This window comes from Mytilus edulis, chromosome 1, assembly GCF_963676685.1.
Source record: "Mytilus edulis chromosome 1, xbMytEdul2.2, whole genome shotgun sequence".
NCBI classification, from domain to species: domain Eukaryota; kingdom Metazoa; phylum Mollusca; class Bivalvia; order Mytilida; family Mytilidae; genus Mytilus; species Mytilus edulis.
Genome location: NC_092344.1, coordinates 110,208,184 through 110,352,362, shown reverse-complemented (window position 1 = coordinate 110,352,362; position 144,179 = coordinate 110,208,184). Strand labels below are relative to the sequence as shown.

The window sequence follows — 144,179 nt, the reverse complement described above, 5'->3', positions numbered from 1 at the left end:
TATTTGCGTGTCCTTGATGTGTGTTCACTACTGTACAGCTGTTCTCTAGATTGAGTTTTTACGTATCAGATATTTGCCTGTCCTTGGTGTGTGTTCACTACTTTACAGCTGTTCTCTAGATTAAGTGTTTACGTATCAGATATTTGCTTGTCCTTGGTGTGTGTTCACTACTGTACAGCTGTTCTCTAGATTGAGTGTTTACGTTTCAGATATTGCCTGTCCTCGGTGTGTGTTCACTACTGTACAGTTGTTCTCTAGATTAACTGTTTTCGTTTCAGATATTTGCCTGTCCTCGGTGTGTGTTCATTACTGTACAGCTGTTCTCTAGATTGAGTGTTTACGTATCAGATATTTGCCTGTCCTTGGTGTGTGTTCACTACTGTACAGCTGTTCTCTAGATTGAGTGTTTACGTTTCAGATATTTGCCTGTCCTCGGTGTGTGTTCACTACTGTACAGCTGTTCTCTAGATTGAGTTTTTATGTATCAGATATTTGCCTGTCCTTGGAGTGTGTTCACTACTTTACAGCTGTTCTCTAGATTAAGTGTTTACGTATCAGATATTTGCTTGTCCTTGGTGTGTGTTCACTACTGTACAGCTGTTCTCTAGATTGAGTGTTTACGTTTCAGATATTTGCCTGTCCTTGATGTGTGTTCACTACTGTACAGCTGTTCTCTAGATTGAGTGTTTATGTTTCAGATATTTGCCTGTCCTCGGTGTGTGTTCATTACTGTACAGCTGTTCTCTAGATTGAGTGTTTACGTTTCAGATATTTGCCTGTCCTTGGTGTGTGTTCACTACTTTACAGTTGTTCTCTAGATTAAGTGTTTACGTATCAGATATTTGCTTGTCCTTGGTGTGTTTTCACTACTGTACAGCTGTTCTCTAGATTGAGTGTTTACGTTTCAGATATTTGCCTGTCCTCGGTGTGTGTTCATTACTGTACAGCTGTTCTCTAGATTGAGTGTTTACGTTTCAGATATTTGCCTGTCCTTGATGTGTGTTCACTACTGTACAGCTGTTCTCTAGATTGAGTGTTTATGTTTCAGATATTTGCCTGTCCTTGGTGTGTGTTCACTACTGTATAGCTGTTCTCTAGATTGAGTGTTTACGTTTCAGATATTTGCCTGTCCTCGGTGTGTGTTCATTACTGTACAGCTGTACTCTAGATTGAGTGTTTACGTTTCAGATATTTGCCTGTCCTGGATGTGTGTTCACTACTGTACAGCTGTTCTCTAGATTGAGTGTTTACGTTTCAGATATTTGCCTGTCCTCGGTGTGTGTTCATTACTGTACAGCTGTACTCTAGATTGAGTGTTTACGTTTCAGATATTTGCCTGTCCTTGATGTGTGTTCACTACTGTACAGCTGTTCTCTAGATTGAGTGTTTATGTTTCAGATATTTGCCTGTCCTCGGTGTGTGTTCATTACTGTATAGCTGTACTCTAGATTGAGTGTTTACGTTTCAGATATTTGCCTGTCCTTGATGTGTGTTCACTACTGTACAGCTGTACTCTAGATTGAGTGTTTACGTTTCAGATATTTGCCTGTCCTTGATGTGTGTTCACTACTGTACAGCTGTACTCTAGATTGAGTGTTTACGTTTCAGATATTTGCCTGTCCTCGGTGTGTGTTCATTACTGTATAGCTGTACTCTAGATTAAGTGTTTACGTTTCAGATATTTGCCTGTCCTTGGTGTGTGTTCACTACTGTACAGCTGTTCTCTAGATTGAGTATTTTCTAATCAGATATTTGCCTGTCCTTGGTGTGTGTGTTCACTACTTTACAGCTGTTCTCTAGATTAAGTGTTTACGTATCAGATATTTGCTTGTCCTTTGTGTGTGTTCACTACTGTACAGCTGTTCTCTAGATTGAGTGTTTACGTTTCAGATATGTGCCTGTCCTCGGTGTGTGTTCATTACTGTACAGCTGTACTCTAGATTGAGTGTTTACGTTTCAGATATTTGCCTGTCCTTGATGTGTGTTCACTACTGTACAGCTGTTCTCTAGATTGAGTGTTTATGTTTCAGATATTTGTCTGCTCTTGGTGTGTGTTTACTACTGTACAGCTGTTCTCTAGATTGAGTGTTTATGTTTCAGATATTTGCTTGTCCTCGGTGTGTGTTCACTACTGTACAGCTGTTCTCTAGATTGAGTGTTTATGTTTCAGATATTTGCCTGTCCTTGGTGTGTGTTCACTACTGCACAGCTGTTCTCTAGATTGAGTGTTTACGTTTCAGATATTTGCCTGTCCTTGATGTTTGTTCACTACTGTACAGCTGTTCTCTAGATTGAGTGTTTACGTTTCAGATATTTGCCTGTCCTTGGTGTGTGTTCACTTCTGTACAGCTGTTCTCTAGATTGAGTGTTTATGTTTCAGATATTTGCCTGTCCTTGGTGTGTGTTCACTTCTGTACAGCTGTTCTCTAGATTGAGTGTTTATGTTTCAGATATTTGCCTGTCCTTGGTGTGTGTTCACTACTGTACAGCTGTTCTCTAGATTGAGTGTTTACGTTTCAGATATTTGCCTGTCCTCGGTGTGTGTTCACTACTGTACAGTTGTTCTCTAGATTAACTGTTTTCGTTTCAGATGTTTGCCTGTCCTCGGTGTGTGTTCACTACTGTACAGCTGTTCTCTAGATTGAGTGTTTATGTTTCAGATATTTGCCTGTCCTCGGTGCGTGTTCACTACTGTACAGTTGTTCTCTAGATTAACTGTTTTCGTTTCAGATGTTTGCCTGTCCTTGGTGTGTGTTCACTTCTGTATAGCTGTTCTCTAGATTTAGTGTTTACGTTTCAGATATTGGCCTGTCCGTGGTGTGTGTTCACTACTGAACAGCTGTTCTCCTCTTGGTGTGTGTTCACTACTGTACAGCTGTTCTCTAGATTGAGTGTTCACGTTTCAGATATTTGCCTGTCCTTGGTGTGTGTTCACTACTGTACAGCTGTTCTCTAGATTGAGTGTTTACGATTCAGATATTTGCCTGTCCTCAGTGTGTGTTCACTACTGTACAGCTGTTCTCTAGATTAAGTGATTACGTTTCAGATAATTGCTTGTCAATGGTGTGTGTTCACTACTGTACAGCTGTTCTCTAGATTGAGTGTTTATGTTTCAGATATTTGCGTGTCCTTGGTGTGTGTTCACTACTGTACAGCTGTTCTTTAGATTGAGTGTTTACGTTTCAGATAATTGCTTGTCCTTGGTGTGTGTTCACTTCTGTACAGCTGTTCTTTAGATTAAGTGTTTATGTTTCAGATATTTGCCTGTCCTTGGTGTGTGTTCACTACTGTACAGCTGTTCTTTAGATTGAGTGTTTGTGTTTCAGATATTTGCGTGTCCTTGGTGTGTGTTCACTCCTGTACAGCTGTTCTCTAGATTGATTGTTTACGTTTCAGATAATTGCTTGTCCATGGTGAATGTTCACTCCTGTACAGCTGTTCTCTAGATTGAGTGTTTACGTTTCAGATGATTGCTTGTTCATGGTGTGTGTTTACTACTGTACAGCTGTTCTCTAGATTAAGGGTTTACGTTTCAGATATTTGCCTGTCCTTGGTGTGTATTCACTTCTGTACAGCTGTTCTCTAGATTAAGTGTTTACGTATCAGATATTTGCCTGTCCTTGGTGTGTGTTCACTACTGTACAGCTGTTCTCTAGATTGAGTGTTTACGTATCAGATATTTGCCTGTCCTTGGTGTGTGTTCACTTCTGTACAGCTTTTCTCTAGATTTAATGAAATGATTCAGATATTTGCTTGTTCTTGGTGTGTGTTCACCACTGTACACTGTTCTCTAGATTTAATGTTTTCGTTTCAGATGTTTGCCCGTCCTTGGTGTGTGTTCACTTCTGTAGAGCTGTCCTTAGTGTGTGTTCACTGCTGTATAGCTGTCCTCTAGATTTAGTGTTTTCGTTTCAGATATTTGCTTGTCCTCGGTGTGTGTTCACTATTGTACAGCTTTTCTCTAGATTTAATGTTTTCGTATCAGATGTTTGCCTGTCCTTGGTGTGTGTTCACTTCTGTAGAGCTGTCCTTAGTGTGTGTTCACTGCTGTATAGCTGTCCTCTAGATTTAGTGTTTTCGTTTCAGATATTTGCCTGTCCTCGGTGTGTGTTCACTATTGTACAGCTTTTCTCTAGATTTAATGTTTTCGTATCAGATGTTTGCCTGTCCTTGGTGTGTGTTCACTTCTGTAGAGCTGTCCTAAGTGTGTGTTCACAGCTGTATAGCTGTCCTCTAGATTTAGTGTTTTCGTTTCAGATATTTGCTTGTCCTCGGTGTGTGTTCGCTACTGTACAGCTGTTCTCTAGATTTAGTGTTTAAGTTTCAGATATTTGCTTGTCCTCGGTGTGTGTTCACTACTGTTCTCCTCTAGATTGAGTGTTTACGTTTCAGATATTTGCTTGTCCTCGGTGTGTGTTCACTACAGTACAGCTGTCCTCGGTGTGTGTTCACTTCTGTACAGCTGCTCTCTAGATTGAGTGTTTACGTTTCAGATATTTGCCTGTCCTCGGTGTGTGTTCATTACTGTACAGCTGTGTTCTAGATTAAGTGTTTACGTTTCAGATATTTGCCTGTCCTTGGTGTGTGTTCACTACTGTACAGCTGTTCTCTAGATTGAGTGTTTATGTTTCAGATATTTGCGTGTCCTTGGTGTGTGTTCACTACTGTACAGCTGTTCTTTAGATTGAGTGTTTACGTTTCAGATAATTGCTTGTCCTTGGTGTGTGTTCACTTCTGTACAGCTGTTCTTTAGATTAAGTGTTTATGTTTCAGATATTTGCCTGTCCTTGGTGTGTGTTCACTACTGTACAGCTGTTCTTTAGATTGAGTGTTTGTGTTTCAGATATTTGCGTGTCCTTGGTGTGTGTTCACTCCTGTACAGCTGTTCTCTAGATTGATTGTTTACGTTTCAGATAATTGCTTGTCCATGGTGAATGTTCACTCCTGTACAGCTGTTCTCTAGATTGAGTGTTTACGTTTCAGATGATTGCTTGTTCATGGTGTGTGTTTACTACTGTACAGCTGTTCTCTAGATTAAGGGTTTACGTTTCAGATATTTGCCTGTCCTTGGTGTGTATTCACTTCTGTACAGCTGTTCTCTAGATTAAGTGTTTACGTATCAGATATTTGCCTGTCCTTGGTGTGTGTTCACTACTGTACAGCTGTTCTCTAGATTGAGTGTTTACGTATCAGATATTTGCCTGTCCTTGGTGTGTGTTCACTTCTGTACAGCTTTTCTCTAGATTTAATGAAATGATTCAGATATTTGCTTGTTCTTGGTGTGTGTTCACCACTGTACACTGTTCTCTAGATTTAATGTTTTCGTTTCAGATGTTTGCCCGTCCTTGGTGTGTGTTCACTTCTGTAGAGCTGTCCATAGTGTGTGTTCACTGCTGTATAGCTGTCCTCTAGATTTAGTGTTTTCGTTTCAGATATTTGCTTGTCCTCGGTGTGTGTTCACTATTGTACAGCTTTTCTCTAGATTTAATGTTTTCGTATCAGATGTTTGCCTGTCCTTGGTGTGTGTTCACTTCTGTAGAGCTGTCCTTAGTGTGTGTTCACTGCTGTATAGCTGTCCTCTAGATTTAGTGTTTTCGTTTCAGATATTTGCCTGTCCTCGGTGTGTGTTCACTATTGTACAGCTTTTCTCTAGATTTAATGTTTTCGTATCAGATGTTTGCCTGTCCTTGGTGTGTGTTCACTTCTGTAGAGCTGTCCTTAGTGTGTGTTCACAGCTGTATAGCTGTCCTCTAGATTTAGTGTTTTCGTTTCAGATATTTGCTTGTCCTCGGTGTGTGTTCGCTACTGTACAGCTGTTCTCTAGATTTAGTGTTTAAGTTTCAGATATTTGCTTGTCCTCGGTGTGTGTTCACTACAGTACAGCTGTCCTCGGTGTGTGTTCACTTCTGTACAGCTGCTCTCTAGATTGAGTGTTTACGTTTCAGATATTTGCCTGTCCTCGGTGTGTGTTCATTACTGTACAGCTGTGTTCTAGATTAAGTGTTTACGTTTCAGATATTTGCCTGTCCTTGGTGTGTGTTCACTACTGTACAGCTGTTCTCTAGATTGAGGGTTTACGTATCAGATATTTGCCTGTCCTTGGTGTGTGTTCACTACTGTACAGCTGTTCTATAGATTGAGTGTTTACTTTTCAGATATTTGCCTGTCCTCGGTGTGTGTTCACTACTGTACAGCTGTTCTCTAGATTGAGTGTTTACGTATCAGATATTTGCTTGTCCTCGGTGTGTGTTCACTTCTGTACTGCTGTTCTCAAGATTAAGTGTTTACGTATCAGATATTTGCCTGTCCTTGGTGTGTGTTCACTACTGTACAGCTGTTCTCTAGATTAAGTATTTACACTTCAGATATTTGCCTGTCCTTTGTGTGTGTATACTGTACAGTTGCTCTCTAGATTAAGTGTTAAGTTTCAGATATTTGCCTGTCCTCGGTATGTGTTCACTACTGTTCAGCTGTTCTCTAGATTGAGTGGTTACGTTTCAGATATTTGCGTGTCCTTGTTGTCTATTTACTACTGTACAACTGTTCTTTAGATTGAGTGTTTACGTTTCAGATATTTGCGTGTCCTTGGTGTGTGTTCACTCCTGTACAGCTGTTCTCTAGATTGAGTGTTTACGTTTCATATATTTGCCTGTCCTTGGTGTATGTGCACTACTGTACAGCTGTTCTCTAGATTGAGTGTTTACGTTTCAGATATTTGCGTGTCCTTGTTGTCTATTCACTACTGTACAGATGTTCTCTAGATTGAGTGTTTACGTTTCAGATATTTGCCTGTGCTTGGTGTGTGTTCACTACTGTACAGCTGTTCTCTAGATTAAGTGTTTACGTTTCAGATATTTGCCTGTCCTCGGTGTGTGTTCACTACTCACTGTACAGCTGTTCTCTAGATTGAGTGTTTACGTTACAGATGATTGCTTTGTTCATGGTGTGTGTTTACTACTGTACAGCTGTTCTCTAGATTGAGTGTTTATGTTTCAGATATTTGCCTGTCCTTGGTGTGTGTTCACAGCTGTATAGATGTCCTTGGTGTGTGTTCACAGCTGTATAGCTGTCCTTGGTGTGTGTTCACTGCTGTATAGCTGTCCTCTAGATTTAGTGTTTAAGTTTCAGATATTTGCCTGTCCTTGGTGTGTGTTCAATACTGTATAGCTGTTCTCTAGATTTAGTGTTTAAGTTTCAGATATTTGCCTGTCCTTGGTGTGTGTTCACTACTGTATAGCTGTTCTCTAGATTAATTGTTTACGTTTCAGATATTTGCCTGTCCTTAGTGTGTGTTCACTACTGTATGTAGCTGTTTTCTAGAATAAGTGTTTAAGTTTCAGATATTTGCTTGTCCATGGTGTGTGACTACTTTACACTGTCTGAGTTTTATTATTTGTTTTATCTATGTCGACAAACATTATTAATACTGAAGATTTGTAGCGTCAGTTTTTATTGTCGGTAGATTCCTTGGACTCCACAGTTATCTTTCACAATACAAAAAGAGCTGCATTGACTTGGAAGGTTATATTACATATCCACTTTTTTATATTTATAATTTATGTATATATATTCAAAGTCAAAGTCAAGAATATCTATTTTTTGTATTGCAGTGAAAGTAAAATATGTAAGGACATTTGATGTCTAAGGATTTGGTAAAATATGAGTGGAAACGTAGGAAATGTTTCTATCTCTGTATTTGCCTTTATTACTTACATAGGAGTAAATTATTAGGTTTTCAAATGAAGACATATTGATTTTGAATCTTCATGAAGAAATTTAATGGTTCTTAGAGATCAAAATTTCAACACTTTACAACAACAAAGACTGAATAAAAAATAAGAGTAACAAGACAAGAATAACTGATCATATTTATGATCTCAGCTGGTGCTAACACATAATTATCTGTTGGTCACAGACTAAGTCTCAGGCAGTAAACAGTCGTTACTTTATATAGTTTCATCAGTTGCTATTTGCTGATAATTTGTATCTGCTCTTTAGACAAACATACGTGTTACCAGACTAACTATTGCACTACAATTTAAATTAATCATCTATTTAAACATAAAACAATACAAAACATTGATCATCTTCATCATTTTTCTTTCTCATTTTGAAAACTTAACATTACAAAACCGTAGCTCCACAGTATATTATACAACCTGTCAGCTACTTTGTACATTGTAGAACCTTTTTGTCTTAAACTACAAATTAGAGTTCAAGAATAGTGGTTTTGACGATTTTACTACCGTCGTTTCTATAGAGTTTCTATAGAGTTTTTGCCCTTTGTGGCTTCCTTCGCTGAGCACTGACACCACAGTAAAAGTAAGATACCCGGTTTGTTGTAACTTAACAACCTTTGATATTCTTACTAAGTATCTTTAATAACACACACTTTGTATTTAGGCATACTCCGTAGTCTGAACTTTTGGTTTTGATAATCTCTGGTGATTGATTTCTCTCGTTTACTTTGGAACGGAACTGTCAAATATGAAATATCCTTCAATGACCCTGCAAATATAAATCTTTGAATAATCACTCATTTCTCTTTGTTAACATCTTAGTGAATTAAATATCTCTAGAATATTAATATATTGTCCTCACGAACAGATCTTATTCGACTGATTATTTAATCATCAATGTAGAAAAACTCCAATAAAGCTTGGAATATGTGATATAATTGCCAATGATATACCACTCTCCAATAAAGCTTAGAATATGTGATATAATTGCCAATGATATACCACTCTCCAATAAAGCTTGGAATATGTGATATAATTGCCAATGATATACCACTCTCCAATAAAGCTTGGAATATGTGATATAATTGCCAATGATATACCACTCTCCAATAAAGCTTGGAATATGTGATATAATTGCCAATGATATACCACTCTCCAATAAAGCTTGGAATATGTGATATAATTGCCAATGATATACCACTCTCCAATAAAGCTTAGAATATGTGATATAATTGCCAATGATATACCACTCTCCAATAAAGCTTGGAATATGTGATATAATTGCCAATGATATACCACTCTCCAATAAAGCTTGGAATATGTGATATAATTGCCAATGATATACCACTCTCCATCAAAGACCAAATGACCACAAAGTAAACACATACAGGTCATTGGCATCAACTTGCAAAGCCTTCAATAATGAGAAGAACGAATAGTCGCTAGGTAATGATGAATCTAGTTACATCTAGCATTTACTATTTAACACAAATATAGTGAAATAATAATATTTGTATAAAAATACATCGGCCTTGTACAGAAGGTCTTATCACCAACATTTAGACTAGCTATGATAATTTAACCTCAAATGGTTGAACTGAAATGTAATATTTGCAACTGGACACGAAACACCAATCAATAATCATCATCATCATACAAGAATTGACTTACGTACGTGCAAATGAAAACAACTCTGTAATAATTTCTTCTGGCGCGCACTTCTGGATTAGCCTTCAGTAGGAAAGTTGAAACCCTAACATATGTATGCATACTGTATAATTTATATGGCAAGAAGAGACCTGTGAAATATAGCCAAACTTATCTTAATTGGACATTGCCTGTGGGAATTGGATCCTAGTTTTAAGTTATCACACTGCTGTAAACAATATAATAGATTGACAAAAAATCTATATCTTGCAGGAGTTATTGTCGTTTAAAAAGATATTTTTCTCTTATTTTCAACATCATTAAGCGTTTCAAAGTGGTTTTTTTTTTTTCAACAAACAAAAACATAACCAAAACTTATCAGCTGTACAAAATATACAAAACTGTCTATTTTACTGAGCAAAAAACTTAACGAAAGTTGTGTGACTTTTATCTTTAAAACTGTGAATGATATATACTACTAGACAGGAAAGAATATTTGCCTTTTATCTTGAAAACAATTATTGATTAACAGTAAACAACAACAATTGTCAGCAATACAAGATCAACAGGAATGACACAATATGGATGAAACAATTGGCCAACTACTAATAAGAGTTATTGTCCTAAAGGTAGTTTATTTCAAACGACTCCATACGTCACGATTGTTATAATTTTAGCATCTCTGTTTTTGATTTCGTAAAAGTTAGTAGCCGTTAACCGAGTATATATATATATATGTAGTGGGCGGGGGACTAAAAATATCCTAGTTATTCATTAAATTGTCACAATAATCATAAGTTAATATATGTCTACGATCATAAGCAAACTAAAAAAAACACAAAATTAGAATTAGTAAATTTGGATTTTTAAGGGGACATTTGAACTTTAGTCATATTTTGTTCAAAATTAAACACATCATATATATGTGTAGTTTGTAAGATATTTTTTTTTGTAAAAAAATAGGGTAAAATTGTATAGTAATCTAGTAGATTTGTGTGAGTTTGTGTGTTCTTCCTTACTGTGTGATGGGTGAACGAATTTCACTTCACGAAAAAAAAACCTTCCACGACCTTATTTAGCCAGAGCTTGACCTCACATACTGTAAGAATAAATAGGTTAAGATACGTTTAGTTAAGAATCTTGCACTCAGCAAATTGTTCTAAATAATGACAATTCCTTTTACCTTGGACATTAAATAGAGTGTCTTATTCACTACACTTTGATATTAAACAATCGATTCTTTTATAACCAGTCAATGACTTCGTATTACAATAATAATCTACTTATATAATGCATCCCGTAAGGAACACAACCATTTCTAAAGGTCATCAAATATTTAATGTGACGTCAGGATACGAAAACATTATAGGTAAAAAGAACTGTATAATGTATAACATATGGACCAAACAAAGATCATAAATTGTGGAAAAATATATGATTTGTTTTTTACTTCTGATATATGAAATTATAATATATTAATAAAAACAGATGAATAAACAAGACTGGCTTTGACAAGAATATCCAGAATCAGGTTACCTTCATAATAAAAAGCAAGTGTTCCTTTACTTTCTCGGCCGAGAACAATTTGCATACTAGAAGGTTACCACAAACACACTTATCTAGTTGCATTATATTTGGACAAGAAATAATAAAGTTTCACAATAAACTTTTAAGTTGAAAGCTGATTAATTATTATTTTCGTATGCCAATCTTTTATATTAAAGAAGTTCTCAATGTATTCGTTTTATCTGGTCAATTTGGTCCGGAGATAATCGGGAACACTTTTCAATGTCTTTTTGTTAAGTTTCCTTTCCTTGGTGATGTTTGTACTGCTTGTTCTTACGAAGTAGGAAATGTTAGTGTACTGATATTTCAAATTGCAAAAATGTCCATTTGTAATAAAAATTATTTGCCATTTGTCTTTAAAAGATTATCATTGTCAGTGTTCACAAAGATTATGAACGAATTTATTGTTAACACTATATTTCAAAGGGAAATATTATTTTACTGTAAGGCCGTTGTATTGCTGAAACAATTACTAAGGTCTGGCAAATAAGAACAGGAAACATGGCCCAATACGAGATCCAAACTGTGCTTCGGATATAGAAATTGAACCAAATTTCGTCTAATAAGGCTATAGGAAATGAAAAAAAATCTTTATGTTATCTTATCTCTTGAAAATTTGTTTAAAAGTCCGTTATAATATTTTGTTTTCTTTTCCAAAACATATGCCAAATTAAGGATTGAACCCAGGCACGCTAGTTCAATGAACATAGAAATGTGCAAGTTTGCGAGCCCGGTATGGTGTCCTATGAACACAGATTATTCTTCTATTTGAAAAACGAAAGTACACGGAAAGATTGCCATACATTTTATATGTCTCCAAGAATAAGGAGCAAAATATAACTTAGTTTTAATCAAAATTTAAACATGCATGGCTTACAATTATATTTTTGAATTCGCTTGTAAAATCATACGGGATTTCATCTCACAAATTTTGTATGGACATGCAGGTCTCTTATAATTCGACTTCCCTTGAAAATTATATGAGGAGAAACTTTGTCGTTTAACATTTTCCTTTCTTGAACTATACATAAAATCTAATTTAAAACCTCAATTTGTCACAATTCGTTTAGAATTCTGATCCAGAAAATGAAAAAGAAAATTTGCATTTATGGATGACGTATTTGCTTCATACTACAGCATTAGACGGCTGAGATCTATATGGTATCCAAGAACATATATAAACAGAAAACAACACAATTATTGTAATCAATGAGTGATAGCATAGCAGGTTTGGTGCATTCGAACAGAAGTGATACATTATTCATCAACTTATTATCTTATATATAGTGAAGAAAAAAATGTAGGTGTTAATCTCTCTGATGCGATATGTTAAATGTTAAAACAGAAAATTCTCAATAAATTGTTGGCCATAAAAGTTAATGTATACAATATAAATTTCATGCCTTTGCATGAAATATGACCAGAAAATATTAAAATTAAACGTTGTCCAAGTTGAATGTTGAAGACAGTGACTGTTGCTCAATAACTGGTTTAGGTTATTTCTGTCGTTGGGTCGTTGTCTCATTGGTGTATTACCAACTTTCTTTTTATTCATATAAATATAAGCCTTCCAGATTATATTATATGGAACTGCTTAATCACAAACCAACTATGGATCAACATGCAAGTCTTGCTTTAACTGAAAGATTTGATTACAAAAATGACAACGAAACAAAGCAACCCATCAAAAGAAGAAAACAAGAAGCGAACATGTCACTTCATGTTGTCACTCCAAGATTTTAAAATTTGAAAAAAAGCAATTGGTTAAGTATAGAAGTAGATATGTTTTTGTGTTTTTGAACTGCAATTGCTGTCTAATAAACATTTTTTTGACAATTCTTGTTCAAAGTCCGGTGGTCTTCAGCGTTTGCAGGAGGGGACAATAACTTCCTATTTCCATAATTCCACAACTTAGTAAGAGTCCAAAATATGAATGTAAGCATAAACTAATTATAACAGCATTATAGATATTTTCTGGAAAATAAAAGCTATTTCATGTAACACTTCAGTAATTTATTGTACTGTTCTTTAAGTTTAGTTTGGGGAAGGTTTTACATATTGTTTGTATATATTCTCAAAATGAAATTTTTGCCTCAATTTCAATCTATCAATTGCTTTGTTGACCTTTAAGAAGTTGTTACTGCAAAATCAATAATGATCTTCTTTATCCAATGAGATATTATCTAACTACAGTGGTAACTTGAATCTGAGCAATTTCAGTGTATCAATAGCTGACCTTTGTCCTAGTGAGCACACAATCAATAGTGGTAGTTCTACCCACTGAGGTATTATCAAACAAAGTTTTGTAAAGAAGCTATTTATGGTTTGATATTTGTTGTCCTCAACACCAAAATGTTGACAAACATTTAAAACAAACAAGACTAAAAATCAGGCCTGGTATGTTATAAAAAATGTAATGCATATCCGACTTGCAAAGACAAGAAAAAAGTTGATACAGACAAAGCTAATTGCTCTACCCACTTGTTGGCAAGGGGGATAAAACACATTTAGAACAGATATGTACATATATGGTAATAAATATTGCACAACCAAGTACATTTACATATTCAAAAAAAACAAAAAACATTAGTCAACACAATGAAATATCTCTTGTTCGTGTTAACTTTGCTGAGTTTGCTGCTATGGAACTAGAGGATCTAAAGAAACTTGGGTCGATCACACAGGCATTTCTATTTTACCCCATGTTCTAATTTAAGCTATGTTGGCCATGTTGGTTGACATCTCTTAAACTAAATACCCCAATATTGATTGTGGCTAAGTTTGGTTATATTTATTCAGATTCAGAGGAGGACATTTTTGTAAAAGTTAATGGATGGTGACAACAATGGAACACCAAGTGATGAGAAAAGCTGCCATTCAAAATTGTTTGGTTGACCTAGCTAGTAACTAACTTCTTCACCTTAAATACAACACAACACTGAATTAAACATCAGTTGGTAAGCCAAACATAACTCTACAGAGCTAAATTTTGTAGGAAAACCTGGGAAAAAATAAAATTGATGAAGACTTCTTATTCTTTATTTCATTTGTAAATGAATTGTCAACAATCATATTGGAATGTCTACAATAATTAACAATTTATACAAAATTACACACAAAATTATTCCTATTCTATCACACTATAAGATAACAAGTTGTTGGAGATTCAATCACATGTTCAAATGTCCCATTTTGTACAATGATTATGCTAATTTTTATTAGATATATGCATTTGGATGAAATTTAAACAAATGCATAGAAATTTTATAAATTTAAGTACATGTATTGCTATGCTTCCTGTAGATCTTGAACCAACTAAAATATATAATATAAGTCAAAATACAATTAAATATTCTAATCATGTTCCCGCCGAATCAAACAGTTATTTTTTTTACAGTAAATTTAAGTTTCCTCCTTTTTGATACTGAATTTATACACAATCCCATGTAAAAATAGAAAAAAAACAACCATAAAAACAACTTGAAATATAAATTTTAAAATATTGTAAGGTAATGTGATTGTTTTGCCACATCATTTAAGTGCCTAAATACACAACATGAAAGGAGTTTTTGACTTCAATAGTTTTGGTTTCATCTCTGCCATTTAAAATCCACTTATCAACAACCTCATATAAAATATAGATTTTAATACTCAGATTCCAACAAATATTCCATAAAACTGATAACAAGTCTAATCTAATAATAACTTTGTAATGCTGTATTTAACTTGTATTCTTATTAAAATCAACAATGTAAGCACTAATAAGATAAGAAGCTTCATTTGAAAGAGAAAGTTGAAAGTTTTTTTTACTCTCTTTTGGATACTTAGCATATCTTATCCCAAATACATTGCACACATCATTAATGACTGGAATTTGCAGATTTTTTTTCAATATAGCCGTAAAATCAGAGACAATGTAATGGGGTACTTTAGCATTTGTATTAAATTTTCCTAAAAATTGTATTTAAAAAGACAGTATCTGCTTATTGTGCTTTTATGTGCAGTAATAGGAACAAGATTTGCTTGCATTGCTATTTTTTGCATTTAAATTCCCATTTATTTTCATTTTAATCAGAATCTGGTTGACCAAATATAGCCTTCATCAATCTCTCTACACTCTCCCCCCCCCCAAAAAAAAAACCAACCCCAAAAAACATGTGAAGTTTTTGCCTCCATTTTATCAAGGTCATAAACTTTCCAATGTTTTTTTTATTGACCATACAAATTCAACTCTAAAGCCATGCCTTCAAAATCTGATAAGTTAAATAACTTGTCACGAAGTTCATTGTGCGTTAAAAGTAACAGTATTAATAAACAAATATAAACACTGACTAAATTTAAAAAACAGCTTGTATAATATACATGTATGTTCTAGTTTTTATATGGGCCTTTTGATTCATACATGAAACTAACAACTTTCTTTGGGATTTAAAATATGTGAACTAATTTTTAAACAAAAATACGACGAGAAGGGAAATTAAAACATAATTTAGTTGCTTTCCATTTTGTTTGTACTTTAATAATACAATTATCTACAAATCAATATAAAGAGAATCAAACAATTTCATTTCCAAATTCTGTCATAAATATTGTAATCATGTACGTCAATAATAAAAATATGCTGCATTAAAAATCATATCACGTTTTGTGTTTAATTTTCGGGATCAATATAAAACAACAAATATCTATAACCTGTTGTTAATATTATTGACAAAACAGTAATACAATTGATGTAAAATTAAACATTCTAAATTTGTGTAACACATGTTACAAAACAGTATATAAATATTTATGAAAAAATTGTAAAAAGGCCATATATATTAAAAAATATTTCTCATGAATTCTTCAAAGAAAAATTTGTATAAGTTAGCATTATAATTATTATAATGAAATGTTATCTATAGAGGATGCATATACATATTTAATTCGAAAAGTACATGTAATTATAAGTATGAAACAGACATTCTGTTATTTAATATTATTTTCAAGAATTAAAAATGAAACCACTTCACAAAATATCACAGCCTTGTTAATTCAGATCACATTTATGTATATATACAAAAAATAAATATTAAAAGTGAAGAAACTAGAGGCTCACAGTATCACCTGATTAGGATGAGACTCCAACTAATAAATCAAGGTCTCCTCATCACATTTGCTTATGATTTTTTCTAGCCAATTTTCGGATTTATTGTCTGGACATCCATCAACACTAAATGATTTCTATAACAGAAAGGACTAGAAAACTTCAACTTACCAGAATTCAATTAGGGACACATTTAATTTGGAAGAGACCATTAAAAATGCTAGCAATTTGGTTTCAACCAGCCAATGCAGACTAGAAGTTTAAAATAAACTATTTTCACAGATGGACAAATCTTTTGACAAAAGACAAGTTATGGCAAAAGCCATCATGATCTTTATGCCACGAAATCTAATAAATAGCACTTATAACAAAACCGGGGAGTCTGTAAACTTAGTATGAACTGGGTTTCAGACAATTTTCTCATTATAATCAATAGAACAATTCCGTATTAAAGTAACATAAAAAATCAATCAGAATATTAACAAAAGCATTAACTTGCACCAATATGTCAACAAGGGTTATTTTTTTTAAATATGATAATCACATTTCCAATAACAACAAATTTATAATAATCAACATTTTTAATAACAAGATATTATCAACATTTTAAATATGATTTATTGGCTCATCAATATATCCCCAGTTTTGCAGGGGAAAACATGTACTCAACTGCCATGATGTAGACAAACTGTCAGTATCAAAACATGCTACAAGAGGTTTATCAAGTCGTACCAATTATTAAAGGCATTTTGATTAGGATTTTCTGAAAATGCACCATTTACATGTACTTTGTATATGTTTAGTTCATAGGCAGGCATTATCTGGCAAATAAGAAACAAAAGGGTGGGATGAATAAAAATAAAAGCTATCATGATATGTAGCTGGTGAGAAAAATATGTTCAAAATCCTATCCATGTGTACATCATTGTATTAACAAAATCCTATCCATGGGTACATTTGTACATCATTGTATTAAGTGTAATGCATGTAATAATCAGTTTAATTTGTCCACAAAAAGCTTTGTACATGTTGTACTGTTTACTCACAAGTTAGTATATTGTGTGATAGATAGAAATTAGGAGCAAAGAAAGGGGTAAACCAGTATTTCTAGTCCTTTAGAGCAGGAGTATAACATGATAATCTCAGCACTTTCAATAGAATTTTACTTCATGATAATCAATATTTTAGCCACTTATTTTTTACTCAGCAAATCTGTAAGATTTATAGATCAATTCCAGTCAAAGGCTATTGCTATATGTAAAACTTGTTGTTACATGCATAAGATTTGTTTATATAATATGACATGATCATTGTTCTTCACTACTGATCCTTGCTAGCAATTGTCAGTAGATTTGTTTACTTATATAATTCTCTTGTGTATTTGTATAGAAAACATGATTTCCCGTTTCCTTGCACTTCTTCCTCTTTCCTGTAAAAATGTTTTAGAATCTTTTTCATTACAGAATTTGCAAGTTATAATGCAAATTTAACCATCATTTTGTGTAATTTTGAATAAAATTAGCAAAAATTAATAATAATTCCTAAAAAGAAAAAAATTAATTTGCCATGTATTATTATTTTGCATTTTTTACTATAAACTAATCAATTTTCATGAATAATTTAAATCTCAAAAGCTTATCCTTGTCATCCAAATACTAGTTGATCTCAGAAGAGCCAAACAAAAATTAATACTGATAACTGATACAGTAGAAGTTTTGGCAGTTCGAAGTTTTTTACTTCATTACATGCCACATGGTGACATGAGGAATAAAATAACTACTTTACTAATGGTGACAATTATCATAATATAACACAAAGTTTGGATTGTTTCTGTTGTACTGGGGCTGGAGCATTAATACTCTGATTCAGTTTTTGTTGTGACTCTTCAGACTCCAGCATACCATGACTTTTCTTCTGTACTCGGTGTAGTATTATTCTGTAGGCACCGGTGATACTGCTGCGAGAATCTCTATGTCCTGATTTAAAATGGTCATCGCTAATTCCTAAATCTAATAAAATTTGCCGAGTTTCTTTTTCTTCTGTTGATAGTTCCCCATTATTATGGTTTGGATTAAGATTATAGGGCTCTAATTCTTCTGGGAATTCACAACCTTCCAACCATTCACTCTTTTCTATTTGTTCAAGTGTAAATCTATCCTGTGGAATTGGTTTCAGAATACTTTTAATTAGAAACTGACAGGTAGTAGACACATATGAAGGTATTGTATAAGCACCATCCAAAATACACTTTTTCAATTTAGCAACAGTTTCTGCACGGAATGGCATAATACCAGTCACCATAAAATATAACATTATTCCTAAAGCCCAAATATCCACATAGATTCCATAATAATTCTCATCTTTAAATAACTCAGGAGCTGCGTACGGAGGTGAACCACAGAAAGTGTTGAGTGTTTGATCTACACGACTTATTGTACTAAAACCAAAGTCTCCAATTTTAACAATATTTGGTCCTGCGTAGAACACATTTTCTGCCTTAAGATCTCTGTGAATAATATGGTATCTGTGCTGTAAAATAAAAATCCTAATTACATTTGAAATAGGACACATTAAATTATATTATTTGATTCTTATACAAATGGCATCTGTGCTGTAAAATAAAGTAGGAATCCTTTTATTCTCATACCTACATCTTGTATATTCTTTTTCTTTTCATCCATTTTAATGTGCCTTATTTATTTTTCTTTAAAATTTGCAGGATGTAAGAGAAATAAGCAACAACAAAAAAATACCTCAGATTTTAAGGCCAGAAACCTACTTGAAGCTACTTGAAGGAGTATTGTGAAATTATCTCCCTTTGGCAAAACTGGAATAGACCACCAGTATCAAGATACTGTTGTTGCTTATCTATGAATTCATAATTTCAGGAGAAAAACATAATTGACAAAATCCTTCCAATTTTTTGTAGGAATTAGAAAGATGCTGTAATTGTATAGTTTTAACTACATCACATAGCAATGTTCGTCATGATGATGTTCATTGAGGTTCCACTAGAATAAAACATGTCCTATATACTCCAGCAGTTTCGAAATATAATAAAAAAAATATATATATGTTTGTTGTCAGATACATTGGGTTGTTATTTTCATAAAAGATTATTTCCATAATGAAACAACAGTAAAAAAAGATCACATGATAGTTTCACATACAGATCACAGTGATGCTGTTAACTCTTTTTTTTTTTTTTTTTTTTTACAGAATTTGAAAAAAGAGGCAATTTAAGAAAAGCTCTATTGATTTTTAAAACCAATACATATAGAATGTTTGAACATTTTTAAACAGACATGGAAAGTTAATTATTTCATTACATGTTTGGCTGCTACAATTACTGGAGGTCTGCATATGAAAATTAAGAGCTAATGTATGATAATTATCCATATACAATAATTTGGAATGCATTTTACCCATGTGAATTTTCTTTATTATTTAATATGCCACATACAAGGTAAATAAGCTGATCACTATGATCACAATGTTTATCTGTCTTCTGGGGGTACAATTGATTAAACTTAATAAAGTGCTCAAGATTCTTCAATATCTGTTTATAAACACTGAGATTTACTCTTCACAGGAAAAATCTTTAAGGTTGATGACATTCAAGTTGGCAAGCATTATAATAAATTGCATAATCTTTTCACCAGGTATTTAAAATAAAATCTATATTTTCATTTTTTTTTTAAATCAATTTAAAAAAATCGGTGTTCATGTACTGGTTATACCAGGTCCTATTTAAATCTCTGCATCAATATTATAACAAGTGCCATTAGCTATGTCATATTGAACTGCATGGGAATACTCCATCAATTTATAATTTTAAAGGACATTACGTCTGATCAAAGTATTTCCCTTGGTTTTGATCAAGTTAAAGTATGGATTAATTACAGCATTAATAACCTAAAAGGCAATCTGATGTCTATTCTCATATCCTTGTTGTAAAATTATTTCCTTGTTTAAAATGCATGTGCACAAACATAATAGTTAACATTAGGTATGACAAAAATACTTCATTTTAATGTTACACCCAAATTTGTTTAAGTGGTCTGGAACTGACTTATCATATAATTGATTTTTTTTTTATGTATTAAGATATTTATTAAAATCATTATAAACTTCCTAAGGTGTCTGCACAACAAAGGAAGTAAAAACCTTTAAAGAACTTCCCAATTTAAAAAAATTATAAGATAAAGTGGACCAAAACAAGTGAGACATTAGTACACTGATATTAAAAACTGTGAGTTACCATAAAGTATAGTTACTGTAGTTGTAAATTGTCAATGACATAAAACTTTACATATTTCTGTAAAACAAAACTTACTTGATTAAGTGTGAAAAGTAGGTCACAATGACCCAAATGCTGTGAAAAGTTAACATACATAAGAGAGTAAATTTGTTTCTCATGGAGATTTATGGCAAGCCATTTTACTATTTATTCAAATTTCAAGATATCTCCTATAATATCATTTTTATAAGATATCTCATATATTTTATAAGATATCTCATATATTATATAAGATATATCTTTAATGTTATATGAGATATCTTTAATGTTATATAAGATATCTCATAAAGTTTATATGATATCTTATATACTTTATAAGATATCTTCTAAAGTTTATAAGATATCTTCTAAAGTTTATAAGATATCTTATAAAGTATATAAGATATCTTATATAGTTTATAAGATATCTCATATAGTTTATAAGATATTTCATATAGTTTATAAGATATCTTATAAACTATATAAGATATCTTATAAACTATATGAGATATCTTATAAACTTTATGAGATATCTTATAAACTTTATGAGATATCTTATAAACTAAATAAGATATCTCCTTTAATATATAAGATATCTCCTATAATATATAAGATATCTTATATAATTTCATTTTTATGAGATATCTTATATATTATATGAGATGTCTTATATATTATATGAGATGTCTTATATATTATATAAGATATCTTTAATGTTAAACAGTGAAGCACAGAAAAAACTTTATTTGAAAATTGTCAAATCAAAACCAAGAGTTTTGTTTTAACTCACTTAAGAGGATTGAATATTTGGCAGAAGAACTGCATGTGTTGTTAATCCTACATACCATATGATTAACTCCTGCTACAACTTGAGCCATAATACTTTTAGCCTCTGATTCTGCCATCTTTCCATCATTTGATATCTTATTAAAAAGTTCTCCTCCTCCTGCATATTCCATTACAATGTGCATTTTTGCTAATGTCTCTACAACTTCATATAAACGTATAATATTTGGGTGATGAAGTCTTTCCATACTGGATATTTCACGAGAAAGAAGTCTCTGTGTTTTCTGATCTAGCTTTGTTTTATCTATTATTTTTATTGCAACTTTTTCTGAAAATATATCAAATAGTAATATGTAAATCATAACATTAGTCTTTTAAACAAAAAGTTTAAACATAGTAATTAAGGTATGGAGTAACAATGCATGGCACAAAACACAAAATCCAAAGCAAACTTAGATGACAGCACTGTTATTGCTGAACAATGAGGCCTTCAACACAGAACAAACACTCAACATGACACCAAAGTTAAAGACTGAACAATGAGGCCTTCAACACAGAACAAACACTCAACATGGCACCAAAGTTAAAGACTGAACAATGAGGTCTTCAACACAGAACAATCACTCAACATGACACTAAAGTTAAAGACTAAACAAGTGAAACTGCGAGCTACTGCTCACTGATGATACCCCCGCCGCAAGTGGATAATATTAATAGTGTAAAAATATGCAAGTGTTCGGTAAACAGGAAGTTGTCGAGTGATGAATCTGAAAACGCATCACACGGCATAGCTGACTTATAAAAATCCTGAAACCAAATTTCAGAAATCCTTGTATTGTAGTTCCTGAGAAAAATGTGACGAAAATTTTTAACTTGGTTATCATGTGTAAAATCATACAAGTGTTCGGTAAACAGGAAGTAGTCGAGTGATGAATCTGAAAACGCATCACACGGTATAGCTGACTTATATAAATCCTGAAACCAAATTTCAGAAATCCTTGTATGGTAGTTCCTGAGAAAAATGTGACGAAAATTTTCAACTTGGCTATCATGTGTAAAATCATACAAGTGTTCGGTAAACAGGAAGTTGTCAAGTGATGAATCTGAAAACGCATCACACGGTATAGCTGACTTATATAAATCCTGAAACCAAATTTCAGAAATCCTTGTATTGTAGTTCCTGAGAAAAATGTGACGAAAATTTTCAACTTGGCTATCATGTGTAAAATCAGACAAGTGTTCGGTAAACAGGAAGTTGTCAAGTGATGAATCTGAAAATGCATCACACAGTATGGCTGACATATATAAATGTTGATACCAAATTACAGAAAGGGTGGATGTGTAGTTCCTGAGAAAAATGTGACGAAAGTTTCATGGGACAGACTGACTGACGGACTGACTGACGGACTGACTGACGGACGGACGGACTGACAGACAGAGGTAAAACAGTATACCCCCCCTTTTTTAAAGCGGGGGTATAACAATGAGGCCTTTAACACAGAACAAACACTCAACATGACACTAAAGTTAAAGACTGAACAATGAGGCCTTCAACACAGAACAAACACTCAACATGACACTAAAGTTAGACTAAACAATGAGGCCTTCAACACAGAACAATCACTCAACATGGCACTAAAGTTAAAGACTAAACAATGAGGTCTTCAACACAGAACAAACACTCAACATGACACCAAAGTTAAAGACTTAACAATGACACCTTCAACACAGAACAAACACTCAACATGGCACCAAAGTTAAAGACTGAACAATGAGGCCTTCAACACAGGACAAACACTCAACATGACACCAAAGTTAAAGACTGAACAATGAGGCCTTCAACACAGAATAAACACTCAACATGACACCAAAGTTAAAGACTGAACAATGAGGCCTTCAACACAGGACAAACACTCAACATGACACCAAAGTTAAAGACTGAACAATGAGGCCTTCAACACAGAACAAACACTCAACATGGCACCAAAGTTAAAGACTAAATAATGAGGCCTTCAACAAAGAACAAACACTCAACATGACACCAAATTTAAAGACTGAACAATGAGGCCTTCAACAAAGAACAAACACTCAACATGGCACCAAAGTTAAAGACTAAACAATGAGGCCTTCAACACAGAACAATCACTCAACATGACACTAAAGTTAAAGACTGAACAATGAGGCCTTCAACACAGAACAATCACTCAACATGGCACCAAAGTTAAAGACTGAACAATGAGGCCTTCAACAAAGAACAAACACTCAACATGGCACCAAAGTTAGACTGAACAATGAGGGCTTCAACACAGAACAAACACTCAACATGGCACCAAAATTACACTAAACAATGAGGCCTTCAACACAGAACAAACACTCAACATGGCACCAAATTTAAAGACTGAACAATGAGGCCTTCAACACAGAACAAACACTCAACATGGCACCAAAGTTAGACTAAACAATGAGGTCTTCAACACATTACAAACACTCAACATGGCACTAAAGTTAAAGACTGAACAATGAGGCCTTCAACACAAAACAAACACTCAACATGGCACCAAAGTTAAAGACTGAACAATGAGGCCTTCAACACAGAACAAAAACTCAACATGACACTAAAGTTAAAGACTGAACAATGAGGCCTTTAACACAGAACAAACACTCAACATGGCACCAAAGTTAAAGACTGAACAATGAGGTCTTCAACACAGAACAAACACTCAACATGGCACCAAAGTTAGACTAAACAATGAGGTCTTCAACACAGAACAAACACTCAACATGGCACCAAAGTTACACTAAACAATGAGGCCTTCAACACAGAACAAACACCCAACATGGCACCAAAGTTAGACTGAACAATGAGGCCTTCAACACAGAAAAAACACTCAACATGACACCAAAGTTAAAGACTAAACAATGAGGCCTTCAACAAAGAACAAACACTCAACATGACACCAAATTTAAAGACTGAACAATGAGGCCTTCAACACAGAACAAACACTCAACATGGCACCAAATTTAAAGACTGAACAATGAGGCCTTCAACAAAGAACAAACACTCAACATGGCACCAAAGTTAAAGACTAAACAATGAGGCCTTCAACACAGAACAATCACTCAACATGACACTAAAGTTAAAGACTGAACAATGAGGCCTTCAACACAGAACAATCACTCAACATGGCACCAAAGTTAAAGACTGAACAATGAGGCCTTCAACAAAGAACAAACACTCAACATGGCACCAAAGTTAGACTGAACAATGAGGCCTTCAACACAGAACAAACACTCAACATGACACCAAAGTTACACTAAACAATGAGGCCTTCAACACAGAACAAACACTCAACATGGCACCAAATTTAAAGACTGAACAATGAGGCCTTCAACACAGAACAAACACTCAACATGGCACCAAAGTTAGACTAAACAATGAGGTCTTCAACACATTACAAACACTCAACATGGCACTAAAGTTAAAGACTGAACAATGAGGCCTTCAACACAAAACAAACACTCAACATGGCACCAAAGTTAAAGACTGAACAATGAGGCCTTCAACACAGAACAAACACTCAACATGACACTAAAGTTAAAGACTAAACAATGAGGTCTTCAACACAGAACAAACACTCAACATGGCACCAAAGTTAAAGACTGAACAATGAGGTCTTCAACACAGAACAAACACTCAACATGGCACCAAAGTTTGACTAAACAATGAGGTCTTCAACACAGAACAAACACTCAACATGGCACCAAAGTTACACTAATTAATGAGGCCTTCAACACAGAACAAACACTCAACATGGCACCAAAGTTAGACTGAACAATGAGGCCTTCAACACAGAACAAACACTCAACATGACACCAAAGTTAAAGACTAAACAATGAGGCCTTCAACAAAGAACAAACACTCAACATGACACCAACTTTAAAGACTGAACAATAAGGCCTTCGACACAAAACAAACACTCAACATGGCACCAAAGTTAAAGACTGAACAATGAGGCCTTCAACACAGAACAAACACTCAACATGGCACCAAAGTTAAAGACTGAACAATGAGGTCTTCAACACAGAACAAACACTCAACATGGCACCAAAGTTTGACTAAACAATGAGGTCTTCAACACAGAACAAACACTCAACATGGCACCAAAGTTACACTAAACAATGAGGCCTTCAACACAGAACAAACACCCAACATGGCACCAAAGTTAGACTGAACAATGAGGCCTTCAACACAGAACAAACACTCAACATGACACCAAAGTTAAAGACTAAACAATGAGGCCTTCAACAAAGAACAAACACTCAACATGACACCAAATTTAAAGACTGAACAATGAGGCCTTCAACAAAGAACAAACACTCAACATGGCACCAAAGTTAAAGACTAAACAATGAGGCCTTCAACACAGAACAATCACTCAACATGACACCAAATTTAAAGACTGAACAATGAGGCCTTCAACACAGAACAAACACTCAACATGGCACCAAAGTTAAAGACTGAACAATGAGGCCTTCAACACAGAACAAACACTCAACATGGCACCAAAGTTAGACTAAACAATGAGGTCTTTAACACAGAACAAACACTCAACATGGCACCAAAGTTAGACTAAACAATGATGCCTTCAACACAGAACAAACACTCAACATGGCACCAGAGTTAAAGACTGAACACTGAGGCCTTCAACACAGAACAAACACTCAACATGGCACCAAAGTTAAAGACTGAACAATGAGGCCTTCAACACAGAACAAACACTCAACATGGCACCAAAGTCAAAGACTAAACAATGACGCCTTCAACACAGAACAAACACTCAACATGGCACCAAAGTTAGACTAAACAATGAGGTCTTCAACACATTACAAACACTCAACATGGCACTAAAGTTAAAGACTGAACAATGAGGCCTTCAACACAGAACAATCACTCAACATGGCACCAAAGTTACACTAAACAATGAGGCCTTCAACACAGAACAATCACTCAACATGGCACCAAAGTTAAAGACTGAACTATGAGGCCTTCAACACAGAACAAACACTCAACATGACACTAAAGTTAAAGACTGAACAATGAGGCCTTCAACAAAGAACAAACACTCAACATGGCACCAAAGTTAGACTGAACAATGAGGCCTTCAACATAGAACAAACACTCAACATGGCACCAAAATTAGACTGAACAATGAGGCCTTCAACAAAGAACAAACACTCAACATGGCACCAAAGTTAAAGACTGAACAATGAGGCCTTCAACACAGAACAAACACTCAACATGACACTAAAGTTAAAGACTGAACAATGAGGACTTCAACACAGAACAAACACTCAACATGGCACCAAAGTTAGACTGAACAATGAGGCCTTCAACAAAGAACAATCACTCAACATGGCACCAAAGTTAAGACTAAACAATGAGGCCTTCAACACAGAACAAACACCCAACATGGCACCAAAGTTACACTAAACAATGAGGCCTTCAACACAGAACAATCACTCAACATGGCACCAAAGTTAAAGACTGAACAATGAGGCCTTCAACAAAGAACAATCACTCAACATGGCACCAAAGTTAAGACTAAACAATGAGGCCTTCAACACAGAACAAACACTCAACATGGCACCAAAGTTACACTAAACAATGAGGCCTTCAACACAGAACAAACACTCAACATGACACTAAAGTTAAAGACTGAACAATGAGGCCTTCAACAAAGAACAATCACTCAACATGACACTAAAGTTAAAGACTGAACAATGAGGCCTTCAACACAGAACAATCACTCAACATTACACCAAAGTTAGACTAAACAATGAGGCCTTCAACACAGAACAAACACTCAACATGGCACCAAAGTTAGACTGAACAATGAGGCCTTCAACAAAGAACAAACACTCAACATGGCACCAAAGTTAGACTAAACAATGAGGCCTTCAACACAGAACAATCACTCAACATGGCACCAAAGTTAGACTAAACAATGAGGCCTTCAACACAGAACAAACACTCAACATGACACTAAAGTTAAAGACTAAACAATGAGGCCTTCAACACAGAACAAACACTCAACATGGCACTAAAGTTAAAGACTGAACAATGAGGCCTTCAACACAGAACAAACACTCAACATGGCACCAAAGTTAAAGACTGAACAATGAGGCCTTCAACACAGGACAAACACTCAACATGACACCAAAGTTAAAGACTGAACAATGAGGCCTTCAACACAGAACAAACACTCAACATGACACTAAAGTTAAAGACTGAACAATGAGGCCTTCAACACAGAACAAACACTCAACATGGCACCAAAGTTAAAGACTGAACAATGAGGCCTTCAACACAGGACAAACACTCAACATGACACCAAAGTTAAAGACTGAACAATGAGGCCTTCAACACAGGACAAACACTCAACATGACACCAAAGTTAAAGACTGAACAATGAGGCCTTCAACACAGAACAAACACTCAACATGACACTAAAGTTAAAGACTGAACAATGAGGCCTTCAACAAAGAACAATCACTCAACATGACACTAAAGTTAAAGACTGAACAATGAGGCCTTCAACACAGAACAAACACTCAACATGACACTAAAGTTAAAGACTGAACAATGAGGCCTTCATCACAGAACAAACACTCAACATGACACCAAAGTTAAAGACTGAACAATGAGGCCTTCAAAACAGAACAAACACTCAACATGACACTAAAGTTAAAGACTGAACAATGAGGCCTTCAACACAGAACAAACACTCAACATGGCACCAAAGTTAAAGACTGAACAATGAGGCCTTCAACACAGAACAAACACTCAACATGGCACCAAAGTTAGACTGAACAATGAGGCCTTCAACAAAGAACAAACACTCAACATGGCACCAAAGTTAAAGACTGAACAATGAGGCCTTCAACACAGAACAAACACTCAACATGGCACCAAAGTCAAAGACTGAACAATGAGGCCGTCAACAAAGAACAAACACTCAACATGGCACCAAAGTTAAAGACTGAACAATGAGGCCTTCAACACAGAACAAACACTCAACATGACACTAAAGTTAAAGACTGCCACTAGGACTGCAGATTTTGAGAAAAATTCTTAGCTAGGTCTGTTGAGATCTGTACAGCTGTACATTGAAGAACACAGATGGAAAGTGTAATCTACAGATTGCAGGGTTAAATGGGAAGGGGGTCATAAACTAGAGGCTCTAAAGAGCATGTGTCGCTCACCTTGGTCTATGTGCATGTCATAAACAAATAAAAATCTACAAAATTTTTGAAAATTGACTATAAAGGGCAATAACTCCTTAAGGGGTTAATTGACCATTTTGATCATGTTTGACTTATTTTGTAGGTCTTACTTTGCTGTACATTAATGCTGTTTACAGTTTATCTCTACCTATAATAATATTCAAAAAAATAACCAAAAGCTGTAAAATTTTCTGAAAAAAACCAATTCCGGGGCAGCAACCCAACTACGGGTTGCCTGATAGGTCTGTAAATTTCAGGGCAGATAGACTTAGACCTAACGAACAAATTCATAATTGTCAGATTTGCTTTAAATGCTTTGGTTTCTGAGATTTTTGCCAAAAACTGCATTTTTCCCTATGTACTATTTTTAGCAATGTCAGCCATCTTGGTTGGCAGGCAAGGTCATCGGACACATTTATTGAACTAGATACCCTAATGATGATTGTGGTTAAATTTGTCTTAGTGGTTTCAGAGAAGAAGATTTTGTACAAGATAACAAAAATTGACAAAAAATTGAAAAAAATTGACTATAAAGGGCAATAACTCCTTAAGGGGTCAACTGACCATTTTGTTCATGCTTACTTTCTTGTAGATCTTACTTTGCTGAACATTATGGCTGTGTACTGTTTATCTCTATCTATAATAATATTCAAGATAATAACCAAAAACGGCAAAATTTCCTTAAAATTACCAATTCTGGGGCAGCAACCCAACAACGGGTTGTCCGATTCATCTGAAAATTTCAGGGCAAATAAATAAACCTGATTAATTTTTTTAACCCATGTCAGATTTGCTGTAAATGCTTTGGTTTCAGAGATATAAGCCAAAATATACCTTTACCCTATGTTCTATTTTTAGCCATTGCGGCCATCTTGGTTGGTTGTCCGGGTCACCAGACACATTTTTTAAACTAGATACCCCATTGATGATTGTGGCCAAGTTTGGTTAAATTTAGCTCATTAGTTTCAGAGAAGAATATTTTTGTAAAAGTTAACGACGACGACGGACGACGGACGACAAGTGATGAGAAAAGCTCACTTGGCCCTTTGGGCCAGGTGAGCTAAAAATACTGTTGAATTTGGCTTTACTGTATGATAATCTTGGCATCACATCATCCTTAAATATTTCTACAAATTTAAAATTAATTTGAATGATCTTGAATAGTAAAGAAACACTCTTTATTTAATACATTTTTTAAAAATAGTTGTATAAATGCTGCCTTGTTTCATATTTGTCCCTCAGATATTCAACAGAAAAAGACTGTTCACAAAATATTGGTTTGACCCTTTTTTAATTTCATGCATTTTACTGAAGCATTTACTTTTTCAAAAATGTGTTCAACTTTTTAATACTAAAGATTCCATTAAAAAAATAGAGGTACACTTTCTATTATCATGTATTTGATGTCAAATTAACATGTAATTGAAATAAAACATTTTAACATCTAAACTCTTCATTTACATTTATAAAAAAAAATACATTACAAAGCTACATCTTGTTCCGTTGATATTTTATCATTAAATTTTTTTCTTTTTTGTTGTGAAACTATTACTTTTTGTCAGGTCATCAAAGTTTTTTACTACTTGTATTGTGAATGCTGATGTGTCGTAAAAGCTATAATTTTCGATTTTAAAAAACTATTATTATTAATTTTAGGATCTATAGTTTTGCAAGTAGACAGGGTTTAATATAATTCTTTATGTTATTAAAAGTTATTAATAAATAAACTACTGGTACCGGTATATAACTAATCTTAAGAAATCTTATTAGGCTGTGAAAATACTTAACTACCCTGACATCATAAAACATAAAGCAAATACAATTAATACACACAAGGGCAGTTAAAAATGGATGATCTTCTTAAAATATCTTGTATTTGAATGACAATTTTTAAATTGAGTGCCCTTGACCTCTTAACTATGATGATCCCCCCTTTTTTTAATGAATAAAACCCCAAAACTAGGAAACATAAAATCTAAGGTTTATTAGAAACAAATGGGAGTTCATGTCAATAGATATAAACAATTCACCAAAGATTCATGCAAATTGGTTAAAGCATAATGCATTTTTCAGTTAATGTCAGACATATTGATAAAGGATGGACGAACAGATTGACAAAAACTGAGATGGACAGACAACAGTATACCATAATACCTCTCCTAAATGGGCATATGAAAACAAAAGAAAAATAGGATTTGGGGTTTGATCTTTTCACCACCCAGCAAGCAGATAAATTGCTGTGAGACTGCTGCCAAGTACAATGAAGTAATGAAGGCTGCATGTAGCATAAAAGTATATTAACATGTAATTAAAACATTGGCAATCAAATTGTGATTTATTTGATTAATGAAACACAATACATATTTTATATTGTTGAAAACTGATCCAATTAACTTTGGTGTGACAATCAAAGACCAAAGCAGAGGAAAATAAATCAAATGACAAATTAGAAAAACAGAATGCCTAGAAGGGAATTGAAATATCTATCCTTCTAGTCAATACTGTCATATATCTCATCACGAGCTCAATGCAGTTCACACGTGAATTCCCTACTAAAACACCTATTCTGTTATGTCAATATATTTATCCTGGACACATTAATATTTGTGTATAATTAATCAGAGGACAGGTGCCATTGAAGATATATGACAGGGTTGGCAAAGTATTACCCACCCGGGAATTCCCGTGCGGGAAAACCCGGGTTTTCCCGGGCTGGGCAATACTCCTAAAAATGGGTAATAGTGGGCATTACTGGGCAATATGATTTTGTAAGGTTATTTTAACACAAAATAGTAAAGACTTGTTATAGTTTCATAGTATAAGAGCTAAATATATACTTTCTATACAGATGACCATTGACAGTCATTTCCAGAAAATTCAATTTCATTCTCTTCTCTATTAATTTTATATGTAGGCAGAATACAAAACAAGATTTGCACATTTAAAGATACCTTTTAATTACCAAGTATTGTTTCAATAATCCAAACTTTGAAAAATGCATTTTATTGCAGTGTTTAAGTGAACTGTTAATTTTAATTGTTATACATTCATATTGCTAAATAAACACCCTACAGGGTCATGCCATTAACACTTATAAAATTGAAAGGACTGATTATTGTTAGGGCTATTCCAGAAAAAAATGGATTGGGGGGTTGTAAGGCAGTTTTTGTCAGCACCCGCCACCCAGACAATTATAATTGAGAATTATAGTGCATTATAGTGTAAAAAGTTGCTCTGATACCCATAACCCATGTATTATTAATATAATGTGCCTTCCAACCCCCCCATACATTTTTTTCTGGAATAGCCCTTACATAAACAAATCTGTGTTCTAATCTGAATAATTACTTATTAATTAGTGACAGTACATATACATTATTTAAATGTGATGTTTCTTTAATACATGTAATTGTTAATTCTTAATAGGAGCTATATTCATTTGAAAAAAATGATTTATTTGCTTTCTATTTACAGTTTGCCAATCTAGACAAAATCTAAACAAACAAAGTAGGGTATAAATATCTTATTAAATGTATTGCATTTGTGCTTATCACTGAATCCTCTTTAAAATTCAGACAAATATTTTATATTACCCAGTATTGCCCAGTATTACCCACTAAAACTCAGTAAAACCCGGGTTTTCCCAGTATTTCCCACTGGGCTGGGCAATACTCATAAAACCCGGGTTTTTGCCAACCCTGATATATGATACAGTGAATATCAAGGAAAATCTGACGTAAAATATGAAACAGTTATCAAAATATCCAATTAGCTTTTACGATAAATCTTCATCAGAAATGTACAGAACCAAATGCATTAAACAAAACAAGATTGAGCCAAAAAGGAAAGTCCTATTTGAGTGGCTGCTTGGAAAGTAGTAAGTTTTATACACAGCACTCCCTGCATCTTAGATCATTTATGACTTTTAATCCTTTCCTCCATAATGATGCCTTTTGACGCCACCCCCTTTCCTCCATAATGACAACTTATAATGCCTTTTGATGCTAGGCAACAACTTTTTTCTACAAGTTTAGTATTGTAATGTGTGTTCTATACTTCGTATTGAACTTGTAACACATACATCATCATCATGTATGTTGTATTCTGTATAAACATATGATTTTAATATGTTCTTGTTTAAAGAGTGTCTGTTATACATTGTAAACTGGAACTGCAGATAAAAGATGGCTGAGTAAAAAAATTAAAGAACTTTTAAAAAGGTTTCATTTAGGGAGCACATAAAATACAGTTTTAATTCAACAGAGATTTGTTGACCAAAAGGCATAGATTTGATAAGGCCCTAAAATGGCCCCCTTTTTTAGCTTAAATTTCAAACTACCGGTACGTTTTATTGACCAATATCACAATGGATCATAGCAAATACATTGACTATTATAGGAAACATGCATTTTTGTTGTAAATTATCGATCCTGCATTGTATACATGACGTCAGAAATAGTACTTATTCAAATTTCCACCAAAAATCAAGGAAAATTGGTAAATATGCATTGGTTATTGGGCAGGAAACATACATATGTAGAGCGCAAATGTCAACAACATAATGTCTATACAGACATTTTACATGTCTAGTTTGAATATTTAGGTTGTTGGTGCCTGTGCTCTATGTTTCATGGTCCTAAATTTGGCTAAAATCCAGCCAATTTTTACAAATTTCGCCAAAATCTCTTATTTTGACCTATTTTGGATGTAAAAAATCTAGGGTACGCTTAAAAAATTAAAAAATTTGATCGTAATAGTTATATTTAACTTTCTCCCATGTCTTTAAGTCACTCTAAAACATTTTTTATCTTGTAACATTGGAATAGTACTTCATAAATGGTAATATTTACAAAATATATGTTATACTTATAAAAAAACTGATATGATGATTTTTTTCCTTCTCAACATTTAAATTACCTTTGACTAGTGCATGGATTCCCATTTTGACTTGAGAAAAGTTCCCACTCCCTAATTCTCCACGAATTCTGTAAAACCCAATCCTTTTTCCTAAAGTTATTTCTTTCAAGCATCTTTGATCATTTGTTAAATCGAATGAAAGGCGTTCGTAAGGAGTAGATTTTCTCTGTTTAGGCTGTTCCTCCTCGGAAGTCTGAGGTTCTTTTGGCTCTTCTTCTGGGTTTGCAGCTTCTCCATTTAACATCTCAGACTGATTATTGTTAGAAACTTCTTTCATCATATGAGTTTCCACCATATCACCAGTTTAATATTTATCATGTTGATAGATTCTATGTCAGTTCCATTGCCAGATAAATGTTCATCACTATTTACTGAGCATCAATTGATCAATTAACACATGCGATCACCTGTCTAAAACACCTGTCACAACAATCTGAAATGGATACAACTGAAATTAACAATCTATAAAGTGCTAGGTCCTGACATTACTGTATACTGCCTGGTGAAATCCTCCTGAGGAAGTTAAGCTCAAATCTATAGTTAATGAGAAAGAAAACTGGTTGCTTTCAAGTCCTTAATCAATAATATCATGGTATAGGTAATTATGATTAAGATGACAGAAAGTGACGTATATATAAAGTAAGAATGAGCATAGTAATGCTCTCACAACAAACAATAGGGCAACAATTAAAGTGGAAATTCCACAGGCGTCAGAACAAACCAATAATAGGATTTGTAAACTCAAATTTTATAGATTGCTTGTTTATCAATCTTGCTTTTTACAGCCTCTCCCAATCTATCATTGTAAATTTCAAAACTACTACCTTCAAAACATTTAAAGTTTATAAAAGTCATCATTAATGGTAAATAACTATAAATTTACATTGATTCAATTTCCAGTAGACATATTGCCAATTTTTCTTATCTACTTAAAAAATGTTAAAAACAAAAATGCTTAAACATGGTTAGAATTGCCATTCATGTTCATCAACCTCAGGTCTTGTGGTTATAAAACTTTGAGTCAGTTTTTGTACTTGTACTCTAAAATCAACCAATCAAAATGTTGGATTTCATGTTTCAAGCATGATTTTTGTGCTCCAAGCACTGAGCAAAGTTTTATGACTTCAACCCCTGGAGTCAATTTAAGGTTTCAGTCATATCAGAATTTTTGTTGAGGCAGAACTGTTCACAATTTCTGTATCATTGTACAGATGCTATATAATTGTTTTCAGAGCCAAAATTTTTAGAACAACCACTCACAAGAGTCAAACAATGGTTTTAGTCCCATCAGCATCTTTGCTTTTTCTGCTATATTCAGAAAATAATCAAATAACATTTAATAAGGGCAATAACTCCTATAAGGAATCAATCGATGGTATCAGTCAGCAGCATAGATATTGTAGTGCTCATATTTTTGCTCTTTTTATATGTTACAAGATTTAAAAGTAAAAGTGGTCATTCAAGGGCAATAACTCTGAAAGGAGTCATTTGATATCACTATCAAGTGAATGTTGAAGGCCGTACTTTAACCTATAATGGTTTACTTTTTAAATTGTTATTTGTATGGAGAGTTGTCTCATTGGCACTCACACCACATCTTCCTATATCTACATTTGTAAATTTTGATATTCTGAACATTGTACATCATTCAACATTTCTCTTGTCTGCAATCATTGTTTGGATATTCAACAAAAAAATGTAATTTACCCTTTAAATAAGCTGCTTCAAATCATAGAGGTCATGTTGTCATGATAACTGTCTCATTATTAAAAGTTATAAGGTAGATCTGTCAATGACAGACTAAGTTTGGTTCCCATTTACTTTAAGCTTTTACATAGGGAAAGATTTTGATTTTTTTTACAGTGGATGATTGAGGACAAATGCCAAATAATGGCAATTAAAAGCTAATGCTGGCCCATAATGAGCTATAAAGGACTTCATAGACCAAATACGTCTTCGTTTATTTTGCTTCAAGAAGTTTTGATACTAAGCCAAGTATATTAATAAATCCTTTTTTAAAATTATTATTCAAATCATAAATGCAATACCATAATCTGTTTCTGGGCACAAAACACTTTTTTACATGATAAACTCTGGTAATCATTGTACAAACATTAAACACTCAGAGAAACTTCAATCAACACTATTTTCTAGATATCTGATAATTGAATTTCACTTTGTCACTGGAAATGCAATATAAATCTTCTCTTAAGCATTCAGAAAATAAGATATAAACCAAAAATAAATAATTTATCTTTTTATTTCTCAGAAAACAACAGAGGCATGGGAACAACACCAAATGGTACAAGATTATAGAAACAAAATCATCATTTACATATATAAAAATAATATAAAAGCTTTCACTTGGACTTCTTTTAAAGATCTTAATAAATGCATACTGAAGACTTGTAGGTCAGTCCTTTAAAATCCTGGTAACAATGATGGACACTTGTCTCATGTCCACAAACTTACATGTATATGTATTTAAAAGCAATAATAATGCATGTTTATATTTTCACAAATCTATGCAAATAATACAAATCAAAATATAAAAAAAATATTAAAAATTTAAATGCATAAAAATGTAAACATGTGTCATGCAGATTCATGTTATCCAAATCTTGTGGAATTCTCTAGGACTAAATTAAACTATAGGGATTATTAAGATGATAAAGCCTAAAAGATGAATTGTGTTAAAAGCCAAACTAGAAAGTCTTGCTATTATTTTTGCTTTTTTAAGTTTCTATCTATCTATTACCGGTAATATAGCTTTTTCAAATAGAAGCAAGCAATGGAAAAATATATTCACATATTTAAGTTTCTATTTAATTATTACTAGAACACACCAGCGAAATTGTGGGCATTTTAAGCTTGGGTGAAAGTATGTAAACTATTTGTAGGGTGAATTTTTGAATAAGATTTTATGTCTAGAGAATATCAGAAAAGATATCAAAAGTCATATAGGTACATGGAGACAATATTTTTAAGCCCTCTCTCTTTTTTTCAAAGTCCATTGTTTTTTTATTTTTTGTTATATTCCATTATTTTCACTTTTCTGTATACTATGAACATATGTATATATACATGTATTATAAATAAAGTATATTTGCTATTAACTATTAATTCAAAGTTTCTTCTCCATGGCTATCACTGCTATATTATTCCATAAATTGGAAAATTTGGCGGTTTTCACTCAAAAGGCATGTGTTTTATTTTGGTGTGTTTAATTTTTGGTGCTTCGCCCAATTGATGTGTTTAATTTTGAAACAATAGAAGTGTACAATCTTATTCATAGATAATAGGGCTTGTAGATTTTCTCTCGGAGTAGGAAAATATGCACCAAATGTTGCAGTTACTGGAGACTTAGGTATAACACCTATTTTTGATAAGCATTCGAAAAGTATAATTCGTTTGTGGTGTAGATTAAATAACATGAGCTCAAATCGGTTAAATGCAAAAGTTAACAAGTGGGCTGATAGTATGAGTATTAAGCATAAGTGTGTTAAAAACTGGATTTTTTTAGTAAGTTTTTCTCTCAGAATAACCCAAACTGAATAATCATAAGTGATGATGACAAATGTGACTATGCATGCATGGTACCTATAGGACACAAAGCATGATGATTAGTTTATTGTGAAAGGAAGAGAAGCAACACACAAAATGAGGTCTTCTCTTATAAAAGTATAGAAGGTTTTTAGATATTACTAAAAAACAAAAACAAAATGTATTAAAAATTGTCCTAAAGGACAATAAATCAATAAGGGGTCATCAGACAATTTCACCCATGTTGACTTATTTATAGAACTTATCTTGCTGGTTTTTTTTGCTATGGTCGATAAAGTTTCTTCCTTTTATTATTTCCAAGATAATAAGCCAAATTTTAAAAAAGTTGCTAAAATTCTCCATTTAATTTTAAGGGCAATAACTCCTGATTTTTTAGGTATCTACTAGTCAAATGCTATATTTGGTCTTAAAACAACTTTGACATGACACGTTCACTATATTATGACCTTATTATATAATTCAAATTAGGTTAAAGATGAAATCGTGACAATAAAGTTCAAAAGTATTGAGAGAGTTTAAGATTTTCAGCTGTTTAAACAGTAACTTTACTAGTATATTTGTAGTTCACACCGTAATTAGCCTACAATAAGTTTAAATGTTACATGTATACAGTGTGTATCCAACTAAAATCTTGTTCATTGTAATAATCTGTGGGGCAACAAAATAAACATATAAACTTAAATGACAATAGGTACAGATCTAACAACAGGTATATTTTAATGTATCACCTTGTCAAAATATAAAAGTTTTAGAAGAAGAAAAAAAGTCTTTAATGTGGTTTTTATTGGTTAATCTTAAACAAATAGAGCGCATACCTGTAGAGAATTCATTTTACCTGACAAATTTAGTTTTGAATAATTTTGACTACTAATTTTTTTTCTTATAAATCAGAAAATAAAAAAAAACCATTTCAATCAAGTAATGCTGTGGGTTGTATTTTTCAAGTGTTCTCTTACTAACAAACACAGCCTTGACCAAAGAAAACATTATCTAGTGACAATAAAGATATTGATTCAATACAGGCAAGACCTATACATTAATATAAAAATAAGGAGATGTGGTATAATTGCCAATTACTAATAACGTATTGATACAAAATTAAAATCTTCTGCCTCCATTCAATAATGTACAAAATGTAAGCACTGCATGAAAATAACATAATATATATATTTGTCAAATGAAGGGTAGATAAGCAATTTTTTAAAATAATATCTTCAAACCTTAAACTCTTTCACTTTGACTACAAAGTTTTATGAATAAAAAAAATGGATTCAAACGTTTGCTGTACAACTTTTTTTGCCCTCCTAAGCATAATAGGATTTCATTTTGACTGTTTTCAAACAGACTGTTAAATTATACTGGTAAAATTTATTTACATGAGCTCATATTTGCATTGGAACCAATATGAAACAAAATAAATTGAATATCAAATATCTCCCCAAGAAGTCTTTTTTTTTTAACAAACTACATATATTATATAAAATATAAGGAACCTGTAAATAAAAAGATAATGTACCCTGTAGTTCAAATTGATTGCTGCTCTTTATGAGGGTGGTAATGGGGACGTTCACGACGAACAAGGGTAAAAATTCTTGTCAAATGATGTTAACCGTAATTTTTGGTGCATGACAATAAAATGTGCACTTTCTTTTAGACAATAAAAAATATGATTGATTTTGACGAATCACTTTAATTTTTTTCCAAAAATAAAAGTAACAACAATCAATTGAGAGCTCTGACTAATCCTGATAAGGATATTTTGACGAATCACATTAACATTTTAATCAATTGATGATAATTGTAGCAGGAAAAGGTCGTTTGACACCTGACGGTAAAGGACATTTCTAACCTCCTTTATCTCGATAGCAGGTGGCTTGTCCAAACAGTTATTTTTAAAACATATTCTATCAGTTCAGTATACTTAGGTGATACTATTTGAGAACCACTTTATAAGACTTTAAGTGAGAGGCAGGAATAATCAGTAAATTTTGTAAAATTGATAACAAATTATTATTTGTCATCAGAAAAAGGATTATACACATGTGAACCAAGACAAGCAGACAATTGATAGTGACTTTCATTCTCCCTCTACTTTCAGATTTACAAGAAAAAAATATTTCTGTAAATAAAAGTTAAAATTTTTACCATAAATTTTTGGGGAAAGATTTTTTACATAAGATTTTTCTATCCACCAGTTTAGGTTTCACACAGTCAAATTTGGCAGATGGCATATTACATTGTATTGATCCTCTCAGAGCCTTAGTATTGACGCTAGTAGTTCTAACTTATTTTGACATAAAAAAAAATAACAAAATTAGTCCATCATGTCTACAAAGTTTTAAATTGTAATTGCCAGTGAAAAGTTACAAAGGGATAACAATTTGCCATATATACCACTTATTCACTAACGTATTGCTGTTACCTTCTGAAAACTAATTTTACTTCATTTATAACAAATTCTCTGTTTTGGTTGATTTATGAAGATATAGGAATATGCTTTGTTTTCTGTATTAATTTCAACATTTTGTAAGAAGATACACCTTTGGGGACATGACATAATATTGCTCTATGTCTATGACAAATGTGACTAAAGAAAAATAATCAATTTCAGACAAAATGTGATTTTTTTTCTTCAAGTGGCAACAATATTTGATACATGCAAGTTCAGATTTAGTCCAAATAATTATGACGTCTGGTAAGGCTATATTAATTTTTTTCTGGGACGCCTTCCTCCCAGAAAAAAAATAAAATTGCCTTGCCAGACGTCATAATTATTTGGACTAGTTCAGATTTAGAGAAGGAGGAAAAGGACCTTTCAAAATTAACATGTTTGTAACAATACTCTATCATGTCTATATTTCTATCTTTTTGCAATGACCAATTCCTATGTAAGAAGGGCTCAGAGCAAAAAAAAAAAAAAATAGCCTTAAAGTTTCAAGACATCATATGCATAAATATTTGAACTAGATTAATGTCAAGAATGATTGAAGACTAAAGTTAAGTTTAGTTTATTTGACCATAGTACATGTACATGTTTGTTGCACGACACCAGAAGGTTTATAACTTATTTTGAGACAGATACTATATGACAGTTATTATAGTAGTCTCAGAGTAACAGCTAGCATACTGGTTATAGACTAATTGTTGTCAAGCTGGAATAATCTTCAAATGATAAATGAAAGATTAAAAAATAAGGTTTACTGTGACAAATCAAGAAATTTGATATAAATATATAAATGTCCAAGTACTGCAACCGGGTCACATTTTGAACTCATCTTCTTTTTACCTTACCCGTTTACTGAACTGATCATTCATGCTTGGTTGATGAACTTAAATCAGAATATTTATAATTTCATTAAGAACCTTATTCATTTATGATGTTTATCGGTCTTATCTTACCTGACCTTTGCTGCACTGGTTGATGAAAACAGGTAAACAGTACGAAATAAAGCAGGAAATAGGTAAAGCGCTTGGCGTTACTAATAGCAACAACAAGCAAGTCTTCGGGTTAGACAAAGTTCGATAACTCATTTCCCGCCATATGATAAAAACACCAAACATATTTTTAATAAAAATTGTACAAGTATCTGTCAAAAGGTCCGTATTAGTTTAAAGTTAAGGGCATATTCAATTCCGTAACGGTTCTATAATGAAGAGTGATAAAAACAAATGATCTCGAAGTTCATCAAGAATTAGCCTAAAGAATAACGGAAACAAAGAAGTCAGTATGATTCAGTATGGCAAGCCGTTTTGCTATTTATTCTTACTTCAATTATATCTCATTAACTTTATAAGATATCTTATATAGTGTATCAGATATCTTATATAATTGTCTTTATAAGATATCTCATAAAATATATAAGATATCTTATAAACTATATGAAATATCATAATCAGAGACATATAATACATGTCTCTGGAAATATCTTATAAACTATTTAAGATATCTTATAAACTATTTAAGATATCTTATAAACTATATAAGATATCTTATAAACTATATAAGATATCTTATAAACTATATAAGATATCTTATAAACTATATAAGATATCTTATAAACTATATAAGATATCTTATAAATTATATATATCTGATATAAAAAATATCTGATATAAAAAAAATTTATAAGATATCTCATATACTTTATATGATATCTTATAAACTTTAGAAGATTTCGTATAAAGTATATAAGATATATAAACTTTATGAGATATCTTACATAACATTAAAGAAATCTTATATAACATTAAAGATATCTCATACCATTAAAGATATCTTATACAATATATGAGATATCTTATAAAAATGAAATTATATAAGATATCTTGTATATTATAGGAGATATCTTGAAATTCGAATAAATAGTAAAATGGCTTGCCATAAGTCAGGCTTAATTTTTTTTTTTTGGTCTTGAAATAGAAATAGATCACACTTTGATTATTCTGCCGACTCCAGCAAAATAGCCTACTAAGCTTTATCTGAGACTACTATAGGTATAGCAGTTATGAAAGTCTTGGATAAAGCTAAAGAGTCTCAGGCTTTATGAGAGTATCGTTATTTTGCCGGTATTTTAATATGAAGATGTTCAGTATATATTTATAATTAAAAATGGAAAGAAATATAGAAACATACACTCTTACTAATAACTTTAAAAAAAATATATAAAAGAAAATGTATATATGTCTTCTTTTAGCAAAGCATGCAAATTGAACTTTGGTGGATAGTAATAATTAAGTCTCATTGGCAATCTTACCTATATATATTGCCAGACATATTATATTATACATTATTACATGTCTCTGATATTATGACTGTATTTAGACCAAATTCTTTTTTAACCCACACCCTAAAAAAATTTCACTCCCCCCCCCCTTTTTTTTCCAAAAAACAATCATTTCCCTCAAGATATGGTCAAATCTCAATTCAAATTTCCAAAATGGAGTTTGCAACCATAATTATCAAATTAAGGTAGCACAATACAAATATTTTATACCTCCAATTCCCCAGTTTTAAAGTGCTTGAAAATTTATAAAAGTGGTATTTATGGATAGCTAACAGATTACTCTTTCAAATTAATGCAATGTTAGTATTATACAACAATTATGTAATCAATTATAATGCTATCTGTGTCTACCAAATTTTTACAAGAAATTTCCACTTTCAATTGAAATTAGCTTCTTCATGGATACCCAGAGAGAGTCGATTTTATTATATGTTGTTCCTAGAGAAATTATCTAAATGTCTCAGATTTTGCATAGAATGTATAGATCAAATTAACACCTAATCAAACATTATCTAATTTTAAGTGGTAAGGGTGTTTTCACTAATTACAGATTTATGAGAGAATGGAATATGATAGCGATAATTTGAGACACCCTTTTGTAGCTCCTGCTGTGTTGATTAATATGTTGTTAAAATTTCCTGTATATTATAGGGATGATCATGATAGAGCTATATATTTATTGAAGTGAACTGACCAATAGGTTGCCATTTGTTGCATAATAATTAATTACATAATGATTGCATGACAAAAAATATTGCATTCATTTAAAAAGAATAATCTTTTATCTATCTATATATACCTCTTTTATTAATTTATATTCAGTCTTAAAAAAGTAACGGTTGGAGATTGGAAGTAAAAAAATCTTTGTATTACGCTACCTTAATAATTTAAAAGCAGTGTAAGGGAGGTAATCCAAATTTAACATTTTACTTAGAAGTTATTGACCATAAACCAGGACACCTTTGTTTTTTTTCCTTTTTTGCCCCCTAATTCCTAAACAGTTTGTGCCATAAACAATCAAAACCAATCCTACCATCCCTTTCTGGTATGGAACCTTGTGGTATAATTTCAGAAAGATCCATACACAGATCCACAAGATATAGTGTGGAAACAAGAAAAATGCTTATTTGGGCCCATTTTGGCCACTATTTCCTAAACTGTTAGGACCACAATTCCCAAAATCATCCAAACCTTCCTTTTGTGGTTATAAACCTTGTGTTTAAATTTTATAGATTTTTATTTACTTATACTAAGTTATTGTCAGGAAACCAAGTGTCTTCAGACGACACAGACTAAAGAATTGAATTTTTATCTTTCTTTAAGACTTACTCTTTGGTTGGCTATTCTTGTCCTTTGTTTATTTATTCATTTGAATGTTTTGCCATTTGAGTGTCACTTTAAAAGGAAATGGGGTATCCATCCATGACATGAAAACAGTTCATGCATAGCAAAAAGCACACAAAAAGCAAAGAAACAGTGCTTTTATTGCTGTTCATCATCTCAAAGTCAGAATGAGGCCTTAAAAAACAGAATAAAAAATCTCTCATCTTACTACAATTTTAAGAATTCTTTGCCAAAAAAATTTGGATATACTTTGTAACATTTGTTTTTCCTATGCAAATAATGCACTCTGATATCTGATACATAAATCTGTTTGTAGATTTTACTGAAATCGTAATAATATAATCTTGCATTTATCTCCAGTCTTAAAAAAATGCATTAATAAATGCACACGTTAATTTCTGAATTTACAGTACATGATTTGGTGTCACCAAAATTGGGGTAAACGAGAAACAAAATATACCAGAGGGACATTCAAACTCACAAGTCAACACGCATTCTGTGAGTATTGCATGGCAATACATAGTCAATATAAAGTCCACTACCGGTTAAAAATTCAATTTAATTGGTACAAAATTCAACTTGATTTATGACTTGTCATGGTATAAACAATTTAACAAATAACAAGTCAATATCTTCAAGCATGACGAAAAAAGTGTTGAAAACTGATTACTCAGGTGAATTTTCTAAGTCCAAGGACCATAACTCTGCACAAAATCATCAGATCAAAACAAGATATGAATTTGATCTGTAACCTGTCATGATAAAACTATATTCCAATTATCAAATCAATATCTTCAGGAATGACAAAAAAAAGTCCGGAAAATTGATTATTTTAGTGAGGTAAAAGGATCATAACTCTGCACAAAATCTTCAGACCAGAACAAAATTTTGAACTTGATCTGTAACATGTCATGATAAAACAATACATGGACAGACAGACAGATGAAATGCAAACCTTAAGCCCCCTTCGATTTCATCAGTAGGGGACTAAAAATAAACTAACAATGCCATGGCTAAAAAATAAAAAGATCAACAGACATAATAGTGGACTAAAGACTATGCAACACAAACCCCACTAAAATATAAGGTGATCTCAGGTGCTCCGGAACAGTAAGCAGATCCTGTTTCACATGTGGCACCTGCCATGTTCCTCAAATTAGTACAAACCCAGAAATAAGTCTTATTCTGTATGTCACATTTGTGAAAAAGATGATAGGTATGAGTTACAGCATTCGGAACATATCTGCTATCATCTGTGAACTGGATATTCCATAACAGTCGAACTCATAAAATTTACAATGGTATGATTTCAACTTCTCCATTCGGAACTCTTGGTTAAAAGTTCTTGTGAGCAGCAAACATTTATCAGGGAAATCATGATAAAAATAACTGTATAGTCTGATGTTTAAATAACAGTATATTGATCCTGCCGCCATACATTGTTTGGAAGTGGAAAATTTAAAGTGGATGAGAATGAGGGCCAAGAATAGGTCTATGTTATTTAAATTTTAGTACACAATTTGGTATCAAATTTAAAGGACCTTCTTGAAAATTTAGACATTACTGTATCATAAATTGAATACAATGAGTCTAAAAGACTAATAATAATCTCTTAGTATTCTACTTCCAGATAGTTTACCTTTTCAGGAAAAATTGTTTTAAAGTCATTGGACCATGAATATGAAGTCACAGAAATTTTGACTCTATTTTAATAGTCTCGTTTTTGTAAAATTTGATTTCTCTATTTCTTCATACTAGAATATAAAGCTTTGTACAACTTGTATGGAAGTCACATACATGGTTGTTTTGCTTTTAGCTTAATTTGTCACTGGTGAGACACATATATATATATATATATACAAGACTAGTATAAATAAAAGTTTTAGATACTTTATTGTTGTATATAGAATCTTGCAGAAAGACTAAGCAACACATTTCAGTACATCATACATACATACATGTCATGAACAATCCTGGTTTCTTTATTTTACAGAAAGTTTCTTGGAAAGACTCCAAAAGATATTAAGTTGAACTGCAGAAATTATTTAAATAAATATACAGTGTAATAAATAAACTATAAATTATACAAGCTAAATAAAAACTTTAATTTAACATGTTCTAACATTTGGTTGTCTTTAAACATCAATCTTGGTGTTTACACTGAACAATAACTACTGATGGAGTTTAAAGAAACTAAAGTTAATTGATAAAATAAGTAGATAATAATTTTAAATAAAGAAGATTTTTTCATTTATTATTCCATATAAACAAATTATCATCAAAGACAAGAAAATCCAATGATCACTCATTAGGAAGATCACCTTTATGCAAACATTTTAATTTCACCAAAAAAAAAACTGATGGCAAAATTTATGAAAATTATTTTTGTCCAGTTATGACATAATCAATATAGCATCTACATATATTTTCCAACACATTCTACTTAATTACAATTCTCCCATCTTTTTTTAGATTAACACTGGTACCATGACAGTTTAAGGAACCACTTATAACTAACTGCACTGATGATAATAGGTTACCATTTGCAAGTATAGTCTTGAGGAAACAATGATAGTCTGTCGTAAGGGGACAATAAATGGCTGACCCGTGTTAAGAGAGAGCCATATCTCCTGCACGTAAAAGACAGCCTTGTAGATTTTGAAAAAGAGCAGGCTAAACCGCTACAAGGCAGTAATCATCCCCGCAAAGTGAAAAGGGATTAATATAAGTTGCAATAACTTTTTTCCCAATCCACAATAAATAAATTTGTTTAAAGTAACAGGTTACTATGGTCTTTATTATTCTCTCTCCAGATAGATTTAATGATGGACTGTCACAATTCCTCAATTTCCAAAATTTATTTCACTTTAAGGTTTATTGCTGCATAAAATAACATGAACAACAAATGCAGTAATCTATTTAAATCAGCACCAACAATATACCAAAATGTTTCATCACATATCAACTGGTGTATATGCACAAAAGCATAATAAATATTGAAAAAAATATCTTTCAAAAAACAAAGAAACTGTGATTGAGAGTTTTGAGTTCTGAGCAATCCCATCAATTATAAATCAATTTCATTGCATTAATTTCAATTGTACATGTTAAACATTTATTTCAAATTTACATGTTAAACATTTTTTTCAATTGTATTAGTTGAACATTTATGTCATTGTTTTGTACCTTATTGTGTTCTGTTTAAGCATATCTCATCAATACTTATAAGTCATCAATCAATTCAATATTTTGTAATGGTTAAGTCAACTGAATGTCCATTTTCATAAGAAATAGAATCATAATATTGTTATATCTTACCAAAAGGAGACCACTTAAAATTCTAGCAAGTTAAAAGTTACAGAAGTTATAGATTATTATCCAAACACACACAGACACAAGTTAATGAGGTTAGCACCATGATAAATGCAAAATATATAACATACATACGCTATATGCAACACAGTAACTACCTACAGTTATCTGAGTGCAATTTTATATCCTTATTATGCAGTAACTATACATTCTTTAAAAAGTAAATGAAAAATTATACGATGATATACAGAGCTGTAATACAACCTCAAAACTCTAAAATATAGTGAATTGGCAAATCAAATGTACACCAATTTGTAAACCTACTATAGCCTATAACAATTATTTTTGTACAACTACTTTTTTTTTACGTCTTGATATGAATTGAAAATAAATAGAATTTTTTTCAATATCTTTTTTAGTTAAAAAAAATCCCTTATCCCATTCTTGTTAATATGCATATTGCGGATATGGACTTTTGTATTGTCTAAAAAAAAACTTATTCAGATGATTCAGTCTTTGACATGTGCCTATCCTAAATGACCTGTTGATGACTTCTGATTAATTTAGAGACTTTCTTATTTACTCATACTAATCACCTCCCTTTTATTCCTTGTAAATGCACCAAAACCAAAACTATACAAAAACTACATGTCTTTTAGCCCTATAATAAAACTGAACTAAACAAAGCAAAGGTAAGCTATGAAAGAACAAACTATTTTTTCTACATAAAGAAAAAAAATATATATTAGAAACTTTTTAAAAATAAAATTACAAAAATTAGAAAACAAATAACCAATTATGTACATAGTTTTTATTTTTTTGAGTTAGCATAACACAAAACCAGATGCTCCGCAGGGCGTAGCTTTATACGACCGCAGAGGTTGAACCCTGAACGGTTGGGGCAAGTATGGACACAACATTCAAGCTGGATTCAGCTCTAAATTTGGATTGTGATTAAATAGTTGACACAGCATAGGTTTCTGACACAGAATGAATGTGTTCTAATGAACTTAAAATTTTTGTTTTCTCTTAGAGCAATTCACTATGCTGTTGAATATTAATCCTCTCAAAACAAGAATGTGTCCTCAGTACACGAATGCCCCACTCGCACTATCATTTTCCATGTTCAGTGGACCGTGAAATTGGGGTAAAAACTCTAATTTGGCATTAAAATTAGAAAGATCATATCATAGGGGACATGTGTACTAAGTTTGAAGTCGATTGGACTTAAACTTCATCAAAAACTACCTTGACCAAAAACTTTAACCTGAAGCGGGACAGACGGACGGACGAACGGACGGATGAACGAACGGACAGACGGACGGACGGACGGACGCACAGACCAGAAAACATAATGCCCCTCTACTATCGTAGGTGGGGCATAAAAATGTTTGAAGAAATTTTCTCCCAATTTTTTTAATCACATCCCCTTTTCCCTTATTCCAAAACTAATCTCAATTAAAATTTCTAATGGAGTTTGCAACAATAACTACTCATTTAAATACATCATAAAATATTAAGATGTAAAAAAAACTGCTTGTTATCACTGAATGTTATTTATTATAATTTATCAGTTGGTAGTAAAAAGTGAATATACATTGTATATTGTATATAACAAAGATTTAAGTTGATTCTGGACAAAGAAAGATAACTCCAATTAAAAAAAAATCTTGCTATTGCACAATATTTTGCAATTAGATATTTCTTGCTTACTATTCTGGACAAAGAAAGATAACTCTAATTAAAAAAAAATTTGCTATTTCACAATATTGTGCAATTAGATATTTCTTGCCATTGCGCAATACTGTGCAATTGAAAAGACTTGCTATTGCACAACACTTAATATAATAATTTTAGATCCTGATTTGGACCAACTTGAAAACTGGGCCCATAATAAAAAATCTAAGTACATTTTTGGATTCAGCATATCAAAGAACCCCAAGATTTCAATTTTTGTTGAAATCAGACTAAGTTTTATTTTGGACCCTTTGGACTTTAGTGTAGACCAATTTGAAAACAGGACCAACCAGGTGCTCCGCAGGGCGCAGCTTTATACGACCGCAGAGGTCGAACCCTGAACAGTTGGGGCAAGTATGGACAAAACATTCAAGCATGATACAGCTCTGAAGTTGGATTGTGATCAAATTTTTGACATTACATGGTTTTTTTTTACACAAAACAAATGCCAAAATTTTACAAATCAATTAAAGATTTCTTCTTCAAACTTTTTAAATCTAAAATTAAATAGTTGACACAGCATAGGTTTCTGACACAGAATGAATGTGGTCTAATGAACTTAAAAGGTTTTTTTTGCCTTTGAGCAATTCACTTTGCTGTTGAATATTAATCCTCTCAAAAAAATGTTTGAAGAAATTTTCTTTATATTTATGAAATCTGAAATGAGAAAAATTTAACCCCCCCCCCCTTTTTTTTCACATCACTGTTTCCCTTTTTCAAAACTGATATCAATTCAAATTTCTAATGGAGATTGCAACAATAACTACTCATTTAAATACATCATAAAATATTAAGATGTAAAAAAACTGCTTGTTATCACTGAATGGTAAAGATTATTTAAATTTATCAGTTGGTAGTAAAAAGTGTATATACATTGTATATTGTATAGAACAAAGATTTAAGTTGATTCTGGACAAAGAAAGATAACTCCAATTAAAAAAAATTCTTGCTATTGCACAATATTGTGCAATAGGATATTTCTTGCTTACTATTCTGGACAAAGAAAGATAACTCTAATTAAAAAAAATTTTGCTATTTCACAATATTTTGCAATTAGATATTTCTTGCCATTGCACAATACTGTGCAATTGAAAAGACTTGCTATTGCACAATACTTAATATAATAATTTTAGATCCTGATTTGGACCAACTTGAAAACTGGGCCCATAATCAAAAATCTAAGTACATGTTTAGATTCAGCATATCAAAGAGGCCCAAGAATTCAATTTTTGTTAAAATCAAACTTAGTTTAATTTTGGACCCTTTGGACTTTAATGTAGAATTTGAAATTTGAAAACAGGACCAAAAATGAAGAATCTACATACACAGTTAGATTTGGCATATCAAAGAACCCCAAGGATTCAATTTTTGATGAAATCAAACAAAGTTTAATTTTGGACCCTTTGGACCTTAATGTAGACCAATTTGAAAACTGGACCAAAAAACTTCAATAATCAAGAATCTAAGTACATTTTTAGATTCAACATATCAAAGAACCCAACCGATTCATTTTTTGTCAAAATCAAACTAAGTTTAATTTTGGACCCTTTGGACCTTAATGTAGACCAATTTGAAAACGGGACCAAAAGTTGAGAATCTACATATACAGTTAGATTCGGCATATCAAAGAACCCCAATTATTCAATTTTGATGAAATCAAACAAAGTTTAATTTTGGGCCCTTTGGGCCCCTTTTTCCTAAACTATTGGGACCAAAACTCCCAAAATCAATACCAACCTTCCTTTTATGGTCATAAGCCTTGTGTTTAAATTTCATAGATTTGTATTTACTTATACTAACGTTATGGTGCGAAAACCAAGAAAAATGCTTATTTGGGTCCCTTTTTGGGCCCTAATTCCTAAACTGTTGGGTCCTAAACTCCCAAAATCAATATCAACCTTCCTTTTGTGGTCATAAACATTGTATTTAAATTTCATAGATTTCTATTTACTTAAACTAAAGTTATTGTGCAAAAACCAAGAAAAATGCTTATTTGGGCCCTTTATTGGCCCCTTATTCCTAAACTATTGAAACCAAAACTCCCAAAATCAATACCAATCTTTCTTTTGTGGTCATAAACCTTGTGTCAAAATTTAATAGATTTCTATTAACTTAAACTAAAGTTATGGTGCGAAAACCAAGAAAATGCTTATTTGGGCCCTTTTTGGCCCCTAATTCCTAAAATGTTGGGACCAAAACTCCCAAAATCAATACCAACCTTCCTTTTATGGTCATAAACCTTGTGTTAAAATTTCATCGATTTCTATTCACTTTTACTAAAGTTAGAGTGCGAAAACTAAAAGTATTCGGACGACGGACGACGACGACGACGACGACGACGACGCCGACGACGACGACGACGACGACGCCGACGCCAACGTGATAGCAATATTCGACGAAAATTTTTTCAAAATTTGCGGTCGTATAAAAATGAAGAATCTACATACACAGTTAGATTTGGTATATCAAAGAACCCCATTTATTCAATTTTTGATGAAATCAAACAAAGTTTAATTTTGGACCCCTATTTGGACCAACTTGAAAACTGGCCCAATAATCAAGAATCTAAGTACATTTTTAGATTCAGCATATCAAAGAACCTAACTGATTCATTTTTTGTCAAAATCAAACTAAGTTTAATTTTGGACCCTTTGGACCTTAATGTAGACCAATTTGAAAACGGGACCAAAAGTTAAGAATCTACATACACAGTCATGACAGTTAGATTCGGCATATCAAAGAACCCCAATTATTCAATTTTGATGAAATCAAACAAAGTTTAATTTTGGACCCTTTGGGCCCCTTATTCTGTTGGGACCAAAACTCCCAAAATCAATACCAACCTTCCTTTTATGGTCATAAACCTTGTGTTTAAATTTCATAGATTTCTATTTACTTATACTAACATTATGGTGCGAAAACCAAGAAAAATGCTTATTTGGGTCCCTTTTTGGCCCCTAATTCCTAAACTGTTGGGACCTTAACTCCCAAAATCAATACCAACCTTCCTTTTGTAGTCATTAACATTGTGTTTAAATTTCATTGATTTCTATTTACTTAAACTAAAGTTATTGTGCGAAAACCAAGAATAATGCTTATTTGGGCCCTTTTTTGGCCCCTAATTCCTAAACTGTTGAAACCTAAACTCCCAAAATCAATCCCAACCGTTCTTTTGTGGTCATAAACCTTGTGTCAAAATTTCATAGATTTCTATTAACTTAAACTAAAGTTATAGTGCGAAAACCAAGAAAATGCTTATTTGGGCCCTTTTTGGCCCCTAATTCCTAAAATGTTGGGACCAAAACTCCCAAAATCAATACCAACCTTCCTTTTGTGGTCATAAACCTTGTGTTAAAATTTCATAGATTTCCATTCACTTTTACTAAAGTTAGAGTGCGAAAACTAAAAGTATTCGGATGCCGGACGACAACGCAGACGACGACGACGACAACGACGCCAACGTGATAGCAATATACGACGAAAAATTTTTCAAATTTTGCGGTCGTATAAAAACATGTGCAATATACACTTAAATCACGAAATTGTAAACCCTGTTCATAAAATATTGAAGAATTTTAAGTTTGTCATCAAACATGTCATGACAACTCTCTCTGAAAGTTTATGGATCATCCTTTTGCCACTATCAATAGTCTGTAACACGAGAAAATCATTTTTGACTTAACCAATTCTCTATTTATTCAAGCCTAGAATTATTAACAGTTTGTTTTTAGAAGGCAAAGTTTCTTGGTATTTTTTAACTTTATCTTACATCTGGTCTGATTTCATTTGAATATAATTTTAAATTGGCCATTTATTTGTATTTCAAAAAAGAGATAAAAAACCCTGTCACAAGATTATCACAGTATTAATACAACATCTCTGAAGCAATTAAAAAATCACACACATTCACTTCATTGCACAACCTGATATGCCATTAAATAAAATATAAAAATATAGAAAGTGGTGGGATACAAATATTTGATTGAAAATACCATACAAAACAGGGACTTGGTTATCTCACATCATCTGATACTTAGAACTAGTAATTGATATATTTGTCATATTTTTTTTCATTACATTCCAAAGATATTTTTTCAATATTTAAGGATAATATGACTGTGATTATTTAAGTCAAAACATTTTTCAAAACTCAAAAAGTCAGAGGTATGCATCAATACTTTGCTATAACAAATAATGAAAAAAACATTTTTATCAAAGCAAAAATCAAGTCATTGAAGCATAACAAAGGAGTGAGCCTAACTTTCTACTTTAAAACGAACTAGAGGCTCTAAAGAGCCTGTGTCGCTCACCTTGGTCTATGTGAATATTAAAGGAAGCAGATAGATTCATGACAAAATTGTGTTTTGGTGATGTGTTTGTACATCTTACTTTACTGAACATTCTTGCTGCTTAAAATTAAGATAATGACCAAAAACAGCAAAATTTCCTTAAAACTAACAATTCAGGGTCAGTAACCAAACAACGGGTTGTCCGATTCATCTAAAAATTTCAGAGCAGATAAATGTTGACCTGATAAACAATTTTACCCCATGTCAGATTTGCTCTAAATGCTTTGGGTTTTGAGTTAAAAGCCAAAAACTGCATTTTACCCCATGTTTTATTTTTAGCCATGGCGGCCATCTTGGTTGAATGGCCGGGTCAGCGGACACATTTTTCAAACTACTAGCCAAAAAGATGTTTGTGGCCAAGTTTGGATTAATTTGGCCAAGTAGTTTCAGAGCAGAAGATTTTTGTAAATGATTACTAAGATTTACGAAAAATGGTTAAAAATTGACTATAAAGGGCAATAACTCCTAAAGGGGTCAACTGAACATTTCAGTCATGTGAACTTATTTGTAAATCTTACTTTGCTGAACATTTTTGCTGTTTATAGTATATCTCTATCTATAATAATATTCAAGATAATAACCAAAAAGAGCAAAATTTCCTTAAAATTACTAATTCAGGGCCAGCAACCCAACAACGGGTTGTCCGATTCATCTGAAAATTTCAGGGCAGATAGATCTTGAACTGATAAACAATTTTACCCCATGTCAGATTTGCTCTAAATGCTTTGGTTTTTGAGTTATAAGCCAAAAACTGCATTTTACCCCTATGTTCTATTTTTAGCCATGGTGGCCATCTTGGATGGTTGGCCGGGTCACCGGACACATTTTTTAAACTAGATACCCCAATGATGATTGTGGCCAAGTTTGGTTTAATTTGGCCCAGTAGTTTCAGAGGAGAAGATTTTTGTAAAAGTTAACGACGACGACGGACGCCGGACGACGGACGCCGGACGCCGGACGCCAAGTGATGAGAAAAGCTCACTTGGCCTTTTAGGCCAGGTGAGCTAAAAATTAGGATGCTAACGCAACAGTAAATAAAATATCATCAATTTAGCATAAGTGATTCTTTATAAACACCCCTAAAATTCAAAAGTCACATGAATAAGTTAGATGATTATGTAACAGCATACCATATCAATTACATAAACATCTTATCAGAAAGCTTTACTTTGAACATTGCTACCATGAAATGTATTTGTAGGTAATTTACTTACTTGACAAATCTACAAGTTGCCCAGCAAGTTTCTTCCAGAGTTCATCAAAGAAATTTTTTTACAAATAATCAAACAAAAATTTCATTAGGACTTTAAATGATGACGTTATTATTTTATTAGAAATATGAAATATGCGAAATTATTTCGAAAGTCTATAAGATAGAGGAAAGGTGTAATAAACAAAGTTATTGTTCTAGTTTAATTGACCTTGTTGAAAATAAATAAAGTCTAAGTTATTCAACTTAATTAAATTAAATGTAAAGTGCACAAGTCTTTCATGCAATTACTTATTTTAAGTTTTAAAGAATTGTTCATGTATTATATAATCAACTTTGAGATTTAATCCTCTATCTATATCTATTTCATTTTTTTAATTCAGAACAATTCAAAAACGAAATCTGTAAGTTGCATACAAAAGTAATGCAGTAGTAATTCAGACTATAACCAATTACTTTCAGTCTATATTTTGAAATAAGATAAAAAGAAGCATACCACACACTTTTATAACTGTTGTATATTATACCAATGCAATATGCATAGATTAATTTTCATACATCAACTTAAACTCTATCACATACACATACATAAACTATTGAATCTTGAATTTACACAATTAATGTAAATAAATATACAAATTATATATATATAAATAAAACATAGTCTATTACTAATAAATATGCTCAAATCATATATATTATTTTCTATAAGTATAGAAATAATCTTTTCTGACAACCTAAAAACATCTACAATACTGGTTAAATATTCGTTGACTAATAATGTGTGCCTCTTTTTGTTTAAATTTCACCTTAATCAATGTCTGTTGGGACAGGTTTTAAATGATAAAGATTAATGTATTCAAAACTAAACATTTTGGAAATAAAAAAGGCAAGCACTCCTTCTGACTACATACACATGTGTTTGAAATTTTTATTTTTTATCTTCAGCAGCTAAATGTATTTTAACATTTAACTGGAGATCAAAAATATTTTTAAAAGCATGTAATAACATAAATGTATAAAAAAAAATTATTATCTGTTTAATATATCTTTACAACTGTTTCTAATTTAGGTTTCCCCAATACAAATATCATGGCAATAAAATATTTTTAAATCTTATGTACTAAGTGTTAGAAACCAATGTGAATGTATTTTTTCCAATATGAAATCATAAAAAAAATATGTGAAACCAGCAATTACGAAATCATGCACTGAAAAACTCTTTGCACCATAATAGAAAGCACTTATCAATTGTTTCAACATTTTGTGAAATCTCAAATTCAAATTTGTCTGTCTCAATTATAACATCTTACCAACTTTTTATCACAAAATTCAATACTGTGGATTTTTTATTTTCCTGGAAAACCAATTTTGTGGATGTTTTGGAAAAAGCTGAACCAGGTACTTAAATGTTCAAAGATGTACACATTTTCCATAGGCTTGTATGCAGACTTTGGCAAAACTACAAAATCAAAAATCCACAAAAATACATGAAAATTGGTACCCACGAAAATAAATGAATCCCCAGTATTTATAATTATTTTATACAAAATATAGGGTTTAAAATGAGTATCATAAACTTGACAAAATAACATAACCATTCTACCAATAAACATAACATTACTGTATGCAACATCTGCATAGATAGTGGTTTTAATTAAGATAAGTTCTTAATTGTATGCCTATAGAACATTAAAATTATCTTTTTAAAAATATAGCGCCTTTAATAGGGTTTGTTTAATTACTCCTAGTTCCTGGTATATTGTATTTAACCTCTCCCTAGATGCATCAAAACTGGGACAAAATACAATTATATGCAGAAAAAAATTATATGCAATTGTTTGAAGGAGGACAAATAAACAGCCTTTCAATCAAAAACAGACGTGGGGGGATAGGAAAGTAGTTCCAAAATCCCAAGAAAACCAACAATCTTTCATCGAATATAAAATGTCATAAACATTGTAAAAACATGTAAACAAATATCATCTTAAGATTGAATTCTAAATCTTTCACTTTGAGGTAATTGTCTATGGATTACTGTATAATAACAGACACTTTCAAGGTAAATTTGAAAGCATACTTACACATAATAAGATAGGGTAAATAACATATTATCCAATGAAAACTGGAACTATCATTATCCTGCTTTATCATATATGTTTTAATATTTAATTTTCCTTCCCTTAGTCCTTTCATAGAATGGTTTTACAAAATATCAAAAAAAGGAACTATATAAATTAAGACTATATTTACCAAAACAGCAGTTTTTATAAATTGGTGCTTTCAAACAGAAATACTTGGTTGTAAAAACAAACTATTATACAAACCAGCAAATTAAAATACAATACTGGCATTTAATTCTGTATGAATCACAATTTATAGGCAATAACACTTTGGCAGCTTAAATAACAAAACACATTGAATGTATAGGCAATTACATTTCGGCAGTGTAAATAATATTACACATTGAATGTATAGGCAATAACACTTCAGCTGTGTAAATAATATTACACATTGATAGTAAACATTGTTTCTGAAGCTTTGGAATTATGCATTAGTCCATCACGTTGGTGAGGGAGTGGATGTACCATTAGGAATGCTGTTACGTCTGTCTGTACTTGTTTGGAAACTTTCTATAAATTTGGTTATGTGTTCATTACCTGCTTCTCTAGCAAGTTCTGCAGCAGTTCTTCCTTCCTGTTAACATTCAAATGTACAGTTAGTAAGCTTATCACCAACCAACACTTTAAAACTTTGAAAGAATTCATTAATAATTCATTAAAACTCCTCAATGGCAGAAGTAAAAATAAGAAAAATCTACCCAACACTTTGGCATAAGAAACTCTTACAAATTTCAATTTGCATAATTAGAACGTATTTAAATACAAAGTTTTATGTAGATACTATAAATCATGTGAGAGGAACTAAAATAATATGGTTACTTTAAACAGGGTCAAAATGTCAAATTTCAAAGGGACATAAAAATAGATAAATGAATCAATTCTTTGTTCTTCTTAAACAAATGTTTCTACACAAAATCATTGATAATCACAAGACAATGATCAGATTTAAATCCATCACATGTTAACATAATGAAGAACCAACGAAATATTCCTCTTGTAAGTATACATATCTTTAATGAGGGAATCAAAATGTATGGTTTTTAATTCAATGGTTTTAAACAAATATATACACATGTTGATCTAAATCATGATTTACATTGTACAATCAAACCACTTACCTTATTTTTTATTTTTGTGTCTACATTATATGACATCAGTAATTTGATTACTTTGAGATGACCAAATAAGGCAGCTGCATGCAGTGGGGTTTCTCCATTCTGAATAAAAAAGTAAAACAAATGATAATGGTATAAACCCTAAAATATGAACTTTAATCACAACTATTTATATGATTTCAGCTTTACTGAGAGAGGGTCATTTAACCTAATCTATATATAACCTATTATCATATATTTGGTTTGATTGATTGATTGATTACAGCACTATTGGCTATAACGTAGGTGAAACATTGAATGTTGGATGTGTACTGATTGATATCACTATTGGCTATAACGTAGGTGAAACATTGAATGTTGGATGTGTACTGATTGATAACACTATTGGCTATAACGTAGGTGAAACATTGAATGTTGGATGTGTACTGATTGATATCACTATTGGCTATAACGTAGGTGAAACATTGAATGTTGGATGTGTACTGATTGATATCACTATTGGCTATAACGTAGGTGAAACATTGAATGTTGGATGTGTACTGATTGATATCACTATTGGCTATTACGTAGTTGAAACATTGAATGTTGGATGTGTACTGATTGATATCACTATTGGCTATAACGTAGGTGAAACATTGAATGTTGGATGTGTACTGATTGATATCACTATTGGCTATTACGTAGTTGAAACATTGAATGTTGGATGTGTACTGATTGATAACACTATTGGCTATAACGTAGGTGAAACATTGAATGTTGGATGTGTACTGATTGATAACACTATTGGCTATAACGTAGGTGAAACATTGAATGTTGGATGTGTACTGATTGATATTTCAGTCTTAGATACAAGATACTTTTATTAGTTTTTGGTCGCTTTGAACTAGCTGTCAGTAATTCTGAGAACTCCCAGAATTGTACTTATTGTCTTGTTTGTTGTTGGGATGTATAAATTCCATGTCACATCCAGTCTGAGTTTTGTTAGATGTTTTTCTGATTTGTATCAATCGGAAGAATTAAGCCCTTTTCAACTGATATTTTATATTTTGTTCTTATGTTATACCACCGTCCCAGGTAGTTTTCTAGTTTGAATTGTTTAACATTGTAATTTTGAGAACCTTTTATAGCTGCAGGGATCTCCATGGATGAAAATTGAACCATGGAGGAACTTTCACCATTACAAACCGTGTCTACGCTGTACAGTGTAGCGCGATCGGAAGTATTTTATCTCCATACAAGGAATGGTGAACATGCTAATTCATTGCTTATTTAAATTATATTTATTTTAATTTTCATTATAGAATTAGAAGTATCAATATTTTCATTTATTGCCGTTTTTAACCATTCAAATGCCAAGTCTTCATGGTCCCCCCTTAGTCGAGAATGACCAAAAGCTGTCATGAAGGTCCCCATGTAGATTTCTTGTATTTTTGGTAATTGTTATGGGGGTTATAAATCATGGACACTGTCAAATTCAGAACCAATTACCGGTATGGCTGATTTGCAGCAACAACAAAAAGATTCGTACGGGTTATGTTAAAGGTTAAAGAGATTTGTAAAGCAAATGTTGACAAATGAAAAGGTTTTTAATGACTTTATCTGGCAAATTGATGCTGTGCAACATGCATCTTTCGAGTCTGAATAGAAACCGGAACGCGGATGTATCAATTTGATTGTAATATACGAAATGAATTCGGAATTACGATACGATATTTCTTTACAGGAAATATTTAAGTTTTTACTTTTAAACTTTTAAAGTAATTCTAAATTATCGTTACAGCAGTACTCGAGTTATTTGCGATGAAATAATATTTACTGTTTTGCGTCTTGTACTTCTTAAGAAAAGGGGGATGCTGATTGCGTATGTCAAAATAAAGCACGTGGTCGACTTTTTAAACTGTTTTCTTTGTACATGTTGTATTAACTGGATTATTAATTTATTTATTTAATCTAAATTATCATAATCATTTGCTGAAACTTAGTTGATTAATTCGACAAATGGATCGTCTATCCTCAGATAGTATTCTCCTGTCTGGTTTGTTGATCTACCTGTATACAAGCTCAGGTACAAGTGATTAGCGATATTAATCCGGATATCCCTCAGGCGTTAGAACTGTATTGATTATAACATAAAAAGCCCAAGGGTTATGCAATTACATACATTTGATTATAATTGATAAAAAAATGGTGTCGGGTTACAAAAAAACGATGAAGTTTTGAACGATGGCGCAAGACAATTTAACGATGGCGCAAGACGATTTAACGATGGTGCAAGTCATTTGACGATGGCGCAAGACATTTGAACGATGGCGGGGCGCCATCGTTAAACAGGCCATGGAGATCCCTGTAGCTGATTATGAGTTATCTGTATTGCTCACTATTGAAGGCTGTACAATGACCTTTGTTGTTAACTGATGTTATTTGATCTCTGGTTGAGTTGTGTCATTGGCAATCCTACTACAGCTTCCTATTTTTATAATTAACATGGTATTCATGACGACCAATCATTTTTACTCTGACATTTCTTTGTTGCATATTTTTGCTTGCAAAGTCAATTGCATAAGTAAGAAAAATGGCAAAAACCAATTCTTTAATCTCTGTTTTAATCTAACAAGGCACGGACCAAAGAACTCTTACCTTTGATGCAAGCATGTGCCAATGAATCCAATGAGGAATTCTTATTATACTAATGATTTTAACTGAATCAGTTTATGAATATAAAGTTTCCCTTTTTACTACTGCACCTTTAGTAATCCTAGTTCTGGTTTATATTTTAGTAATTGTTCTGCAACCTCTAAATGACCTTTATGGCAAGCTTTAAACAGAGGAGTGGCTCCATCCTGTAATTATATAGAACACAAAATCAATGATATATCTGTAATACATTTCTGGTGACGATCAGAAAGTGACACAAAAGTTTATCTTTACTTGAAGAGAAATTAATAAAATGTGCATGTATATAAATGTAATGAAAAATTAACTTAAAACAAGTATTGCTCATTGGGAAAGTATAATGCCATGTCTAAAAACCTCTGTTAATTATAATTTCTGTAAGCAAAATGCTTTACAAAAGTGTATTTGTTTAGTTTGTGAAAGTTTAATTTGATAAAGGATTTTTGCAGTAAAAATGTGAAAGAAAAAGGCTGTGTCCATTATTCTGTTTGAAGTAAAAATAATATATATATATATAAAAATCCAAACCTCTCGAATTGCATCAACTTTGGCACCTAATGCTAATAATTCTTTAACAACCTGTGTATGTCCCATTTGTGAGGCAATCCACAATGGCGAGGCTTGATCCTGTAAATTAAAGCATTTCTGTCATTCTATTCTTTATCAAGAATTTTACCAAAAAATTTAAAGTGGTCTATGTAGCATAGATATACATATCAACTTAGCTAGGCTTCATTGAGTTCTCTTTCTTTTTCAAAGGATTCATGAACTTTGAAAAGGAAAACCATACATATGCTGTTAATTTTGGTCAGAAAGGGGAGTTTACATCAAATACTTGTGTTTAGAGAGATCAAAATTTCATGCACATTTGATAACCTTTACAACAATTGAGAATGGAAATGGGGAATGTGCCAAAGAGACAACAACTCTTTATTTAGAGTTTGTAGACAACATTTTGTGATGACAAATTTCCCATACTACAGAACAGCCCCTCTAAAGGAGTTCAAATTATCTATCCGTTCTTCAAGTATATTCACTTTTCAGAACAGATTTAACTGTTTTATTATATAATGGGTTCTTGTCCCGAAAATATATGTTATATATCCCCACATGACAACAAAGAATAAATTCCAAATAATATTAAATCTTTTTCAGGAAAAAGCCCCACATCTTTTATTTTTTTTTGTACAACGTAGTGAAATATATAAAAAAAATAATACCTGAAAAAAATACCAGGAAATATAATGTGCTCTTATAACTAATAATGAATGAACTGCTTTTGTGAAAACTTACAAACTTTTTTAGCTCCATTTTGCTTTTTTAACTTTTATTTATAAAAATACCTATTAAACCTAATCAAACATACCTGTCTATTTAAGTTAAGATCAGCACCTTTGGAGATGAGGTATTTCATTAATCGTACATGACCATTCTGTGCTGTTATAAAGAGGGCTGTGGCACCATCAACCATCTGAGCATGAAGATCTGCCCCTCTATTCAATAATGCATCAACAACTTCCTGGTGATTACACTGACAGGAAACAAACAATGGTGTACCTCCATCCTAATTTTAATTTAGAAATGCAGATTATTTCATATGTTTTTATTTAGAAATCAATAGAATTATTTCTTTTTTCATAATAGTTATCAAAGCCTTACACACTTTGATCTTCATAGATTTATATAATTTTAATATTTGTGCATATGGTATTTATAAAAGATACTAAAACATGGAGACAAATCCACACACATATACCACCAGGTTAAACTCTGTGCACAGAGCTATCACATTTATACAAACTGCTTGTAAACACACCTAACTTAAAACTCAAGATAAATTAGACAATTCTACCCTAAAGGAAATTGCAAAATGTCTGTGAGATCAAAATATAAATAAAAAGCTGAATGTTGAAAAAGAGCCAAAATGCAATGGCCAAACATAGATAAAAAGACAAGTAACAGTCTACAAGTTGTATACAGAAAACTTTTATGAAAGGGCAAAACAACCACCATAAATAAAACCTATTAATACATGTATATAAGCTGAAAAGTGTATAACAAATTGAAGAATCATTGAAAACTTCATTGAAATATAAAATATAATATCTTATATTGGAGTTTTTCATGAAATAATCCTTATAACTCACATCCTCTACATGTTTTTCACTGATCCCATATTTTTTTTTTTTAAATAGAAATCTTATGGAAAACACATATTCTATGGATGACATTATCACAAGTGTTGCCTGCCATTTCCAAATAATATATACAGAAAGGTTAACTTTAAGGTTTCGTTATATTGGAAACCTTAAATTTAAATAGCAGGTTCCCAACTTCCAAGTCCTGAAGAACAAACCATTCAATTTGGGTGAAATAATGTCAATAGGTGACATCACAAAATAAAAGATTGACTTCCATAGAACTATTGTTAAAATACAGGAAACAAAATTAATTATATAAGAGCTACTTAGTTGTATATATATATTTCATACTTACATAACTGGCTAAATCTACTGATGCTCCACTGTCTAATAGCAATTTAACAATATCCAAAAATCCACCTTGAGCAGCAAAAAACAGTGCACAGGTTCCAGTCTGAAACAATTGGGACTTTAAATATTTAACTCAATTAACTATAAAATAAATAATATTTAACATAAATTTGGCATTCATACATTGCTCGGGTCTTTTCTTAACTTTAGCGTAACAAAATAAGGGTAATGATAGCTTGCCTATATGTTATTTTGCTTGTAGAATGCAATTTAAAATTAAAATGGTGATACATAGACATGTAAACTATGCAAAAGATACAAAGTCAATAAACCATGATTGAAGATGATTGAAGGTGGTGTGCCTAACTTGAAAATGAGAAATGCTAATACATGTACAACTTTATCCCATATGTACTTTTAACTTTGTTATGTGAAAAACTATGGCATAGGGCCATATAATTTATATGGGAAAGGGATGTGAAACTAATTATACAACTGCATTCCAAATATTAGAGTAGATAATTACCAAAAGGACAAAAATCATATTGATTATTCAAGTGTCTTATCTCAGCTTATCCTATAATATATGATAATGTGTGACATAAATTTGAATTGAAGAAAAAGAATTCAGTACTAGTGCATCCAATACAATCAATGCGAAAAAGTAAAATAAAATATTCAAAGCTTATTGAAAATTTAAGTTCACATATACATGTACTGCATATACTCATGATTAAAATGAAACCACACACTACAAAAAAACATGAAAATAAACAAAACCCACCAGTCTCCTTGAATTTGGATCTGCTCCCTGCTTCAGTAATTCTTTTACACAGTCCAAATGATTATTAGCCGCTGCCAATATCAATGGAGTTGTTCCTTCCTTAAAATTCAAACAATCATACATTTAATCAATTATTGAAAAGCTATTGAATTAAAACATTTAATTCATTGATGTGGATACTTGAAACCAGCCTGTTTGAAAATCAATTCGCAAAAATATAAAACCTGTTTGAAAATTTTTTTCACAATATCTGTTGATAAATGCACACAGTTCAAAATTTACTAAGCTGTATTTTATGTTTGGTAAAATGTCTTGGTAAATATAACTTATTACATTCACTTCAAAAAATTATAATATAAATGCAAATTTAACAGTTAGCAATCATACCACATACAAATGTATGTAGCCTTATTTTTATATCCACATACAATGTATTAGTTGAAAATGGCTAGATGGAACTAAACCAAACATATATATATATATATGGTTGTCACTGACTCAGACGTACTTATGAATATAATTATTTTCTGTGACTGTATCTTACATTAATTTGTAGGATCCTTTACTATAGATAATTTAGCTGATCTGTAACAATAACATCTTCATGCCTTATATATCATGTACTGTAGTACGCCGCTAGATTAAAACTGACGTGGAAAGGTAACACATGCCCACCGAAAGCTCTTTTTTTGAGAGCCCAGGTGGTCGTGTGGTCTAGCGGGACGGCTGCAGTGCAGGCGATTTGGTGTCACGATATCACAGTAGCATGGGTTCGAATCCCGGTGACAGTAAAGCCGTGAGGGAAGAACCAAAAATTTGCGAAAGCAAATTTACAGATCTAACATTGTTGGGTTGATGTTTAGACGAGTTATATATATATATATATACTGGTATGAAGATTACTAGTACACTGAAGTACATTGGTTTTATTCCAAGAAACCTAAGTCTAAGTGAACTGGTCTTTAATACTAGTGTTATCTAAACACTAACCTTGTCTTTACAATCCACATGAACTTTACCACTGTCTAACACTCGTTTTAGCTTCTCCAAGTTACCCTGAAGTGCAGCCAGGTGAAGCTGTTGATCTGAAGGGGTTTCTTTCTGAAAGACAACCAAACAATACTTTTTTACTATTTTTACATTGTTACTTTCTTTCAAAATTTAACTATTTATGTATCTTCACATGACATCTGAACATAAAATACATCATTGTGTACTCACATTAAAAACTCTGCAATCTCTGAGTTTAAAAATGATGTGTGTATGACTTCATAATAAGGTGTCAAAGTAAAAAGAAATACAGTCTTTCAAGATGGCATAACTATTTGGACTAGTCCTGTAGTATATATGTATTGGTAAATTCCTCTGTTATCTGGCACCCCTAACCCCTAGAGAGCTATGAAGGTACAGTGAAATCTATGTACCATACTTGACAGAAAATAAAACGCACCCCTAAATAAGGCGCAGGACCGTTTTTTAGGGGAAGAAGTGTTTTATCAGGATTTATGGAGATGGGTCACTAACGTAACAATGTATATTTACGACACATTTAATCACAGGGTCACTTGGTGTAAACAGTCAAACCGGAAAGATATCAGAAGATTGATCTCCAGGTAAAAGTAGGGGACAAATTTGACCAACCAAAGCTCACAGAATACCCAATCTAGTTTAAACTCCAGTCTGTGTACCAGAAAAGTGTGTGGGAGGGTGAAAATCACCCTTGGGATAAGTCCGAGATTACTCTGACGTCCACAGCTGTTTTGCCAGACAAGCTGGGGCCGTGGGACATCAGAGCTCGTCCCATATCAAAAAGTGAATATTTGCCCACCCAAAATAGATGCGCTGCTTCGTCACTTCTGGTGGCTACTGAGGGCCTTGGAATTATATAAATCGAGCATCAATCATTTTTCATTTATCTCTTCATTTATGTAAGTTTCACCTACCTTTTGATGAACTGAAATTTCAAATACCCAGTGTCAGAATCAAACCCTGGACCTTCAGTCATCAGTCTTTACCAATAGACCTCAAACCCACACTAAAGCTAGGAAAAGCACCAGAGATACATCCCTTAGACTTACATGTAGTTGGATGACATGTCCATCTCAGATCTGAGATCTATGGACTGTTATCTTGACCAAAATGTGAATGAGAGTGTTAAAAATGACTCATCTCTTCAGTCTTGTACAAAGCAGGATCAGTGTTCATATCAGATCAACATAAGCTCGTTCTGTAAATGCAAGTTACATTTGCAACTGGACATTTACACCAAAAATGTAGCTTATAATATATGCTTTGGTAAAGATTCAGACTTTTCTTGAAAGAATACCTTGTAAGACATTGCGTAGATGATCAGAGTACTCAGTAAACTGTCTAACTGATGTTTATTTCATTTGTTCTTATCAAAAACAATCTGCTAGGTTCCCATTCCGGGCAACCGGAAATGCGTGTTTTTGACTTTTCGTCTATGTCTTTAAAGTGTTTTATAAGTAAAATTGTAATTCTCTAATACATTTCAGGAAAGGCAATGATAATAAATTGATATATCCGGAACATTTTAAGACAACACTTCCGAAAATAAGAAAAACCTAAAATAAATAACTATAATTGACAAAAGCATGAAATCCAAGAAAAATGCAGACTTATACAATGATCAAAAGAAAAAGAGAGAAAAAGGACAGGAGAAAAAAGTGATGTCCTGTTCATGTGAAACAGGTGCTCCGATAAGGCAGAGACATAAAATACAATTGTCTCTGGATAAGGTATACATATATACTAGAACACATTTCGCGGGCATTCAGACCGTAGTTTAAAGTATGTAAAGTGTTGTTGGAAGAATTTTGTAAAATATTGAATGACTGGAGAATTTCAGCAAATGTATCATTCATTAAGTCATAGGTTATTGGGGACAGGAAATTTTTTTTTATCCCTCCTTCTTCATTTCCAAATTTCCCAATTTTTGGTTTTCTATCAATTTCGATATGAACATACATTTAGTATGTTATGAACATTTAAGTAAGGAACCTGTAATTTAGTGGTTGTCGTTTGTTTATGTGTTACATATTTGTTTTTCGTTCATTTTTTGTACATAAATATGGCCGCTAGTTTTCTAGTTTTTGAATTGTTTTACATCGTCATTTGGGCCTTTAAAAGCTGAGTATTCGGTATGGGCTTTGCTCGTTGTTGAAGGCCATTCGGTGACCTATAGTTATTAATTTCTGTGTCATTTTGGTCTCTTGTGGAGAGTTGTCTCAACATGGCAATCATACCACATCTTTTTTTGTTGTTGTAATAAATGAAGTTTGTAAAAGATTTAATGACTGGAGAATTTCAGAAAAAGTATCAAAAGTTCACATGAATAGTTTTAGCGCTTAGGCAGCAACCATTTGATTTTCGGGGGGGGGGGGGGGGGGGGGGGGGGGCTATATATATGGGTTTTTTTGGAAAAAAAAGTTTGTTTCCAGTTTTTGGAGAAAAAAATAATTTGTTTTTGATTCTGAGAAAAAAAAATTGTTTGTTTCCCTCTCAGCTGCCGCTATAAAAAAAAATTGTCCAGAAAAAAAACTATAGCCCGCCCCAGAAAATCAAATGGTTGCTGCCTTATCTGTATATTATGAACATTCATTGCTATATAAATAAAGTGTATTTACTTTCAATTCCAAGTTTACTAATCGATCCATGGTGGTCAATTGATATAGTATACAGACCCTCTCCATTTAATAAACTCTGTGACCGCCGTTGATAGTAAACTTGAAAATGATAGCAGATAGAATTAAAATACACTTTATTCGTAGTATATGTATGTTCAAAGTATACAGAAAAACGCAAACCGGAAGTCTAATCTGACTTAAAATTTCGTCCAATGACGGGACAATATCTGGATGCCTTTTTTCTCGTTTTTTTTCTCCAAAATAACTCAATCTGAATAATCATATAAATGGATGACAAATGCGACTATGCACTGTACCTATAGGAAACAGAGGCGTGTTGATTAATTTATTGTGGAAAGAAGAGAAGCGACACCCAAAATGAGGTCTTCTCGTTTAATAGTATAGATACCGTAATAATGCTGATGCAAAATACATTAAATTAGTTCCCCCTGGCAATTTAACACGATACAATTTTTGGTTAGGAAAAATGATCTTATCTAAGTAACTTGAAGAGCAAATTCAAAGCAACCACAACCAATATATCAAAGTGACATTCTGACCGGCCAGAAGAACCAACAAAAACACATACAGACAGTTGCAGAGAACAAATATATGCTACAACCAAGAAATTTTGGTCGTATATAAAAGGTATGAAGAAGGATAGTACCAACATCAACATGCTTAATAAAAACGGTAAGGAAATCATACATGCAGAAGAAAAAGCAAATATCTTTAATCAGCAGTACGAATCAGCATTTTTTATATTGATTTTAACCAGTACATAGACACAAGATTCTATACAGATGTTAAATTTAGGCTACCAAAATTACCAAGACCTATCGTACACATGAAACCAATAAATATGTCATTACCTGGAATTATTAAACAGCTGATAATATTAATCCTAATAAAGCAACAGGACCCGAACTTATACCTTGCAGAGTCCTGAAAGAGACAGCAGAACAAATAGCACCATTCTTGGAGATAATATTTAACAAATCCATCAACTTAGGAACAGTACCAACAGACGGGCTCATCGGAAATGTCATCCCGATTTTTAAAAAGGGCGATAAAACAGATACAGCAAATTACCGTCCTGTCTCTCTTACATCTGTCCCTTGCAAAATTATGGGCACATCATCTTTAGTAGCATTATGAACTACCTGGATAACAACAAACTCCTATCACCTTACCAGTATGGATTCAGGAAAAAACACTCGTGTGAACAGCAGCTTATAAACACCACAGAAGACCTAGCTAGAATAAGAGATAATAAAAGCCAAGCAGATATACTGATACGTACTGGACTTCAGTAAGGCAGCAACCATTTGATTTTCTGGGGGGGGTCTATGTTTTTTTTTCTTTCTGTAAACCTTTTTTTTCGTCTGCGGCGAAAAACAATCTTTTTTTTTTCGCGACAAGTCGAAAACAATTTTTTTTCTTTCAATTTTAGCATCCCCCCTAAAATCAAATGGTTGCTGCCTAAGGCCTTCGATTATGTGCCACATCGCCATCTTGTACACAAACTCAGGAACAAGGGTATTGGCAAGTACACAGTAAATTGGATAGATAACTGGTTCCAAAATAGAAAACAGACAGTACTCCTGGATGACTGTAAATCACAACCTGCAACCGTACGATCCGGAGTTCCACAAGGCACCGTACTTGGTCCTCTTCTATTTCTACTATACATCAATGACATTGAGGATAACTTAACAACTGGTACCAGCATAAGACTCTTTGCAGATGATTGCTTATTATATAGAAACATCAAAACCAATAATGATACAGAAATACTACAGAAAGACTGAATTAGAAAAGGGGTCTATTGTCTTGATTGGAAAATGTCATTTAATCCAAAGAAATGCTACGTCACAGTCATACAGACAACAAATAACATCCGTAATAGAATTATAAGACCATACTTCTTACATTCTACAAAGCTGGAACTAAAAGAACATAACCCATACCTAGGAGTGGAGCTGGACAGCAATCTCAATTGGAACCACCACATTACCTAACAATTAATAAAGCTTCACAACAACTGAACTTTGTCAGAAGAAATTTATATAGATGCCCTCAAGAAATTAAACAACATGCTTACATTGCTCTGGTAAGACCACACCTGGGATACAGTAACTCAGTATGGGACCCCCATTGGAAGAAGGATATCAAACGGATAGAAATGGTACAACGCAGGGCGGCAAGATTTGTAACCAAGAACTACAACTACCAACCCGGCGCTATGACCGCAATTATACAATCTTTGAATTGGCCGACTCCTGAAACGAGAAGAACAGCAAATCGCTTGATATTATTTAAAAAAAATACTGTACCATAAAGTATAGCCACAGAAATTCCGATTTACTACTCGTCAACAATAGGAAAACACGCCATGGCCACACAATCAGCATCATGCAGCCACAATGCAACACCTCCGAGTACGAATTCAGCTTCTACCCGAGAACAATCTGAGACTGGAACCATCTACCAGGAATCATCGCAACTGACACCGACTCGGACACTTTCAAGGAAAACCTCTGGTCACACTTCCATCCTAAGACCAGAGACACAGAGATGCTGTAAAGATCATCCTTGTGTTTATCCTGCACCAACCACAATTTTAAACGTGTACAAGTACACACCCGTGATATCGCGGGTCCGTGACTGAATTAAAGTATATAACTATGCCTAAGCCTTATTTTAGTAATTGGTATTGTCATCTGATAAGTCATGTCGATTATAAGATACACAGTTTTCTCTGCTTTCAAATCTTTCTGTTTGAACCCGTCGACCTGGAACTTATCAGTTATTGGAAATATTAATTATTTGGAAAACAAAAGGTCCTGGCTATCCAGGAATGGAGTATTTTTTTATTTAACAGCATTGTCCTATATATTAGTTTTCTTAGAAAGTCTTGCTGATTGCTAGAATAAAACTACAATAGGGAACAATTTGACAATGATTGAATTTAGTAGTGTCAGTCCTTTGATTATGACCCGTGTATATGTAAGTGATAAATTTGTCCTGGTAAAATATGTCTGGGCGGACAAACATTGCTAGCATAAAAAGTCCAAGGTTACAGAATTTACTAGTATATTTAGTCCGATGTTAGTAATATATGTCCCCAGACTAATTTTCCTAGGTAATCATGTCCTTTAAAATCATATAATAAATTCAATTACATTTAAACCATGGAAATTTAAATGTTATGTTTTAGTAATGTTTAAGAGTTGCATAGTTATATTTTTTATAATATTCATGTCCACAGACTAATTTTCCTAGGAAATCATGTCCATGTCATTAATAGTCCGAAGTTAAAATGTCCATGCCCTTGATTTTAAAAGGTGACTATGAATGTAATATGTTTTAATACATGTATTGCTAAAGACAAAACGAAAAAGTTGTGTATCAATCTGTTAAATAAAATCATATCTATGTTTTTAGTATTCCTAGGTAAAAATGTCCACGTCTTTTATTATAAAAAGAAAATGTTATAAGCAATGTGAACTCAATATTCATGTTTTAATTAGATTATAAAGGAAATGTCCTTCATTTTAATTGGAAAAAAATAAGGAAATTTTCAAATCTTATCTACCATTTTTTCATCTATTCTAAATATATTTTATGATAAAGCTATAAGAAAAACAAGTCTTGGGACAGTTTTTCCTAGGAAAACAAGTGCCAGACATAATTTACTAGCTATGGACTTATTTTCCTAGGAACATTTGTCCTAGGACTTATATTCCTAGTAAAATCATGGACATGGACTTGATTAACTAGGAAAAAAAGTCTGGAGGACGAATTTTACTACCGGACCAAATTTACTGTTACATATATAGCAAAATCCTAAATACACCGTTTGGTGGTGCGCCTGCCAAATGCGGAACGTACAGATAAGGTAATAGCTGAATATACTATTTGCATCGGTATCGGATTCGACCCGGAACTTGTTAATTATTGGCAATATTAATTATGCTGAAAACAAAAGGGTCTGGAGTGGTGTAATTTTTAATCTACACCATTGTCCTATATTAGTTATAGAGTTGAATTCTTTGATTTGTCGTTTTTACCCGATGACGGCTGACAAATTGGACCTCGTAATTTTAGTATTATAGATATATTTATTTACTTTTCGGTTTTGTTGATCATAACTTTTACAGCACCTGCACTGTATTCCGAAGGAATATTGGAAAATTTTAAATAGGGGAGGGAAAAGAACTAAACCTAACATAGCATTAGATGTACTGTTTGATTTTTTCAAAAATTTAAACAACGCCGAGAATACAAATGACGTCACAAATGAGCCGAATGACATTCAAGGTGTAAATGAAGTTTTAAATTCAGAAATTACCGCAGAATAAATTAGCAAGTGTATACGAGACTTGAAAAACGGAAAGGCCAGTGGCGATGATTTGATAATCAATGAATTTATGAAAAGCACATCACACATTTTTATACCCGTTTATGTGAAACTTTTTAATATGATTTTTGATTCTGGTATTTTGCCTGACATATGGCTTATGGGAAATATTATACCTTTTTATAAAAACAAGGGTGACCAATCTGATCCCCAGAATTATAGACCAATTACTATACTCAGCTGCCTGGGAAAACTTTTCACATCTGTTTTAAATCTTAGATTGAGTTCTTTTTTAGAGGATTATTTATTATTAAATGAAAACCAGGCTGGCTTTAGAAAAGGTTATTCCACAGTAGACAATATATTTGTTATTCACATATTATTTGAGTTGCTAAAGAGAAAAAAGAAGAAACTATATTGTGCATTCGTGGACTTTGCGAAAGCTTTTGATACTGTTTGGCGGTCTGGTCTCTGGTCAAAACTTATTAAACACTCGATTAACGGAAAGATGTATAACGTTATTGTCAACATGTACAATAATATCAAATCACGTATTCACTTTGGATCAGATTTTTCTGAATTTTTCCCTTGTTCTATTGGTGTTAGGCAGGGAGAGAATCTCTCTCCTTTGCTTTTTTCTATTTATCTTAACGATCTGGAATTGTTTTTACAGAATAAAAATATAGAAGGTTTGTGCACTATCTCTGATGAGTTAGAAATAGAGTTAAATGTTTATTTAAAATTGTTTGTCATTTTATATGCTGACGATACTGTCTTAATGGCAGAATCTCAGATAGATTTACAAAGACAACTGGACTCCTTATATGAATATTGTGAGTTATGGAAACTTAGAGTAAATGTGCAAAAAAGTAAGATTGTAATTTTTTCACAAGGTAGACTACCGCAGAATATTGTTTTTAAGTATGATAATATAATACTAGACATTGTGAGTGAATTTACTTATCTTGGTGTATTACTGTCTAGGTCAGGAAATTTTTCAAGAGCTAAAAAAAAGCAATGTGAAAAAGCAACACATGCTATGTACGATATTATTCGAAAAGGTAGAGTACATAATCTGTCAATTGAATGCCAACTTGATCTATTTGATAAAATTGTGAAACCAATACTTCTGTATGGGTGCGAAGTTTGGGGTTTTGGAAATAATTCAATAATCGAGAGGGTTCATATTAAATTTTGTAAAATATTACTTGGAGTAAAAAAGTCTACTCCTGATTTTATGATTTATGGTGAATTGGGAAGATATCCATTAGATATTTCAATCAAGTTACGAATGATTAATTATTGGTTCAAGTTGGTAACTGGAAAACCTGACAAATTGCCTTTTATTTTGTATAACTTAGCAACTGCCAAATATGGTACAAACATTTTATGGTTAAAACAAATCAAATCAATTTTAGACATGTGTGGCTTGTCATATGTATGGGATAATATCTTTTTTGTAAATAAAACATGGCTACATGTAACCATCAAACAGAATTTGATAGATCAATTTAAACAAAAATGGCTAGCAAGCCTACAAGAATCACCAAAAGCATTAAATTATCGTTTATTTAAAGATACTTTGGAGTTTGAGAAATATTTAAATATTTTGGATGACAGGCAGATATCCTTATTTTTTAAATTTCGAACTTTAAACATGAAATTTCCAATAGAAACTGGAAGATGGCAAAACATAGAAAGAGAAAACAGAAAATGTTTATTGTGTAATTCAGATGCCATTGGTGATGAATACCATTACATTTTTAATTGTTCAGCTTTTGATAATTGTAGAAAACAATGCATTGCATTTTACTATAGAAATAGACCAAACTCATTGAAGTTTTATGAATTAATGAATTCTAAAAAATGTACAGAACTAAACAAACTATGTAAACTTATTAAGGAGATAAATAACAAATTAAACTTTTCTGGGTGAACAATTGTGAACGCCTCTATCTACTTTCGTACATTATTTATTTATGTAATTGTAATAATTGTATTGAAATATGTAGTTATCTCTATACCTTTGTAATTTGGTTTGTGAGAAATAAAGATATATATATATACTTGGTGACACATCATCAGCGTGATGGTATATTTTCCGTTGCTGATTAACGAAAGAAGAAGTAGACCTATCGTCATAAACCAGGCGGAAACCCATCTGAAATAGAACAAAAGAATCGAAGCTCTTCGTTCGAGAATGCGACAAATGCTTACTGTAATGTTTACTATAGTAACAAAAAATTTAAAAGTTAATAGAAAAAAATAAAACGACAATTTTCTTCTCAATTACGAAGTGTTTTATTTTGAAAACACCATTTGCATAAGTTTTCAATTTATCTATTACATAGTAATGCAGAACAATTAGATATCACGTCGACGACATGGGATCTATCAAGTTGGATCTAGAAAATGCATAACCTCAGATTTACTTGAAAAAAAAAAAAAAAAAAATACCACGGACGGAGAACATATCAATCTATTAGTTCAGTAATTTTCGTTTCTGCCCTTCCATTATGTGACTCAAGAAAAAAATCCAAAAAAAATGGGTAACAATTGTATCGAAAAGAGAAAATCGAGTGCACCTTTTTATGTTAGGGCGTGTTTGAGGTGTATATTTTGTCTTTAAAAAGTAAAATCGCAAAAATACTGAACTTAGAGGAAAATCAATTTGGAAAGTCCATAATCACATGGCAATTTCAAATAACAAAACGCATCAAAAACGAATGGACAAGAACTTTCATATTCCTGACTTGGTACAGGCATTTTCAAATGTAGAAAATGGTGGATTTAACCTGGTTTTATAGCGTTTTAAAACGAACAAAGCAAGAGTATTTGATATATCATCTCGCTTCAGATTCTATCATTTTTATATATTAAAGGTTCAGGTTGACTTAATAACATAAAAAAATCGCAGTACAAAAATACGAAATATACGGGTCAAGTGAAATACTAATCTAATGAATCTAGGTGTGTTCGAATAGCTATTTTTTTTAACTAAAAGTACTTGACGACAGTCTGTTTTAAGTTGGATGATGAAAATGCATATCTTCGAAAAAATATTTTTTTGTGTGTCTGATAACTAGGGTTTATAATCTTCAACCACTGAAATTTTGTAAAAGTTTAAGAATTTTCGAAAATTCCACCTGACAACCGATTAGACAATAGTTTTAAGTTGAATCAATATCATAAACAAAACTGATGCTCATTAGCTAGTAGATACATTTGTCTTTCAAAATACAACTGACATATAAGGGTCGTAATGGTGCTATGTGGATAAATTTATCGGTTTTCAAGAGCAAAATTGGCAGCGCGTCATCCCTACAATAGCTTCCATTTCTACGATTGTGAAAATGAACTGGCGTAATTGGGAGAAAATCCAGACTGCATAAACCAAGGCACCAAATGTTAACTAGTGACAATCAGTGTGTTTAAACATGTATAAGTAAAAATTTAACTTGACTTAGCATGAAAGGGACATTGGCTGTCTAATTAAAAATTTCCAATCTTACTCTAATTATCATATTTGATTTATAACATACTGAAACGTATATCCAAATTAATTGGTCATATTAGTTTTGTATATCTCGTAGTTAATGCCCCTTTAAGTTAAAAATAAATGGGATTTCAGAAAAAAAGGAAAGGAAAGATTCCGATAAAACACATCAAGATTATTAAAAAGAAAAAAAACACACACACATACACACAAGAAACTACCTATTTGTGTTTTTTTTTAATGTTGAAATTGTTCTATTATTTAAAGGATGTTCATGATTATTTCTTCTTACAATGGTGATAATAGTCGCAGCTCGTGTCATAACTTATCATTGACTTGTGGGTCTAAATTAATTTATTTTTGATCGCAAATTTGCTGCAAATATCATAATCCGAGTAAAGAGTTTTACTGTAATTAGATTATTTTTTTCAAATATACGGAAACGATTTGTTTTTCTAAATAAAAAATTTGGTGCACACTGAATAACGCGCGTAGCTGGTTATTTAACAGTGTGCACCACATTTTTTATAGTGTTATTTCGAATAGACAGAAAAAATATTACAGTCATTTCTTATAATTTGATTCTAAATTCCATTTTAAACCGTAGAAAACCATGAAAAAACGTTGACGATGTCACGGTAACATGACTTAATGATGTCTATGGGCGAATAACAAAATAACGTCAGCCAATCAGAAGACGCGTTACTTCCAAAATTAAATATGTAATTGTTACTGATAATATTGTTGTAAATGAATCAAACAGGACACAGAAATACAATTAAAGTTAAGTTCCTTTGCTTTTTGATTTGTATGTAGGGGCTTTGTGGCGAATATGCATTCCCTAATCAACCAAATTAGACTATTCCTTTTATCTGAAGTCCATTGCTAGACGAACTTCTAATGGACTTCTACTTTTATGCATAGTACAGTTATTAAAATAATATGAAGCCTACATCGATTTACTTATGACATTGCCGATTAGTTGTTAAGGTCTACCTCATGCTCTGTACTGGAAACAAAATTTTCGTTGATGGGCAGTAACCGATATTAGACGGCATTTTTTGCATCAATCCCCAAAGGGGTTCATGCTTATATATTGGCGAGTTTTGGTAACTCGAATAATTCAAGCCCTTTCCGTGTCCGATTTTCTCCCATACGAGGGACGAAGCCTTCGTAGATCAGCGGAATATAACGACTGAACTATTCGGGTTACTGAAGTTTTGGATGTGTCTATGGGCCACTCGATATCTCTCGGATATGATAGATAAAATAAATGCATCCTGAATTCCAGATTATAAAGCAAACTGAGTGCATAAAATATTGCGATAGGTTTGTGCAATTTGCATAAGTCATCTGGTTAGTAGGATTGCCAAAGGGTTATAATCGAGAAAAAAAATATGTGCATTCCCAAGTGATAAATATAATAGTCGAGCTTTAAAATAGCTATTCAAATAGAAGCTGTAAATATATACTTTCAACTGGCTTCTTCTTTTCAAAGTCAATTATTTCAATTCAAAAGCAAACACAAATTCAGCAACAATCTTTTGGTGACCCGGCAGTCAGCGGTCTTAGGTTCATGTATTGCTTTTCTTTGTTTAAAGAAAGCGACTTGTTTTTTAAATGCATGAGCAGATTAAGAATTATGACAGATTCTGAATAAATATATAAATAGATAATGGGTATACGCAACAATGAAAATAAAATGCACTCCTTCAAAAGTTTTACGGACATCATCGTGATTTGTTGTCAGTTGTTGAACAATCTAATTAAAACATAGATCTCTGATTTAGTTTTACTACATAGCTCATATACTAGTATATTAAATATTGTCTTGTCTTGTCTATGTGATATAAAGAAATCAGAGAATAGATTGGTTGTTGGATTTCTTTTTCAACGGTTATCGTTGTTTTATCTCTATTGACGGACGACGTATCATCTAATTACATTCTGTGCACTGAACTCTTGTGTTGTACCCTCTTCATCCCGTGATGTGGTGTTCGAATTTCCGGACCTTTAGTAAAGCTAGTTCATTTGTCTTTTTCATGCATGTTTTCAGTGTTTGTTCGACTTAAAATGGTTTGTCCGCTTTGATCTTTTAAACAGTCAATGTTCAGCATATGATTATTTGTTTTTTTTATTTTGAATATAAGCACACTCTTTTTATCTCACCTGACACAATTAGTCAAGTGAGCTTTTATCGTCACTTTACGTCCGTCGTCCGTCGTTGTCCGTTAGTTTTTACAAACATCTTCTCCTCTTAAACGACTTGGCCAAATTTAACCAATCTTGACCAGATTTATTATTAGGACAGCGAGTTTTAAAATGTGCCCGATTACCCCGCCTGCCAAGAAGCATAGCCGTCATGGCTAAAAAGAGAAAATATGTGTAAAAAAAGAAGTGTTGCCTATTATTTTGAAAACTGTTATAAATAGAGAAAATCTGACGGGAGCAAACATGTTCAGTATGTTGATCTCCACCATTATACGACAAAACTGTCAGTCAACTTCTTATAGGAGTTATTGTTCTTAAATGACAAAGTTTACCTTTGTTCATGTATGCTTATTATCATGAAATCTATAGCAGATAGAGAGAAACTATAGAAGAGCAGAAAAGTTTTACAAATGATAAGTAGCCAGTCAAAATGGTCAGTTGACTATTTATTAGAGATAATTTTGATGACAATTTTTACATATGTTTTGCATTGTTTCCTTATATCTTAAAATGTATACTAGAAAGATAGAAACTTGAATACGCAAAAATGATCAACAAGACAAATTAAGACAAATAAAGGAAATCGTCTGACGACTCCTTGTTGAAGTTATTGCCCGTTGGTGACAATTTTTACCAATCTTTATGCCTTGAATGTTTTAAACTGCAATAGATAGAGAGAAAATAACATAAGAAAAAATATCATCAAGACGCGCAAGTAAGAGAAATGAGGGAAATCGCCAGACGACCCGTTATAACAGTTGTTGCCTCATTTTTCTTACTTGTCAATGTAGGATTTTCTTTGAGATATTATTGTGTCTGGAAGACATAATTGATGCCCCATTAGATGGACATTGTTATTTTAAAATATCTATACAATTTAACCGCTTATACCCCCAAAATAACAACTATCTCCCAAAAAGAGCAACTATTAATAAAAATCAAAACCCTGACCATATGCACACCTTCAATATATGTACAAATAGCCAGCATAATGAAAACTTCCTAGCATTCAAACTGTAGGAGGAATTATGTGGAATAACTATACAACCATAATGGGACGAACGGACGGACAGGGGAAAACAATATGCCCCCGGGGCATTAAAAAATAATCAGCAAGGCAAGATATACTAACAAGTCAAATTTTTCCCATATATTGTGTAGAATGTTCTTGTTTATAATATTGTAGAGTGTCAATTGTTCAATATGAACATATACCTAGCAGAGCGACCCAGGCTCTTTATAGAGCTCTAGTTATGTTTCGTTTTCATTTGATCTTCTTGTCCAAAGATTTGTTAGCTTCGTCTGTTCTCGGTTCTCTTTAAATTGTTGTCTATATACTGCGGCCTCGTTCGTAGTGTGTCTGTTTTACTATAAAGTCGGAGTCATCTTAGTGCTGTAAAACGTTTGGAACCTTCTACGTTTTATATAAACAGCTTTTGATATCTCGTTATCTTAAACTTTTAGATTCAAAGAAAAAAGAAAATATTCCAAAGAAATTGTCATCTGTTTTTCATTGATTTCTTAAAAAGTTCTTTGTTGCTTGGACAAACGAAAATTAAACCTTTTCTGTATTTGTTTAAAGAACCTGTATTGATTAATGATTGTTAATTACGTGCCAGTTTATTTCTACATGTAATACAATAAATAATTGACGGTATTTGAACGAGATATAATTTGGTCGTCCTGTCCTTATTTAGTGGCAATCGAGGTAAGTGATATATTTTAATACAGTGTCATGGAAACAAAACAATATTCTATACAAACTAAAATTTCACCATCAACAATTTAACATGTTCTCTAAGGAGAGTCTGCGAGTTCATTTCGGCGAGACCCTGCAAGGGACCATAATAACAAGGATACAAACTAAGTACACTTAATTGTATTGGAAATTACCTTGAAAAGAATAAATTAATTTGTTTTCTCAAAAATGTAATTATACAAAATTGGTCACGGTAAATCGACAAAATGTGTTGTGCTTAGAATTTCCATGAACATTGCAAGTTAATATGATGTTTTGACTGAGGACATCTATTATACACATGCATTCTTCAATTAAGTCTCTTTTAACAACTTGAATATATTCTATTCTAAATCAATAATCTTCATTTTGCAATAACTTTGAAACAAATATTCTTTTAGTGGTCACATACATACCTGCACTTTTTAATTATTACATTTAATTTGGTAAAAATTCGTAAAAATAGTAACAAAATCAGATTTTTCAACTTCTTGCATGCTCATCTAGACAAAACAAAGTATGGGTTTTTATTACAATATAAAACTGCTTTTGCAAATCCTTTTTAAACAAAACTCATGAACTCAAATTTGCTAATGGTGAGAATTCTTACATTCTCTAATATGAACATTAGGGTTGTAACTATTGCATTCAAGTCTCATTTATAAAAATTTCTCAAAGAAAGTAATTGTTCGAATCGATGGATCAATGATCCTTTAATATAATACATGGAAATGATCCCATAAAATTGATGCAATGGAACAATGTAATAACTTTTAAACGATCGTATTTTCGACTATTACATTTGTGAAAATACACGCTACAAAAAGACGAAACAGACACCATGTTTATGTAAATCAATTTAGAAATATTAAGTCTTTTTTCATCTTGAGCTATTATAGCAACTAGTCATCGAGAATTTGTGTTCAGGTCTTCTTAAATGCAGACTACTGACTTGGATACATATTATATCTGAAAAATACAAGTAAAATATATTACTACACAAACAGGGAATAACAATGTCATTTGGGAGAAGTTCATCAAAATCTTTGGAAAGGAGCCCTTCGGCTAGGACATTATCAGCCATCACAAGAATGAAAATAAGCAGTGCCAATAAAGGTAAGAAGTTAAAGAATACGCAGTTAACCTTGATCTAGAACTTCTGCAATTTTGAAGAAAAAAAAAACAAAAAATAATTTGAGGAGGCTTAACATTATCTTCAATTTTTTAAGAAATCATCAATATCTTAACATGTTGCGGTCGCTACTGCGAGCTTTATATAGTTGATGTCTTTTGATTGCGCATAAGGTCTAAATGTCGTACGTATTTTTTCCTGCCAATAATAAAAACAAGTTAAACTGCTCTTTAATCTTTTACGCTGCTTTGAAGATTGTTCAATCTTATCAAATTTAAATATATGCAGATTCACTGTGCTCCATTAGATATAAGAATGTTTGTAGCCACGTTTTTGTAAAATATGCCCACAGCAGGCGGAAACCCAATATGAATCGAAGCTCTTTGTTAGAGAAGGCGATACACTGAAATGCTTACTGTAATGTTTACTATAGTAAGAACATTTTTAAAAGTTTATAGAAACAAATAAAACGACAATTTTCTTCTCAAATATGAAGTGTTTTATTTTAAAACACCATTTGCATACGTTTTCAGTTTATCTATTACATAGTTATGCAGAACAACTAGATACCAAGTCGACGTGGGTATCTATCGAATTGGATGTAGCAAATGCATAATCTCCGATTAAAAAAAAAATACCACGGACGAAGAACATATCAATCTATTAGTTCAGTACTTTTCGTGTCTGCCCTTCCATTATGTGACTCAAGAAAAAAAAATCCAAAAAATTGGTAACAATTGTATCGAAAAGAGAAATCGCTGCACCGTTTTATGTTCATTGGAGTAAAGCTGATGACCGTATTCATCCCAAGATGTCGGATGAAAAATTAGGTCAGTATCTGTATTGTCTGTTACAGTGTTTCTATATCATTTTCTTTACAAAGTATACATTGCAGGGGCGGATCCAGCCATTTTAAAAAAGGGGGGTTCCTAACCCAGGACAAAAGGGGGGGGGGGGGGTTCCAATTACATGTCCCCATTCAAATGCATTGATCGTCCAAAAAAAGGGGGGTTCCAACCCCCGAACCCCCCCCCCCCCTTCTGGATCCGCGCCTGCATTGATACGATGTAGATTCACACAGAAATCACAAATTACTTCCGAGAAATGTGCAGGAAACGGGAAATTCAATTTGAAAAAATCGCTAAGATGTCCGTAAATCATTATCAAAATATTTTCAAGATGACCGTAACATAAAACAAGGATGACCGTGATTGGTAAACACTGAGATGACCGTCACTTGTAAAAGATGACCGTTATTTGTAAAGAATGACTGTAATTTATAAAGGATGGTCGTAACTTTTAAATCCTCAATTCTAAGAATATCCGTATTTGTATTCATAGCTTTTTGTTGTGTTTGTCTCAATATGGACTCAGTTAGCGGATATGAACATGTTTCATAATTTATTTTTTAACTATTTGCCGTATTTTGAGTTCATGACAATTATAGTAAATTGCAAATTTCTCGTAAGGCCACACCAAATTAATTAATAGTTCTTTGAGATTTTACCCAAAAAAAATGGGGCGAGCGAGCGAAATTTAAATTTATATTTTTAAATTCTTCGCCTCAAATTTTGAAGAAATATGGAGCGAGCGATATTTTTTTTTCTCTCAATTTTTATATCTTTTACCTAAAAGAAGCAACTAAATTTTCAACTCACTTAATTGAAAGGGACATAATTTGATATAATTAAATTATCTCCCTTTTTATATGTATTTCAACTTTCTGCATTCTTTTTCATTTTGTTTTGTTGTTTGTATAATTAACGCTGCACAAATATACACTTTTGAACATATTTTTTTATGCATGAACTTTATATGGCTATCTGCTTTTAATATGCACTGCTTTCATCTGTAGTATATGCACCTTCTGGTCCTTAGACACCCTCTGTAGTATGCTAGCTAGCTTCTTGTAACATAACTGCATGGTGTGTGTTTTGTGTTTATGCATATGGATCACTAACCAGTCAATCCAAGCACAGTGGAAACTGGGGGTTCTAGCTAGTGCTACTTTACAATTAAATATCAGAAAATAAATTACGCCAAAACATACCAACATGGAAATACCTACATAACCTACATTTATAAGCCTATGTTATAACTAAGATTTCAACCAGATGCATCATTGACCATACCATATTTTCGTCAGATATTTTGATACTAGAATCATCGAAACTGTTCGACTTACTTATTTGTATGGTTTTAATATTAATAATCTCACTTTGTGCATCGCTACATCGTTCAATGGCTTCTTGATATAATTCCCTGAATGTCCGACATTTTGTTTGTGTTGCCGTATTTTTTAATATGTATGCCTTGTTGTTATTTTTGTCTGAATGTTTCACCACAGAAACAATCAGCACGTTTTCCATCTTTGCAACTTTTTTGATCAGAATCAAAAATATGCTTGACAAATGACAAACACTGCATATTTTCAAACGCTTAATTGATAAAGATTTTTTTTAATACCGGAATCGAGTTCGTCGAAAATGCGGATTTATTTTCGACGTGCGGGAATTTTATTTTTATTTTTATTTTTTGGTTTTGGCAGGTGAGGTGCGGGAAATTTATTTTTATTTTTTTATTTTAATTTCGCCAATTTAGGTGCGGGTTTTCCAAAGAACTACTAATTAATTTGGTGTAGCCTAAACAATGAAATATTTATTGATAACGACTTTAAAATTTTAATACAAATTGACAGAGATACGACGAAAAGTTGAAGAAACAAGAATGTGTCTCTAGTACATGCCTCATCTACACTATAATTTTCTATGTTCAGTGGACCGTTAAAATGGAAAAACTGTAATTTGGCTGATTATGATTAGAAAGATCATATCATAGAACACATGTGGACTAAGTTTCAAGTTGATTGGACTTCAACGTTATCAAAAACCTCCTCGAACAAAAACTTTAACCTGAGGTGGGACAGACGGACGAGCGAGCAGACGAACGGACGAACGAGCAGACGAACGGACGAACAAACGAACGGACGCACAGACCAGAAAACATAATTCCCATAAATGGAGCATAAAAAACACTAATCAAACATATAAATATCCGGTAATCGATCCTGTGTATATGGTTCCAGAGGAGGCAGATTCAAATATCTTAGTTTGTCTTTATATATGAATAATATTGCTGCATATACAAATTGACAAGGTTCCCCTCAGTGGTGGATCCAAGGGGGGGGGGTCCGGGGGTTGCAACCCCCTTTTTATTTATCGATCAGTGCATTTGAATGGGGACATATAGTTTGAACCCCCTTTCCCCTGGGTTGGGTCCCCTTTTTTTTGAAAATGGCTTAATCCGCCCCTGCCCCTTGTGATACGCTATACGCACAAGACTATTTTAAAGATCTATTTTGCTGGAGCTCGCCTTCACTAGTTTGATCGTAGTATTTTGAAAAAGGTTCTGTTATTTTACTTGCAAGACAAAATAGAAGACAAATCAAAGACGATATAATATGAATGGGTGTACACCCATTGGCACTTTTAAAAAAGTGCATTTATTATATGTCATTACAAGGAATTCCAGAAATAAAAAAAAATCTTTTGGCTTTTAGTTGGAGGCTGTGCAGCACACTTTTTTTTTTTATTATACTTGTAAGGTGTCATTTAATCGCGCTTTTGTTGCATGTTTTCCCCACTTTTTCATGTGCATGTCTTGTTGTATGTCCATTTTTAAAATTATACCCTCTACCGTAAAAAAAGATATATATGGTGAACTATGTTAATTTAAAGCACGTCTTATTTTCTCCTACCTATAGGATAATACTCTCATCTAAGTACGTTTTATATCAACACCATTAATCATTTGATCCAAAAAGGTAGTTATACAAATACGGATATTTCTTAGAATTGACGATCATCCTTTAAAAGTTACGGTCATCATTTAGAAATTACGGTCATCCTTTACAAATTACGGTCATCTTTGAACAAATTACGGTCACCCTTGTTATGAATTGCTGATTTTGTTACGGTCATCTCGATTGTGATTTACGGTCATCTTAGCGATTTTTTTAAAATCAAATTTCCTGTTTCATGCACATTTCTCGGAAGTAATTTGTGATTTCCGTGTGAATCTTTTATAAATTTACATCGTATTAATGTCTCCTTTGTAAAGAAAATGATATTGAAACACTGTTACAGACAATACAGATACTGACCTATTTTTTCATCCGACATCTTGGGATGACCGTGAATGCAGTTACGGTCATCAGCTTTACCCCAGTGATGTTAGGGCGTGCTTGAGGTGTATATTTTGTCTTTAAAACGTACAAAGCAAGAGTATATGATATATCATCTCGCTTCAGATTCTATCATTTTTATGTATCAAAGCTAGAGGTCGACTTTATAACATAAAAAAATCACAGTACGAAAAGATGAAATATATGGGTCAAGTGAAATACATATCTAATGAATCACAAAAACAGAGTAGGTGTGTTCGAATAGCTATTTTTTTTTACTAAAAGTACTTGACGACAGTCTGATGATGAAAATGCATATCTTAGAAAAAAGAAAAAAAAATGTGATAACTAGGACTTATAATCTTCAACCACTGAACATTTTTAGTCTGCCCTTCCACGAAATATTTAATTAGAATTTTGATATATGTTTAAGAATTTTCGAAAATTCCACCTGACAACCGATCAAACAATAGTTTTAAGTTGAATCAATGCAGACAAGATCATTAACTGATGCTCATTAGCTAGTAGATACATTTGTCTTTTAAAATACAACTGACATATGAGGATCGTAATGGTGCTATGTGGATAAATTTATCGGTTTTCAAGAGCAAAATTGGCAGCGCGTCATCCCTTCAATGGCTTCCATTTCTACGATTGTGAAAATGAACTAGCGTAATGGGGAGATAATTTTAACGAAGTAGAATCCTGACTGATAGCGAAAATCGAGAGTCGATTAACTAATTATATCATTTTTGAATTATATATGTTTTTTTTCGAATTCTAAAGTGTCACTTGCGACGAGATAAGGAAAAAAATAGATTATGATTTTGTTCGTTTCAATCATTAATAAAAGTGAAAAAATAAAATAATAATTTGTTGTAGCAGCCAATTTGGTTCAATTTTGTCAAAATAATCATCGACAATTGCTGATGAATTATTCAATTGCAAGTTAATATTTCAGGCGACTTCTTTGAATCCGTATTCAAAAAGTGGCCTTTAATTTAACCTATTATCTAGAGGTTGATTACTCATGTCGTGTCCAGCCATATAAAAGAAATGAATATCAACATTGAAAGTGAATCAAAGGTGAACCATTTCGTTGACTGATTCGAGACACAAAAATGCATTCGATCTACATCTAAATCAAATACATGAAAAAACGATAATTAACTTATTATCTTAACATATTACATAAAATCAAACAGACCTAGAAAAATCTAACTGCACGAGGTCGCTTTCTATGTATATTTATGGTTATATTTATATCGGGTTATGCGATCGTCAGCAGTCTTCGGAGGTCATCTCGATGGTTAATTAGATGGCATCTAGGCTAAAATACACACGAATATTCTGATATCTATTATCGAGTAAATTGTTTGTTAACTGTTTATTTCCGACTTATAATACTTTTGATATACGTTTAAGAATGTTATAAATCAAATATGAGAATTTGAAACAAATCGATGACATAAATTTGACAGCTGATGTCCCTTTAAATTAGGAGGGGCCATATAGATGTGTCTATATAAAGCCACCGAAAAAATAGATATAAAAGTGTAGATCATTCAGGGCTGAAAAAAAAACCGCTTGCTGCTGTTTTCCTAAACGACCATAATCTTTGCACTCTTTACGTTTGTTTTCTTATGAAAACAAGACCCTTATCAGTATATGAACTATAGTCATTTCTTTTTGAAATTTACCTCATTATATAAATCAATAAATTTATGAAAATAAATTGCCACCTCTTCCTCAAATTATCTCAGTAGTTGGCGATCCTGGTCGGATAATTGTAATGTCCAATCAGTTTTGAAACTTATATTTTCAAGAGTTCATGTATTACACAATGGGATTGTATTAGCAACTTAAGTTTTGATGTCACTACATAATAACTTCAAATTCGAAGTTTTATTGAAAGTGTCAATAGCTGCGACTTTGAAGGAAAAAAATATTTTTTTCATCCCAACATTCATGAAAGCGGAATTAAGAAGTACTACGGTATTTCGCCATAGGCAGTCACGTTGTTTTAATTGGTTTAATTTCGTTTAAATAGGCTAGAAGAAAACAAATGGTGTGTTATTGACTTGCAAGTCAATAATTCAAATCAGTATTCATCTGACCTTCAATCTAACCTTCAGTTTAAGGCGACAGGTGTTCCACAATATGGTTCATTCATTAAACAAAAGGAAATGTTAACATCGAAAAGTGAAACAAGGAAGATACTAGAAATAACCATTTCATTGATTAATAGAACCACAAAAAAAAATCATTAGATCATCGATGTGATTTACATCTACCATTAACAAATAACATGAAATCAAACAAACATAGACAATACAATTGCACATGCATTATCGCTATCTAGTTATGTTTATAGTTATGTACGACTTCCAACATGTGGTCTTAACTGATTACTACACTCTGTTTTACATAGCGTTTAATACTGACTAGCTATTCCAATAAAGTTTAGTAGATGACCGGTCTCTGGTTTAGTAATACACACGAAATCGGCTGTTGATACGTTATAAACCGATCCCATGCATTGTTGATTGTTTCTTTTGGACTTTTTGTTACTTGGATATACATGTTTTAAAGAAAAGATCAGAAAATTAATTTGACATCAAATGCCCCTTATATAAACCTGAGACTACTATAACACGGATATAAATCAGTATAAACTTATATAATTCAATACGAAACTAGTGAGTTTCCAAATGTATAGATATCAAATTTATTTTTTATTTTTGATTTCATTGCACTTTAAATATATACCGTTGTCGTATTTGTTTAATCCTTGCGAAGAATAGCGCGGAAAAAAAATAAAGAATTTCCTGTACTCTGAGAAAGCCTTATAAAAGTTTGAGATTTACCCCAAACCGGAAACTTCGTTTCATCTCGCGATATTTATCCTTAGTTGCCAAGAAACAATATGGCCGCCAGAATTTGAGAACGGGCACCCGAGTGAACGCATTGTTGACAAAAAACATATATAAAGATCAATATGAGTACAAAAGTAAAAGGAAAACAGTCAAGTTTACAAAGACCAAAATCTGGTGGTGCGTAACATAATGAATAGAAAAAAACCGCAATGTTCATTTTCTAGTTGCCCCCCAAAAAACTATCCAATACATTGCAATATTGAATGAATGATAAAAAAGCACAAAACATGTAATGTCTGGCAACCACCCCTTCTATGATATAAATATCATAGCAAATATCAAGTATTGAATGATAATTTTACAAATTTAGCTGATAAATGACAGCTCAAGTGCATAGTCCAGTGCAATGATTTCATCCATAATAAACAGTGACACAGGTCAGGAATAACCACCAATTGGTGGATTATACCTCAATTAACGTATAATCCACCAATTGACATATATTGGTATACCCCAATTGATGTATAATTCTTTGTTTTTCAAATCAAATTATTCAACCAAAATGGAGCATTGTTTTCTTAAAACCATATTATGGTATGAAAACAAGTCAAACATTCCTAGTTTATACAGAGTGACATAACAAATTGCTTTCAATAAATAATTGTATTTAGTTTCTTCTATTGTTATCTTGTCAATTCTTGATTGGCAAATTGATCACTAATCACAAGTCAATGGATTTGAAAACTGTGTGCAATCATGTGATTATGAGTACAACTCCACAGGTGAATGGAGCTCTTTCATAACGGTACCTCGAATGACCAAATTTCCTTGTTAATATCCAAATAACGCTTGTAATGACCCGAATAACACTTGGAATTTCAATATTAGCACATATTGATGACTTTTAAACATTGATTATTAATTTATAGTATATAATCGATGTATTTTATAACTTATAAATGATTTACTGAAAGCAGATAAGTTCATAAAAAAACTTAGTGTGTACATTGAATATGGCGACCACAGAAATCACAATGGCCGCCATGTTCGATGTACACACTAAATTTAAAATTATCTTTATGAGCTTATCTGCTTTTTGTAAATCATTTTTAAGTTATAAAATACATTGATAATACATTATTATTTAATAATCAATGTTCAAAAGTCACCAATATGTGATGATATTAAAATTTCAAGTGATATTCGGTCATTACAAGTGTTATATCAATGAATTTATTTTTCTCTTGTTCTACAGACAGTTTATAGTTAGTATGAATAGTGCATTTACATAATATGTTAGAAACTGTAAGCTTTGTAATATTTGTACTGTTTGTTCTTTGTGAGGGCCTCAAGGTAGATTAGCGAAAGCTAATTGAGTCACCCTCTGTGAATAAAGTCATTACTTACTTACTTACTTACTATTTGGATTTAATAACCAATGTTCAAAAGTCACCAATATGTGATGATATTAAAATTTCAAGTGTTATTGGGTCATTACAAGTGTTATTCGGATAATAACAGTGTTATTCGGTCCTTCGTGTTACCCCTTTCTTAATACTTGACTTTCATTATTAAAAGTCAAGTATGGTCAAAAGTACAGATGTTTCAACAAAAGAATTGTTGTACACATGCATTCTCAAGTGATGCAGCAGGCGTTTCACAAATCTGAAACTTAAGAAGGAATCAACACTGGTCATAAAATAGGTTGTAAGTTGCAAAATGATGCTCCTATCTCGCATAAGCATTTTTTACAAAAAAACTTGCATTATATACGTCAATTGAATTATACGTCAATTGAGGTATAATCCACCAATTGGTGGTTACTCCTGACCTGATAAATGTGATTAAGACTGATGCCTACAGTCCAGAGCTGAAGTTCAGTGTTCAATCCTGACTCGAGGCTCTGGCAATTTCAGTACATGTACTCTCTACAATATAGGGTGATTTTCACACTCCAACACTGTGTTTTAGTCAAATTGGCACCTATAGAAAAAAGTCACTTGGGCACCTGGTAAAATTGGCATCAAATAGATTTTTTCCTTTTTCTTTCCTTTTTCTTGCAATATTTGAGATATGGAGAGAATACATTTTTGTAGTTTCCTTTTTCTTTATGCCCCATTTATGGGCATTATGTTTTCTGGTCTGCATTCATTCATCCGTTCGTCCGTCTGTCCCACTTCAGGTTCAAGTTTTTAGTCGAGGTAGTTTTTGATGAAGTTGAAGTCCAATCAGCTCGAAACTTAGTACACATGTCAACTATTATATGATCTTTCTAATTTTAATGCCAAGTTAGAGATTTTATCCCATTTTCAGGGTCCATTGAACATAGAAAATGATAGTGCTTTCGGGGCATCCGTGTACTTGGGACACATTCTTGTTTATAGATTTTTTCGTATAATAGCAGAGATTATTGAAAAAAGATCCATTTACTACATCATTAAAAAAAAATTAGTAATTCAATTTTGTGTAATTAAGCAATCAGAATATATACCTTATTGCTTTTCCCGGCTGATCTGGAAAAAAACATGTATGTCCTTGAAGTATTGATGTCCCACCAAAATCACTTTTCCATTGTGGCATCATATATTTTGTTTTATGAAGTCAAAATTAAGGGAACCTGTCACAGTGTGTGATATCATGTCTAGTAGTAGTAATGATAGACAAATAGCGATAAGGTGTATACACAATAAAAGATAATCAGGGATCTGCTGCTTGAAGTGTACTCTATCTTTTATTAATCAAGTTTGATTGGGTATCATTCTAAAAATAATAGGATAACTTATAAACAATAACTCACTTGTTGTTTTATTATTGGAATGACTAAGATATTAAAAAAAGAATCTATTACCCTATTGTTATGTTAATCCACATAATTTTACAAGAACAAAAACTTATTTAACCATTGTTATTAAAATATTTTTTCTGCATTTCCTGTCTACTTATATAAAATGAAAAATATTGGCACCAATTTTGTATGTTTACTAGCAATATACATCTACAGTTGACATGAGATGGAAGTTCATTGACAATAGATGATCCAGTAGGACAAGGAACAGATATTATGGCATTATTTATAACAAAGTTTTCATCGGAACTTCTTTTATGCATCTCAAATATATATGATGACATCTTGAGGGAAAATATCTTAAAAGATGCAAAAAAAACAAACAGTTTTCAATAGTTTACTTTTAAAACATAACATGGATCATGGGTGCCAAAATAACTACCTTGGGTACCGATATTAACCATGTGATATTAACGAGGACTAGATTTGACTCACTGTAGAATTGACTATACCGGGTGCCAATTTGACCAGGTCCAAATTTAAGCAGGTGTGGAAGTGACAAGAAGTCCTGAGAGTGACTGAGACACATGTATGGTGTACTGATATAGAAGATGAACATTTGTTCAAGAGAAAAATGAAATGTTTAAGATAAGGATATGTTTTTTAAGATAGTGTAGTAACTGGTTTCCACAGTGTATTATTGCATACGGTAATCACATAACAAATCCTAATCAGAAAACATTTAATAGTACTATAATCGACCCCATCCTTGTGTGTAGATAATATAAATGAATCAAGAGTTATGTATAGACGGCATGGTTGAATATTTTCTCTTCTCTTAAAGTTTCTAACCAAATTATTATTAGCTTAAATACACAGTGGTATGTATAGATAATGATTATTTAATGTTGATATGTTGAAAACATGCCAACAAGTACCACTATTGAAACTTATAAAAAACTTAATAAAGTTCAAAGTTGCACCATTTGTGCAGATCCAACCTCTTTTCATTAGTGGGTTGAGATGGCAGATCTTTTTCAGCCACATTTCAGCAGCATGTGACACCTTTTCATCGATGATGTGAGTTGGTGTGTCTAAATTCAGCAAAATTTTAATCCCTTTTCTTAGTTGGGCTATGTTCAATGAAGTTTACCTCCATTTCATGACTGGGGCAATTTGGCAGGGGGCAAGTTGTCATGCTTTTGTTTATTTATAAGTACACAACAACTCAAGCAAAGAATCCCTATTGCATTCTAACTATAGTATAATGCATGTGTTACCTGTGAAAAGGGATGAAGATGTGTTAGTGGTAAAACTTAATAAAATTTAAATATAGATCTGATCATTTCAAACCTACACAACAGCCCGGATGGATTTTGCTTTTTCCACCGGCCCACCGTGGGCAGTCCACCCATGCCCACTCTAGCTATAATCTCTTTTTTTTGTAAAAATATTGATTACAAATGCTTATCTGCTTTTTACAAGTGATTATACTTGCAAGTATTTAGATTACACAAAAGAAATTGCATGCCCACTCCTATGGGTGGGCAGAGTGGACAAGCTAGAAATTTTGCCCACCTGGTGCCCACTCCCATGGTGGGCTGGTGGACAAAGAAAAATCCTCCTGAGCTGTAGTGTATATACATGTATATATATCACTTAGGGCACACTTTATTTAAAAGAAAGAAAAATGTTGAAGCTAAAATTTTAGTAAAATCTATATTTGTCGTAGGGTGAGTTCGTACACATTAAAGGATTGAACCAGACTAATGTGAATGCTTGTTTATGGCACAGGGAAAAGGACTGTTTGTGTTTTTAAAGTATTATATCTAGGTACTGTGGATATATTGATATTAGTTGGTTTTAAATTTTCCTGGAGTTGGTGGGTACAGGGGAACACATTTTTTTTTAAAGAAATGTATGCAGACTTTGCCAAAACCATGAAACTAAATATCCACGAATATGCAAGTTCTCGTCAAACCACGAAAATTGCTCCCCATGAAAATGAATAAGTTCCAAAATTTGTCTGTCTTACAGGTTTAATTTGACTGTGACCTCATTTCTATAGTTCATTGGCCAATGCAAAGTTTTTTTTTATATACTATTAGAAATAGGTCATTCAATTATATCTGTTACTGAGAATTATTGTCAGGTGTACATGTACATTGTACATGTCTGCCTGACATTATCATCTGATCTTGACCTCAGTTTTAAAGTTCATTGGTAAATGTTAAGTTTTCATGGTAGAGTACAATGTAATTTTTTCGAACACTATAGTAGGCTAACTATATTTGTTGTGTAAAATGATTGTCAGAGTCAGTGTTTATATGGTGGATCATCAGTATATATTTCCTCAGATATAATTTTCTTATACTTTGCCATACTAATAATTACTATGCATTTTTCAAAAATATGATAAAAAGTATGGGTCACCATGCTGTTTTTCAAGCTACAAGTCGTGCAAAATTTCCATGAATAAATATTTGCGTTGTAAAGAAATCTATGAGATAGAATTTTGAAATAAAATATGAGAAGATAGGTTTTATAACATGCTTAAAGAAAATAAATGAAAAAATGGTGTCACTGAAATTATTTTAAGACAGGACAGGAGTTTTGGGTTAAATAAAGAGGCAGGATAAGCAACTTTGGGGAAGACAAAAATGCAGGATAAACTAATAAAAAAGGAAGGACAGCATAAAGTGAAAAAAAGACAAGCAGGACAGATTAAAATGTTAAAAAAATGCAGGTCAAAGTTTTTCATCCTATCCCCCATACCAATCAAATGGTAGCTCATGTCACACTTGAAGTTAAGCAAATTTTTTTTAAAGACTTTCAACATAAAATCAATCATGACTGAGAAATTTAAAACATGTGCAATGTTACACTCTGTTTTCACTGTACACATTTTGTCTGAATGGGTTTTAGCAAATATCACAGAAAACGTATGATTTTTTTTTCTTCTCATTTTTATACATCTGTTTACAGGACGAATTATGGTATTGGGTGTCCATCTTTCTGTCTGTCTATCCGTCATCAACATGTCGGACAGAAACTAAAAATGCTTTAACCAATTTGATTAACTTTATCTAATGACGTGAGCTGCCTTTCTTTTTTTTTTTTTAAATTTTAGATTTTACGTTTCTGAGTTCTGAGGTTTTATTCATTGAAAAAAGGGGGAATTTCCAGATTTCGGACAATAAATCACAAATTCTTTTAGCAGTTCTCATGTAACTTTGGTGAATAGCTTTATGCATTTACGTAAGCATCCTTTCATTTTCTATGAATTCTAGATTTTATGTTTCTGAGTACTGGGGTTTTATTCATTTAACAAGGGGAGATTTGCCAGTTTTTATTGGACAATAACTTTAAAATGCTATCAGCAGTTCTCATTTACCTTGGTGAATTGTTTATATCTATTGACGTAAGCTCCCTTTCAATTTTGATGAACTTTTGATCTGACATTGAGAAGTGATTGAACTTATTCTTTGAAAACATGACAGGCGTATCATGAACTCATGACGCAGCTGTTTATTTGTAATGTAATGTAAAATATAATGTTTTTATGTCTGACTTACATTCGGCATATCAGTTTAAAGTTTTGGTTTGAGGAATTTTAACATAAAGTTGTTACATTATTTAGAAACTTAGTGCATATGAACATTATGATGTGTACGCTAAACACAGAAATAGTTTCATCAAAGGTTTCAAATTAAAAATTTGGTTGAAGGCAGTTTATCATGAAGTTGTGATCACTTCATAAAAATTGGTAAACATGTTCATTATAATTTGACAGTATGAAATGTATGCAAAAAAAGGGTTGACCTAAATTTTGAAGTTTACAAATAAAAAATTTGATAGTGTGAGCTTAAGGTTGTTTCTTTAAAACACATATTTTCATTAAATAAACAAATCTAAGGGAGGTAAGTGAAATATCCTATTATAACCAGATAGCTTTTAACATGTGAGATTTTGTGAAGTGTTTGATATGTATCTTGATGATGACACACTAACCTTTTATAATTCTTTTCTTCTATCTGAAGTCCATATTGATTAGATCATTTTTTCTTTCTTTTAAAACTGATCTGGTATATATTTCTTTGATGTAAACATATTTTGTGACAGTCATAAAGTTCATCTTGGTCTTGATATATTTATCACTGTTGTTACTTTCATAATACCTATCAGTCTTCGGAAATGTTGACCAGCATGGTATTGAGAGGTCAGAGATCTGCCATTTGAATTGCATATTAAATATCTTTTCTTGTAAAATTAGGCCAACTTCACTATTTTTTACCATTCTTGTTTCTTTCATGTTTAATTTCCATTCTGAATATTAAAATCAGATTTTGTCAGTCGCTCATTGAATAAGCCTTTTTTTATGCCTATGGATACACAGATAAAGGATGTGTTTATTTTCCAAGAGTGGTTCTTTATATATCCACTTAAATAATCAATATGTGTAGAGCAGTCTGTATCTGTGCTTGAACTTTTGATTTCCTGCCTGATCTAGGTGATGTTTTCTTTGAGAAACCTGTTGTACTATTATGATCCTGAAGGTTGATATGCTGAAATATGACATTTCAATGTTATTATTTACCTTCTAGCTTATACATTTTTAATATATATGTAAAGTATCTCAGTTTTATAATAATTTTAAGCGTCAACTGCTTATAATTATTTTTGCTATTTGTTTAATCGCAGGAGAGGACTTTATTGTAAACCAAATGAAATTTTTCCAGAGTTATCTCCTCTTGGTCAAATTATTTTTAAAATTAAAAACTTTTGTCAGTTTACTTGTCCCATTGAATAAACACAATAATTATTGTTCTCTGTGTAGTTTATTAAATGGTACCTTTAGATTTTGTGTAAGAAAAATCCATCATTCATTGATTAGTTTCCTGATTATAAAAGTATCTTCTAAATCTGGGAGTATAATAGTCCCCGTCTAAATAATTAATAGACAAAAATAAATTGATCAAGTTGTAAAAGTACCAACTTTTAATACTACATGGGATGTTGTATATATTTAATTTCAATAAAACATGTATATTTTCACTCTGTTCAATATAAACACTGTTTTTATCATAAAAAAGTGTTTTTCTGACAAGATTTTTAGCTTTTTTTGTAAATTTGTATTTCGTGCACTAAATTTAAGATCTGAAAAGTTGTAATATGTTTCACACTACCTTCTGCTATCTTATGCATACAATGGGGTAGTTTATATGTTGCATGCCGATTATAAGTTGTTATGACTTCAGTAAAAAAAATTAACAATTATATTTGGTATATAACGGGAAGTGAGTATGTGAGTATTGTTTTGTTCTTGTGACATACTACCAGACTCCAAAGTTTTGTGAAATGGTTGTTTCATGATGTTAGAGAGAATGATGTAAAATCAGTAATTGCAGATAACATAGGCATTTAGTTCGAGTTGACTTTAATTTTTTATTACTAAAGTCAAAATTGACTGTAAATAATAAGAAATGCCAGTTTCAGATCCTCCATAAGCTTTTTTTTATGATAAATCTTGAAACCAAACTTTTCTAAATATATCGATAACATTAAGAATATGTATCGAGACTTTGTCAAATAAACAGAACACTTATCTATTGGAGGAGAATATTTCATGCATTAAGATAAGCTCTTTGTTTATGATTATGAAGGTAATTAACTTGTCAAAGGTGTAAACCTGAAATATATGAATATTGATCATAAGACATTAAGATCATACATTTATATTTGGACATTAAATTACTATCTTTATCTTTACTACTTATCTGGGTATAATTTACAATTAAACTTTCAATCAAGTGTACTTAAGATGAAAATACATGTAGTTTAACATAAAATTTCCATGCTTAGGTTCAGCTAAATTATGACTTGTATTGATGAAAGATAGTGTTATGACCTGGACAAGATTTTTCTCAATATTTATGAACTGTGATAAGAAAGGGATAAGTGGAGAATTTGATTATATTACTAATTTTTAAAGGAATGAAGATATGGAATACTTTATTTAAGATATTTTTAATAACATTATGATCTGCTTTATTACTATAGAACTTAGAAATAAGCTGAAATTAAAGTGTCAAGTATACAAACTTGCACTAGGATTTGAATTATCTTGAAGTGAAAATTCTGGTAAAGAGTTAGAAATAATGATTTGAAATGATGATGTGTTGTTTATAAACATAGAAGTATTGCAAACATTGGTGACATAGATGTCAACTGTAGAATTAATCGTATCTTAACAATTAGTGTTCAGCAAGCACTGGACAACATAGTTATAATAGGATTGCTTTGTTTTAATTTTTTTTTTATGTGTTGGGATTTAACATGTACTGATGAGAATGAAGGCTGTGTCTAGATCTAAATCAAAACATATAAATGGAAAAGAAAAAGAAATAAAATCAGGATTAAATGTACCTCACAGCTTAGGGGACAGTGATGTGAAACTAAATTCTAAAGAAAATTTACCAGCCTTGATAAGACTAAGAGGTTCTGTACATACTTTGAGAATGATTTCTAGATTAAATAAGTCCAGTAAGTAACTTTTTATCAATATTTTTTTTGTATATGTATGTTTGATTGGTTGATTGTTGGTGTTTAACAGCACTTTCAGTGCTCCTAGCCTAACTCTTTAATGGTAGCCAGTTTTATTAGAGGTATTTAAGCCAAAGTGTCCAGACAGAACCATAGAGGAATATTGTCAATTTAGTCAATAAAAATCAGAGTCTAATGCACCTTGTATTGAACAGGTATGGGGTTTGATTTCATAACCTATGGATTGACAGGCTAGTGATTAAATTAAATTTAATCTTTCAAATATTTGAAAAAAAATATCAGTGAGTATAGGGAACATGTTTTTACCTCAAATCTTTGTAATGTCTGTAACAAAAGCATTGTTTCTCAGCCAACATTCAGTGATGTTCTTTTTCCAACATTTTTCCACCTCATGTACATTAATTTCACACAAGTACTTCCCAACGATTAAATTTCTAAAAAGAAGATATTTGTCATTAACATATCTCTAAACTGATAAAATTAACTTGTCGTATTTAGTTATTGGTTTTCTCATTTCATGTGTCACATATCTGGTCATCTAAGGACTTTTTTTTTAGCTTACACTACCCAGTTTCTAACTCTTAAGTAGCAAGTGGTGAGCCAGGACCCAAGACTAGGATGTTACTGAAAATCAACAAAGTCTTATCCAATTTTATAAAATATCCAAAAACAAATTTAGAATTTATACCCCAACTTCTTGTTTTTTTATTTCTTGAAAGTTGGTGTTGTTAAAACTTATTATTTTTTATCGATTGGTTTTTGTTTTGTACACCAAACTATATTTACTCCTGCATGTACATGTATATATTCTGTTGGAAATTTTTCTTCACATATTTCTTTAAATAAGTACAGTTGCCTATTGTGCTTAACCCTTTCCTCCATAATGACACCTTTTGACGCCACCCCCTTTACTCCATAATGACACCTTTTGATGCCACCCCCTTTACTCCATTATGACACCTTTTGACGCTCCCCCTTTACACCATAATGACACCTTTTGACGCCTGTGTAGTACCTCAGTTGAAACGCTTTGACTACAAAGTGTCTGCAGTAGACTTAATAAAATTTGTATCCAATATGAAAAGGAACATCATTCATAGGAATATCGGACTTAAATTTATTAGATGAAATATTTGTTTTTCGCAATGAATTAATACTTTAAAGCATATTTTCATCATTTTATTGAAAATCCTAAGCCAACCAAGTATGCAAAAAAAAAGAATCAATGGAGGAAAGGTTTAATTAAATTGAATGTATTTAAGTCTCTTTTAGGATATGAAAAAATATATAAATAAATATTATAAGGAATTGCGTTTTGATTTTTTTTTTTTTTTTTTTTTTTGTGTTTTGATTTCAAAGGGGACAATTTATTATTATAACTTTATTGAAGTACAATCCACCATTAAATGCCACGACATATGTTTTCAAAGAAGGTAGATGATTGCCATATACACTTTATGTGTAAATATTTTGGGCTAGGATTATGCCCTATATTTTCCCCCAGTGCAGGTTGGAGTCAAATGGATTAAAACTTTGCATAGCTTTTTCATTTTACTGAATCTAAGATGACAATCACAGTAGAGAAAAGTTTAGAAAAGGAGATCATGTGGGAAATACATGAAAACAGTTTTTGAAAGTTCTTTTGAAAATGAGTTTATCTGGTATATGGATTAAAGTATTTTGATCCTTCTTAAAACTTGAAAATTTAGGATATTAGACACATGATTTTAAATCCAAGATGGCTGTCATTAACTTAAAAAAGTTTCAAAAATTCATCTACTTAGGTACATCAATCTGTAACTATAAAAAAAACTGATACAATTTAGGTTGCAAGTCTGATTGAAAAATAGTTGCTGTACTACAGTTAAAATAGTAATCTTAGTAGCTGTGCTACAGTTAAAATAGTTATTATAGAAGCTGTAGTATAGAAAAAAAATCATAGCAGCTGAACTAAAGTTAAAATAGAAATTAAAGTAGCTGTACCACAGTTAAAAGGGTAATCATAGCAACTGTACTACAGTAAAAACTGTAATCATAGTAGCTGTACTACAGTTAAAATAGTAGTCTTAGTAGCTGTACTACAGTTAGAATAGTAATCATAATAGCTGTACTACAGTAAGAATAGTAATCATAATAGCTGTACTACAGTTAAAATAGTAATCTTAGTAGCTGTACTACAGTTAAAATAGTAATTATGTTAGCTGTGCTACAGTTTAAATAGTAATCATAGAAACTGTACTACAGTTAAAGTAGTAATTATAGTAGCTGTACTACAGTTAAAATAGTAATTATAGTAGCTGTACTAAAGTTGAAATAGTAATCTTAGTAGCTGTACTACATTTTAAAAAGTAATCATAGAAACTGTACTACAGTTAAAAAAGTAATTATAGCAGCTGTACTACAGTTAAAATAGTAATTATAGTAGCTGTACTACAGTTGAAATAGTAATCTTAGTAGCTGTACTACAGTTAAAAAAGTAATCATAGAAACTGCACTACAGTTAAAATAGTAATTAAAGTAACTGTACTACATTTAGAATAATAATCATAATAGCTGTACTACAGTTATAATAGTAATCTTAGTAGCTGTGCTACAGTTAAAATAGTAATTATAGTAGCTCTACTACAGTTAGAATAATAATCATAATAGCTGTACTACCATTAGAATAGAAATCATAATATATGTACTACAGTTAGAATAGTATTCATAATAGCTGTACTACAGTTAGAATAGTAATAATAGTAGCTGTACTACAGTTAAAATAGTAATCTTAGTAGCTTTGCTACAGTAAAAATAGTAATTATAGAAGCTGTAGTATAGAACAAAAATCAAAGCAGCTGAACTAAAGTTAAAATAGAAATTAAAGTAGCTGTACCACAGTTAAAAAGGTAATCATAGCAACTGTACTACAGTAAAAATTGTAATCATAGTAGCTGTACTACAGTTAAAATAGTAGTCTTAGTAGCTGTACTACAGTTAGAAAAGTAATCAGAATAGCTGTACTACAGTTAGAATAGTAATCATAATAGCTGTACTACAGTTAAAATAGTAATCTTAGTAGCTGTACTACAGTTAAAATAGTAATTATGTTAGCTGTGCTACAGTTAAAACAGTAATTATAGAAACTGTTCTACAGTTAAAATAGTAATTATAGTAGCTGTACTACAGTTAAAATAGTAATTATAGTAGCTGTACTACAGTTGAAATAGTAATCTTAGAAGCTGTACTACAGTTAAAAAAGTAATCATAGAAACTGTACTACAGTTAAAAAAGTAATTATAGTAGCTGTACTACAGTTAAAATAGTAATTATAGTAGCTGTACTACAGTTGAAATAGTAATCTTAGTAGCTGTACTACAGTTAAAAAAGTAATCATAGAAACTGCACTACAGTTAAAATAGCAAGTAAAGTAACTGTACAACATTTAGAATAATAATCATAATGGCTGTACTACAGTTATAATAGTAATCTTAGTAGCTGTGCTACAGTAAAAATAGTAATTATAGTAGCTCTTCTACAGTTAGAATAGTAATCATAATATATGTACTACAGTTAGAATAGTAATCATAATATATGTACTACAGTTAGAATAGTAATAATAGTAGCTGAACTACAGTTAAAATAGTAATCTTAGTAGCTGTACTACAGTTAAAATAGTAATCATAATAGCTGTACTACAGTTGAAATAGTAATCTTAGTAGCTGTACTACAGTTAAAAAAGTAATCATAGAAACTGTACTACGGTTAAAATAGTAATTAAAGTAACTGTACTACAGTTAAAAAAGTAATCATAGAAACTGTGCTACAGTAAAAATAGTAATTATAGTAACTGTACTACAGTTAGAATAATAATCATAATAGCTGCACTACAGTTATAATAGTAATTATAGTAGCTGTACTACAGTTAGAATAGTAATCATAATATCTGTACTACAGTTAGAGTAGTAATCATAATAGCTGTACTACAGTTAAAATAGTAATCTTAGCAGTTAGAATAGTAATAATAATAGCTGTACTACAGTAAGAATAGTAATCTTAATAGCTGTACTAGTTAAAATAGTAATCTTAGTAGCTGTACAACAGTTAAAATAGTAATTATATTAGCTGTGCTACAGTTAAAATAGTAATCTTAGTAGCTGTGCTACAGTATAAATAGTAATTATAGAAGCTGTGCTACAGTTAAAATAGTAATCTTAGTAGCTGTGCTACAGTTAAAATAATAATATTAGTAGCTGTACTACAGTTAGAATAGTAATCTTAGTAGCTGTATTACAGTTAAGCTGTGCTACAATTAAAAAAGTAATCTTAGTAGCTGTGCTACAGTTAAAATAGTAATATTGGTAGATGAACTACAGTTAAAATAGTAATTATAGTAGCTGTGCTACAGTTAAAATAGTAATCGTAGTAGCTGTGCTACAGTTAAAATTGTAATCTTAGTAGCTGTGCTACAGTTAAAATAGTAATCTTAATACCTGTAGTACAGTTAGAATAGTAATCTTAGTAGCTGTTCTACAGTTAAAATAGTAATTATAGTAGCTGTGCTACAGTTAAAATAGTAATCATAATAGCTGTACTACGGTTAAAATAGTAATTATAGTAACTGAACCCCACTTAAAAAAGTAATCATAAAAACTGTACTACAGTTAGAATAGTAATTATAGTAGTTGTAAAGCATTTGAAATAGTAATTATAGTAGCTGTACAACAGTTAATATAGTAATCATAGTAGTTGTGCTACAATAAAATGAAAGGTTACAATAATAGCTGTACTACACCAATAAAACATTAAAAAATAATTTGGCAATATAAAATAAAAGAATTGAATGTTGTGTTTTTAAAAATATAAATGAATTAAAATTAGGAGACCATCACATTTTTTAATAGAAGGTTGGAAGTGCTGTATATTGAATGTAATTTAGAAATAGATAAAAGCAATAGTCATATCCTATCATTTACAATGTTTAAAATACAAAATTTTTGAATATATATATCGTAAATTTGTATTTATAATTTTCAATTAGTGTTTTTCTTTTATTTTTTTTTCAAAAATGAGGAAAGATATTATATTTTTTTATTTATTACCTTTACTTCCAGTCACATCTGTGTTACCCTTTGCCATCTGAAAAATAAAATTTCTCATTAAAACCAGAGTTGTGTCCATGAAAGGCTTGTAATATAGCAGACAAATATTGACATATTTAATTGCTTTTCACCACTTTATTTAGGGGTATCAGAAAGGTTCATTAACTATTAGATATAGAAATTTTGGATTTCTGATCAAATTCCATGCTAAAAATTAACACATATGAATTGTTCATTTTATGGAATTTTTGTAAAACAATAATTAACAGTAAACTTATCCCTTAGAAGTATGTTTTGTACCGTGAACATTTGATCTTTTTGGTTCTTTTTCGAAACAATATTTGTTTAAAAGATAAAGTTTTGTCATTGAGTACCCATCAAGGTTTGTGTAAATGGACATTAACAAAGAAACCAATAAAAGGTAGCACAATTAACTAGTGTAAACTTTCTGAAATCTAATGGAACATTGTTTATTCCTTTAAATAATTCAATTCACAAAATTTCACTTATAATAGGAGTCATTATAGGCAAATCTAAAGGGTTAGAAATAGCCATATCAAATTTCTGATTGTATGTAACAAGAATTAGAATTTTATTTGGTCAGAAAAAAACCAATATTTGGACAGAACCTTCATTAGTTATAGTATTTTAATTCAATACAATATTGTGTTTACTCATGTATATGAACTGAATGGTGTATTGTTTTGCATGGTTGTCACTTAAACCTTTGAAGTTCTTTGAAGGAAATATTGTTTATACACCAAATAGAAACCACTATTTAGTTTTTAGTTTTTTCTGGCCAAAATTCTGTAAGGATTTCCTGCAGTTTGTTTACATGTTAAGTTTGGCTATCGGATATTCTATTGTTTTCTTACATAAGGTAGGTTTTGAAATTATAGTCTGATGTAGGATGCAATTCATGTATGATGATAATATTTTAAAATAACATTAAAAAACGTATAGAAATTAAACATGACACAATCTTCATTAAATATTTTTAAATTAATTTTGAGAAAATAAAACCTGATTTTTAAAAGACTTTAACAGAGAAAAAGGCTTTAGTAGTAAAAATAATTCTATTTTATATTAAAGTAAAAATTTTTTTTATAATATTGTAGTTAGAACTTAGATCATATAAAGTATGTTATTTATCAAAGATTTTATAGATCTGTAAAGTTTTAAATATTGATATCAGTTTAATAAACAGGATTTTAAAAGTAATTTATGTGATGATAAATGGTAATAAAGATGATAGAAACATTTTAATAAGGAAATATTCCACAGCTGATGATCAGAGATGGCTGGGATTGGAAGAGCTACTTCTTTACTTAAAAAGGCATTTGTAACTAACTCAGGAGGGGGAGAGTCATCAAAAAGGAATAATGGAAGTTCAGATGATAGTGGGAAAAAATCCAAATGGGGCGATACAAACAAAAAATTAGCAGTTTCTGCGTTGGTTGGTAAGGAACTAGTGATACATTTTTTTTTATTAAGGACAAGTTTGAACAACACATATTTATACATTATACTTTCTTCCAACTTGCATATACATTGAAGATGGCCCTTTGCTTTATCAATTTAACTTTTGGGAATTAAAGTAGTTTTTCCTGATGATAAAGATTGGTCTTTTTTTAGCAGCATCCTCTGTGGAAGATGCCAGTCGTGTAATCAGCTCCTCCAGTTTCTTTAAATCTCCCAGGACATTGTATTCCTTGTTTTTTGCAAATCACCTTTTATAACCAATTGATTTTAAAGTGATCTGGGGATTAGTTTGCCCACTATGGTATATTTTCTCATTTTTGATGGCTGTACAGTTGGCTTAAATTTCTAGCATTAACTTCATTCCACCATTAAAGGATAATAGTTGTCTGATTGGCAATCATGCCACATCTCCATATTTTAATACTTAGATAAGATGAAAAAATAATCATGAATAAATCTAGAGTGTAATGGTTAAAATTTCAGATTTAATCTCTATACTCCACACTGTGTCAGCGCAGAGACTTAATTTTGATTAGATAGAATAAAAGTTACTATGACAAGAAATAAAACTTGATTGTCTCCCTTATATCATATGATCAGAGGATGTTTTATTGATAAGACAGAATAAAAGTTACCAGTCTTGTATAACTAGTTTCTAGTTTACGCAGCATGACTAAACATAGAGTGAAATGAAATGGTCCATTTTTTCTGGGACTCAATTTTTTCTGTTTGATTATAAGTTTTATAAATGCTGAATTGAAACATATGTAACATTTAGATTTTTAGAAAATCTTGCATCTCTTTGGGGATATCAAGCTAGGAAAGTGGAAGGATATTATGTTACTGCAAGTGGTTAGGCCTAGTAAAAACAGCAAACAGAAAGTAGAAAAAAATAATTTTGACTTCAAGATTAAATAACTTTTTATTCTTGGTGGCATGACCTACTTTTTCTTTCTAGATTAAAACACAATTTGACATTACTACATACATGATATGAACATGAAAAAAAAATCTATGTAGCATTTCATTTAAAAAAATTCAAAGATCAGCTGTTTTGCATGTACTGGTAAGCCTATGGAGCAGTCAGTTTCAAGACTGCAACCAAAAGTTACCTTAATATAAAAGTTAGAACATGATTGTCTCCCTTATACCATATGGTCAGAGGATGTTTTGATTTGATGAGTTGAAATAGGATTATCTCCCTTATGACATATGGTTAGAGGATGTTTTAATGTCAATTTGTAAAATACATAGATTTTTTAAGTAAAAAAAAAACTTTTGACAAAGTCATATGGTGGATATTGAAAGTAGCCCTTCCACAATAGCATTTCATGTTTTAACAACTTTTATATGTTCTTGCCAAATATTGCAAAACAGATAACCAGTATTACAAAACATGAATAAATGGGAAAGTGGTGTATATAATCTAAGCAAAATACCTTTTAGATGTCCAACTCTAGAACATAGATCCCTGGTCTAATGTTCACATCTAAATGTTCATTGTTAAACATCAAGGTCATCTAACTTTAGATTAGCTCATAGTTTGCAAGGAATTTTGGAGAGCTGTCTCATTGTCAATTATACCACATTTTCTTATTTTTACGTTAACATATGATGGTTTTTCAAGACCTCCACATTCCCCAAGGGTAATATTTTACAGTGTTTACTCACCATTCCCCAAGGGTAATATTTTATAGTGTTTACTCACCATTCCCCAAGGGTAATATTTTACAGTGTTTACTCACCATTCCCCAAGGGTAATATTTTACAGTGTTTACTCACAAGTGTAAACAACATACAAAATCTGCAAAAAAAATTTTTTTTTAAGTATTTATGACAAATTAGAATTTAACTTTAGATTATTTTTTAACTTTTGCTGCAAATTGTTATAGAAATATGGGGAAAACTTACCCTTTTTCTTCTTATGATCCCTGATTTCACATGTAACACCATTATTAACCACCTGTTGGTATTGTATTCTTTATAAAATTGTTACATATTCAAATGTAAGGTTATAACAGGGTATAATGTATAAGTATAGAACAAAAATAAAGTAATACTGTACCAGACATCTGCAAAAGTGTTCTATGTTAAAACTGTTTTGATACCAGTGAAGTGTATTGATCATATTTTTTTCTGGTTTAAGTTATGTTTGAGTGTTTTAGTAATGTGGTATTACCTGCACAAGAAAGTGCTTGTGAAAATCAAACAAGGGCTCTGATATTAAACAAACATGTATTTGATGTTAAACAAACGTAGTTAGGGTATCATTCATAATTAGCTTGTCAAATTTACATTGTAATATATCCTTTAAAGGTTAATTTCCTGGGATTTGAATAAAAGAAGGAACTATGTCTACAGACAACACAAACTTAACTTAAAAATTTCATTCTTCTGTCTTCTTTTGAAGACTATGTGAATTTATAGAAGAGGTTGTTTTTGGGGGATACTATTTTTTAAGAATTTATATGAACACATGAATAATAAATCATACAAGAAGCAGACTGTGGAAAAGTGGACGATATTACCAATATTTACTAGTGAAATGTTTTTATTCCTAAGTTATTTGTGAAGCGCTATTTTGGGGAGTTAACTTGTATGTCACTTTTGTTAAACTGGAAAAAGAACATTAACATTTTTTAGTGTTGTGAGAAACTTGATTTATTTTGATAACTTTGGAAGATGGACCCTATTGCCAAAAGGAGAATGTCTGTACAAATAGGATTAGTGTCTAATCCTGTATCTAGCGGGAGGAAACATAACTCTGCTCCTCCCTCAGCATCCTCAAGGAGAGGTGGTGATAGGAAACAGTCCATGGTCTCTATCACAGGATCTAATGGAACTAGACGTAAGATAATTTACAAAATATAAATGAATGGAAAAATGGGAAAAGTATGAAAATACAGCTAAACCACATTTTTATCTGAGAACAAGAAATCAGATATAGATAAAAAAAAAATAAAAAAAAAATATATTTGTGTATATATTTGTGCAAGTACAACCATCATTAACATGATTTTTTTTTAAAATGTAATGTAATGGTTCAAATTTTGCAAAATTTTTGGGTGAAGTGTTGTTTTATATTTGTTCATAAATTCTGGTAAAAGCAGATTTCACATTTTAATTTTTGCACTATATTGTGCAAAGCTCTAATGATGATATACATTTATACCAATACACAGTAGGAACAATACGATTTTGTTCTGCTTTTAATTTATAGTCTTGCAAACAGTTGTAACTGTCTTGGGCCCCCCTTTTTGGGAAAAAATTTGGTTGCTTATATAGGGAATCACTGAAGCGTGACTGGAGCGGGCCCCCTCTTAGGTCAGTCAGTGGGCCCCCTCTTATGGAAATTTCTGGATCTCCCACTGGCCATTATAGTTGTTACATCTTTGATACTAAGTATTACCCTTATTATCATTCTCATTATATTCAATTTGATATGATTATAGATACATTTTGTTTATTATCTTTCTTCAAAAAGCTTTGTATTTATTGTGCATAGAGTTACTCCCCTTACTTATGTTTATCCTTTGGATTATGTTGTTATGAGCATTTGTGTATTCTGAACAAACAACATCAGAATATAAAAAGAATTAATTATTCATCCTGCTGGTTTGAAATTATATTCAACCATTCATGTAATTTATCATATTTTTAAAGGTAACGAGAATTTAATATCTTTTTATTAAATTACATATTTCTATACTCCAGTGTTGTTATGAGTTCAACATTACAAATTTGAATTTATTAGAAAACATGAAAGGAATAAAAATAAAGCAATATGAGCTTGATAATTTAAGTTTCATTACAGAAAAGGAGAAAAAAGGTATTCTAATTTGAATTAATTTGAGCTTGTACAAACTTGTGCATTTATTAAGGCATTCTGTCTCATTGGCACTCATACCACATCTTCTTAAATCTTTATAAATGACCAAAAAGAGATTACGTATTGACATCAGTTTTAAGAAGCTGGAGATGTCACAGGAGAGAAAAATGCAATGAATCAAATATCATCTCATAATGTCTCTATCAAAAATGATGTAAATAAAGTTTATTTCTCTTTTACAGTTTCATTGGTATTTTTACAGTCTGTGTGTAATACAAATTAGCAAGTTCACCAAAATTAACATATTTAGTTCAAATAAATGAAAGGTCAGGGGCAGATTTAAAAAAATATGGGTTTCTAAACCAGGACAAAGGGGGGTTCCAACTACATGCCCCCATTCAAATGCATTGATCTCTCTCCCCCCCCCCCCCCCTTTTGATCCACACCTGAAGGTGCATATAAGAAAATATTATCAGAAATGAAGTCTTTAAAATAGATGATATTGCCTTTTATACTTATATTATGTCTTAAAATATATAACTATCTTTAAAATTACACAGAAATTCTGAATGAATACATACAAGCAACCAGTAGAACAATACTAATCTGTTTTGACATTTTGTTGTCTAGTATAAATGCCATACAAACCAAAAGAATTCTTAGGATATGTTTCTATGGGTATTCAAACAAGGTACTGCATACCCCATCTGTAGGCATGTGCTACCTATGTTATACTGAGAAATAATTTTGATTTATCTTTCTGCCTGTCAATGAACACAGTGGTTGTTACAATATCGAAGTGAATATCTAGTTCATGATCTCTATGGATGTGTAAGACCCTATCTCTGTGCATGTGGAACAACAATTCAATACATCTACCATTTGAATAACTTTGTATGGCATATACTTAAAAATAAACGAGATAAAGATTGATTTGCCGAGTCCAGGTGTTTAATTAACATAGTAATAGGTGATTAATGGGACTTTTATAATTGTAATAACTTTAAATTGAACCATTTTGTATGTGCTGATAAATTGAATTGTATCTACATTGACCAGTAATAAATGTCGTTCTCATATTTGATATAACTGTAAAGGAGGGTATTGGTTATTAATTTTTTTCTCAGGATTTTGTTAACAAATTTGATTAAAGAAAACCGAGCTATTTATTTCTTAACATCCAGGAACAAGAATTTTTCTTTTCAATCAATGTTGTTTTTTAATTTTTAGCTCACCTGGCCCAAAGGGCCAAGTGAGCTTTTCTCATCACTTGGCGTCCGGCTTTCGGCGTTGTCCCTCGTCGTTAACTTTTACAAAAATCTTTTCCTCTGAAACTACTGGGCCAAACTTAACCAAACTTGGCCACAATCATCACTAGGGTATCTAGTTTACAAAATGTGTTCGGTTACCCGGCCAACCAACCAAGTAAAAATAGAACATAGGGGTCAAATGCAGTTTTTGGCTTATAACTCTGAAACCGAAGCATTAAGAGCAAATCTGACAGGGGGGTTAAATTGTTTATTAAGTCAAGATCTATCTGCCCTGAAATTTTCAGACGAATCGGACAACCGGTTGTTTGGTTGCTGCCCCTGAATTGGCAATTTTAAGGAAATTTTGCCGTTATATGGTTATTATCTTGAATATTATTATAGATAGAGATAAACTGTAAACAGCAATAATGTTCAGCAAAGTAATATTTACAAATAAGTCAACATGACCGAAATGGTCAGTTGACCCCTATAGGAGTTATTGCCCTTTATAGTCAATTTTTAACCATTTTTTGTAAATCTTAGTAATCTTTGACAAAAATCTTCTCCTCTGAAACTACTGGGCCAAATTAATCCAAACTTGGCCACAATCATCTTTGGGGTATATGGTTCAAAAAATTTGTCCTGTGACCCGGCCATCCAACCAAGATTGCCGCCATGGCTAAAAATAGAACATAGGGGTAAAATGCAGTTTTTGGCTTATAACTCAAAAACCAAAGCATTTAGAGCAATTTATTTATCAGGTCAAAATCTATCTGTCCTGAAATTTTCAGATGAATCGGACAACCTGTTGTTGGGTTGCTGCCCCTAAATTGGTAATTTTAAGGAAATTTTACTGTTTTGGGTTATTATCTTGAATATTATTATAGATAGAGATAAACTTTAATCAGCAATAATGTACAGCAAAGTAAGATTTACAAATAAGTCAACATGACTGAAATGGTCAATTGACTCCCTAAGGATTTATTGTCCTTTATAGTCAATTTTTAACAATTTTTATAAAATTTGTAAATTTTTACTAACAATTTCCACTGAAACTACTGGGCCAAGTTCATTATAGATAGAGATAACTAGGTAACAAGAATGTTCAGTAAAGTAAGACGTACAAACACATCACCATCACCAAAACAAAATTTTGTCATGAATGTTGCGTAAGTCCTTGTCAACACAATCATTGGAATTTATTTAAGACACAACTCATAATCACTGTATAACATTTATTTTTACTCTAATTTCTAATTACAAATCTTTTTCTTTTAAACAAAATACAACTCCGTTTCTCCGTTGAAGATATGCCACGTGAATAAATTACATAAATAATAGACAATTAACGGAGTTATGAATACAATGAACGGATCTGTAAATTACATAATAATAAGTATGGAGCACATTGAAAATGAAAAGAATATAAATCGCGGTTCGCGACACTCCCGACCCAGACATTTGGGTTTTAATTATAATGTTCAGAATATTGTTGTTCTGTTTCGACTTCAGAAAAAACTTCATCTCCATTGATATATGAAACAGTCCTGGTAAATATCAGTACGATTGTTTGTGTTTTTGTTGTCACATGGGAAATATCTACAGCAGTTTCAGAATTGTTACGGTATTCTTCATCACTTATCACAATTACTTCATTATATGTATTATTATTTTCGACACTGTGCTCAAAAGAATCAGGAGATGAAATGTCTTCGTAAAGCATCTTCGTTTCCATTAAGCCTACACTTTCAGTACTTGAAAGACAATCATTCAAATTTTCACACATATTATTATTTTCATCATGAATTAAATTTTCACCTTCATCACTTGATAAGAATTCATCAATATTAAAATCTCCCCCACTATCTTGAACGTCACTCAGGTCTTGTAACAAATCTAGAATTGTATCATCATCACTTACGTCTTCGTAGTATTGGTTTTCCGGAGTTTCAATATCTCCTTTTTTAGCCTCTATAGCTTTACGTCTAGCATCCATTTTTGAAAGTTGATGAATAGAACTTAAATGTCTAAAAAGGTATTCCTTACGAATGAATTTAGAAAAACATCCATCTTCTGTGCAATTCCAGTGTTCAAGGGTCTTGGAATGGTTTTCTTTCACATGCCTAGTCAGATTTCTTTTATATTTGTATTCTCGAGTACACATATTACATCCAAACATGTTGGTATATTATTGGCGTGAGATATCTTTTATAAATCATTTTCTTTAAATAGGAATATTGAGAGAAAGCGCATGAAATTCACGTGCATTATTCGTTACATAAACGACTCCGTTAAGTCATTTAAACATCTCCGTTAGAACATAAACATACAGGTAAATTTTATACATCTCCGTTAGAACATAAACATACAGGTAAATTTTAAACATCTCCGTTAGAACATAAACATACAGGTAAATTTTAAACATCTCCGTTAGACTAAAATAACTCCTCTAGTTCACTCTTGTTACAATTATTTACAATGTTAAATTATATATGTCTCTCGTAATCAAACTATTATTCACCGTAAAAATCTTTGATTTTACGTCTAGCCTTTTCAGCAGACTTCCTGACAGGTCTTGTTTCAGCAGATTCACTCTGACACGTATTCTCCTCATCAACCTTTGTTTTTTCTTCAATTTCCAAAGGGTATAGTAAATTTAACGGACGACTAATAACTTTTCTTGATGAAAGAACTACTTTTGCTGATCTAATCTCACCATCATTGCTATGAATTAACTGTACTAGTCTTCCTAATTTCCACACTCCCCTTGGAAGGTTGTCTTTAATAATGACAACATCTCCAACGATTGGAGCATATGGTGATTTCACTCTACCACACTTTAACTTGGTCTGAGTTCTTTCTCTCAAACTTAATAAATATTCATCCCTCCACATTGTCCAAAATGAATCCAAAAGTTTTTGTCCCTTTTTCCACATCTTAAGTAACTTGTCAGTTGAACTTTCAACAGGTGAGTAACTTTGGTCATTTATATCATATTCAATTTCTGGAATACCAATATTTGGGTTCAATGTGAGAAAGTGGCTTGGCGTAAGGTTAATATTCGAATTCACATCATCACCTATGTAAACCAATGGCCTCGCATTAACAATTGCTTCAGTTTCCTTAATAACTGTAAGTAGTTGAACGTCGCTGACTAACCTTCCTTTCAGAACTTTTTGCAAAGAACGTTTTACCACACCAACAAGCCTTTCGTAAAAACCTCCCATCCATGGCGCTAATTCCGTTATAAAGGTCCATCGAATGCCAGCATTAAACACATAGTTTTGAACATCATCACATTTAATCACTTTCTTCCAAACTAAATCTAATGTTGCACTCCCCAACTTGAACTTCAACAAATAATTGAATTTCTCAACCTTCGAAAGTTTTTTGTTCTTGTGTATAGTGCTTTCGAAAGAATCCCAGAATTCTATCCATTTAATTTTGTCACCATAAAATGAAATTATATCTATCTTTGGCAGTTTCACAGATGACTCATCGTTTTCTTTCATTTGTTGTCTAATTAATATTTCATTTTGCTGTTTCATTTGAGTTTCAACTATATCTTTCATTTCTCTTTGAAGTTCCATTATTTGGATAGGATTGATTTTTTCATGTTTTTCACCACTTTCCTGTTTGATAAATTCAACTAACCTTTCTTTGTATTGCTCCAACTCTAGATAACAATCTGTAGCCGCAGAACATAGTTGACAATCCTCTTCTACTACTTTTTCAATTTCTTCTGTTTCTTCTTCTCCAAGTGCATCAGCCACTTTACTGCTCTGAACTTCCAATTTGTTTACATAAAGTTTCAATTTTTCAACACACTTTGACGACTTAAACACATATTGCTGATGTTCAGGTAGAGGCACTTCTGTCTGTAGAATTGATAATCCTGATTTAATTTCCACTTGAAGACAATTACAATATCTTGTTCTAACACCTTTCAGATAACTAGAAGCTGGCATTTTGCACAATATTTTGTTAACTCACTTTGTAATTTGTTTTTCACTCCCGGGTTCCGGCACCAAACAATGTTGCGTAAGTCCTTGTCAACACAATCATTGGAATTTATTTAAGACACAACTCATAATCACTGTATAACATTTATTTTTACTCTAATTTCTAATTACAAATCTTTTTCTTTTAAACAAAATACAACTCCGTTTCTCCGTTGAAGATATGCCACGTGAATAAATTACATAAATAATAGACAATTAACGGAGTTATGAATACAATGAACGGATCTGTAAATTACATAATAATAAGTATGGAGCACATTGAAAATGAAAAGAATATAAATCGCGGTTCGCGACAATGAATCCATCTGCTTCCTTTGTTTAATATTCACATAGACCAAGGTGAGCGACACAGGCTCTTTAGAGCCACTAGTTATTTCGATATTACCTCTTTTTATCCTATCAGTTCAACAGAAAATAAGTATTTTTACAAAAATGTATGTTTCTTTTGAAGGCAAATTGTGAACGTAAATGGATGGTGACCCCATTTTTAGCTCACCTGGCCAAAAGGGCCAAGTGAGCTTTTCTCATCACTTGCATCCGGCCTCTGGTGTCATTGTCGTCCGACGTCGTTAACTTTTACAAAAATCTTCTCTGAAACTACAGGGCCAAATTTAACCAAACTTGGCCACAATCATCATTGGGGTATTTAGTTTAAAAATTGTGTCCTGTGACCCGGCCAACCAACCAAGATGGCCTCCATGGCTAAAAATAGAACATAGGGGTAAAAAGTAGATTTTGGCTTATAACTCTGAAACAAAAGCATTTAGAGCAAATCTGACTTGAGGGTAAAATTGTTTATCAGGTCAAGATCTATCTGCCCTAAATTTTTCAGAAGAATCGGACAACCCGTTGTTGGGTTGCTGCCCCTGAATTGGTAATTTTAAGGAAATTTTGCTGTTTTTGGTTATTATCTTGAATATTATTATAGATAGAGATAAACTATAAACTTCTCCTCTGAAACTACTTGGCCAAATTTAACCAAACTTAGCCACAATATTTTTTATGGTATTAAGTTTAAAAAATGTGTGCGGTGACCCACCCAACCAACCAAGATGGCCACCATGGCTAAAAATAGAACATAGGGATAACATGTAGATTTTGGCTTATAACTTTAAAACCAAAGCATTTAGAGCAAATCTGACACGGAAGAATTTTTGATCAGATGAACATCTATCTGCCCTAAAATTTTCAGATGAATCAGACAACTCATTGTTGGGTTGCTGCCCCTGAATTGGTAATTTTAAGGAAATTTTGCCATTTTTGGTTATTATCTTGAATTTTATTATAGAAAGAGATAAACTGTAAACAGCAATAATGTTCAGCAAAGTAAGATCTACCAATGAGTCGGCATGACCAAAATGGTCAGTTGACCCCTTAAGGAGTTATTACCCTTTATAGTAAATTTTTAACAATTTTCATAAATTTTCATAAATTTTGTAAATGTGCCAATTTCATTATAGAAAGAGATGATAATAAGCAGCAAGATTGTTCAGTAAAGTAAGATCTACAAACACATCACCATTACCAAAACACAAATTTGTCATGAATCCATCTGTGTCCTTTGTTAAACTTGCACATAGACCAAGGTGAGCGACACAGGCTCTTTAGAGCCTCTAGTTTTACTTATTCTTAATATAAAAAAATAACTAATGTTGTAGCTCACCTGGTTCATAGGGCCAACTTAACCAAACTTGGCCACAATCATAAATGGGGTATCTAGTTTAAAAATATGTCCCGTATGACCCTGCCTGCCAACAAACATGGCCAGAAATAAAACATTAAGTAAAATGCAATTTTTGTCTATAATCTTGAAAACCGCTATATATAGAGAAAATCTGACTGATTCTAAAAAGTTCTAAATGATGAGATTGACATTATGTCTTTGACATCAAAACTCTCAAAAGACTTCTAATACAAGTTATTGCCCTTTTAACTATGATTGGTTTCCTCTTCATTTTTGCCATAGTATTATGATATATAGACAACAATATGGAAATAGCAAAAATGATAAATATAAGACAAGATCTACAAATAAGACATCAGGATCAAAATTGCCAATCCAGACCTTATTTTTAAGTTGTTGCACTTTGACAGCATTTTTTCAAAGTTTATTAATCTATAATATATATAGTATCCAAGATGATAGGAAAAAAATAATATCTATATATCTATAATAGATAGATAAAAAACTTTGAATAGTAAAATGATCAGCAAGCCCATATCTACAAATAAGATGTATGACTAAATCATTAATGGACACCTTATTGGAGTTATTGCTCTGTAATGACAAATTTTCCCAATTTTTGCATTTTTTACCGATTATTTTGATTATAGCTAGTACAAGGCTTAGACACAAACAATTAAAAAAAAGAACTATGCCCTCTTTTGCGAGCTTTAATTACAATACTTCTAGTTTATAAGAGTTACTAGCAGATATGAATTTCAGCTATTGCTTATATAAAGTTAGTACAACACGAATTTGACCTAAAAGGTTACATTTGTGGAACATTGATTTGAATTTGTATCAAGGTCAACATAGGCCCTAGTAATCTGTCGACAGGGTTGATTGTTCCATTTAGCTTTCTGCATGCACTGCACACTAAGAACTTAAAATTAATAATGCCCAACACAAGATCCTGGGTTATCTTTTATCACACTGGTTCAGTTTTGCACTTAAAGATAAAAAGATGCTATTTTAGCACTGCTTTCTTGGATTATGAAGTTCACAGTTTATTAAACAATATTTTATATATAACCTAAATTTAACACATAATTGTTTAGTAAAGTTACTTAAAGGTTCATTAAACAAATATCTGTAATATTTCAACAGTAGAAGCCTCAGTTTAATTCCTCATAAGGGTCATTGTGGCCAATTTTCAGATCTGTTTGACTTTGGCTAGGTTTGTTTATATTGATAATTCATTCTTAAGAAGTTATAAGAATGTACCAGATAATTAGGGCCCTGTAAAATATTGGATCACTCTATAGTGATCAGCCTGTCCTGTCCGTCTGTCCGTCCGTATCACATTATGTGCGATCTATATCTAGAAAACCTTTATAATTTCATACTTTATATTTAACATGTATATTAACTAACACCAGAGTTTGTGTCATAATGTTTATACAACTTCATAGGTCAAAGGTCAAGGTCAAAATCTTTGGTTTCAGTTGACAACCTCTTGTTCTATGGTAAAGATACCACACATTATTCACAGCGGGCCCACAGAGATGGCTCCCATCTCAATGATGTCTAATTTTAACACTTTGTGTCTTCATGTACACCATAGGTAGCATCATTTGAACCACTTTTCATATTTGGTCAATTTGTTTGGTTTTATGATTTTATGACTAGAAACAGTACACTTTCATTTTGGGGGCAAATTTTGCTATCCTACCTAAAAGAATTTGCTCAGAATTTTAGATTACATGTTCATATGTATCCTCTTTTTAAAATAATATTTACCTCTCAAGTTGGTCTCTGAAGGATGCTTTTTTTGGTTCATAATTGAATATTTGATTAAAATATATTCAAAAAGATAAAATAATTTGTGCATCCGTCTCAAATGTTAATTGTAGTTTCAAATGACATTTTATTGAATGTATCAGAGGTTGTGTAATAAAATTGTATTGAATTTATTTGAAAATTCCATTTGGGAATTAAATTGAATAAGTATAAATAAAGGGGGAACAATTATTTATGGATGGTATAAATTTCAGCCATTTAACTAGTACTTTGTAATGTGATTTTAAAAGATATATATTTTATAATTATCATTTTAACAATGTAATATAATCAGCATACTGTAATTCTAGAAATTAAATAGTAAATGTATTTAATTGCAATTTGTATAACAATATTTATTCAATTTTTTTTATAAAAGACAAAACATAGATTATAAAATTGACACTTTTTAAGTTGGATTGTACTAAATTGTAGTATGAAGCTTACCTTGGTCATGATGAGATCAGAGTGAGAGATTTTGTCTATATGACGGGTGTTTAAACTGTCGTTGTAAGATAGATCGTGTAGATCCTCAATACCTGTGCATACTAAACACAGCATTGACTGTATTTTTAAGTTTTGGTTGACAAAGTACATTGAGTAGAGATATTGTGATAATAATTGTTTAATTACGTGTCTTTGTACGATTGACATATTCAGATGGGATCAGTTTTTATTAAAAATAATTGACAGATAAAGTTTTGTGTAGATTGGAAGTTTTGTGCAAATACTCATTAAAGAAAAGTCTGAAATGAAAAGTTAATCTACTTATTTTGTGGAGTGGATATTCTTTTATATGAGAATTAGTCCTGCTGTGGAGAATTGATGTAAACCTACTTCAGTGTATCAGAGGAAAAAGAATCATTATTGGAAAACTTTATGTATTGTCACTTGTTTGGCAGGACTAGTAACGCTATTTGGAAATCAGTCATTGATTTATAATCTACTGGACTGCAGGAACTTTTTCTACATAAAGAACATTTAAAATTTCTAGTTTATATGAATAAAGGAGACATGTGTTTGATCCATGTTTATATTCAGTGAAATTTAAAAGACTGAAAAGTATTGGAATTATTCATGTTAAGGTCTTGTGATATATCTATCATTGGAAAAAATATACAAACTGTAAAATTTATAACTTAAATTATTAAACATGGTTAAAGAAGAATTAAAACCGCGTCGTCCAAGTAAGGACCATGGAAATCCAAGAGAAAGGCGCATGTCTGTTTTATCACAAACTGGGCGTAAGTTGAAAGTCAATTTAAAGTATTATATTTTTTCTGCTTTTTAAAAATTATACTTTTTTTCTATTATGATAATTGTTTTGTTTGTTCTGTGTTTTGGTTGATAATATACTCTTAAAAAGGTAAATGTTTAACTTATATGAACCATATATCAGTAATGTTGTCAGATTTCAACTCATTACCTAATTAAAATTTTCTGCTCACCTGGTCAAAGGGGTCATATATCCAAACTTAATTACCTGATGAATTAGATTACTTAGTTTAAACAATTTATTTAAAGTGGATTGGGAAACAAGTTATTGCAACATATATTAATCCCTTTCCACCTTGGGGGTGCAAGTGCTGCCTTGTAGCGTCATTATAGCCTGCTTTTTCAAAAACTACAAAGGTTTCTTTTACGTGCATGAGCTATGGCTCTGATTTAACACTGGTCAGTCATTTATCGTCCCCTTCTGACAAACTATCATAGTTTTCTCAAGACCATACTCGCAAATGGTGTCAAGGATGACTTAATTATGGGTCACAGGTTCTATATGGAAAGAATGTAACTATCTGTTAATCCCATTTTTGCTTCTGTTCTTTATCTTAAGTTTATTTAATGCAGATTTTATAAGACTCATACACAATGATTACAAGCACAACTCACAAACAGAAGTACACATTTGGGCAATGAGTCATTTACTGTTCTAAAGTTATGCCCCTTTTTTAACTTGGAAAATACATGTTTTATTTATGAAAATTTGCTGAATAGAGGACATAGCTAAAAAAAAGTCCTGTGCTCTCTGTCATTTAACTTTACTCGGTGTGAAAAAAAATTGTGCTTGAAACACCAGATCCAGTATTTTGATTGGTTGGTTTCTTAGTCTGAATACTACATTGTGGGGAAATTATTATGACCACAAAGCATAATCTTTCATTACCATTGAGATAATTGTCAAAACAGTATGTTCATTAATAAAATGTAATAGTAATGACTCATGTTTTAATTATTTGCTGTTGCATTTAGCGCTACAAACATTTGATGAACGTTTTATGAAGCTAGACAAGTTGTCAATAAATGTTCATCAATGATTCAGTTTCTATCTCCTCAAAATGATGGAAATATCAGCATCAGTTGGTGTTATTTTATATTGAGACATTAATATTTTATATATTTATAAATTAAAGGTTTGAAAATAATGAAGACTTTATTGATATTTCATTTGTTATACATTTGTACTTGTTGTGTTTATGCTTTGGAGTGATTATTGTATCAGACATTTTAGTTATGAAAATAAGCTAATGGTTTTGCAATACTTCTTTCTTTTTTTACCCTTTTGTTTATGGGTTCTCTCCTTCTTCATGATATGATCGGCAATGGACATTTGAGCGCATTGACAGGACATTTGAGCGAAAAAAAAAGGACGTTTGAGCGCCAAAGTATAGGACATTTGAGCGCCTAAATTTTAGGACATTTGAGCGAAAATAAGAATAAGCGTAGGACATTTGAGCGAAAACAAGTCTTGGATAGACAATTGTCTTATTGGCAATCATACCACATTTTCTTACGAATATAGTTCATTAAATGAGGAGTTTACCAACAAAAAGATTAAAACATATTTTAATTGTAAAAAACAAAGCACTAAAAACAAAGCACAGTCATAAAACAGGAGTTTACCAACAAAAAGATTAAAACATCTTTTAATTGTAAACAAAGCACTAAAAACAAAGCACTGTCATAAAACATAAAACTCGGCAACGGCATTATTTACAAGTCTGTTCGGGCTTGGAACTTATATCCCAGGCTTCTGACATAAAAATCCCTCGTAATTTCCTGCTGGCAGTATTTCGAATGCAAATCCCGGAGATTCTGTTCCTTCTCCTTTTCTGTTCGGCTCTGCGGTGCATCAATGTTCAAACTCCGAATTTTTATGTAAGTCACAGATTGCAATTTGATAATAGTGTCAAGGAAAGTATAAATTGATGGATGACTGTGATAGAACTGCTCGTTATAATGGGCATGAAATGATTCGGGCCCATTGTTAGTACGTTTTAACGAGGATCTTCGGCCCAGAGATGAGGGGGAAATAACGATTCATCTGTTATATAAGTATCAGTCAGGTAATCTGCAAATTCTATACAAGGCTTGTCGTTAGGTACAACGGCCATAAAATCTTCTACGAAACAGTCGGCTACTTCGTCTGGAGCTAAAAAATCTTACTTTTTTTTCTTACTTTTAAAAAAAAATCTTAATTCGTGTAAAATTATCAGGGAAAATTTCGCTCAAATGTCCTGTCTGAAAACTCAGGTAAGGTTAATATCCCGGCGCTCAAATGTCCTATGAAGTCGGCGCTCAAATGACCCTATGTGCTTTTTTCTTTTTCGCTCAAATGTCCTATGCCCGATATGATATAGTAATGCAGTTATATCAGGATTTGAAAAATTTCCTACTATAGTTTCAATATTTCTGAATGTCTTATCAGAGACAAATTTTGTATGTTATTGTATTTACTGAGGTGGGATAGGACCTTTATCGGGACTCTGGGATGAGGTGTTGTTAAGCTCGGGATTTCGGGATTGACCCTTTCGGGATCCGGGAAATTTTTTTTCTCCAATTTCGGGATCTCGGGATTTCGTGTTTTTAAGCAGGGATTTCGGGATCATGCGTTTTTAAGCTCTGGATTTCGGGATCAGGACCCCTTCTACCCCTCCTCTTTACTCTGTCTGTTTTGGATGTCTCACAATACTGAGCTTATGAAGAAAAGAAAAAAAATGTGTAAAGCAAATTTTCTATTTAATTTAGATATGGCCCTGTCCTGTCTATATAGTGATTACTCAGTGGTTGGTGAAATTTGGCAATTTTTTTTCGTTGATGATCTGAGAGTATCAAGTTTGACTTCATTATATCAGTGATTTTAGTCCATAAAAATTCTTCAAAAACACTATGATACGAATACTTGTAAATGGAAATATTGAGTATACGTCAACAAAACAGCAACCCAATAATATAAAGAAAATACATCTAGAGGGCAACTTACAATAAAGCCTTCAACATGAGTTACGAATCTATACAATATGTAAAATTTCTTAATCATTGGAAGTCTTAAAAAAGTTGTGAATAAGTTTGACCTAGACATTCTTTGACAAATTCTCCAGACAACAACAAAAAAGAAAGTATGACATAGGGAAACTACTGACAATGCTCTTGACTTGAGGCAGGCACATGAAAATGTGTTTGTAAGGGGTTGGGGGACATGGTATTAAATAAGTTGTTTTGTTTTCAACCCTTCCTTCCCCTTATAAATCTTGACTCAGTAGATTTATAACAGTATAACAGATAGCAAAAATATAAAATGAAAAACAAATTACACTGACTGTATTAAGGAATGTTTTCGATAATGAAAGCTCAAAATACTTTATAAGCTATCACTCTTTTAATTGAACTGGTAGTTCAAATTATTAAGAAATACTAGTTCTGTAATTTAACTTGCTGACAAATTAACATACTGGATATATAACTTAAAACTATCCCTTTGAAATATTCTTGAATTTATTTCAATTTATGGATTCAGTCAACAAAAAAGAAGGAAATACGAAATATAGAAAAAAGTGAAAAATATACTTACATTAATTTGAACAGTGTTGCAGAAGTTCAGATTAAAATTACAGATCACTTGGTTTTTAGTTCTGTTCAAATTTGTTATAATTGTTCTCTGCAAAAATGTATATACATATATATGTATACATGTGACTGTATTTTTATCTTGATAGATTTAGTAATTAAACTGTTGTGCTTTTTTGGGGGTCTTGATTCCTAAGAATTATATAATACTTCATAGGGGGGTTCAGTTGCTAGACAAAGACTCTGCCTAATAAATGATGTTTCGGGTATAGGGTTAGATAAACAGCACAATTTACTGTGAGCTGATAACCAGTATATATTTATGTTCCATTGAATAAGCATTTAATTGTTGATTTGTGAGATAATTTTGATATTTAATCTATTTTGATTGTTTTTAATTCTACAGTGTGTTAGTTACCACACTCAGACATTTTGACAAATATCCAAAACTCCAATTATACTATAATTGTTATAATGTCCTAAGATTTCTCACATGGGTTTTTCATCTCAAAGTAGTTTTTGATGTTTTGAAGGATACTTTAGTAAATTAGTGCATTGTAGTTATTGTCAATGGTTTTTTATATTTGAATAGAATGCGTAAGTTATTTATATGGCAGTTTAATAATTATGGAGAAAAGTACATTGAAAAGCATGGTTAAAGGTTGTTAGGTAATTTTATATTTTATTATTTTGATTGCTCTTATGATATCCTGTCAGACATACCAACTAAGTTTTAAGCTCTTCAATATTGTCATGAAATTTCATGATTATTATGTATTTTGTAAAGGACCTCTTAGTGTCAACCGAGTAGAAAATTTTATGGAACTAAAATTTGTCCTTTTAAACTCTTCACGATGACAGTTTATTGAAATTTACAAACTTTTTACCTGCTGACTATTTGTTGTATTGAGATTTGATGACACTTGTTGTTTCACGTAACATGAACTACGATGAAAAGGTCCATTTTGAATGCACATCTTGATTTTATTTGACATAAAAGAAATTTATTTTCCCACAAACACTTAAAGAATTCTTAAATTTCACTTATATATTTTAATTTTTTTTTAGTTAAAGAATTTTGAATGCATCCTTTATTATTTTATAACACCAAAGCATTGACTGAAAACAAATTTTTCATTTGCTATGTACGTCATTATTACACTCATTCTATCACTGTTTTCTTTTCACAAGTAAAACTACACAAGATGCATTTCAAAGTGAAAAAGTAATAGAAACTTATCATAATTATATTTAGTCTTTGATGTTGTAATTATATAAGAGTAAAAGTGCTTATCGAAATCTTTTATTGCTTTCCTTTTATTGCATACATTCATTGCACCTGGGTTCAAGCATTTTATTCCTACTTTTGAAATATATATATATTTGGTAAAAATGTATGGGCTCAAAAATGATATGAGCCCTCTGTTCTCAACACTTTTCTGATATTAGAGTATTTGGCTAAATGAATAAAAAGGTGATAGTCATACATCATAGACAATATTAAATTTGGAGAAGACAAACTTCACTACATTTTCTATTTAATGTCTTAATCGAATTGCCAGGGTACAGTAATCATGATGAACACATTCCAAGTTATTTAAATTTGTCATCACATATATGCTTTTCATGATTTGATCAGCAGACATTAAGTAATTTGCTTTTTATTTGCAGATAAGTTAAAGAGAGGTAAGAACCAAGGCGGAACACCAGAGAAATCAGCTACCCCTTCACAGGATGCTACTGACGAAAATCAGTCCCCTACCAGAAATGTTCTCTGGAATGAAGAGATCGAGAAACTTCAAATCAAGGAGGAAGACCTGAAAAATGTAAGATTATTAGTATATCTTCATAGTACATTCCCCATACATGGGAAAAATGTTAGAAATTTTGTTTTCTATGATAAATTGATTATGATAAAGATTATCCCTATTTCTGGTTTCAAAATAAAACCAATAGATAGGTGTGGTATGGTTGCCAATGAGAATTATGAGACATAAGACCAGCATGTTAACAATTTTAGGACACTGTATGTACAGCCTTCAACAATGAGCAAAACCCATACTGTACAGTCAGCTATATAAGGTCCTGCCAACATTTTAAACAACTCAAAACAGAAAAACAAACTACCTGATTTATGCTGAAATCACCCCCCCCCCCCCCCCCCCCCCCCCCGAAAAAAAAAAAGATATGGCAGACAGTTACCAACATCAACTACTGGATTACAAGCACCTGTCTTGGGACAGCTCATCAAGAATTAGACAGGGTAAAATATATTTGTAAGCACTCAATCTTACCTATAGAAGTGATCAAACATGTCTGTGAGTTCTGGATCCTCCCATTAAAAATGGTTAACATCACGCCATAAGAACAAGACTTGACTCTTCAGATAAGCAGGAAGTACAAAAAAAACTAGAAAAAATACAAAAAACACAAAGTACCAATCGAAAAGTATCAGTTTGCCCCTGATACAAAAGTTATTCATCATAATAATCAATAGAATTATGATAAACAAAAGCACATTGTATATCTTTAAAAAAAATAATTAACCATTTATTTAAAAAGAAGACATTTAAAAACCAAATAAAACTTCACAATACTATTGATATATTGTACCAGATATTCCTCTCGGATTGTGATTTAGGAGAACTTTAATAATCGTGCATGCAGTCACTAACAATAACTTCTTGAACACAATCTGAATAAAATACACATCATGTATCTCTAACACAAGATGCTCCTTTCTGCTTACGCTTTGAAAGACATTGGGATCTTCTGGTATTGTCCAAAGGTCTTTTTTGTCCTTGTGTGTGTTCATTTGACCTTGCCTTGAGAGTGAAATTAACATTTTTTTTCTCAGAAGAATTACTTTTATGTCTTTCTGCCCCACAGTGACAACTCTACTATAAACCAACTCTAGTTGTTCTTTAATATCTTTTATATAATATTTGATAAAATTTAGCATAACTTTTAAACTTTTTCATTTTTTGTGTAAATTTTGATGTTTTAATCAAATTTGTTTGAATTTAGATTGTAGATACATCACCACCAAAAGAAAAGGAGAGGTCACCAAAAACTGCCAAGGTCATTGTAAAGAAAATGAAACCAGAGTCAGAATTGAACAAACCAAAGCCTAAAATGTGAGACTTGTTTTATTTGATTAAAACTGTATCGAAGAAACCAGTTTTTTTCCAGCAATACATGTATAACAATATGTGTGTAATTATTCACTAATTGTAAAAAATAAAATGAAATTTTTAAAACAATTTGCTGAATATTTGATTATTTAATATTCAATATTGAAGCCTTTATAACAAATTGTTATCAATTCCAAATTAAGAAAGGTTTTATGTTTGAAAGCTTAGATCATGATGCATTAAAAAGCACCTAACCCATAAAAAGTGCAAGGAAACATTACTTTTTATAATTCTGTGCTTTGAATTGAATATTCAGAATTGAAATACATTATTACTGCTTTAAAATATAAGAAAAAGTATGTATTTATTAAATAGATAAAATGTCCTTATTTTCTGGGTGTTTTTTCAGTGTTACTGTTGCCCGTCCTGCTCCACCTGATGCACCTATTAAGGTTCCAGACTATTCTGGTAGGTATCATCCTTATATTCATGTTTTTATCTTCAAAGTTCTAAAAACACTTTTATATATTAAGAACAAAATTATTTAATAAGAATCATAATTGAACAGTAGTTCCTGATTTATAAGGCTTTCTTTTGCACTAAAACATGGTAAATGGCATGAAATGATTGGCTAATGACAAAAGAGTTACCAGTACTCACTCTATATTGTTGAACTTGAATTTTTCAAGGTTTTGCTGGACCAAGATACTCCCAAGATGGGTCAGTGTTACCACACAGTTTACTTGGTACTTTCTCAGAATTCAAGAAGATAGCTTTGGAGAAAGGAGACTTACTGGTATGTTTAATCGTCTGTAGTGGTGAATTAATTCAGTTGAAAAGAGGGGGGGGGGTATATTTTAGAATTAAACAAAAGCAAGTTTCATTTCCTGTATACACTTTATAACTAGAAGTACAGACATTAGATAACTTTGATTTAGGTGTTAAAAAAAAAAAAAAAAATGCCTCAAGTTTGCAACAGAAAAATCTCTCAGATATTTACACAAATTTTATTAATATTTGTTACACATACTTAAAGATAAACTATCACAGATCTGTTTTTTTCAATGATATATAAATCTGATTAACAACTTTAGGACGTAACAGTACCAGGAGGGGAGCTAGAAAGAGAAACAAGTGTTCCAACACTAAAGTATGAGAAGAAAAAACGTGTTCACCAACCTCCATCTCATGCTAATGAGAACAAAGCTCTACATAACTGGCAGATGAAAATGATTGAAAGAAAGAAGCAGCAAGGCTATATATCTAGTAAGAAATATTAGTTGAATTGATGAAGTGATTGTTATTTGTAAGATAGAAAATTATATGTTAGTCTGGTCCTTCAATGCTTTAAGTAGGACATCATATTATATTTCTCTACTTGGTATAGTTGAATTTCCGAGAATACTGTACTAAAATATTTCCCTGTTTAAGACAGTATAATTTTCTAATTTTAATTGCAATGCAAAATTGTTGAAATATGCACATGTTTATGAAAAATTTATTTTAGATAAAGAAAAGCATGACTTTGTCTTAAACTATGGTAATAGCTAGAAAGAGTTTGTAATAGATGATTAATAGTATATATAGACTTGTCTGTTTTAATGCAATCTTTTGACAATTATGATATTACTATGATTTTCAGAATTATTGCAAAAGAATCCTGAAGATTTAGCAATGAATGCTGCAGATAATTATCGTAAGATCCAAGAGGAGAGATATATCCTTGATAGAACTATCCCTCTTACTGATTACGGAAAAGGATGTAAGTCTATTTATAAAGAAAAAAGGACATATTTAAAATTTGAATTTTTAAAATTGAATTACGATTCTACAGATAATAGAAAGTTTTTCCAAAGTTAAATTGATCAGTTATATTTCAAAACAATTAATGTTCAGTACAGCACATTATTTTTTCTAATCATGTTTCTAATTCAGAACCTTAAAAGCAAGAAATTTGTTGACTTTCAGGTTATCTTTATGTAGAAGTAGTGAAATATAAAATGGTTGATAATTTTTCTTGTCTATTTATAGATCGTGTTGGCAGTGAATTCTGGAAACAACAGGAAAGATTTGGAGATGATGATACAGGAATTCAGTAAGTGTTGATGTATGATCCTAGTCTTATTTCTAGTCATCATTCAACGGAATTTTAAAAAGTTGAATAGTTAAAACTTGTAAACAACATGTCCTTGTTATGAAGACCAAAACTTGTGAAGAAGATACAAGACGTTATCATAACTCCATGATTTCATTTTAAATATTTATTTTGGTAAATTGATAGTTTTGTTATTTATTATATAAGGTCATCAAACAATCATTTTTCTGGAGTTTGATCTTTCAAATGAACATTTCAGACGTAATCCAACTGATTTAAGTTTGTGTTCAGGATTAAGGTAGGTGAAAGAGTTTGTAGATGGATTCTATGTAATTCTACTTTTTTGTGGTTTATGTCGTTAGGTATCAATATTTTTAGCTTTCTTTTCCTTCTTTTAAAATTTTTGATGCTACTGGTATTTCAAAAATGTGATGGTTTTCTTTTCTTTATGTTATGAGATTTTTGGAAAGATCATCTTTTTGTTGTGTTGAAAACTATTTGACAGCTGAGGAAAAACTTGTTGTATTTTTACAGTATGACTCTGACCCAGAATGAGAAAGGATATCCCCAGCCAGTTACACATGTAGGTATACCTAAGAGTATACGGGATGAGAAAGGTTGGCACTGGGCTCCTACCCATACTGCACCAGTCCATTATCCATGGCACAAAGCTCCTTACTTGGATAAAAGGAAGAAAGAGCTGGGCAAATATATCAAGGAACTGGATCCTCATAAACCAGTAAGTAATTTATAGACACTTCTTGACAAAATTAGGATAAATGTTAGCACAGACTTGGAGTAGCACAGTACTTTGTTTTTACTAGCTTAAAAATGCTAGCAGAGGAATACAATAAATGGTTACCTTATTTGCATTGGAGGAAATATATTCTGAAAAAAAGAAACTCATCAAAGATACCAGGCTTATAATTTTGTATGCCATAAATGTATCTCATCTATAAAAGACTGATTGTACACAGTGAGATGTAATCTCATCTATAAAAGACTGATTGTGCAGTGAGATGTAATTTCATAATGTTGGGATGTTTTAAACAATTATTGAAACGTCAACAAATCTAACATAAATATCATTGTATCATAAATGATTTATCAGTCCATCTATTCATGTATTGTAATGCTCTAGATATAATATTTTTTTTCTTCTAATTTTAGGAATTTGATGCCCTAGAGATCATAGGAACAAACCAGCCTCAGATAAAGAGACCTGAATCTGAAGTAGATTTTGTTCAAGAAGATAGAATGTCTTTAGATGATTTGGATGATCAGGATATGTAAGTACTGTTTGACTGAAGATCTGTCTTAAAAGTAAAAATGTACATAATTTACATTACACATGTACTAGTAAAAGTATATAAAACTTATGATTCTAATGTATAATTTTTCAATTGGCATGCAAATTCCACAAATGTTGAAATCTACAATTTGTTTTTGACATCAAAGAAAACTGGTTTCGTTTTACAGAGATGGAGAGAAGGAACCAGGAGATCAGACTAACCAGAATGTGTTTGGACCTTCACTGAACTTTGCTGGGCAGCCAGCTAGATGGATTGGTGATGGTTACAGTTACCAGGGACAAGTTGGTATTGAAGGAAGGGTGACATTTGAGACGTATTCTGGTGACAGGGTGACATCTTATCTGTACATTGTAAATGATGGAACCACTGCTGTTTACTATGACTGGAAGGTAGGTTTAGATAGTACACTAATGAATAGATGGCAGAATATTTTTATTTTAAAACAATCTTTATATATACTTAACAACACAAATAAAGCACCAAATCTGACCATATATGTTAGTTTCACAATTCCTTGTTTTTGCACAATTTTTAAAAAATTTATTATATTTGAAGCATTAACTTGAAATTAGTACAGAGTTCAGAAGTTAATTTTCATTTGAGTAGAGCCAATGAAGATTCAAACCTCAAGTTAAAAATCAAAAGTCCATTTCAAATTGGTCATTAGACAAGAATTGAATTACAAAACGAAAACCAAAGCCATTTTTCGCTGTTTTCTTGTGAAGAATAGCACACAAATTTAGTTTTTGCAAATGAGGCTCTATGAACTATAGAAGACATTTATCTTTTAAAATTATTTTTCTTTTCAATTAATATTTCATTATATGTAAAAAAAATATCTTTTTCAGTACCATTAATGAGCAATGCGTTACAGAGACACACAGCAATGTCTTCTTATTATGTTTTACATAATTATATTTTCAGCATTTTAAAAGACTTATTTGTAATTTTCTCTTTTAGAAAGCTTCAAAAGAAGATTATTTTGATATGGTACATTTGTTATTGATATTATATTTCAGATTTTGTTCCTTTTTTGTTGTTTGAAAATTTGATGTTTATTTTGTTATTAGTTTGTTGAAAGAGGCTTTTTGTTCAAATTGGAATTGAAATCCCCAGACATTTTTGCCTTAAACATTTATTATTGATTTTATTTTCTGCACATGTTATTTCTCATTAACAGGTTATAAAAGCTCAGAGAGCTTATGTTTATTTGTTATGTAACATGCCGACTATAAATAAAGCTTTGAATTGAATTGAAGTTGATATACAATTTATCATTTTCAAATCAAAACGAACATAAACAGTGTTTACATTGTTTGAAAAAAAGGAAGGAAAATTTTATTCATCAATGAACAAATATTTGTAATTATCACTTTATTTGTGATGATGATTGCCATGAATCACTTGTTGGGTTGACAGATAATATTTAAAAAGCGTTTAAAGCTGAAAAAATTTCCAAATGAAAAAAAAAATCCATTTGTCATATATATGGAACTTGACCTTATTGTTTCAGGTCACTATACTTTTGAACAGTAAAGCATGATTTTATGAATTTAGTGGTGGAATTTTAATTGACCAATTTGTAGTATTTTATACCAAGCATTTTCTTTTTTTCCAGAAACTACCTAAAGATAACCCCTTTGATTTGGTACACCAGCAGGTTCAGAGATTCTATTTTAATAACAGTAGTGGTAGGTACTATTATTGTTTTTTTAGATGGTTTCTATTTTAAGGCAATCTCACACTTAGCCAGGACTCTTGTACATTTGTATTATCAATTTTATGATAAAAATAACAATAATAAAGTTATTGTACAGAAATCAAGTTTTGAAATTTATGTTTCAATTGTTTAATTTTACTTGTCTAATCTTTTAAAGGATTTAAAGTTTCTAATTTGATACAAATATATGTTTTATGTAACTCTATACACTTAACTTATAAGTACATAAGTGTTTCCCATAAAATCCTTCTAATATAAGTACATGGTGTTTCCCATTAGTTCTAGCAGATTTAAGCACATTGTGTTTTTCATCATATCCAGAAGATATAAGAAGGATTCCAATTAAATAATGCAGGTACAAGTATGTAGTTTGTACCAGATTTAAGTATTATGATATTTCCCATATCCTTCAGATATAAATTAAAATTATATGTTTTGAAAGCTTTGCCTATGAAAAGTACATATGATTTACCCAGAAACTGTAAAAGCTGTTGTTCCTTTCACAATGTGTTTTGTCTTACAGGTGTGATTCTACCAGGAGAAACAATGAAGTTTCCATTTGTTTTCAAATCCCCCAATGCCGGTGTATTCACCGAACAGTGGAAATTTGAGACCCGCCCAGTGTTATGTGGAGGGGCATCATTAATAGTAACATTAAGGGGTATTGCCTTACAGGAAGATAAATTCCAAAAGGAAAGAGAACAACTTGAGGTATTTGAAAAAAAATGAAAAATTACAGTTAAAAGCAATGTTTGTTATTGAAAAGTTCTTTTTATTATGAAATGTAATAAACTGTTGTCAGCTGGATTCAAGGCAAAGACCTGTTCTATTTGACCAATATACTGATACCTAAAGCCAGAAATTATGGATACCAGCTTATATCTTGCGGGGGGGGGGGGGGGGGGGGCTAATTTGAAAATAAGGATGCATGGTATGAATGCCATTGAGAAAACTTCCCATAAGAGACCAATGACATTTGTAGCCAATTTAACCACTACAGGTCAATCATTTCTTAAAATTGACAAATGCCACTTTTTTGTGCAATACAATGTACTATCATATTATAAAGAATAGCCAATGGAATTTTTTTCACCAGTACTTAAAATATCATGTTTTTCGTGAAGTGTTATATGTTTATATTTATTTATATCTGCCACTACTAATTGCTTATTTTTATGTGTCTTGTTGTGAATAACAAATCAACTTTAATTTTATTTTTGACAAATTAGAATTTAAATAACTTTATGATGCTTACAGGTTTGACTTGAATGCACCGCATTATACAATCTAAAATTGTTGTTCTTAATAACTTTATCATCTTACAGAGAGATTTACAACAGAAACAGGCTGAGCAGATTGTGAGAAATATTCTCCATAATATCATCAATGGTATCAAGATACAAGATAGACCACCGTCACCTGTAGATGCTTATATAACTGAAGAGGAAATATTCTCTAGGAATAATCCTAAGGTATAACATTATTACACAAATTGTGTCTAGTTTTAGGAAAACAATTCAAAAAGTCAGTACTGAATATTGAACTTGTAACATACTTATGATGATTAAAATTGATTGATTTATTGATCATTGGTGTTTAATGCCACTTTCATAATATCTCTTACTAAAATATATTTCAAACTTCTATTTTCTGTGAGTCATTGGTGACATTTCATTTAGTTTTAGATTCCCTGTTAGTAGGAATGCTATGATATATAATGTTATATTAACTCAGTTTTTAGGTTACTTTTTTTACTGTTGTATAAACCAGAAAATTCCAAATCTTGGTTAACCAAAAAATACTACTTTATTGTTTTTGTACTTATAATTTGCTCAGATCTTATTTTATTTTATCTTATTTTTTATGCAATGAATTGGTGCGATTTTTAATTTGTGCTTTATATCCTCAATAGCTTTTCTACACACATGATGCAGTCCAGGCACTGAAACAGTTGTATGCTGAAATAAACCCTGAAGAGAAAGAGGACAGGATATGGGATTTGTCTGTGGAAGATCTCAAAGATGTAAGTTAAAGGGAAATTTGCTATTGAATGGGATTTGTCTGTGGAAGATCTCAAAGATGTATGTTACTTTGATAGTTACTTGTAAATAGGGTTTGTTTTTTGCGATGCAGAAAGTTCTATAATATACTATTTGGATTTTGTAGTATTGAACTGTTTACTTTGGAAAGCTACTCATATAATACTTTTGGATTTTTGTATTTTTTGTTTTGAAAATGCAATCAAAACTATATGGTACAGACTTGATAAGCACTTTGATTAAATATTGTTCATGTTTCCATTGCTATCAAAGAGTTTTTATATGTTTTGTGCTTGCTACAGATGTCATTCTGTATATATGTGTTTATAACTTATTCTTGTTATATTACAGGAGTTGATGGCAATGGATGATGATGATGAGAGAAAGGAAGACTTCCTCCACCAGATGAATACACATGTGTCTAAAATGTCCTATAGTCAAAGCAATCCTATCAAAAAAGATTTATATAAAGCTGGGTAAGAGATGACTACACATGTGTCCAAAATGTCCTATAGTCCAAGCAATCCTATCAAAAAAAAATTATATAAAGCTGGGTAAGAGATGAATACACATGTGTCCAAAATGTCCTATAGTCCAAGCAATCCTATCAAAAAAGATTTATATAAAGCTGGGTAAGAGATGACTACACATGTGTCCAAAATGTCCTATAGTCAAAGCAATCCTATCAAAAAAAAATTATATAAAGCTGGGTAAGAGATGAATACACATGTGTCCAAAATGTCATATAGTCCAAGTAATCATATCAAAAAAGATTTATATAAAGCTGGGTAAGAGATGAATACACATGTGTCTTAAAAGTCATATAGTCAAAGCAATCCTATCAAACAAGATTTATATAAAGCTGGGTAAGAGATGAATACACATGTGTTTAAAATGTCCTTTAGTCAAAGCAATCCTATCAAACAAGATTTATATAAAGCTGGGTAAGAGATGAATACACATGTGTTTAAAATGTCCTATAGTCAAAGTAATCATATCAAAAAAGATTTATATAAAGCTGGGTAAGAGATGAATACACACGTGTCCAAAATGTCATATAGTCCAAGCAATCCTATCAAAAAAGATTTATATAAAGCTGGGTAAGAGATGAATACACATGTGTCCAAAATTTCCTATAGTCCAAGCAATCCTATCAAAAAAGATTTATATAAAGCTGGGTAAGAGATGAATACACATGTGTCCAAAATGTCATATAGTCCAAGTAATCATATCAAAAAAGATTTATATAAAGCTGGGTAAGAGATGAATACACGTGTGTCTTAAAAGTCATATAGTCAAAGCAATCCTATCAAACAAGATTTATATAAAGCTGGGTAAGAGATGAATACACATGTGTTTAAAATGTCCTTTAGTCAAAGCAATCCTATCAAACAAGATTTATATAAAGCTGGGTAAGAGATGAATACACATGTGTTTAAAATGTCCTATAGTCAAAGTAATCATATCAAAAAAGATTTATATAAAGCTGGGTAAGAGATGAATACACACGTGTCCAAAATGTCATATAGTCCAAGCAATCCTATCAAAAAAGATTTATATAAAGCTGGGTAAGAGATGAATACACATGTGTCCAAAATTTCCTATAGTCCAAGCAATCCTATCAAAAAAGATTTATATAAAGCTGAGTAAGAGATGACTACACATGTGTCTAAAATGTCATATAGTCCAAGCAATCCTATCAAAAAAGATTTATACAAAGCATTGTAAGAGCCTTAGATAAAAGTGAAAACTAACAGATTATTTGCCAGGGAGTAGAGTAAATTATCTCCCACGTATTAACCAATCAAAATATGACACTGACATTAAGTATAATAATGTACATTAGAATTTTTTTCTTATCTATATTTTTGTCAGAGTATCAGTTATTTTTTACATCCATGTTTATATAATAATTTTAATTTTAACTTTTTAAAATTTAGGTATGAGTTATTATTGGAGACAGTAGATAATATAGTGAGTGAGTCGATAGCTATAAGACAAGTGATGGGACTGCCAGAGAGAGAATCTTTGGATCAAGTAGAGGACAGTAAGTAACATGCAATTTGCACTCAAGTGTCCTTTAGAATATCATAATCATTTTCCAGAATTGTGTATTGAACATTATCATTATCTTCATGTGGAAATAGCTTGATGGATTATGAAACATATACATATTATATAAAGAGTTACTGCCATCTTGGAATATTTTATATTTAGATAAAGGATTTTCTTAGTCTAGCTTTTAATCATATTGTATATGTTTACATCATTCTGTTTTACAAATCTAAATATCTTATTGTCAATTTTAACAAAGGTTGAAAAAATGTTACTCTTTTAATAACACTTATTTTCCTTCAGTTTTTAATGAATATTTGATAGAGACATCTGTTGTCGTAAAAAAATAATCTTTGTAAAACTATATTAATGTAGATTTTCAACTTTTAAAATGTTAATAACACCCTTAAATTTCTTTCATTTTTATTGTGCATATCATAGTTACAGAAGGATATTCTCGTGAAACATCTTCCGTCCATTTGGACAGTGATAGTGAGTTGTCTCCCATTAAATGGCATGACCATCTTCAGTTCATAGCTCCTCTTAGACTTATGTTATTTTAAGTAGATTTAGGTTTAAATGCTTTGTTCTGTTCTACAAATTTCGTCTAAAAATTCTATGAAAATTCTGTTTCTCTGAGAAGATTATTACTTTATATAACATTTCTTTTTGTTTATAGCATCTAATGTTGTTTCAGTGTTAACAAAAAGTGAAAAACAATTAATATAATGAAACTAACAATAATTCTCTTTTTTCTCTCTCATGTGAATGACAAAACTATATAATTTAGATATATTAATCTGCTTATGACAATATCAGGTTTAAACATAATTTTAAAAATGATAAGTACAAAATGGTTTTAAATGTTACTTGTACTTCATAATAAATTGAAATGAAAATCCTTCAGAATTTTTTTTTTAAGAAGTATGGTTATACATATATTCTCTCTTAAAATAAGACAGGAGTCTCAGGACCATATGAAATTAGAAGACATATAGTATATTTATAAGCATGAACTCTCTACAAATCTGTAAACAATTCATTTAAACTGTTTGGTAGATAATCGTAATAAAGGTATTTCTATAACATAGACAAGCATGTACTGGTATATATTACTAACGCTTATATACTTGTGTTTAATGGATAAAGACTTACAATGTGCTGTATATATGATATCAATTGCTTGTTTGCTGCCACGTTTTTGTCGAGCCTGCAACTTTTGTTGCAGAAAGCTCGACATAGGGATAGTGATCTGGCGGCGGCGGCGGTGTTAGCTAACTTCTTAAAAGCTTTATATTTTAGAAGGTGGAAGACCTGGATGCTTCATACTTTGTATATAGATGCCTCATGTTACGAAGTTTCCGTCAGTCACATGTCCAATATCCTTGACCTCATTTTCATGGTTCAGTGACCACTTGAAAAAAAAGTTGAGATTTTTGTAATGTTGAATTCTGTCTTATTATAAGTAATAGGATAACTATATTTGATATGTGCGTACCTTGAAAGGTCCTCATGTCTGTCAGACAGTTTTCACTTGACCTCGACCTTATTTCATGGATCAGTGAACAAGGTTAAGTTTTGGTGGTCAAGTCCATATCTCAGATACTACAAGCAATAGGGCTAGTATATTCGGTGTATGGAAGGACTGTAAGGTGTACATGTCCAACTGGCAGGTGTCATCTGACCTTGACCTCATTTTCATGGTTCAGTGGTTATAGTTAAATTTTTGTGTTTTGGTCTGTTTTTCTCATACTATATGCAATAGGTCTACTATATTTGTTGTATGGAATGATTGTAAGGTGTACCTATCTAGCGGGCAGATGTCATGTGACCTTGACCTCATTTTCATGGTTCAGTGGTCAAAGTTAAGTTTTTAGAGTTTTGGTCTTTTTATCTAATACTATATGCCATAGGTCATCTATATTTGGTGTATGGAAATATTTTATGATCTTAATGTCAGTCACGCAGATTTTATTTGACCGTGACCTCATTTTCACGGTTCATTGCACAGTGTTAAGTTTTTGTGTTTTAGTCTATTTTTCTTAAACTATAAGTAATAGGTCAACTATATATGTTGTATAGAAGCATTGTTAGCTGTACATGTCTGCCTGGCATGGTTCATCTGACCTTGACCTCATTTTCAAGATTCATTGGTCTTTGTTTAGTTATCTTGGTTAATGTTAAGTTTATGTGACTGTTGTATTAAAGCTTAGCTTTATACTTAGGACTATCAACATAATATCAATGATTAGTATAGAAGGCGAGACATTTCAGCGTGTGCACTCTTGTTTGAGAATGGGTATAGGAATAATTTGTTTACCACAATTCTCTCATAAAATTGCGCCTCATACAGTGTATACCTGAATCTATAAGTATGTTTAGATGATAAAGATAATTTGGTCTTACTTATTATCCACACTTCATGAGTTCAGTGGACAACACTGCAAATAGGAGAATTTTTTATGGGGTAAAATATAAATATGGAAACTAATTTACTGTATTGTAAAAATACCTATACTTGAAAAAGTAAATAGAATAAAAGCATTTTGATTCAGGAAAAAGATTAAAAGAGAGAAGAGGTAGCGAGAGACGTATGACTGTGGCAGCTACTACAATTGGAACTTTAAAAAAATCATTGCCTCCAATACCTGACTCCCCGCCTAAGGGTATTAGCATGCTGTATTAGTTTACTCTGGAATTTCTTGTTCAAATTTTATTAACTTGTTATAAATTCATACTGTTGTGTCTTGTTATTTAAATAGAGAAAGCTAAGCCAATATTGCAGAGATAACCAAACGAAATTGTTGAGCTTAAACTGAAATTCTAACCAAATGACATTCTTGAGTTTTAAATTTTTCACTTGTTTGAAAAGTCACATAGACAAATATATTTGATTTCATAACGTTAACCAAACTTGTTAAAAGTTAGTCCATATGTTTGCCATATTGATCAACTGACTTTGCAAGAGGAAAAAAACAAAACAAATGTTTTTGACATAAAACTGTAACTGATTGCAAGATAAATAACATTCAATATTTTTTACGTCTTTCACTTATGGAAGAGACACATAGACAAGTATATACGTGTTTGCAAACGTCAACAGAGATTAGTTTAAAACTATGTTTGTTAAGTTCACAGTTGTCCAAATTGTTCTTCCTCACACTGTGGTAGCATGAGAACACTGACAAAGATTCTATACACATAACTGAACACTTGGAATAATTCAATGAATGAACTATAAAATCAATCTGCACTTCTGTGGTTAACAGCACACAATCTGTTGTGAAGAATAGCATACAAATTGTCTTGAAGATACTTTATTTTGTTTCTGTTTTTGCACATGTTGTTTATATTTATTTATCAAGTGGTACGAAAGTCATTTGAGATGAATATACTTACTGTGGATTCATTTACCTTTGTGGGTACCAATTTTCGTGAATTAAGGAAAACATGTACATGGACATTTGATTTTGTAGTTTTTGTTAAATTCTGCATACGAGCCTATAGAAAATTTAACATTTGTTGAACTTTAATTTCGTGGTCGATATGTACCATTTAAATCCACGAAAATGTGTATCCAATGAATAAGAATGAATCCACAGTATAGAATGTCAATATTGTATTCCTCTCCTCTAATATATCATATTTTCATGTATTTCATAATTAAAAAGACAAACAAAGAAATCTTTTTTAATTCAATCATTCTCTGGGGAAATGAATTTGGTTCCTAAATACTATATTTATAATAGCTGTTGTTCTGCTTGAAATTAAAACCACAGCATTTCTTTTAGTATTAAAATTGATTGTAATAAAAATTAGTGACTAACATGCCTTGGTTGATGTGAAACTTAACCAACCAAGCTGAATTCTTTATTAGTACATTTACAATGTGTTACATTATTTTACCATAGGTTCAAAGTCCAAGGGTAATAAGACACCATCATTAGATAAGAAGGTTTCTCCTGCCAAGGATGCCAAACCAGCTAAAGGAAAAGATGTATGTACAATACAGAGATTTCTCAAAGATTTATAATGATATGAACTGAGTTCATTATTTAGAAGTCTTTGGAATAGTTAGAAAAGTCTTTTAATTCATGAATTACAATTTCTTAGTTTGAACATAATTTTATCTTTGTTTTGATGTTACTGAATTTCTTAAATTTGCTCAAAACAAATCAGTTTTTTATATGCATTTTGTTTAATTTTTCAATTTCAATTTTAGTTTGAGCACTGGTTACCTCAAATTTGATAAAAAAAAATGTATCTCATGAATAAAGGTACCATCACAAAAAGGAGTAAATATTTGAATTTGTATCAGTTCCTTTATAGTAGAACAATTGGTTTCAGTTCGAGTCATATATATTCTTTATATATCTATTTTTCCATGATGCTGGCAAAATATAATTTAAAAGCTTCCTTTTTCTGTACCAAGAGGGTCATTGTATTGACAAAATAGTTTTTGTTGTTATCAATTTATTAAAAAATTCACAGGCTGGTAAGGCAGATCCCAAAGGGAAGACAACTCCTGGACCACCTGCCAAGAAAGGCCCTAGTAGAGGATCTGCAACACCGGGAGCGGCACAGCCTGAAAGTCAAAATAGAACACAAACACCAACAAGTGCACCACAGAGCCCAATACCAGATTCTGATCCAGTCTTATATAGAAAATATAAGGAGAAATTACAAGCCAAGGTATTATAAGAGTTACATGTATTGAAATTGTATATCTACTGTACAACCTTTCTTTTCCAATGATACAATGGGGTATATATTGCATAACCTGCCTTGGATCGTTAAATTACACAAAAGTATGAAAACTGGAAATTTCAATTATTTTAGTAAGTCATTACAGATTAAAACTTACAATTTGGTGACCTTATTTCTTGAAAATTTTCTTTTGGCCTGCAAATGACCACAAACTGCATAAAAAACAGTGATTCGGATACTTTCTGTACAAAAGAAATAAACATGCATAATAAAAAGACACCAAAACAGTAGAGAGAACAGAAGATACAGTTATTTATAAAAACACCCCAAAAAAGATCAGAAAAAGATATTTATTAATTCAATTACATTGATATATCTTGCTTTCGTGTAAAAGCTTTTTATTATATACCATGAATATATCGTACAAGTCCCTGTTTTTGTTCTTGGTAAAATAACTAGTTATTTTATTAATTAAAATGTGTCTTTTTTTTCAGGCTTATTATATTGTTGGAGACATGTTTGACAAAATGGAGAACGTATTTGAATGTATTTTAGATAGTGAGGACAGACCACCATTGAAACTGTGATAAAAACTTTTATGAAATCTTTTGCATTTATAGAGGGAAAATTATATTTATAAAAACTATCTGTGATGTTTATGAAATATTTGTTTTATATTTACTGCCATTGTTTAAGGTTTATGAAATTGGAATATGTGAAAGTTTAATATAATTAAGGAGATTTTATAAGAATAAATTTTAGGAATTTATCTAACATTTAAAATTGTTAGTGATGCAGTTCTGAAAAAAAATGTGATATAACTTATTGGTTCAATCACTGTTTAAAATTACCTATTGTTTTCTTTACAAATTTAATCCGTCCAATAAATATTAAATTTTTGAAGTTCAGTCTGTTTATTTTGAAACCATGCATTTTTTATGAGCACTAGAAATAGCAAAGACTTGTCAAAATGTGGCTCAATGTATTAGTTTACTACAAAGCCAAAGTCATATTCATGTCACATTATAAAAAAAGAAGATGTGGTATGAATGCTAATGAGAAAACTCTCCATCCAAGTTACAATGTGTAAAAAGTAAATAATTATAGGTCAAATGCAGCCTTAAGGAGGCTCGAGGGTATAAAAATTTTAGAAAAAAAATAAACATTTGTTTTTTCATTTCAAATTTTATTTGTTACCTTTTGTAGTTGTTACTTATCATATGGTACAAAAATCATTAAAAACAAACAATTCGTGTTGGCCCAAGATGACTTTTAAAATGTATACATCATTGAAAAAGTTCCAAATTATCTCCCTTTGGTGGAAAAATGCCATTTTTTGGCTTTAAAATTGAAATATCTTTTTTAACTCATCGGTGACCTATGTTTTTTAATATAATTTCCATATAAGCTGTACTTAAACTAAATTATTGTAAAATTTGAGCGATTTCTGTAATAAATTTCTTTCTTTTTTTTCGATATTACCTTTATTTCTCCTATTACTTCAACAGAAAAAATTGATTGTGAGCGCAAATGAACGGTGACCCCACTTTTTTATTTTATTTTTCTAGTAACCATAAGATAAAGTTCATTTCTAGAAAAATATAGAGAAATCCTATATAAATGATTTAGACCCGCGAACCCCCTTAAACACGCTTTATCGCACTCTAAACAGCATTCTATAAAAGGCCACAAAAATTACTAGTGTAAAACAATTCAAACAGGAAAACCAATGATGTAATCTATATAAAACAAGATACAAGAAACACTTATGATCCATGTTTTCATCCTGATCTATCTATTGCTTGATGTGAGAATGATGGATTGGTGTTTGAGGTCAAATAGTAATTATATGTAGTATATCAGGACTAGAACATGTTTATGTTATGTTAACCCTGCTTTGCACTAGATGTGATAGGCTTTTTTATGCACCCTCAGAAAAGTCTGCCGACTGTGGTGGTACATAAAATTGACCATAGCCAAACATGATTTTTGTAAATGGAAGAGCTGCCTTGACATTTTGAAATAGCTCCAAGTGTTGGGAGGCCCTGAATTTTATCCTCAGTTGAAATTGTAAAGTTGGTAATTGTTGCTTCTCTGCCAAGAATGCAGCATTTAGAATTAAAAGCAAAGCCTGGTTGGCATATAGAAGGATGTTCCAAATTTGATTCTGTGTCAGTCTAGTACAAACCAGGGTATAAACATCCAAGTAACATCATATCATCCATAATATGCACCATCAGAGGCAGCTTTAGAAGGGGGATAGGATTGACAGACATGCACATCTTATAATTAATCTTTACACCAATAATGATTAACCTATTGTTTACTGTATCTTATAAATAGTTATCAATGGTACCAGGATTATAATTTAATACACCATACGTGCGTTTCGTCTACATAAGAATCATCAGTGATGCTCAGATCAAAAAAGTAATGAAGCCAAACAAATACATAGTTGAAGAGCATTTATGACCCACAATTCTAAAAAGTTGTGCCAAATACGGCTTAGGTAATCTATTCCTGCGATAAGAAAAAAAAAAACATGAACCCAAAATCATAACATCTGACCAATTTACCATGAAAATGAGGTCAGGATCAGACAAAACCCTGCCAGACACCTGTACACCTTAGGATACTTCCATACACCAAATATTCTTGATCTGTTGCTTATAGTATCTGAGAGATATAACAAACCATCAATCCTATACATTGACCACAAAAAAGAGGTCTAACTTGAATGAACCCAGTAAGTTATGTACACCATATAATCAATTTAAATACCAAATATAGTTGAACTATTGTTTATATGTATCTGAGAAATGAACTAATCCATGTCAGATCTTATATCAAATGGTTCTATCACTCAAATATAATGTGATAACACGAGTGCACACTCTGAAATGTCTCGCCTTCTTTACTAATCATTGATATTATGTTGATAGTCCTACATATAAAGCTTTATTACAACTGTCACATAAACTTAACATTAACCAAGAAAACTAAACATTGACCAATGAATCATGAAAATGAGGATAAGGTCAGATGAACCATGCCAGGCAGGCAAGTACAGCTAACAATTCTTTCATACAACAAATATAGTTGACCTATTGCTTATACACAAACACTAAGCAATGAACCATGAAAATGAAGTCAAGGTCAAATAAAACCTGTGCAACTTACATATAGATCATAAAATATTTCCATACACCAAATATAGTTGACCTATTGCATATAGTATAAGAAAAAAGACCAAAACTCAAAAACTTAGTTTTGACCAGTGAACTATGAAAATGAGGTCAAGGTCAGATGACACCTGCCAGCTAGACATGTACACCTTACAATCATTCCATACACCAAATTTAGTAGACCTATTGCATACAGTATAAGAAAAACAGACCAAAACACAAAAACTTAACTATAACTACTGAACCATGAAAATGAGGTCAAGGTCAGATGACACCTGCCAGTTGGACATGTTCACCTTACAATCATTCCATACACTGAATGTACTAGACATATTGCTTATAGTATCTGAGATACGGACTTGACCGGACATGTTCACCTGACAATCATTCCATACACTGAATGTACTAGACATATTGCTTATAGTATCTGAAATATGGACTTGACCACCAAAACTTAACCTTGTTCACTGATCCATGAAATGAGGTCGAGGTCAAGTGAAAACTGTCTGACGGGCTTGAGGACCTTGCAAGGTATGCACATACCAAATATAGTTATCCTATTACTTATAATAAGAGAGAATTTAACATTACAAAAAATCTTAACTTTTTTTTCAAGTAGTCACTGAACCATTTATATAAGGTCAAGAACATTGGACATGTGACTGATGAAAACTTCGTTACATGAGACATCCATATACAAAGTATGAATCATCCAGGTCTTCCACCTTCTAAAATATAAAGCTTTTAAGAAGTTAGCTAATGTCGCAGCCGCTGGATCACTTATCCCTATGTCGAGCTTTCTGCAACAAAAGTTATTGTATTCTACAGGCAAAGTATTACATCAACTGCAAGCGTTTCATAAATTTTTGAAAAGACGGCTGGAGATATTAAAATATTTATATCTTTCTAAAGATAAACGCGAGTCATGTGTCGACAGATGGGGGGGGATTTATGGAAGTTATTTAATTAAATTTATTTTTGATATGATCATATATATTTAATGTATTCCAAAGTAATCTATACTGAGTTTTCACATCATTTACTTGTAAATTTTTACTATGTCTTATTCGTAAAATATCAATAGTGTAATGTTTATTAGTCGTTAAGGTTACAGTTGAGTAGAATCTTAGTGCAGAAAGAAGCGTTTTGTGGACTTAGACGTTTGGCGGGAAAACTAGTGGCTGGGTCGAAAGTTAAATGCTCCGTAAGGGTAACATTTAGAGAACACCCCTATCAAGTAAATAGTGGTATCAACCACGGATATATAAGAGATGAGAAACGGCACTTGAGGCTGTCTGTTGGCTGTCGATGAGCTGTCATCCTTCAACCAAGCGTACGTCGGATATATTAAGGGCTAAAAGAGCCTTGATATTCAGAGGACACTTTGTACTGGGTACAAAGTGGACGTACACGTTGACAGGATTGACATAGCAGACTGTCCCACTCGGAGGACAGGCTGTACCAGCCCGCACTGTCTGGTAGTGACAGACTATCCCACTCTCAGGACAAGCTGTACCAGCCCGCACTGTCTGTTAGTGACAGACTGTCCCTCTTGGAGGACAAGTTGTACCAGGCCAGGCTGCACTGTCTAGTAGTAACAGACTGTCCCATTCAGAGGACAAGCTGTACCAGCCACATTGTCTTATAGTGGCATAACGTCCCATTAGGAGGACAGGCTGTTATATTGTATAAACTTGTATATATAAGAGTTCATATTTACTTTGTATCGGCAAAGAACCCGTGTATGTATTTTGGTTCATTGTGTATAACATAGATAGTTGTAGTTTTTAGTATTGCCGTATTGTTTGTGGACAACTTGAATCCAAGTATTGACTGGAACAGACGTTTGAGATATAAACGCCTGGTTACACGTTACAATAGTATAACAATGCCATAACAATATCATGTTATTCACTTAAGTATTGTAAAAATGTATGTATGCACTGTACACCAAAAAGATCAATAAAAAAAAAAAATTGCAGTCTCAACAACAAAACTAGAGGCTCTAAAGAGCCTGTGTCGCTCACCTTGGTCTATGTGCATATTAAACAAAGGACACAAATGGAGTCATGACAAAATTGTATTTTGGTGATGGTGATGTGTTTGAAGTTTTTACTTTACTGAACATTCTTGCTTCTTACAATTATATCTATAATGAACTTTGCCCATTAGTAACAGAGAAAAATATTTGGTAAAAATTTACATAAATTTACCAAATTAATGAAAATTGTTAAAAATTGACTATCAAGGGCAATAACTCCTTAAGGGGTCAATTGACCATTTAGGTCATGTGGACTTATTTGTAGATCTTACTTTGATGAACATTATCGCTGTTTACAGTTTATCGCTATCTATAATAGTATTCAAGATAATAATCAAAAACAGCAAAATTTCTTTAAAAATTACCAATTGGAAGGCAGCAACCCAACAACCGGTTGTCCAATTCATTTGAATATTTCAGGGCAGATATATATTGACTTGATTAACAATTTAACTCCTTGTCAGATTTCCTCTAAATGATTTGGTTTCAGAGTTATAAGCAAAAAACTACATTTTACCCCTGTTCTATTTTTAGCCGTGGTGGCCATCTTGGTTGGATGGCCAGGTCATCGGACACATTTTTCAAACAAGGTACCTCAAAGATGATTGTGGCCAAGTTTGAATTAATTTGGCCCAGTAGTTTCAGAGGAGAAGATTTTTGTAAAAGATGACTTAAGATTTACGAAAAATGGTTAAAAATTGACTATACAGGGCAATAACTCCTAAAGGGGTCAACTGACCATTTCGGTTATGTTGACTTATTTGTAAATCTTACTTTGATGAACATTATTGCTGTTTACAGTTTATCTCTATCTATAATAATATTCAAGATAATAACCAAAAACAGCAAAATTTCCTAAAAATGACCAATTCAGGGGCAGCAACCCAACAACGGGTTGACCGATTCATCTGAAAATTTCCGGGCAGATAGATCTTGACCTGATAAACATATTTACTCCTTGTCAGATTTCCTCTAAATGCTTTGGTTTTTGAGTTATAAGCCAAAAACTGCATTTTACCCCTATGTTCTATTTTTAGCCGTGGCGGCCATCTTTGTAGGTTGACCGGGTCACGCCACACATTTTTTAAACTAGATACCCCAATGATGATTGTGGCCAAGTTTGGTTCAATTTGGCCCAGTAGTTTCAGAGGAGAAGATTTTTGTAAAAGTTAACGACGACGGACGACGGACGACGGACGACGGACGCAAAGTGATGGGAAAAGCTCACTTGGCGCTTCGGACCAGGTGAGCTAAAAATAAGATTTTAAGTCAGTTGGTGAAAAATGGTATAAACTCATAAAAAGTATCAGGATTCCAATTTTGTATGCCAAACATGCATTTTGTCTACCCTGTCACATTAATGACTCTTGAATCATAATGTTAAAAAACAGACCAAAAAACAAAAACTTAACACTGAGCAATGAACCATGAAAATGAAGTGAAGATCAAATTCAATCTGAGCGACTGACATATAGATCATAAAATATTTCCATACACCAAATATAGTTGACTTATTGCATATAGTATTAGATAAAAAGACCAAAACTCAAAAACTTAACTTTGACCCCTGAACCATGAAAATGAGGTCAAGGTCAGATAACACATACCAGCTAGACATGTACACCTTACAATCATTCCATACACCAAATATGGTAGACCTATTGCATACAGTATCTCAAAAACTTAACTGTAACCACTGAATCATGAAAATGAGGTCAAGGTCAGATGACACCTGCCAGTTGGACATGTACACCTTACAGTCCTTCCATACACCAAATATACCAGACCTATTGCTTATAGTATCTGAGATATGGACTTGACCACCAAAACTCAACCTTGTTCACTGATCCATGAAATGAGGTCGAGGTCAAGTGAAAACTGTATGACAGGCATGAGGACCTTGCAACATACCAAATATAGTTATCCTATTACTTATACTAAGAAAGAATTTCACATTACAAAATATCTTAACTTTTTTTTCAAGTAGTCACTGAACCATAAAAATGAGGTCAAGGACATTGGACATGTGACTGACGGAAACTTCGTAACTTGAGGCATCCATATAGAAAGTACGAAGCATCCAGGTCTTCCAT

The 144,179-nt window shown here is 31.9% G+C and overlaps 3 protein-coding genes and 1 long non-coding RNA gene across 27 annotated transcripts; 1 reads left to right on the top strand and 3 right to left on the bottom strand.

The window, feature by feature from the left end:
• Positions 1 to 13,973: 13,973 nt before the first annotated feature.
• LOC139499483 (serine/threonine-protein kinase NIM1-like) lies at positions 13,974 to 40,382 on the bottom strand. 2 transcript variants are annotated; one of them, XM_071288170.1, is made up of 4 exons: positions 40,268 to 40,382; positions 33,305 to 33,737; positions 21,163 to 21,431; positions 13,974 to 18,567 (listed from the first exon to the last, which is right to left on the bottom strand). In XM_071288170.1, the coding sequence occupies exons 2-4, from the start codon at positions 33,597 to 33,599 to the stop codon at positions 17,839 to 17,841; spliced, it is 1,293 nt and encodes a 430-aa protein (XP_071144271.1). In that variant the 5' UTR covers positions 33,600 to 33,737; positions 40,268 to 40,382; the 3' UTR covers positions 13,974 to 17,838. The 2 variants fall into 2 exon arrangements, with proteins under 2 accessions (XP_071144271.1, XP_071144280.1); XM_071288179.1 differs by having other exon boundaries at positions 40,273 to 40,368.
• A 14,251-nt stretch (positions 40,383 to 54,633) lies between these two features.
• LOC139499476 (ankyrin repeat domain-containing protein 29-like) lies at positions 54,634 to 65,246 on the bottom strand. The gene is made up of 9 exons (XM_071288157.1): positions 65,118 to 65,246; positions 63,782 to 63,892; positions 62,792 to 62,890; positions 62,012 to 62,110; positions 60,882 to 61,079; positions 60,044 to 60,142; positions 59,587 to 59,682; positions 56,846 to 56,944; positions 54,634 to 56,301 (listed from the first exon to the last, which is right to left on the bottom strand). The coding sequence occupies exons 1-9, from the start codon at positions 65,127 to 65,129 to the stop codon at positions 56,167 to 56,169; spliced, it is 948 nt and encodes a 315-aa protein (XP_071144258.1). The 5' UTR covers positions 65,130 to 65,246; the 3' UTR covers positions 54,634 to 56,166.
• Positions 65,247 to 78,216: 12,970 nt separating this feature from the next.
• On the bottom strand, positions 78,217 to 115,540 carry LOC139517904 (uncharacterized). Of its 2 annotated transcripts, XR_011663225.1 has the most exons (6): positions 115,400 to 115,540; positions 104,095 to 104,153; positions 100,868 to 100,904; positions 96,093 to 96,220; positions 93,234 to 93,787; positions 78,217 to 79,215 (listed from the first exon to the last, which is right to left on the bottom strand). It is a non-coding gene; the product is annotated as an uncharacterized lncRNA (long non-coding RNA). The 2 variants fall into 2 exon arrangements; XR_011663226.1 differs by lacking the exons at positions 104,095 to 104,153; positions 115,400 to 115,540 and adding an exon at positions 104,261 to 104,378.
• On the top strand, positions 79,142 to 137,763 carry LOC139517653 (MYCBP-associated protein-like). 22 transcript variants are annotated; one of them, XM_071308933.1, is made up of 23 exons: positions 101,624 to 101,747; positions 102,152 to 102,327; positions 121,469 to 121,623; positions 122,825 to 122,934; positions 123,341 to 123,399; positions 123,621 to 123,727; positions 124,026 to 124,197; positions 124,574 to 124,693; positions 124,963 to 125,026; positions 125,561 to 125,765; positions 126,197 to 126,315; positions 126,506 to 126,728; positions 127,300 to 127,329; positions 127,958 to 128,030; positions 128,583 to 128,770; positions 129,385 to 129,531; positions 129,972 to 130,082; positions 130,450 to 130,574; positions 132,039 to 132,145; positions 134,709 to 134,819; positions 136,065 to 136,150; positions 136,645 to 136,845; positions 137,355 to 137,763. In XM_071308933.1, the coding sequence occupies exons 2-23, from the start codon at positions 102,165 to 102,167 to the stop codon at positions 137,445 to 137,447; spliced, it is 2,769 nt and encodes a 922-aa protein (XP_071165034.1). In that variant the 5' UTR covers positions 101,624 to 101,747; positions 102,152 to 102,164; the 3' UTR covers positions 137,448 to 137,763. The 22 variants fall into 22 exon arrangements, with proteins under 22 accessions (XP_071165147.1, XP_071165184.1, XP_071165057.1 ...); XM_071308981.1 differs by lacking the exon at positions 134,709 to 134,819 and adding an exon at positions 133,213 to 133,227; XM_071308948.1 differs by lacking the exon at positions 134,709 to 134,819 and adding an exon at positions 132,595 to 132,645.
• Positions 137,764 to 144,179: the final 6,416 nt, after the last annotated feature.

Excerpts from the sequence above, each read along its gene's own strand:
- LOC139499483 (XM_071288170.1), bottom strand. The coding sequence starts at position 33,599 with ATGGTGGAAACTCATATGATGAAAGAAGTTTCTAACAATAATCAGTCT. Across the intron at positions 21,432-33,304 it reads AATCCATGCACTAGTCAAAG|AAAAAGTTGCAATAAAAATA; the intron begins GTAATTTAAATG and ends ATATATTTTCAG. Across the intron at positions 18,568-21,162 it reads TAGCAGGAGTTAATCATATG|CACAGATACCATATTATTCA; the intron begins GTATGTAGGATT and ends TTTATTTTACAG.
- LOC139517653 (XM_071308933.1), top strand. The coding sequence starts at position 102,165 with ATGGCTGGGATTGGAAGAGCTACTTCTTTACTTAAAAAGGCATTTGTA. Across the intron at positions 121,624-122,824 it reads AGGAGGAAGACCTGAAAAAT|ATTGTAGATACATCACCACC; the intron begins GTAAGATTATTA and ends GTTTGAATTTAG. Across the intron at positions 130,575-132,038 it reads AAAGATTTATATAAAGCTGG|GTATGAGTTATTATTGGAGA; the intron begins GTAAGAGATGAC and ends TTTAAAATTTAG.
- LOC139499476 (XM_071288157.1), bottom strand. Across the intron at positions 60,143-60,881 it reads ATCTTAACTTAAATAGACAG|GATCAAGCCTCGCCATTGTG; the intron begins GTATGTTTGATT and ends TTTAATTTACAG. Across the intron at positions 59,683-60,043 it reads AAGTTGATGCAATTCGAGAG|GATGGAGCCACTCCTCTGTT; the intron begins GTTTGGATTTTT and ends ATATAATTACAG.